The 144,179-nt window shown below is 41.8% G+C and overlaps 1 protein-coding gene across 1 annotated transcript; it reads left to right on the top strand.

Annotated features, from left to right (window-relative positions):
- Positions 1–27,643: 27,643 nt before the first annotated feature.
- On the top strand, positions 27,644–143,971 carry SDC2 (syndecan 2). The gene is made up of 5 exons (XM_012925683.2): positions 27,644–28,223; positions 126,278–126,389; positions 137,092–137,225; positions 142,743–142,878; positions 143,735–143,971. The coding sequence occupies exons 1-5, from the start codon at positions 28,164–28,166 to the stop codon at positions 143,896–143,898; spliced, it is 606 nt and encodes a 201-aa protein (XP_012781137.1). The 5' UTR covers positions 27,644–28,163; the 3' UTR covers positions 143,899–143,971.
- Positions 143,972–144,179: the final 208 nt, after the last annotated feature.

The following is a 144,179-nucleotide window of genomic DNA, read 5'->3' as shown; positions in this document are numbered from 1 at the left end:
TCCTTTTAATTATTTAATTTTATTTGAAGGTCAGGGAGGAGATAGACAGAACTGTTCTATCTGCTGGTTCACTTCCTAACAGTCTACAATAGCTAGGACTGGGCCAGGCTGAAGTCAGAAAGCCCAAAACTCAATCCAGTTCTCCCATATGAATGGCAGCTCTGCTGAAATTGTCACACACTTCCTCCCACAGTATGTATTAGCAGAAAACTGGATTTGAAAGTATAGATGGCACTCAAACCTAGGAATTCTGATATGGGATGCAGGTATCCTACATGCTGCTACACCAAATAACTGCTCCTGTATTCTATTTATTTATGTTTAAAGGTGTACTTATTTATTGGAAGGGTAGAATGACAGAGAGAAAGGAAGAGACATAAAGAGAGGTATGTCATCCCAAAGGTTTGGAGCAGTTGGGACTGAACCAGGTCAAAGCTAGGGACTTGGAATTCCCTCTGGGTCTACCACATAGTTGGCTTCCCAGATTCCTTGACAGGGAGCTGCATCAGAAGCAGAAGAGCCAGGACTTGAACCAGCCCACCAATGAGGGTGTCCCAGGCAATGGCTTAACTTGCTGCACCACAACAATTGCCCCCTGTGTTTCCTTTAAAGAGTTATCATTTTAGGTTTTACATATGGACCTATATGTAAGTTTTGTGTTAGGAACAAAATGAGCCCAAGATTCATTTTTTCCCAATGTGTGTCTGGTTGTTCCGAAACCATTTGTTGATAAGACCATCCTTTCTCCATTGAATGACTTTTACATTTTTGTCAGACATCAGTTGACTCTGTATGATTTTATTTCTAGAATCTTGATTCCATCCCATGGATCTATGTGCCTGTGTACCTTTGCCAACATCCACACTGTCTTGATTAGTCCAACTTCACAGGAAGTCTTAACATCAAGTAATGTGATTTCTCCCACTGTATCCCCTTTTTCTTAAAAATTCAGCAACTCGTTTTTCAGTGTGCTTTGACCAGGGCTCCAACATTCTGCCGTGTGCTTTACATGAATGCTCTTGTTTAGTCTTCCCCACAGACTTGTGAGGATGTATGTCAATTCAGATCCACCAGGAAATAGATGTCCAGGCAGGTTTAGACATGCAATGAGTTTAGTAGAGCGGTGACCATGGAGGATTAAAAAAAGAAGAGGAATCTGGGCTAAGAAGAAAAACCCTTCAGATTGTGCGATGTCTGACACCCATGAAAGCAGGTGGACACTTGTAAGGGGACAGAGTAGAAGAGACTCAGACGGTGCCGCTCTGAAAATGTCTTAGCCAATCTTGTGGAGCACTCCAGAGAAAACATCTCCAGTGGAAGAGTCCCCTACTGAGGAGGAAGCACCAGGCTCTTGGACTCCACCACACTTGGTATTGAATGTGGCAGTCTGGGCAAAGTGTGATCTTGACATGTAGACTACAGAAAAATTAAAATCCAGATCTTTTTAAAAGATTCATTTTATTTCTACTTGAAAGGCAGAGCTACAGAAAAAAGGACACACACACACAAAGTAAGGGAGCGAGGGAGATCTTTCATCCACTGGTTTACTCTACCAAATGACCACAGCAGCTAGAGCTGAGCCAATCTGGAATCAGGAGCCAGGAGCTTCCACCAGGTCTCCCATCTAGATGCAGAGGGCACAAGTACTTGGTCCGTTCTCTGCTGCTTCCCCAGGCCCATATTGGATGCCAGCACCAAAGGTGGAGGCTTAGCCTACTGTGCCATGGCGCCAGCCTCAGATCCATGCGATTCTATTTTTTCTTCAAACTCAAATTTCTTCTCATGATTAGATGACATACAATATAATCATGTAAAGTAATTTGAACTTTTTTGTCATCAAAAATTAATAAGTCAAAGTTGATAGAATTGCAATGTTTATAGTGGTTCTCTCTCTTTTTTAAAAAAATGATATATTTATTTTTATTGGAGAGTCAGATATGCAGAGAGGAGGTGAGACAGAGAGGAAGATCTTCCATCCATTGGTTCATTCCCCAAGCAGCCACATTGGCCGGAACTGCACTGATCCAAACCCAGGAGCCAGTAGCCTTCTCCAGGTCTCCCATGTTGATGCAGGGTCCCAAGGCTTTTTATTTTTCCGACGGCTTTCTCAGGCCACAAGCAGGGAGCTGGATGGGAAGCGGGGCTTCTGGGATTAGAACCAGTGCTCATATGGGATCCCAGTGCGTGCAAGGTGAGGATTTTGGCCACTAGGTTACTGCACCGGGCTCTACAGTAGTTTTCATCCCTGGTAATGCTGAAACATTAATACAGCTCCACATTTAATGCATTTTTTTTCTGGACAGGGACAGGAAACTGGACTTTGAAATCCCTTTTCTTGCCTTCATTCCTTGTTATTTGATGTTTCTTTTCCTAATATTGTTGCTGCTTACCCTTCTTCGTTTTTTATTCCTCTCTATAAATTTTTCAAAGATCAAAGTCACCACCCACTCATGTCCCCCTGACTGGTTAACAGAGGCCAGCTGTCTTCTTTATTAAAATACTACATGGAGAATGTCTTTAATCAGTGTTTTCATTCAGCATTAATAAAGTGCTATATCATTGCACACATGAGGTCTGAACGCAAAGCCAGCACCCAGGGGCAAATGATTCGCTGCTCTCTGGGACTCTCGGTGCAACCTGGATGAATATTTTGGAGCATTCTAGTTTGCATAAGATGTTTGCAGTGCACGCCAAACTTGCATCCTGATAAGTAGCTGAAACATCAAAACTTTTTCCTCCTGATTGATTTTTCCACTGTTCTTTCTGTTCTTTTTGAAAAAATAAAGAGATAAAAAATGTAAAAGACATTCCTTTTTTTGCGATTATGATAACATCAATTTAGATGTATAAACTTGTAGTTCTTGTCATTTTGGATATACTACCTTCTTTAATTATCAAATGAGTCTAGGAATACAGTAGGGTCAGTCTTATCACCAGCACCTCACAGATGAGGGAAGTGTCACTCCGAAAGTTAAAAGGGACCATGCAACACAGAACTATGACGGAAATCTAAGCTTTTTGACTTGAATCATGTGCTCCCTCCTCTGCACATGAAAGCCTGTATTCAGCATCATAATATGTAAACACAGAAGATACACAGTTGTTTAAACAGGAAGTAGTTGACAGAAGGTCTTGAGTGCTTGTGAACATGGACCATGTTGGGCATACACATGTTTATGTAGGATTATGAGATAGTGGCTCAGAGGTGACCGTCTCCCTGAATGAATCAATCCGTGAGTCAGCCCTGACCCAAAAGAAGCATGGCCAGCATAGGGCTCAGAGAGTGACCACAGGGCTCTGACTTTTCCAGAGCATCTCTTTCTATGTCAAGATTTCACTTTTCCCTCCCACCTTCCCTGAATGCCCTGCCAAAAAGACACTGCAAGCAGTGAGACACTGAAGGTAGCCTGATTTCACAAGCCCTGGGCAGGACACATGTTCTTTATGTGGATGGAGACGCCAGTGGAGCACCAGTCTTTCCCAGAAGCACATGTATGCCTGTTCAATTCATCTGGAAGATGGGTTGATTCCTTCTCTACTGCTATCTGCTTTGTCACCTCTACCATTTAACTGAGTCCCATCTCTAGGTGTCTGTCTCCTTCATCATGGGGTGAAAAATAGGATTATAGGACCACATCTTTATATGCTAAAGTGACTGTCCCAGTTGCTGGTACAACCGGCAAAGTGAAGGAATGAGAGCTATGTACAATGCATTAGGGATAGATTTTCTCGCAGTCAGTTGAAGAAATGATGAGTGTGATATCATCAGGTAGCATCTATCAGCACTTATTATGTGCTGGGAGCCCTACTATCTTTTTGTAAAATACTTATATTTAATTATTTTATCAACCTGCTTTTAGGTAGGAACAATTCATGGTCATGCATATGATGGAACTGGCATTTACATGTGTTATTCAATCTTCCTAAGATTATCTGGTAATTAGGTGACAGAATTATATCATTTGGACTGCAGGCAGTGAAGTCTTAAGCTCCATATTATTTTGCTGGTCATGTTCAATCCAGAAACCTGAGGCATGGTCCAGACTATATGATCTTTCAAAGAAAACAAGAAAGGTTACGTGGAAATTCTTGAAAACAAATCACCTGTTTAAAGGAGAATGAAGAGAACTTTAAGTGCAGGACAGAGTGGCATAGTCAAAGAGCTTATAGCTATAGCAAGTAGATAAAGCTAGCGCACACATTAATTGGATTGTGATCATTAAGCTGTATATTTACTGATTAATTTTGACAGCCACATCTTTTGATTTCTTTTCTAAAAAAAAAAAGAAACATTTAATTTTTTTGAGGGGGGGAGGTAATTTACAGAGAGAAGGAAATACAGAGAGAAGATTTTCCACCTGCTGGTTCACTCCCCAAGTGGCTACAATGGCCAGAGCTGAGCTGATCCAAAGCCAGGAGCTTCCTCTGGGACTCCCATGTGGGTGCAGGGTCCCAAGGCCTTGGGCTGTCCTCTACTGTTTTCCCAGTCCATAAGCAGGAAGCTGGTTGAAAATCAGAGCATCTGGAACATGAACTGGTGCCCATATGGGATCCTGGCATTGCCAGGTGAGCCATCACACTGGGTCTTTCTTTTGTAGTTTATGTGTGCACTCTATGGGTGCTGCACTAGGCTCTTTCACATCTGCTAGCTCAACAACCCTTACAGTTATCTTTAAAGGAACGGATTACTCTTAACATACAAATGAAAAAACTGAAATTGGGAAAAGTGAGTTGTTTGCCTCAGATTGCAGAGCTAAAAGTAAATGGTGGATTTGAGTTTCTTATTTGAAGGGCATAGGGACAGAGAAGAAAATACAGAGACAGGGGAGCAAGATCTTCCATCCCCTGGCTCATTCCTTAAAGGCTTGCAATAGCCAAGTGTCGGCCAGGCTAAAGCCAGGAACCCCCAACAGTGACTAGGTTCCCGTATGTGTGGCAGACATCCAAATACTTGAGCCATCATCTGCTATTTCCCACGGTGTGCAATGGCAGTAAGTTGGATCAGAAGTGGAGTAGCTTGGACTTTGTAATCAGGCACTCCCGTGTGGAATGCAAGTGTCCCAAGTGGTGAGTAACTGCTGCACCAAACAGCCACCCTTACATTTGTCCTAAAAATATGTTCACTTAAAAGTTACAATGACAGAGAGAGATGGAAGACAGAGTGAATAAGAGAGAGATGAATCTAACCATCTAGTGTTTCTCCAAATTGCCACAACAACCAGGGCTGGGTTGTAGCCAGGATGCAGAAATTCTGCCTGAGTTTCCAACATGAGTGTCAGGAACTTCAGTACTTGAGTTATCGCTCACTTTTCCCCAGGCACGTTACCAGAGGGCTGGGTGGGAAACAGCAGCCAGGATGCTGGCAGTGTGAGAAGCTGCTTAATCCTCTCTGCTGTCATACAGCGCTAGCCACTTCTCTTTCAATTACATTTTCCACAAACATGTCGAAGTATTCTATAGCTGGACATTTATGATTTTCTGTTTTCTTTATCTAAATAATAACCCATCGATCATCTTTGTTTTTGTAACATCATGTGCATTTGCCTGTGTTTTTGTAAAATGCCAAGATGAAGTATCATGGTCCTTATTTAGAAAATCAAAATCCAAGCTTTATTAATTGTTGGGATGATGAAACATTAACTTCTGACCTACATCAGTTTTGAAATGTTACCTTATCTCTTACAATATAAGGCTGAAAAATATCTTTTTAAAGATAGAAGGTATAAATTATATCCCTTTTCTTTGAGATATTAGACCAATAAGCTATGTGTAATCATAACACAACTATAAAATTCTATTATGTTCTTCAACTTGAGACAAAAAAAATTCAGACTAATGAATGTAATTTTCAGTGTTTTGATGTCAACACACGGCTTTATATCTTGTAGTAGCAGCTTCACTACTTGTATTTTCAATCGATTTTTTTCTAGCTGTTTTTTTCTACATGGCACACAAAACCTGGGGAAAGTGTACTAGTGAATTCTCGTGTGTGTGTGTGTGTGTGTTTGTGTGTATCTTGCTTTTGCCCCCTATCCTCCAAAACCTGAATCTACCATTTCATAATTAGGGTGCAGGGACAGGAAGGTCAGTTGGAGATGGAGGAATGAAAAACTGAACTGAGATGTTACTGATGATACCCCGTCTTGTAAAGAAGGATCCTAGATTCTCAAGTCATGAGCAATGAGAAGACCAAATGCCCTTCCACAGATGAATGAATAAGCAAAATGTAGTACACACATACTGTGGAATGGTGTCGAGCTTTTAAAAGGAAGGAAATTCTAACACCTGCTACAGCCTAGATGGGCCTTGAGTGCATTACATTAAGTAAGCCCAGTGACAAGAAAGGTAAATACTGTATGATTCCATTAATAAAAAGTTCTTAGAGCAGTCAATTTCACAAAGACAGATGATAAAACTGCATTTTCCAGTGGCTATGGAGAAGAGGCAGTAGGAACTTGATTTTATTAGGTGTAGAATTTCAGTTTTGCGAAGTGCAAAGTTCTGGGGATTTACTGCACAACAACATAAATTAGCACCACTACACTACTTACAAATGGCTAGTGCAGTAAATTTTATACTTAAATTAAATTTTTAAAGAACCAAGCCCGGTGCGGTGGCCTAGCAGCTAAAGCCTTCACATTGAATGCGCCAGGATCCCATATGGGCACCGGTTCTTATCCCAGCAGCTCCACTTCCGTCCAACTCCTTGTTTGTGGCCTGGGAAGGCAGTCAAGGACAGCCCAAAGCCTTGGGACCCTGCACCCACGTGGGAGACCCGGAAGAACTTCAAATCAGCACAGTACCTGGGGAGTGAATCATTGGATGGAATGTCTTTCCCTCTATCTCTCCTTCTCTCTGTGTATCTGAATTTGCAATCAAAATAAATAAATCTTTAAGTAAATAAATTAATCTTTAAATTTTTTTTAAAGAACCATACATTCTTATACAACATATCAATCATACAGAAGAAACCTTAACTTTGAGTAATCTCCATTTGTTCCCATTTAACAGCACATTGTCAAATTCATTTGTATTTGTTAAGTTTGCCTGGATCCCAGTAGAAGTTGATCTTAAAATTTCAAATGACTGGGGTCAGTGTTTGGGTGTAACAGGTTCAGCCACCTACAAAGGCAGCATCTTAAATGAGAACTGATTCAAGTCCCAGCTGCTCTGTTTTTTTTTTTTAATTTTCAAATTTATTTTATTTTTATTTGAGCAGCAGAGTCACAGAGAGGTTTTTCATCTGCTGCTTTCACTCACCAGATATCCACAGCAGCCAGAGCTGAGCCAAAGCCAGGAGCCTAGAGCTTCCTCAAAGGTCTTTCAACTGTGTGCAGGGACCCAAGGGCTTGAACCGTCCTCCACTGATTTCCCAGGCAATAAGCAGGGAGCTGCATCAGAAGTAGAACAGTCAGGACACAAATCGATGCCCACATGGGATGCTGGTACCACAGGCAGAGGACTGCTATACAGCTAGACTTGTAGAGGTTGTAAGGGCCCATAAATCAAAGAATGCAAGGGGTGACTAGAGAATGGATAATGCAGGAAATAGAGCTTCTGGAAGGGATGTTGGCCTACTGACACCTTTAGATTGGCCCCCAGAATCCATTTCAGACTTCTACCTAAAATTTTTTAAAAAGGCAGATATACAGAGAGAAAGATCTTCCATCTGCTGGTTCACTCCAGAAGTGGCCACAATGACGCTGAGCCTATCTGAATCCTGGAGCCAGGAGTTTCTTTCAGGTCTCCCACGTGGGTGCAGGGTCGCAATGCTTTGGTGTCCATGACTGCTTTCCCAGGCCACCAGCAGGAAGCTGGATGGGAAATGGAGCAGCTGGGACATGAACCAGCACCCATTTGGGATTCTGGTGATTGCAAGGCGAGCACTTTAGCCACATCTAATTCTAAAATATCACATTTGCATTGTTTTTAAGCCACTGTTTGTGGTACTATGTTGTGCAGCCATAAAAGAGCTCACATCCCCATCCTCTTTCCCACCAGGAGTTGCTATGTTCTGGATTAGACCATGAGGATGCCAGCAGGCTACTGAGCACAGAGATACAGAGCAGAGACCAAGTGGATTCAAAACACAGCTCAATCTTCTGCTTGGTATACAACTTTGAGGAAATCCCAAAACAACTTCCTCACCTATCAACAATGAATAATACCCATTTCATTGGGTTACGGTGAGGGCTAAATGTGCTCATCTAACATATGTAAACAAATTGGCTGGATATGCAGCAAACACTGTGTTGTATAAGCATTAGTAATGACAGTGATTCTTATCATCTGGTCCTCAGCCTGGTTAGACTATTCGTTCAGGTGAAGTAAGCCGTTCCAGACAAAGGCAATCTTGGGTCTTCTTGTATGTCAGTTGCTTCTTCTCCAGATGGGCCTGCCATTTGGGAAACTTGATGCCAATTCCAATGTCAACCTGAGGGAGAAAATGTTGGCTCCCCCTCCCAGATACCTGGGAATCCCTTTGACCTGTTGGTTGATGTGTTTGTCCCTCTGGCTTCTGTGGATGCTCTAGCTGAAGGCCCAGTCTTGCCACTGTGTCCAGATGATTGCCTTTGGATGATGGAAGCCATCTTGTCCAGAGCTGAGAGCCTTCATAAGAAGTCAGGAATCCCTTGGAGCAAATATCCAAGTTGTGTCCTCTGTCTCAAAGGAGGGCAAATTTGTCCACGATAATTCATTCTGCAGAGACTACAGAGAGCTGGGGGAAGCCATGTCTTTCCCCTTCCCTCCCCTGTAGCCCTCTCTGTTGAAGAGATGTCTCCTGACTCTCCATGTCACACATACACAACGTTCTGCCATAGCTCTTGTTTTCAGAGAACTGAACTAACACATCATTTGAGGCTTCCATTCACTGAATGGGTGTTGTTTACAAATCTAGCATGTAGCTGGGGAGACAGGAAGGTGCTATGGGATTGTTGAGCATGGGGACTGTTGGGCTGGAGATGCAGGGGAGACCTCATTCAACCATCTAAACCAAAATTTAGCCTAAATGCACCCGAAGGAAAAAAAGCATATACTTAGATTTGCTTTTGTTCTATTGGCCACCTTCATGTGTCCTTGTGTCCCATGCACACACAATGTGGAATGCCATTTTTCAACCCAAACTTAATTGTCACAAAGTCAACGTTTCCCCCCTGCCAAAAATGAAGTAAAGCAAGCAAGCAAACAAAAGCCCCAATACCCCTTAAGTCCTCCTTATGTCTTAGATCTTAAAAGTAAAACTTAAAAGCTCAAATTTCCGGTGCACTAGAAACAGAATGAAAAGTTTCCAAGTAAGTAAAAGTATGCTTGTAGTTTTTATTGAAAAGTTTGTAAAAGTAAAAGACCAAATAAGCCATTAAATTTGAGACAGTTCAGCAATCCATACTATTATCTTTTTGTTTTCTTTTCCCTTTAGGTGATATATTGCTTAATATGTAAGCATTTATTGCCACTATGTCTAGTTACTTTATGATTTCACTTCATTGTGTTTCTGTAGTTGGCATGTTTATGTTTCTTCCTGACTTCACCGACAACTCCTACTTCTTGTAAACTCTTTTCTGTCACACCATTCATACAAATCCACCCAGCTCTGCCCCCATACACCTCCTTTTCAAGGAACAAAAGAGCTACAGCCATTCGCACACTACCCTGGGAGCTGTAGAAACATGGCTTCTTGGATACACTGAGAAATTAGAGAAATTCACTGAAAAAGACACTGACTACATGTTCTGCTGGAGGCCCAGACAATAAATCTCATAGACAGCATCCTCCAGGAACATAAATGTGTGCTCTGAAAGGAACAAGCCACCAGAAACAATCATTTGCCACTGAAGAGGACAAGAAAAATGGCCATTCACGACTCTCCACCACCAATTTGCTTCTTTATCCCCTTCCTTTTCACCCATGGCCTTCCCACGTTTTCTAAACAGTTGCCAGTAACCAAACACAAACAAAACTGAACTGTGGAAACTTTTCTGGGCTGACCCAATGAGAGAACAGGGCTTCTTGGGCCCTGCCTGGAGAGGCAGCCATGGCCATGGCCTGTGGCAAAGCTACTTGTTCCTCCAGAGCCCACTTAACAGCACAGCACACCAGTGTGTATATGGACATGTCCACGTTGGCAGGCTCCAATTGGATTATTAAATTTATGCCTTCTGGGGGCACAAAGTTGAAAGTTGGAAGGAAAAAAACAGAAAAAATAACTTTACTATTTCTTCTTCTTATCTCTCGTTAAAAAGACCTAAACATATGTGCTTTGGGACTTTGAGTTATAGAATATTTTCTGTAAACCCTGGCCTTACTCTTGTTAGTTGAACACTAAGCATGATGATGGAACAGAACCCAGATGTCTTATGCATTACTTCAAGAGGAAGTGAAGGACTCTGCTAGTAAACATAGCATAGGGAATACTTAATCACATTAAGCTATTTTTGCTTTTAATAAAGTCTTACAAAATGTGTTGGTGAGCTCCATTTGATACATTAACAAAAACAGACCCCAAAATTCGAATTATTTGTTTAGAACTCATGACATTTGTAGCATAGGCAAACCAAGAAACTGACAATTCTTTGATCTGAGCCCCCAAAGAGCTTGCATGGCTTCCAGTTTTAAGGAGTTGTGAATACACATCTTAGAACATAAACAAAAAACCAGAAACATCACTTCCAGTCCATTGACTAACTCTTAGAGAATGCCGTATCCAGTGTAGAAGTCGTTTCATCATTTAAGTGATGTAAGTCTCAGATTCAGTTAAGACTTCATCAAGATTTCAATTAACAACCTTGCCATGCCAGAAGTTTTCCTAACAAGACTTTAAATCAATGTACCTTTTTCCTATCTCCACCCCTAAATATGTGTTACTGTTTCCCATTGTAGATAAAAGCAGTGGAGCCATCATCATCAATTTCCATCACACTCTGGTGTGTGTCTATGAATCACCTTGGATGGCCACCTTGAGGCCATTAAAGAGGAAAAGATGTTAACTCAAACCCTACCTTGGAAAAAAAGCTTCTTTCAGCTTAAGACAAAGGATCTGCAAATTGGCAAGCAAATCGGTAGGTACCAAGAAGAAACTTTTACTAGAAAGAGCAGCATCAGAAGAAGTAATGGCCTTTCTTAGAGTTTAGGTAGATTTCCTATTGTTATCTTAATACTTAGTTACTTGTTATATTTATTACTAGACAAAATACATATCCAAGAGCATGATTGTGAATTTGAATAGTAAGCAGAATATCCTTTGATTCCTCAGATATCTGAAAACAGATTTACCACAGAACCCAGACATCCCAGAAATCAGCCTATGGGAGAACCTATCTGTAACCATATTTACAGGAGCTCAACTGACAACAGCTAACATATGGACTTATTACAGATGTCCATTAACTGATGACTGAATAAACTATAGTCTATATATACTACTCAGACATAAAAAATAATGAAATCTTATCTTTTGCAATTAAATGGGTGCAAGTGGAAACTATTATGCTTAGTGAGCAAGCCAGTCCCCAAAAGACAAATATATTTTTCCCCTGATCTGTGATAACTAATATACAGAGAACAAAAAAATGTACATCTATGAGTGAGAGTGATTGACATACTGGGAATTGGTTATTGTTTACAGTCTTTGTCTATATTCCTGAGGAATAGTAGGATTGATATCTTTACCTATGAAAGAGTTTAACCTATGCTTGTGAAGTGAAAGAAAATATGACATTGTAAAAACTATGAAAAAAAAAACAAAGAAGGAGGAGAGAGGGTGGGGAATGTGGGCAAAAAAGGGAACACAGGATGGGACGCATCATAATATTCCCAAATCCATATTGTCAAACATGTGAAATGTGTTCACTTTACATATATAAAGAAGAGCCTCTTTTATTATTACTTTAATGTAGATATATTTATGATATTTCAATAAAGGTAGACAATGTGTACGGATGAAATCATAGTGATGACGTGTCCCTATATTGCCTTCTGAAGATTTTGGCTGTGGTAGGAATTTCCTATTCTATTTTCAGCATGTATTTGCTGAAATTAAATTACAGATTATTTAAGTGCTTATGTTCATTGCTTTGCTATTACTTAAAGAATTTCAAATTCCTGAGAATTAGGTTTTTATTCACAGTTGCTTATTTTTTGGTTGCCCTTGCTTTTATTATTTAGAGCAATACCTGCGCATAACTCCATCAGTATACATATTTCTTTCCCTATGTTCATTAGAGCTAAATATTAAATTAGGGGTAAGAGTTAGAAAATGAAACTCTGGGACCAACATGGTCATGCAGCAAATTGATCTTCTGCCTTGTGGTGCCAGCATCCCATATGGGCACTGGTTTGTGCTCTTCTGTCCCACTTCCCATTTAGCTCCCTACTTATGGCCTGGGAAATCAGTGGAGAATGGCCCAAGGCCAGAAGAAGCTCCTGGTGCTCAGCTTCAGCCAGCTCAACTCAGCTGTGGCCACTGTGGCCCTTTGGAGAGTGAATCAAGCACCAAATGGAAGACCCTTTCTCTCTCTCTTCTTCTGTTTGTAAAATCTGCTTTTCAAATAAAAATTTAAAAATATTTTTTAAATGAAACAAATTCAGTATTTTTCAACTAAAATAAATCCTACTAATGTTTTCTATGCTTAAGGATCCTGGCCATGAGCATAGGCATGAGGTCACTTGGTCTAGAAGAGAGGTCAGTGATACAGAGGTTGGTAAAAGCTTTGACGGACCTATGTTAAAAGCTTCACCTGTAACACTAAATCAAATTGATTTGAGCTTGCACTCTTTGGGAAGATTTGGGATCCACATGTAGATTGTAGCTCCCACAAGCTAGTTTCAGTGTAAAAGCAACACATGCAATCCATAGCTAGACAGGAAAGATGCTTTATAACAGAAACAGTCAGGGGGTAGAATGAACAGTCCTCTCCCAGGACCTGGTCATGAGCCATGAGCCAGGGACTCCTCTATAGAGGCTGATTGGTGGATGCTGGGAGTCCAAAGGCTCTCCTCTTTCCACAGTGGGATTATCAGTCTCTGGGCAGTGCTTTAAATGGTGGCCTGACCAACAGGTGCATGGCATTCTCCCCCTTGGACAGTAATGAGAAAAAGAGGTCAAGAAGTTTTTTTTTTTTTAAAGATTTATTCATTTATTTTGAGAGTCAGAATTACAGAGAGAGATGAGAGATGCCTGCTGTTTCACTCCCCAGATGGCCACATTGACCAGCACTGGGTCAACCCGAAGACAAGAGGTAGGAGATTGATGCAGGTCTCCCATGTGGGTGGCAGAGGCCCAGGGACTTGAGCTATCTTCCACTGTTCTCTCAGGCTATTAGCAGGCAACTGGATCAAAAGTGGAGTAGCTAGGATGCCAGCCAGTACTCACAGGAGATGCCAGTGTTGCAGACAGTGGTGCTACTTGGCACACCACAACACCAGCCCCAGGAGAGTTTCTTCTTAGCTGTCACTGTCACTTTTCCTACCTGAAGGCAATGACAAGGCACAATTATTTATAAAGTTGAAAAGTGAGATTGGATTTGCATAGGTAAATTTGAGTTTGGGAATAGTTGTAGCTTGTAGTTTGACTATTAGGCCCATAGATTATTCTTTAATAATTCAACAAAGAAAATAAAGGTCTTTGTTTTAAAATGAGCACATAGCTATGTCCAATCTAAACATGATATTGTTTGTGTATCAAAGATTATAGTAATCCATGTTTGTAAATGAGAGGGTCTTTTAACCCTGAAAAGATAGATAAGTGAAAATAAAATAAAAATAATGACTTTCCAACTGGTTTATTTGTAGTTTCTGTATGTCAAGTATTACAAAGTATTTTACAAATTTCAATTCATAGAATCTATACTAAAAGTCTCTCTCTTCATTTACTTCTTAACATTTTCTTCTTGGCTTACAGTTGGAGAAAGAAGCAAAGAACAAAATGCTGAAAAAAATATATATATAGTCACAAATGACTGGCATTGTGGTGCAGAGGGTTAAGTTTTCAATTTGATGCAAGCATCCTTGTATCAGAATGCTGGTTCTAGTCCTGGCTACCATGCCACCAATCCAGTTGCTCGATAATATGCCTGGCAGAGCAGCAGAAGGCAGCTTGAGTGTTGAGATTCCTGACACACACGGGAGAGCCAGATGGAGCTCCAGGTGCTTGACACTGGCCTAGCTCAGCCCTGGCTATTGCATCCATTTGGGAATAGACCAGCAGGTGGAATCTCTCTCTATCAATCTCTCTCTCTTTATTAAAAAAGAAAATTAAAAGTGAGCTTAGGAAATTGGTTTTGTTCCATCTCATCCTTATGCCCATCAATGCAGCATTGTGTATGTCACCATAAGAACAACAGGTAGCTGTGTCGATATTTGAGGTTATTTTAACTTGTTTCTCTAGTCTCTAATATTTATATTACCATAAAAATAATTCAAAGTGGTCCTTGAATGCTGTTGGATACCAAAGGAGCTACTGGAACTTTAAGAAGTTATTACTGAGACTTGAAGAGACCAGACAAAACAAATTGTTATCTTTTGAGTCATAGTGGTGGATTCATCTCTCTCTCTCTCTCTCTCTCTCTCTCTCTCATTTATCTAGCAGCTGACAGGGAACACAGTCTGGCATCAGATGCAGTCTTGAAAGGTAGGTAAGTGTTTTACCTGAAACATTCTGATATGTGTGGAGCAAAAGACAAATAGAAACTAAGTTTTTGGAGTAGACAGTGAAAACTTGCTAATTTAAGTTCAGCTGCCAAATTCAAAGGCTAATTGAGTGAGAAGAAACATAAGACAAAGCCAATAGGTGAGAAATCAAGCAAAATTAAGATACAGAAGAACTCACATGAGAAATAAGGTAAGAGACAACTGTCAAAGTGCTCTAAAATGTGAGAATGAGTCAGTGTAGTTAAAGGTACAGAATTGGGGCTAGTAACAAAATTCCCACTGCTTCAAGTCTGGGTAAATTCTTTTAGCTCTTTTCCTTGAATGCCTACCCAAGTAGTTTGGACTTTGATTAGCCTCAAGTTTGCCATCTTAAGCCCTTTTTTGCAGAGGCGATTGTGTATGAAAAGGGGAGAGAAGACTGTATGGCAGCAACAGATTAGGACACAACAGAAAGAAAATGCTATATGGGGTTCATGCAGCTGAGGCATTTGCATGTTGTATTCTCAAGGGACACTTCGTGACACATACTTCAATTTTTTTTTTCCAGAAAAAATAACTTTTAGTATCCAAAGGGCAGTAAGAGCTAATTTATTGTAAGCATTTATGCAACATCTGCTGTGTTCTCAACAGCAGTGTGTGAGGCTTTCAACTTTATCACATTCAAGCACTTGTTATTGTCGGCCTTTCCAAACATGGCCATTCTTATGGATACAAAGGAGCTATCTCATTGTGGCTTTGACTTACGTTTCCCTAATGATCGAGGAAGTTGAATCTTGTAGCTATATTTTAGATTGTCTTAGTCTGTTTTGGCTACTGTTATAGAATACCATAGACTTGGTAGCTTCTGAAGATATAAGTATATTTCTCACAGTTCTGCAGCTTGAAAGTTTCAGTATATTGGTAAGGACTACTTCCTGGTTCATGGGCAGCTAACATCTTTTTGTGTCCTCACCTTACAGAAGGGGTGGGGCCTCTTTCATAAAGGAACTGATCTCACTTTCTGTCCTCATACTCTTAATTATCTCCCAGTGACCCTGTCTCGAAATACCACACTGTGAATCAGGTTTCAATATATAAAATTCTGGAGAGATATAACCTCACTAGCATTCAATACTGCATCGTTAATCCTGGTGTTAACCAAAGGTCTTTCAAAACTATTATGGTAAATACTATGGAAAGTTGGCTTCAATAATATATGTCTAAATTTTTCTGTTCTATGTGTTTTTCTACAAACATGCATTCCTTCCTCTTTTACTATATTGCTGGATTTGGCTTCATAATTTTTAATGGATTTTTATGTTGATGTTTATGAGATGTGTTGGTCTGTAGTCTTCTGGGTTTCTTTAGATTATTTTAATTCATTTTATTCTTTCATTGTAATATCTTTGCCAGGTTTTGTTAGCAGAAATAGGCTGCCCTAATAATTGGTCCCTTCCCTTCTGTGTTTTGAGTCTGTGTGATGTTCACATGACTTCTTTAAATATTTGATTAAATCCACTAGTAAAACCACCTCAGTCTGAATTTTTTATGAGGAAGTCAGTTTTTTCAAAGTGCAATAGATACTTTCCTGTTTCTTTTTAAGTCATAGTAAATTTTACAATAAATGTATTCATTTTTTAAAATTAATGTATTTACTAACAAAATCATTCATATTTTCTTGCTCTCATAGAATCTATAGATTGCCTCTGATTTGGTTGTTTGTGTTTTGTCTTTTTTCTTCTTCTCAGTTTTAATAGGAAGTTAATAGCTTTGTCAAGTTTTTCTAAGAACTTTTTCATTGTTAGTTTTCTTTACTGTTTACTTTTTGTATTATGAACTTTGACTTTGCTGTGTCCTTTTTTTTCTACTTGAGCTTTATTTATCTCATAAATTATTTTAAGATAGAAATTTATGGAATAAAATTGAAATTTGTAGTATAAACATCTGAAAGTATGCATTTTTCTCTGAACATTGCTGTAGTTACATTTTACAGACTTTAGCATACATTAAATTTTAATTTTGATTCAACTGAAAAGCTTTCTAATGCACCTTCTGATTTCTTCTTCATTGTTATCTAAAGCTAGGTTGTTTAATTTCCAAATAATTGGTTCTTTTGTAACTGTCATATTGTGACTTATTTCCAATTAGATTCTTCTGTGACTACAGAACATATTACCTAAGAGCTAAATCTTTTGAAATTTACAGACATGTATTTTATGACCCAGATTAGATATTACTTTGTGAATATTCTATGCACAGCTTAAGAAACAAGTTTTATAATTGCTAGGTATAAGATTCTGTGAACGTCAGTAAGGTGAGGTTGATTGCTAGTTTTCATCATATATTTTATGTCCTTACTGATTTCTAAATTTATTCTATGAATTATTATTGAGAAAAATGTATCAAAATGCCTAGCAATGATTGTCTTTTCAATGTCTGATAATTTTTGCTTCTTGCCTTTTGAGGCTCTCTTGCTTTTAAACTCATATACACTATGTGTATCCCCAGTGAATGATCTCCTCACCATCAGGAAATGCTTCCTTTCGCCTGTTGCAGTAATTCTCATCTTGAAGTCTGTTTTGTCTGATATGAATATAGCCACTCCAGCTTCCTTTAACCGACTGCTTTCTAGTCATATTCTTTTCTATTCCTTTCCTTTCAACCTATTCAAGCCTTTATATATAGAATTTTTAAAAAATAAATACAGTATAATTTTGTTTTAGTTTTCATGTATTCCTACAATTTCTGCTCTTAATTGGTACATGTAGTCTACACGTACGTAATGAGTGAATGACCATTGTGAGGTCTTCTTTTTTTTTAAATTATTGTTTTATGACACTGTTGAATAGGCACTGGGGTCTTCCCTCCCCCTCCTCAAGTTCCCTCCCTGCCCACTGTTCTCTCCTCCAGTCCTACAATGGTTGTCTTTCGTGAATTTTCACAAGTCCATCATGCTGCCACTGAAGTGTTCCCAACACTGTAGGTTTAAGTCTATCATTGCATGTCCCGCGGATGTCAGGTAGGATGACAGTCCATCCTGGGGAACATGTCAGTCCTAGTCAAAGCAAAGTTTTCTGTCCTGTTCTGATTATAATTCAAGTTAAAATTGCATCACTTCAAATAAGATATAAGAACCTTACTATGATTTTCTTTATCCTTCCTTTCAAAAATGCTATCGCAGTTTTTACTAATACATATATTATAAACCCCAAACTGAAAATATATTTCCTTTTGCAAGTGATGTTTAAAGGCATTAAGACTTTGTTTTCATTTTGTTTTACAACATTGACCTTGTGAGGTAATTCTATGATAACCCGAAAAGATAAGACCAAGAAATCAAAGATTTCCCATCCACAGATTCGCTTCTCAGATGTCTTTAATAGCCAGAGTTGGCCCAGAGTGAAGTCAAGAGCCACGAACTGTATCCAGGTCTCCCCATGGATGGCCGGGACCCAGGTCCGTGGGCAGCATCCACTGCCTCCCTCGGTGCATTGACAGGAAGCTGAGATGGAAGCACACAGCTGGGACTATGCTTGCACTCTGACACAAGGGGTCCAAACTGCGACTCAACCTGCTGTGTCAGAATAACTGCCCTCAAACAAGTGTTCCTTTAGCAATGTGGGGCTGATTTGCTGTCAGCAAATCCCTCTCAGGGAACATCAACACCATCTATTACATTAACAAAACAAAGGGTAAAGGGTTATACAAATAGATTCTGAAAGCGTTCCGATAAATTTCAACACTCGTTTCTAATAAAAAAATCAAAATAAACAATGAATGCTTTATACTAAAAACTATCTGCAAAGAAAGCACAAGTGCCGTTCTGAATTATGAAACATAAAACACTAAAATATTTCCATTGCAACAAGGAACTAGTTATTAAATAACTGGTATGGACATTAAAGTGCATGTGAATCCATTTGTTGCAGGGGATATAATTGCATACCTGGAAATCCCTGAGACTCTAGTAAAAGCTGCACTCACAAGACTCATTAAATAATTTGGCAAAATGATGGTATACAAAGTCAGTATTAAAAGAAAATTTTCTCTGCTCTAACAGTGAGTTCCTAAATGAAAATGGAAGAGAATTCTATTTACAACAGGAACACAACCTATATAAATAATAATATATTTATAAGAGCTTCACAGGATCTGTGGGAAAGCCATAGAATCTTTTTTAAAGAAAAATTTTATTTTTATTTTAAAGGCAGATTTTACAGAGAGTAGAGATTGAGAGAGAAGTCTTCTACCTGCTGGTTCACTCCCCCAAGTGGCTGCAACAGCCAGAGCCGAAATGATCTGAAGCTAGGAGCCAAGAACTGCTTCCTGGTTGTCCATGTGGGTGCAGGGGTCCAAGGCTTTGCTATCTACTGGTGTCCCTCCAAGGCAATAAGCAGGGAGCTGGACTGGAAGTAGAGCAGCCAGGACACAAACCAATACCCATGCGGGATGCTGGCACTAGCAGGTGAAAGATTAACTGAACAAATTTGAATATAACATTTCCGATTTGAGATGACTTATTATCATAAGAAAGTTCATTATTCCCAAATCAATACACAATTCCAAATAACATTCTAAAATGGTTTATTTTTAATTATCTAAAATATTTTTACTTTTATATGTATGGGAAAAAATGCCTACCCCCAAATCCAAGAGAAGTATGGGGAAAAAAAACTGACATCAACCAGTGTGTGGTTAGAGAGAGAAGGAAGATTGATTTTGAATATACAGGGCACTCTGGAGTCATGACAGTCAGTTGGATTATGCTATGAAATGGGACAAATAGATCAGTGAATAGGACAGAAAGCTGGGAATGGTGCACTATGTGCAAGAATGTCTTCAGGAAGTTCATGGAAAGAGCTGTTGCAAGAAAAATGCTGTGATAATGTAAAAAGCTGTGGAAAGAAGAACCGAGTTCACAGAAGAACCACTGCAAACAAAACACACAAACTGGTACTCTAAGACACTTGGGTTCAGGACACCACACAGAGCATGAGCAATGAGCTGCCACTTCAAGCTCATACACTGGCTAGGAAGAAAGCTAACACCTGTTGCTGACTGGGATGTCACCAGTGTACTGTGAAACTGTACACTAACATCTCAGAAAATGAAAAATATTAGTCTTGGTCAACCTAACAGTGTTCCCCTTGGGAATCTTGCCACAGGAGGAAAATCATTAGTAATTAGTACAAAAGGTTATTTCCTGTTATCGTAGGAGAAGAAATCCTATTGGAAGGAGAAGGGTGCTCATTATATGGAAATGGCTGGATCAAAAAGGAAGTGCTGATAACAAGGATGAGAGGTGGACAACAAGAACATGAATCTAAGTACTGTCAGCCAATATGGCAGGGTTTCTACAAGATCAAAGTGTGTTTTTTTTTTAAACAATTTATTTTCTTTTTTTAACTTTTTACTTTTTATGACATAGTTCTACAGGTACAGCGATTTCCCTCCCTATCCATTCCCTCCTTCCCACTAATAAATTTTCATTTTATGAGAGAGGCAAAGAGAGAGACACATACATTTTACATCTGCTGGTTAATTGTCCAAACATCCTTATCAGTGGGGACTGGGCCATATCAGAAGCTGGAAGCCCCCTCGTGGTCTCCCGCACAGGGCTTCAACCATCATCTGCTGCCTCCCAGGGTACACACCAGCAGGAAACTGTGTGGAGCGGAGGAACAGGGACTTTAACTGGTATGCTGCTATGAGATACAGGCATTCCAGTTGACATTAACCACTGTACCAAATGTCCATCCCAAGAAAGTATTTAATGGAAAAAAAGAGAAAATATTTAAAGCAATCCAATTTTGTGAAACAAAACCCAACAAGTCAACTTCATGTGTGTCTCATGCATGTTTGTGTCCACACGAGTTAAAGGAGTCGGAGGGAAAGCGGGCGATTCATACTGGGTTGTTTACATGTCAGAGCTGTAGGGCAGTCTGTGGTGCATGGCGGGGTGTGTAATGAAGAGGGGATTTTATAATGCAGCCCTAGAACACAGTCTACAAATGTTCTGGTTCTTGGTCCATTGCATTCCTAACAGCTATGAGAAAAAGAGCAGAGAGCAGACATTCTGAGTTCTGACCGTCTCCACAAAAGATTCCATTGCTCGTTCTCAGGAGCATCTTCCTTATTTCTTTTCAGACTCAAAAAGGATGATTTAAAAAAAAAAAACAATTCAAATTTCTTTACTTCTGCTTCAGAACTTGCAATTCTATACTCTTTCTCTGGGGTTTTCTTATTTAGGTTTCAATTTGTTATGGTGTTAAAAAAAAATGGTGCAGGCTCTTGTTTCCGGAGACTTTCCTTATGCTATTCAGTGATTGTTCACATTTGGTCACAACAGAATGTGTTTTTAAGAGCAATTTTTACAATGATGCAGCTGTTCTAAGTTCTACTTAATACATGAGCATTATCATAAAGATTTATCTAATCCAGGCTTCCTAAAGGCGGTGTGTGACACACAGTAGACATTCAGATACTTGCTAATGAAGGCACTTCAAAGGTGACAGTCACAGAGCATGCAGGACAAATTAGGCACACATAGTGTACAGAAAGCAGGTAGGTCAATCCAGGAAGAGAAAATACACAAGTACATTGGCATTTGTAGCAACTGGCATTTACTGAGGGGAAGACATCAATAACCACAACTGGTATTTACAAGAGCTGGTGCTTGTGGAGGCTCACCACGTGCAAAACACCTTGCTAAATCCTGAAGCTGCATTGCTTTTACTGACTGTTAGACCCTACACATTAACCCCAAACTATCCAACATACAGGTGAGGACACTGGGGCTTTGGTTTGCAAGTGCACTTAGGCGTCAAGACCTCTAAGACTACAGGATTCAGACCTGAGCCTGTCTGTAGACAAAGCCTCAGGTGTTAACCACTGCGAGGCCAGTCGTTGTATGCAAGTGCTGAGAGTACACCCTAAGCTGCTCAGCAAGGCCATTCTATGCCTCTGATCCATGGTGTTTCATAGTCTGTTTCAGCTGTGAGTGAGTCCTGGTTGCTCCTTCACCTTACACTGGACATTGCAAGCAGTTGTTCTACCTTACTCCAATTGTATTTAGGGAAGTATCTGTGTATCCTAGTCCACTTTTTCAGTCTTTAAAATACCCAACTGAATGGAAAACATTTCTCCCAAGGTAGTTCAATAATCACAGCATCTTCTTTAAAACGTGTGGGTTTTTTTTCTTGAAAATGAAAATAATTGTAATAGAAGTTCATCTTCATTAAGACTTACAAAGCACCTTCAGGAATTCCATTCTATTTGGACAAGAGATGAGGTAGGCCAACTCTGCCTTGGGTTCCTCTCTGCCCTTGTTTGGAATCCCCTGCTTAGCATGAACAGCAGTCGTCAAAGTTAGCTAAGGAAGAATGAGAACTTGACCCCTCAAGACACCAGGGTATTTTATAGATCCTAAGGAAAAAAGTTGACATAGATCTCATAAGAGGCTAGAAAAGGAACTGGAAATTAAAAACAAGACAAAACAACAACAACAAAACCCAGAAACACATATTCTGGAGCCACCTGTTCTGTTTCTGCTTCTCTCTTGTTATCTGCTTTTCTCTTTCCGCTGCAGACCAACCTTTTCTGTTCTGCACACAAGGTCACATACCAGTTTTCAGTGACTCCAGGTCAATGTGCCTTCAAGTTAGACTCCAATTTCACAGTTCAAAAAAATCATGTGAAGGACAAATGTGATAGCTTACTGGCCTGCTAAGAAGTTACCTCTCTCCCTGTTTAGCCCTGATCTACGCCATCGTGAACAGGGAGCAGGATGATCATTTAGTATGTAGAACATGCAGGAATTTTTTCCAGGGTCTTGCACAGATCTCTAAGAACAGGAATGGGATTAAGACTGGATGCTGTTATAGTGTGCAGGTAGTAGTAACTAAAAAAATAGTACCGATCATTAATGGGCTAAGAAGAAAATGTGGTGCGCATACTCAATGGCATGTAATCTGTTAAAGATGGAATTGCAACAGGGGAAATCCTGTGATTTATGAGATCATGGCTGAACCTTGGGGACCTTATATTAAATGAAATAAGTCAAATACAGAAAAGTACCCCATGATGTCATTTCTGTGTAGAATCTAAAAAGATGAACTCTTTGAAACAGAGTACCATAGAACAAGATAGGCGTTATAGCAGAAGAGAGTGGGAAGGGAGTTGATACAAGATATTGTTAGACAAGAATAAGTTTCAAGGATGTACTGTAAGCTATGATAATTGTGGGTAATAACAATATGCAGATATCTTTGCTAAGAAAATATATTTTCAGTGCTCTTACCACCAAGAAGAAAAACAAGTTTATGATATAACACACATGTTAATTAGATTGATTTAGCCACTTTCCAAAGCCTACATATTTCAAGACCACATTCTGTGCTCCATAAATGTATACGTTCATTTGTCAAATTCAAAAAGGTACTAAATTACATGAATCCATCCTAAATTAGTTTTCTTTGTCTAACTGGATATTTACAAATGTGATCCAAATAACTTGAAGATATATCTTATGGCATCTCCCTCAATCGACATATCCACATAAGACTCCTAGGAAAGTGTCTGTTGTCCAAGAGTGATATATTCTAGAAATAAGGTTTTTTCTTTAAAATACTCTATCTAATTTTGGGATGAAATTGTCATGTATCTTAGTCACAGATTACGACTTTAGAATAATTCTTAGTTTAGGAATGTGTTAATTAGGGACATCATCATTTTGGAACAGTGGGTTCAGCTGCCACCTGTGATGTTGCCATCTGATAATGGAGCAGTGTTCAGTTTTCAACCAAACACCTGCTAACACACCTGGAATAGCACACATGGACAATCTGTTCTGCACTTTGTCACTCTATCTTTCACATAATAAACTTTAAAAAAGCATGTATTGATTTTAATGCATTTCAAGAAAAATAGCATATCTACTCAGTGAGTATCAAGCATGTGGCAGGTGAACTATCCCTGTTTGCTGACTGGAAGAGTGTCAAGCTTCAGAAACCTTTTATAAATCATACTGTGCTGTTACGGAAAGTGACATAAATGCTTGTTCTTGTCTTATTCAAAGGACAATTTATGTGTTGTACAGCTCTTTGACTTTCCTGGACCTTGCTGTCCAAAATGTGGCAATTTTGTTCAACATTAGCAGAACATTAATTTATAAGATTCAGATCAAGCAATTTCCCTAGCAAAGGGTTGCTGAAGGTAAATGGAGAGAACAGTGAATCATTTGAGGCTTAAATGAGATCCTTTTTGGATTGCCTGTAGATTTTCGTCATGGCCTTCACTCTCTTCCCATAATTAGTAGTGGGTCATTAATGGCTGGCTGGCTGGCTGCCCTATCTCCTTCAGGACCTATTACCTTTCAAGTGAATGCAGTCAAGGCACATTCTACCTGATTCTAGCTTGGACCTCTGGTAACATTTCAGGCATTGGCCAGGGCAAGAAGAGCCAAGAACCACAATTTTGTATTTTGTTCTTTTCCCTGGTTTCCTTTCCTTGGCTCACCTTGGGAAACTGCACCTGGGAGTCCATGGTTGTAACAGACATCATTAGATTTGCTCACGACTGAGTCCATCGTGTCAGCTTAGCTTAAAAGCTGTCTTCAGTGGCTTTCATGTCTATTTTTTCACTTGTGTGGCTTGATTCCCATTTTCTTCTTTCTTTCTTTCTTTCTTTCTTTCTTTCTTTCTTTCTTTCTTTCTTTCTTTCTTTCTTTCTTTCTTTCCTACAATGCCACAGTTTAGCCTCTATATTCTGTTTGCTTTTTATATTTTCTTCTGATACTCTAGGGGCAGGGTGTTCATTCTTTTTGAAATCTTTGACACTACTGGGGAAATGACTGGTTAAGTTGGTTTACTAGCTATACCTCTCAAAGTAGAGCCATCAAGCTGGAGGGTCTGAAAATGTATTTGAAAAACAGCTTTGGTGTGTCACAGGTCAGACTTAGGTAGACACAGTGCACAAAGTTCAACCAAACTTGGTTCCCCATCAGTTTTCTTCATTGCCTACAAATGTCGCCACACCATCAATACTAGTGGCATACACTGCCTACTATTTTCATCCCCATCAGCCCTGGCAAGCTTTTTGTAACCAACAATTTTTCATCCTATCAGAGTATCTTTCTTGCCTCTCCTGCCAGTGCATTTGAACACAAGGCCTTGAATATTTATTTGTTTTGTATACTTGACATTATAGGACTCTCAAAATGGCACAATTCTTTTCTAATAAACTTTCTCCATGCTGCCTTATCATCTTAAAAAAAAAAAAAAAGAAGTCACCAAGAGTCTGAAAAATACCCAGAGGCTTGGGTACATCTTCAGGGTGGGGCAGGTACATTCCTCCAACAGACAGAGCTGCTTCTTTACTTTCTCTCTGCCTACTCAAGCTGAATCAGAGAGCAAACGTCATGCCTCTTGTCAGGTGGATGCCCTCATAAGCAGCAATGACTGTGAGAGCTGGTGAAGGGCTGTGTTACACTGTTTTCTTAGAATTTTGATTTATTTAATGGATTTTTAGCTGATGGGGACGACACTGATGCAGAAACGTCTGGAAAGTGCACCAGATCCGCTTAGGAACAGAGGTCCCTTTCAGGCTAGGAATAATGCGTTTGTGGCTTTTAGTGTTTCTCCACACTGCTCATTCTCTTTTGCAATCTCCTTTTTTTTTTTTTAAGATTTATTTATTTTTATTACAAAGTCAGATATACAGAGAACAGGAGAGACAGAGAGGAAGATCTTCCGTCCGATGATTCACTCCCCAAGTGACCGCAACGGGCCGGTGCTGCACCAATCCGAAGCCGGGAACCAGGAACCTCTTCCAGGTCTCCCACGCGGATGCAGGGTCCCAAAGCTTTGGGCTGTCCTCGACTGCTTTCCCAGGCCACAAACAAGGAGCTGGATGGGAAGTGGAGCTGCCAGGATTAGAACCGGAGCCCATATGGGATCCCGGTGCATTCAAGGCGAGGACTTAAGCCGCTAGGCCACGCTGCCGGGCCCAGAATCTCCTTTCAAAAGTCACTCAACAATATCCGGTTTTGCAACCCACAGAGTCCATCTTAATAATATGGCCATGGTTCGTTCTTTCAACAATCCAGTGGGACTGACACCAGCACAGGTGATGGCTCTGGTATCTGAGAAATCTGAAGCAAGCAATATTACAATGTTCAGCTTCTTATTCTCCTTTTTTTCTCCTTGTGTCCATTCCTCTATTTCTCCAGGCTGCTTATTATTATTATTATTATCATATGACACAGTTCCATAAGTCCTGAGATTTTCCTTACCATCTCTCCAAATCCCCTGCCCCCACTGATTTCCTCTATATTATTGCAATAGTATAGACCTCCCTAAACGGTCATAAGTCCATCTTTCTGCTATTAAAGTTTATCTTTACTTTGCAGGTGTGGACAATGGCAGAGAGTCCAGCATCCTATTGTCATGATATATTTACCAGTTTCATTGACAGTCCATCTTTGATTTGGAAGTAGAGATGCTTACCATATTGTATCTTCACATCTGGATATCATTATTTGTGTGGTTGCTAGGGACTTAGATTGGCCCATGGGTGCTTGCAGGTTGATAGCTGGCAAACAAAATGGAAAAGCTAGATGTCTCTAACTTGCTATTCTTATTCTCTAGTTAAATTTGGTTTTTTTTTTTTTTTTTGACATGCTTGCAGTGATGTCACTCAGACATTTTAGTTTTCATTTAGAGTAATACTGAGTTCAGAAGTTGCCAGGACCTTATTTCCATGTGTAGATCGCTGTATACTAACGGTTCATACTTCTTTCACAGTATATGGATTCAACTTTAGAGCAGAATATCTATCCGAAAACATCATTGTGTGAGAACAAAATGGCTCCAAAAGAGAGAGAACTTTGCCTCACAGGGTGGGCACTGGAGGGGTAGCATGTTCGGGAGTACTTACTCCATGGGTGAGAAGATAACAATGGTGGCAGAAATGGGAAGGAAATAGGCACTTGCCATGTCTGTAGCATGTCAAGACATCAACTTCCAAGAACAAAACAACTCCATAAAAAAAATGCTTCTGTTGCTTGCACTCAGGAAATACCTGTGCATTATCCTCTGCTAACTAGAAATGACTTTAAGCCTCTTCTCTTTGAAATTCTCTCAAGTCTGTTATTATTCAGGGCCTATCCAATTCTCATCCAATTGTCCTATTTGTAGCTTCCAAGCGGTAATGCCTCTATACAGAAATGGAGCCTATAAAATGCTTTATGAACGCACACTGTATGAGGCAGACTGGATTTAAGCCTTTAATGAAATGCTGAGCTTTGAAAGCTGTTGCATTCCGGCTTTTAATATTCTTTCTTCCCTTCCCTTCCCGTGTGTGTGTGTGTGTGTGTGTGTGTGTGTGTGTGTGTGTACACGTGCCGGGGGAGGGCGAGGGAGAGAATCGAAGCGTGGGAAGTGCTCTTCATATACATTCGCTTCATTTATTGTCTTCTCTTTTAAAATGTAATTTTCCTGTTATAAAAATAGTTATTAACATATCGCCATCTATAAACTTTGTCTCCCCGACTCTCAAAGCTGTTTTTACCTACTGTTTTAATTTAGTATGAAAGCAAAATATTCTTCTGTGTGCCGTGTCTTTTCTGATCTGTCCTCAGAAAAGCGAAAGTGAAGAATCAGAGAGAGAGGGGGGAAAAAACAAGGTAGAAAAGAGCTTGGACAAGGAAAGATTCAAGTCCCCAAGAAAATGAAGGCGCACTGGTTTATCCGCGCGCACAACAGCGGGGGGGGGGGGTGGGGGGGGGTGGGGGGGTGGCTAGCGCCCACTGGTGCTCGGAGCTGCCAATCGGGGTGTAATCCTGTAGGAATTTCTCCGGGGTTTATCTGGGAGTCACACTGCCGCCTCCTCTCCCCAGAGTCACCGGAGGAGCCAAGAGAAGCTAGCTCCAGAGGGAGGGAGGAGGGAGCGGGAGCGGGAGGAAAAGAGGAGGAGGAGGGCCGAGGAGGGAGGCGGCGCGAGAGGAGGAGGAGGAGGAGGAGCGCCGCTGCCGAGCCACTAGCCCGGCTCGGACGCGCTCCTCTCCAGATACTCGGGGAGCTGCTGCCGCGCGAGTCGCGCGCCCCCTCCGTTCTGCCCCCAAACTTCGGCTGCTTCAGCCTTTCGAGCCGTCACATTTCATCCCGAAACCCAGAAACTGAACCGCCTACGGGGGAAGGAGTCGGCTGCAGCGTAGAGGGGGAGAAAAACCACAGAGGAGCCAGAAAGAGCTCCAGGGAACAGCCGCCCCGAGTACCAACTCCGTGTGGAGAGCCAACAAGTGAGAGGGCGCCGCCGCGTTCCCGGGGCGCAGCGCGGACGGCGGGAGCAGGCGCAGGAGGAAGAAGAGAGCGCCTGAGCCCTCCGGCCCCTGGAACTCCCGAGCCCCCGAGCTCCCAGGAGCCGCTGTAGCTGCGACTGCTTCGCTCCGGATCCCGCTGCGCGGGCTGTGCGGAGCGCTGGGCGGCAAGCTGGTTTCGTGCTGGTGGAAAGCAGAGGCTGGGAGCAGTTCCCGGGGGAATATGCGGCGTGCGTGGATCCTGCTCACCTTGGGCTTGGTGGCCTACGTGTCGGCGGAGTCGGTGAGTGGGCTAGGCGGCAGACGCTCTCACCGTTTCGGGTACTCTGGGGCCGGGTTGGAAGTCCGCGGCACCCTTGGGGAGCGCCACCTGGGGCACCCCTTGCTTCTCCCACAGCGCCCACTTTCTCTGGACTCACAATCCTCTGCTGCGCTTGGTCCCTAGGGAGCTTCTGGGGGCAAGTGCGCCTGTTCTGCAACCCCCTTTCCGCCGGCACTCACAGAAAAGCATGGCTTTGGGGAGAGTTGCCCCGCCGTCCCTGGTGATGGGGTCTTTAGAATCGCAGTTTTTACCTCACCCGCGGGGGCTCCCCCGAGGTCTCTTCTAACTTCTTGGGCTGCGGGAGTCTTCCTGTGTGTTCCAGAAGGGACAGAAGGGAAAAGGTGACCCGGGTCGGGAGCCCTGGCAGGGCACGCCAGGAATCATCCGTTCCGTGCGCCGCCCCTCACCCCATCTGGCCAACCCGAGACCCGGGAATGACTTGAAAACTTTAGGATCCTGCATTCCAGTCGAGTTCTGGGGAGACGGGGCCCACATTTAAGAAATCCCGGAGTGTCCAGAGAGGAAAGTTTGCGAAAGTTCTTTTGTTTAATGCTCCTAGAGGCTGGAGTGAGGTAACAGACACCAGATGGAAATGCATTTGGTGTCCACGCAGGGGGTGTGGGGGTGCGTCCTTGAAAATGCTTGGGTGCCACAGCCTGGAATCCCAGTTCCCTGCGCCCGCGTCTTCGTGAAGGCGTAAGAGGGCAGCCCCGCGGGGCCTTGGGGGCAGGAGGACATTTTAACCGGGTTGTAGTGGCGTGCGCCGCCAGGGCGAGAAGGGGGTGCCTGCGACACTGCGCTTTGCTCAGCGTTGTCTGGCTTCACATGCACCAGGGCTTCCCTCTCCACGCTTGGCCTGGCCGCCCAGCGGGTGCGCTTCCCCCAGCCGGGAAGCGTCTCCCCAATCGGGCGGGGCTGCCTGCGGGCACCCAGCCTCCCTCTCCGGAGCTGGCTGCAGGAACTTAATTTCCCCTTTAGGATGCATTTCTGGGGCTGGAGCTGGTTTCCTTGCGAAGCCCAAGGAGCGCCCTCTAATGGGAACTGCCTCCTGGGCCTCACTCTCCTTGGCCACTGCCTGGCCACTCAGCTGGGCTCTGGCAGACCAGGTGGCAGCCAGTGCACCCCTAATTCAGTTAGGGAAAAAGGGCATTTTAGTATTCCATACCCCCTCTGTTTGCCACTTAATAATGTGTGCATTCCTACTGAACTGTTTCTTCCAAGGCAAATTACTGTGTGTCATCTTTAAGTGGTTTTGTGAGTTGTTTTCCTTCCTATGTATGTGTGTGTGTATGTATGTGTCCATTATGTACTTTTGAGCCCAGACAGTTTAGCACTGGGAAGCCTTTGACATCAAGCAGCTGAAGGGCGTTGGTAGTCAGTGTGGGAGCTGCTGTGTGTGCTCACAGGTCCCTTGGGCTCGGAAACCTTGGCAATAATGAATCTGAGAGAACTCCCGGTCTTAGTACTTCTGCCCGGTAATGGGTGGCAGAAATCATTGGGGTTGGTATTCTCCCAACTAGGGATGAACTTTGCCTCCTTGTTCACAAAAGCTAGCGGATTCTCTTGTTTATTTAAGGGGGAAAATGTTGCTCATCTTGTTGCAATACAGGTCAAAGGGAGAGTTTCCTGTCCCCCCCCCACCCCAGGCAGCCTTACTACAAAGCTGAAGAGAAGTTAGGAGAACTTTGTATGTTCCCCCTGACCTGTTGAGGGTTTAGTGGGAAAGATGGCTGTCTGGAAATGCTAGAAAAAGCCTGTCTCCCTCTTCCGCCCCTTCGGCATTTTGCATGAACTTGAAGGTGTTTCTTCAGGATGGGTTCTGGCTGGGCTGTACGTGTCCTCCCCACGATAACTCTCCCTTCAGATCGATATCTTTGTGGTTCTGGTCTTTCCACATTTGAACCGAGACTGGACAGTTTCTGAGTCAGCTGCTCCCTTGTGCAAGACACAGGTTTTTGGGGTTGGAGTATCATCCAAAAAGGCAACTTGGAGACAGTGAGACAGCAAGTCAGGCTGTTTCAGCATCACTCATTTCATGCATAATTGTGTACATGTCCCTGTGGTTGCAAGACAGTTTTTAAAAATTCAGCTCTGATGGAATATTCTTTTTAGTCTTTGGTTGCATCTTCATTTAGAAACAGCAACCGTTTTTGGGGGGATTTGGAAGTGGTGATTGATTTTTAAAGAAGAAAGCAAAATGTCTGCAGTTGGTAAATTCTTGAGTATCACCTCGCTCAGGGAATGAGCGTGAAAAGGAGCGGGCGCCCTTCTTGACGGATGCTGGAGATGGCAGACAAGCGCGATGAGCCATTCATACACTCTGCTGGCCGGTCCGACTTGCACTGCAGGAACACTGGGCAGAGACCGACTGAGTGTGGCAGTAGCGATATGCTGCAGTCTTTCCATCTTTATTTTTTTTTACATGACTGTTTATCTTTAGAAATAATATATTGCAGACCGCTGCAAACACTTAATTTGATCTGGAAATATGTTTAAGAAAAGGAAGTGTTTTGAACCAGTGGAATTTTATAAACAAGCTTAGATCTCTGTAAATTAAAAAGAAACTGTCAAGTCATTTGGACTCATGCATTACCTCTCAGTGTGTTATGAAAGGCAGGCTCTGGGAAGTTTACATTAGAAGGGAAAATAAAATGGAAGTCATGTAACCTTTTGCAGTGATTTAAAAAAATATATATATATATAGTTTGACTGCTGTGGTCAGGAAGCAAATTACTTTTGTTAGGGAATTTTTATAGAGAGAAGGGCTGTGTCTCTGTCAGCTGGAGAGGAGAAGGAGGAGACATGCCATTGAAAAAGGTAAGATATTAAAAGATCAAATAAGTAGAAAAGATGAGTGTTCATGCAGGGATTTGAGCATACCCCGCATCTCCTGCATCTGGGATTCCATTTACCCAGTCTCAATGGTCTCATGGTGCCCACGATTCAAAGGGTGGCCTAGAAGGTACAGGGAACATGATGAGTCAGATGGTGCCTTGGATGCTTATTACTTTGAAAAGGCTCTCAGAAAGTCAGCTTATTTTTCCCTGGGTGGAACTCTGTAAATGGGTCTCCAGAACCCCCCAGAGATCTGCTTGTCCAGCTGCAGGTGGCTTGGGGCCTCTTTGAGTTGGCAGGGCTCCTGAGCCAGCCACAAGAGTTCCTCCAGCTCTGTCATTAGGTTTTATAGGGAGTCCAGTCAAGCACACTTCTCTGGTTTGACTTTTTGGGTGGACTGTACCAACAATGGCATTTTATTCTAATCTTTTGGACTTGACTTGGAAGGAGAACCTCAACTTTCACCTTGGTTGACTTTCATGTCCATTGGTCTTTCCCTCCACCTGCTCAGGATAACAGTGGTTGGCAAACTAGACTGATCTCTCATGCCTTCTTGGAACTTGCATTCTAGTGAACAAGTGATTACCTCCCAGTCACTCCATCCTACTTCCATTTTCTCTTTTTTTGGGGGGGGGTTGGGAGTTGGGACTTAGAGTAGCCTTGTGGTATTCATTCTTGTTTGGTATGTCCTTTCCCACTTTGTTAGTGGCCCAGATACCTTGATGTGTCCTTGTTATCAATGTGTGGAGTCTGTCAATGTTGGAATTTACGTGTTGTTCCCTGAGAGCACTCCTTGTTAGTCATCCCCCTTGCTCTTCGTCTCCCCATCATGTCTCCTGGCCCTTACTGTCTGGTGTCACTGGTCCCTGCATATAGCCAGCTCTTTCATGTTTCTCATTTTAAACTGTGTCATTTCTCTAAGCTCCCTGTGATGCTTCGTGACTGATCCAACCTGTTTCTGTGTAATTCTTCTGTAAATAGTTAAGACTGACTGATGATCAGAATCCCTGGAAATCTATGACAATACAGAATTCAGAGTCTCCTCCCAGAGCTACCTGATCAGAAGCCTGAATGGGGGTGGAGGGTGGGGACGATCTGTAGCTTTATGAAGTATCTCAGATGATTGTAATAAGTTGTCTTTGTTTGGGAATCACTGGTCTAGAATAGTGGTGTCACCCCTTAATTACACACTCTTCTGTATTATTACTGAGGATTCCAGCAGTAACTGGGATTATAGTCCAGAGGGCTTGGACTTCGGGGAAGTGGACAAGTTTGGGTTCAAATGCTTTTATTTTTCCACTCAATGTGTTAGAATTTGGACAAGATAATTAAAACTCTTAGTCATTTGAAAAAGTGTGTGTGTGTGTGTGTGTGTGTATAAATAAACTGGACTTGAGGATCCCTACTTTTGTAAGGATAAAATGAAGGAGCTTGTGAATGGTGTTTGAGGTATACCATGTGCTTTGCATGGTTTTTGTTCCTATTTAAGATGTTGGTTAAGGCCTCTGAAACTCCCTACATTCTGGAGAAGCAGGTTTTCTCAGCCACCAGGGTTGGCACTGTCTGAGGAGAGGAACCCTGTTTCCATATCCCTGACCCCTTAGCATTCCTGAGTTCAGACAGGAAGCTGGGTTAATACCTGTTGATTTCTATGTTCCTAAGTGCTGGTACTGTTGGGCTAGGACATTGTAGAGTCACTTGGTGCTCCTGTTGAAATTCTGTTGGAAGCATCCGCAGGTGGCAGTGTGGTCTAAGATCAGCTAAGGAGGCCAAGCCTGCGTTAGACTTGGTCACTTTTTCCAGGTTTGATTCCTGTAGAATTCAGCTTCATCAGCACTGCAGGGTGGGAGTGAAGAATAAACAAGACATTGATCTACAGTTCCAACACATCCACAATGCATGTCAGACTACCTTGGGCTGGGAGATGCCAGGATGTTGCAGAGTTAGCTCCATGTCACACCCTGCTGGTCATCTAGAATGAGGTGACAGGGCAGCACAGGGAATATTGGCACGCTGCTGACAGAAAAGGAGAATATTTCTACTTTTTAAGGGTACAAATGCCTGAAAATAATTCAGTTCGGTTTCTAGTTCTACTATTGAGAAACCCGAGTACATTTTCACATGTCTGTTCCTAGGACGGCCTTAGCTTTCACAGCAAGGCTGGAGGAGCGTGATGGCTGCTGACTAGGAAAGGATAGTGTTTGTTTTTTTCAAGTCTCTCAAAGAATTGGCAGGACAGGAGAAGGAGAGAAGCCTTGAAATTTTTTGGAGATTTTTTTTTTTCACTTGAATTTCACATCAGCACAGTGAAGCCAACCAGTGTTCTTGGTGACATCATGGCCAGTTCAAAATCTTCTACTCTAAGCTACAGAAAAGTATAGATGTGATATGTAAGTTTTCACATTCCTTTTGCTACCATGAAAAATTTTATAAAGATACTATATATGTGTGTCTGTATATATATATGTGTGTGTATGTATATATATAGACATATATATACATATACACATATACACAGACACACATATATAGTATATATATATTTTTTTAACTTTTTTTTTTATTAGTTATTTTGCATTATGTGACAGTTTCATAGGCTCTGGGAATCCCCCCATCCTTCCCCTCCCCTCCCCCCTGGTGGATTCCTCCACCTTGATGCAGTATTACAATTCAAATTCAATCAAGATTCCTTCCCTGCAAACATATACCAAGCATAGAGTCCAGCTTATAGTATATATTTTTAAAAGATTTATTTATTTTTATTGGAAAGGCAGATTTATGGAGAAAAGGAGAGACAGAACGAGAAAGGTCTTCCCAAAGTGGCCACAATATCCAAAATGGAGCTGACCTGAAGCCAGGAGTCAGGAGCTTCTTCCAGGTCTCTCACGCAGGTTCAGGGTCCCAAGGCTTTGGGCCATCCTCAACTGCTTTCCCAGACCACAAGCAGGGAGCTGGATGGGAAGTTGGGCAGCTGGAACATGAACTGGTACCCATATGGGATCCCAGAATGGGCAAGGTGAGGATTTAGCCACTAGGCTGGGCCCATACTCTGTGTGTGTGTGTGTGTGTGTGTGTGTGTGTGTGTGTGTGTATTATAATACGTTGGTTATCCTTGCAACAGTCTCTCATTGCAAGGGTTATATATATATATATAAACATACACACATACATATACATATATACACATAATATGTATGTAAATATACACACATATGTATGTAAATATACACATGCACATATATATGACATTTTAATGCATATTTTTCCTTGTGATTATACAGGTATATGAAACACAACTTGTATTGCTATCACAGGAGAATATATAATTAGTTGTATCTGTTCTCATGGTAGGAGTGACACATGGAGTAAGATCCAATCATGAAACATTTTTACGTTCTTAAAGAAAAAGGAAAAAGTTGAAAATGTGTTCTGTGTAACTTATTAAATATACAGAAAAGTAAGTACATGCCATTTTAAGTCAAGCCAAGGTGAGGCATGCACACATGTAATTAACTCTTCCGTAGGGCCTCAGTTTCTCCATCTGGAAAGTGATGGACTGGAACTCTGGCCTGCAATGTCTGGATTTTCTGTGCTGCAGGTGGCAAACCAAATCAGTCATTGTTAAGTCCCTGACAAACATTTATTTCTTTTCGGTTTTATTTGTATCTATTTTAAAGTGACAAATTGTATGTATTCATCAGGCATAATGTGTTGTCCTAAAATCAAACATTTCTGATTTTATTATTGAAGCTAGAGATTCTGTCACACTATAGAAAGGTAGGTTACTGACTCAGGTGACTGTTTCTAGCTTGAACTGCATGTCGTGCACAGGAATCAGGTGCACAATTCTGATACCTGTGATGCTGCCTGCTATTTGCCCCTATGTTTTCTGATACCAGCCAGACTAGCATCCAGGCCAGTCCATGCGTCAGAGCTCATTCATTCTGAATAGAAACCAGCATAGCTTGCTGTTGTAATGAGGGGCTCCTTAAGGCTTATGTCTTATAAATGATTTCTGGCTCCTCATTTTGTTTCTGGCCTGGATATCCATCCCCTTGCTTCCAGAATAGAAACTTTAACCCAGTGCCTTCCATTGGTTCCTCTCCAGAGCACCTGAGTTAGTCTGGAGACCACGAGTAAGACTTTGAATGAGCAGACCCTGGTAGGGTGGCTCAGAACCCACACATTGGGTTTGCATACACTTCCTGTGTGATCTTGAACATGTTTTTAACCTACCTCTGCTCAGTTTTCTGCTCTGTAAAATGGAGCATCCTAAAATGGGTTTGGGGATTGAATGAGACAAAATAGGAGGAGCTTGGAATGTCATGGCATATCCATGCTTCATGTTACGTATTAGCTGTAGTTCCTGGTTTTCTGCTCTCCTAAGAAGTAAGGACACAGACTCACTATGGGGGCTCATCTGTTGCAGTCCAGCCCAGGATGTCACTCAGGAAGTGCTTGGTAGAGCTCGACTTGTCATAGCTGCAACTGTCTTTACTGTTTTCATGTGGGCTAGAGCCATGGTGGGAAACTGGGCATATATGTGTACTCTACTTTTCTGTAAAAAGGAGTGAGGTTGGAAAATATGAGGGGAGGTTCCTCACAGGAGCTGGATGAAGCTGTCTTGGAATATGAAAAGCCCATCTTCCTGGTACAACCTGCATACCTCTCCAAAGGAAGCTATCATTGCTTGGTAAAAAATGTTTACCATGTGTTTATTGAAGCCTTGGAATACTTTAGAAGATGGAAATGACCTGAATGTGAAACAATACAGCAATGATTAAAGGAGAGATTCTAGTTCATCCAGTAGTAAATTCATACAGACATTAAAATAGACTTGGAGGACATAGAAGTTAGAACATTAAATCTTATGCACCCATATTTGAAGGATGATTAAAGCTGGGAAATTAATGGGTAAAAAGTGTGATATAAAACCAGGCATAGTAAAACTTTAGTTAAATCTACATAGTTCATGTCTATCTATCTATCCACAAAGATAATATGTAAACAAACCTGTACATGTGATAGAATTTTGTGGAACTAAATATACACACATACAAATTTCCACTTGGGAGAAACTAGGTAAAGGGCCAGAGATCTCTGTTATTTCTTAGAACTACATGGAATCTACAATCATCTCCACAACAATTTCAATTGAGTAAATGGCAACGGTCTAAGATGGTTATATAAGTAAGTTCCACTGATCCTTCAAGGAACTGATAATTGTTGTTCTGGAGCTTAGAGAATGATTGATAGAAAGCTTTTTGAAAAAAAATTTTATTTGAAAGGCAAAGCAGGAGAGAGAGATGACTGCCTTAGCCAGAACCAGGTCAAGTCAAAGCCAGGAGTCAGGTACTCAAGTCACGTCTCCCATGTGGGTGATATTGGCCCAAATACTGGGACCATCCTTTGGTGCCCATTAACAAGAAACTGGATTGGAAGTTGAGGAGCTGGAACTCCAACTGCTGCTCTGCTAATGGAATGAGTGCAGGCATTTCAAGGGGCAGCTTAGTCCGCTGTGCCACATACCTGCCCCCAGGCTGTTCCTTTTTTGAAGTTAGTATTACTTGATGTCAAAATCAGACAAGAAGAGCACACACACACATACACAAAACCCCAATTATAGGTGTCATTTTCATTTATCACAGATATCAACACTATAATAGAGTGTTTTGAAATTGAATAGAACAGCTTATTAAAAGAATAATGATGAACCTGAGTAAGATTAGCTTCAACCTGGAAAAGCAGTGGAGTTTACTAACAGTTTAAAGAGATAATGTGATCAGTTCAGCAAATGCAGAAAAGTATCTGATAAAAGCCTATAAAATCTTAATTTAAAGGTCCTTAAATCTGGTGAACCAAAGGTTTACTATATTAAGGCTAGTACATCTGTGCAGAAGGCTAAATTCCCTAGACATGTTTAGGAACTCAAAGGCGCCTGTTGACTGAGTTGTTAGGCAACAGTCTCTCGTTGCAGGGGTGACAGGTGTGTGACAGCCTGGTAAAGGCCGGGTTACAGCATATACAGATTTTAGTTGATATGGTGTTGTAGTTCTCATGTTGCCAAGGTTCGGTTGTGTGCACCCCTGATTTAAGATCCTGCAGGAGGTGTTTTGAAGCTTTGGAGATGTGCTAAATTGGGGTTCAGCTTTTGCCATCATCATTTAAAACCTGTGTGACTTTATAAAACTTTCTTAGCACCCACAAACAAGTTTTATTGTGAAACTGGTGATTGTAATACGCTGGTTATCCTGAAGATTAACCTCAAAAATGACTGAAAACTTCTGACATAAAACTTAGCCTATAATGTTAGTCAACTTTCTCTTTTCTTGTAGCTTTAGGTTTTGTAATCTGGAATATATTAAAAATGGATATGCATGTAGGCAAGCATTTCATGGTTCTTAATTGCATTCTGTTACTTAACACCAAAGGATGTAGTATTTTACAAAGTTAGGACTGTTTTTGTTTTTTTTGTTTTTAATTAACCCGGCGTGTGTGATGCGGGAGTAAGCTTTTTTCTCTATCTCCTATTTCCTGAATTCCATTTTGTTGAAGTACGCTGAGGGCTTGTGTACAACTTGCACATTTAGTGCAGACTGGAAGGTGGTTCGGATAATCATTGCGGAATGTTTAAAGAAAGTTAATATTGGAGCCTTAAATTGTAAACACTGATTAATACTAAGTTTACTAACGAATTAAAATCTGAACTTTATGCCCTATTACTAAGCTGATTTAGATAAGAGTAATGGTTTGATTGAATCAGATTAGATTGGTTTACGCTTTATAGTTTTCTTGATTGGTGACTGAACCAATCTTTTTGTTTGGTAAATTAGTTAACAGTTGACTCACCACCATTGTATACCTACCAAGGTTAAAACACTTAGCTGGTTTTGTGAGCTAAACAGGCTTAATGACATGGTGCCTACTTTCAAGTAACTATTACTTGCGTTTTCATCATGTAGGGTGCTAGAAGAGAAGTTGTGCTCATATGTCATATGTGACTTATCTGTAAAATAGGACTCAGTTTTGGTCTGAAATCTAATTGCATACGTCTGGCAATCTAGGCAGCCCCAAACTACAGTCAGGAAGCATCGGGCCCTTGTTGGAGAGAAATCACTGAATTTTTAGGAAAACAAAACCTTTCCTGAAGTGACATAGTGTGTTGAAAAATCATTAGAATTCTACGGATGACTTGAAGACACTGGATTTTCAAGTTTTTCTCTTTTCTTCCATCTGTTCTCCAAGGAGAGACTGCCAAATACTAAAATGTACAAAAGCACAGAGAGCAAGAAGTTGTTTAGAACCTGAATGATCTGCTGGATGTTTGTATCAGGGGAGAAAGAAACCTTCTATTTCATCCAGCTAATTCCCCATACGCTGTGAGCCTTGGGCTCCACAGGGGAGAACTGGATCTTGTGTTCACATAAGATTAGCCTTAGCTGAATAATCAAGCAGGTATGAAGCTGTAGGGGGAGTTCTCCCTGAGTTCTTACAGATTCTTTTTCAGTGTTTGCAACAGTGAATTTTAAAGAAGCAGTTGGTTTTTAAAGGAAACATCCAGAGAGGTTAGGCAACTTGTCCAAGGACACATAGCTAGTTAGAGGCAGTTATGAGCATCACCCAAACCATCTGACTGATTACTTTTGACCATAAAATATTTCTTTTTGGTTTCTCCTTCTCCAACATCCCTTTAGTTCATGGTTAGCACATAGCGCACTTACTTCTGGCATGTGTGTGCTGAATAAATGAGTACTAAATGGGACACAGATTTAGGTGAAATACTCTGCATCCATGTCACTCATGTGTTTTGTTCAAAATGAGTAATTTGAGGTGATGTTTATTTAGTTGGTTTCACAATGTGCAACAAAAACTGTATGCCTGCCACTTTCTTTATTTCTTGGTGCATCTTCTGGCTAGTTAGGGGAAGAGAGCCCAGCACACCAGGATTTGGAAGACCAGAGAGATTATAGGCTGCAATAAAACTGATTTGTAAATCTCAGAAAGGTGGTGGAGACCTGTAGGCAAAACAGAAGAAAAAGGCTTCCTGGAGATAAGAATCAGGACCAGAAGCAAAATCCTGTGTGAACCAACACTGTGTTCTTTGCAGGCCAAAGGCTGTTATTGTAAGTTGAGGGATAAAGAGCATTGCTTGAATGTTTTTTTGTTTTTGTTTTTAAAGAAAACATTTTTCATTTGTTCGGAAAGTCAGAATTTGGGATTGGGTGAGTGGGGATCTCCCATGTGCTGGTTCTCTCTCCAGGCATCTGTAACAGGCTGGAGGAGTCAGGAGTTTTGTCTGTGTCTCTCCCTTTTGGGTGTCACAGGCCCAAGCACTTGGGCCATTTTCTGCTGATAATCTCAGGTCATTTTCAGGGAGCTGGATCAGAAGTGGATCAGCAAGGAATTGAACCAGTGTTCACAGGGAAGGTCGAAGTCAAAGACGACCACTTTCCTCTCCATGCCACAACAACCTTTTGGATTTTTAATATTAAAACACATCTGGTACCTTTCAGCAGGCTAGTCTGGCACATTTATACCCCAAGCTAGAAATGCTTTTTGTGCTTAGTTCCTTTTGCCACAATTGGATGTAGGTTCAACTTCTTCCAACAATTTCCTTTTGAACAATGCTTTTATACATTTTAGAAAAGCATAAATGCCTTTGAGTCAAGTTTTTTCATAAAATGATACTGTTAAGAAAAGGGTTTTGTTAAAAGGCAGTTACTTTGTGCTGTTACCTGTGAAGCCAACATCCCATGTGAGCACTCATTCAAATCCCAGATGCTCTAATTTGGATCTAGTTCCCCGCTAATGCACCTGGGAAGGCCCTGGAATATGGTCCAAGTACTTGAGCTGCTGCCATCCATGTGGGAGACCTGAATGGGATTCCAGGCTCCTGGCTTAGTCCTGGCCCATCCCTATCCCTTGCAACCGTTAGCACAGTGAACCAGCAGATCTCTCTCTGTGTCCTCTCTCTCTCTCTCACACACACACACACACATACACACACACACACACATACATACACACACACACAGCATGTTAAATAGTGCTACTCTGATCCATGGTTGGAACTATAATGGGTGCTTTTCATTTTTTTATAATTGACCCACACATGCTGGTCATCATTATTTGTCAAGGCTGCATTTGATATGCCCTAGCAGATGTTGAATCATCATATTTTTCAGTCTCAGGTAGTCCTGCCTTGCAATAATCTTTCACGAAAACAGCGAAAGTGTTTAAATGTTTCACCTTGTTTAAATGTAATTTCTTAGGTCTGGCTCTCAGTAACAGAGTAGCATCAGGACTTTCCTGTCCTTGGGTTGGCCCGATATTCTGTTTACAGATTTTCACACTTTAAAAAATGTTTTAATTTATTATTTAAAAATTTTTAATTTGAGAGAGACTCTTCCATCTTCCTGTTTACTCTCCAAATGGCTACAAAGATAGGGCTGGATCAGGTAAAAGCCAGGAGGCGGACGCTCGATCCAGGTGTCTCCCAGGAACAGGGGGGACCCAGTTGCTTGAACCATCACCTGCTGCCAGCCAAGGTACTCGTTGGGGTAGAGTTGGGACTTGGCCCAGACGTTCTGATACCTAATGGGGGCCTCCCAAGAGAGCCCACCCTATGGCTTTCTCATTGGAAGGTGTTCTCTGCTGCTGGTGACCCAGCCTGATGGAGCGCAGTGGCTCTGTTGGAGTTACCCACTGTCCCTCACGGTTCAGGCTTTGTGGAACCTGGCATGCTTGCCCTCCGAGCTTCTCCCTTTTCTACCTTTTTCTTCAGCATCTTCTGCTACTGGCTCCCATTTCCCTTTTTGTTGTTGTTGTTGTTGTTGTTGGTGGTGGTGGTGGTGGTGGTGGTGGTGGTTTTTTAAAATCTATAATTGTTTTGGTGGAGTATGATATGTATGAGTGCTCTTCACCTAAAAAGACCAGGTTTCTAGAAATTAATTTAGTGAGATGTTTTAAAAAAGAAAAAAAAAGAAGAAGAAGTCGTTTCCCTTCTGAAGGAAAACTTGCCTTAGTGGAACAAAAGGCACTTGTGTGGTTGTAGAAATGCATGTTTGGTCAGTTTATTAGATTTGCCAGAGTTCATGCTTTGAACCAACAAACTGTGTGTTTGACAGATTGGAAATGTATTGTAGGACTTGGCTGAATTTCCTGATCATGTGGACTCCCTGCCTGTGTGTCCTAATGGTGGTCCTCTTGGATCTGGTTCTGGTCACATTAATTCCGTGGGGCTGTGTTGTTTCCACTTCAGAACGGAAGAGAGAGTGCTTTAGGCTGTCCCGAGGAGGACAAGACATTTGAGTCATTGCTTGCGCGCAAAAAGCAGCAGCACTTTATCTAGTCTGCTTGTGGTTTACTTTGTTCAGATATCTAATTTGGGAGCATTCTTGCCATCACTCAACTCTAAAAACACAATTTTCCATCTGATGAATTGAAGGGGATTACATCTTTAATTGACTCAGGTGGTGGGGTGGGCACAGGGAAGCCTTGTTTAAGAATTCGCAAAGCTTTTTAAATTTTCTCTTCTGGATGACATGAAAATGCTGACCCTTTAGACACTGCCACTCAACATGTATCTATCCTGCAATAGAATTGGAAGAGGGATTATTCCGAGAAAGCTGTTAAAATGAGCCATTTACTGTGATTCATAGGTTTTTAAACCCAATAAATCTGTGGTATCTAGAAGAAAAATGCAGCATTACTGCTTATTGTTTTGGGGACAATAGGGTTAAATCCATCAAAGGATAAAGCATGCACACAAAGCCTAATCTTACAAATTAAGGGAGTGGAAATGTGAATTTTCTCCCTGTTGCTCCCAGTCAGGGGCACATCCCTAATAGATAAAGGTTCCACAGCACTGATAAATGGTAGATAATTTTTTTTTGCCTCAGTGGGAATTGAAGTCTGTTACAAGGAGACACTAACTCTGGCATCAGGCTTGTGGTTCGCAGAGTGTGATGGATGAGCAGGTGTCACTTAGGTGCTTGTTAGAAATTCAGATTCTGGGCCCCAGCCCTGAATCAGAAACTTGGGAGGGGTGGACAGGGCCAAGAAATCTGAATTTTCACAAGCTCTCCAGGAGATTCTGTGGCTTGCTAAAATAAAAGCTGTTGAATTGTGGTTCCTATCCTCACGAGTGCCTGGCCAGGGGGGCTAGATAGCAGCTGTGTTGAGTTTTTGAAGCCATGTTGATGATTCCATTGTGCAGTTGCACTTGGAGACCGCTGTTGGAGGAACTTGCTGCTTAAAATGCAGCCCACATCAGCAAGCGTGGGCATCACCTGGGAGCTTGTTAGAAGCCTAGAATCTCAAACCCCACCTGAGATTTACTGAATCATAGTTTGCATTATGACAAAATTCACAGTGACTCATATTCACGTTATGAGTTGGTGAAACACTGCTTTGTAGAAATAGGCTATTTCCTTTGTAGAAGCCATTCTCTAGAATGCCCTTAGTTTGAGAGTTTTGTTAAAGGGCAGAATAGCTGCTTTGGCTTCTACTTGGTGGTGACTAGAGAAGCAACCCTTGTGGGGCAACAGCATGGCACCAGTAGCCACTACTTTGAAGGCCCCAGGAGCATTAGGTAGGACAATGTTCATAAACAATCATGGAGTTTGTGATAATTGGGGTGTGTTTGGTGCAGTCGTCAAGCTGCAGCTTAAGATGCCTGCATCATATATCGGAGTGTCTGGCTCTACTTCTGGTTCCAGTGTCCTGCTAATACCCACCCTGGGAGGCAGCCAGGTGATGACTCAAGTACTGGGTTCCTGTCTCTCATAGGGGAGACCCTGATTGAGTGCATGCATCCTGGCTGTTTCAGACATTTGAGAAGTGAGCAAGAACATCTCTCTTGTTCTCTCTCAGATCTCTGTCTTTCCCCCCTCTCTGTGCCTTTCAAATAAATACATAGAAATTATATTTTTAAATCAGTGATGACAGTAAACACTTTCAGGTACAAATAATAAAATCCCAAGTCAGATTGGGCTAAGCAATAGAAAGGAACTTTGTGGCTGGGATAGCACAAAAGTCCCTGAGGGAACAGCTGTTTTTAGGTCTGGCTACATCGAGAATCATATGTGATCTTATCAGGCCTCAAGTTTTCCTTCTTTCTTAGCTCAACTTCCCTTTGTTAGATTCAACCCCAAGAATTAAGATATTAAGAATTAAGATAACCCCAAGAATTAAGATAACAGCTAAACTGTTAAAAATGAGATTCTGAAATACAGGGGCTTAAAATAAATTTAATGTTCTTTGACGTAACAGTTGGAGGACAAGGCTAATGGGACATCTCTGCCATTCTTGCTTTTACTTTTGGATCCAGTTGACTGCTTCACTCTTCCTCCTCCTCCTATTCAGCAGAGTGATGGATATACCCATTCCCTTTCTGGTCACAGCCTGGAGGTGTAATATATCATCCCTCTTATGCCTCATTGGCCAAAGTGTAGTCATATGACTGCACAAGGTGCAATGAAACTGATTAATGTAGTCTATACATGGATATTTGCCTAACTGAATCTGGGGAGGTTATGTTACTGGAGAAAGGATAGTAGATACAGATGACAGCCAGGGGAGACCTCGCCACAGTGGTAAAGATGGAGTCTTGCAGTTCCAGTTAGTATTAGTTCCTCTCCGCAGTTGCAGAACAACTCTCTTTCTGCTATCCCAGTAGGACTCTCAGAGTAACAAGTCATTGACTCAAGATTGGCCTGGCCTGGGTCAGACACATCCTCTCTGACCTCCGTGCAGAGAAAATATCACCTGATTCCATGGACTGGATTAGGAAGGGATTGTTACCTCAAGGAGAAATGGACTGTCACCTGAAGGAGACTGGCGTCTATGGGGGCTGGACACCATGTGCTGTGTCCTCCCGCCATCATTTGGGTTCTGGCTGTGTCACTGTAACTTTTCTTCTCCCTGTCAACCGATCTTAACGTTACATGACTTTGCCAGGACAAAAGACTTTTGCTGTGGGCCCATTTGGGTTTGGGTTCAGGCATTGCCCTTTTGGTGCAGTTGATACAGTAGTGAGTGAGCTGCACTTGAGATCAGAGAGGGACGTGGAGAACACAGGGTGCTGAAAGTGGGTCATCTGGGTCTAGTATGGAATCATTGGAAATCATTAGCATATGAGACAGGTGGCACTTAGAGACAAATGTATTTGTTGAGGTTATTCAACAAGAGACTAATGATGTACTTTTGATCTTCTGATCTCTTATTTTAATAGGCCGTAAACATCAATAAAGGGAAAATTGTTGGTTGGTAAGTTCTTTGTAGAATGTTCTGAATGACATGCATTGAATATTTAAGGACCAACCCATAGAGGCCTGCAGCACATCAAGGATGACTGCTATAGAAATGATAACTTGAATTGAATTTACCGTGTCGTTTGCAAGGTTTGATTTCTTTCCATATAATCTTCCTGCCTTCCTCATTCCATGAAGTATTGGGGGTTGTGTCCCAACCTGAAGTCCTTTTCCACAAACTCTAAAGAGATGACGTCAATGGTCAAATTATACTTTATACAACCAGAACATTCTAAAGGCTCTTAACAAAAAGTTTGACAGTTTTAAATAATAGAAATTTAATGATAATATCCAAAATATCATGCTGTTTCCAAGCTACTCGACTAAACACTTATTGTCCTTTTAATGAAAAACATGGACTGTAGGCACATCTGATGTAAGTGAATTAAAATTTCATTTGCCCAAAACGTTGTATAATCCGTTAATAAGATTCACTCACAACACTATTGTTGACTTAATAAATATTAAGAGAGCATTTGTGATCTGCCTTCTGGCATTTGCTATTTCTCTCCTCTGAGCATTAACTTCTCCTGTGAGTCTTTACCAGGCTGCTTTTGTTTTGTGCCTTGAGGTGTAAACAGAGAAAGAAAACCAGGAAGATTGAAGTAGATCCCATACCATAAACTATTTACAGATGTGTTTAATAGACATTCAATAGAATATTTAGTTTACTTAATCTAAGACCATTTTAATATTCTTCATGAGCAAGGGGTTCCATTTTACATCACATTTAAAAAACAGTAATAAAAACATTGTCTGGAAGTATCGTCTTCCAAAAAGCACCAGGAAGACAGAATTTAATGACTTCCATCTGACCCTTTGTCACCCGGAGCCTTGCATTCTTTTGGACAATGTGGAGTGAAAGGGATGCAAATTTCCATCCAGATCGATTTTGCTTGAATGAAAGGAACAAGAAACTTGAGAAAAGGCTGTCAGAGATGGAAGTGGCCCCTGCACCAAGATTAGTGGTGCTGACCCCTGTCTGGAGCTAGCAAGTTTGTGTGTGGATGGCCATTGATGTGGGGTCTTTGGAGGAGATGCAGACCATCAGCAGGCTGGAGGAAACGGGCTGACCTTTACAGCTTCCTTCTAAGCCTCCGAAAAGTCTATTGATTTTAAAATATTTTGAAGTTGAGTGTGGAGCAACATAAAATAGATTTTATTTCTTTTCCTTGTAACTTTATCAGATTTCGCACCTGAAATCTTTTGTTGGCCTCAAGTTCAAAGAGTATGGTAGTTTCAGATAGACTTTCTGTTTGCCCAATTTAAGGAACTATACCATCTCTGGAGTTTGGCATTTAGTCACAGTTTGAATGACCAACGGAACTGTGCGAGCTGGGTGAGCCAGAGGCCGCGTCCAGACACCATGGGAAGCCAACAGCTTGGAGAGGAAAGGGGAAGCTAGGAGCAGCGCAGAACAAGGTCTACCAGCCAGCAAGAAGAGTGTTTAGAGAAAGGGACATGGGCAGGTCTCAGATTCCCAAGCATTTACTCCTCATTTCACACATGGGCCAGCTAACTCTCCTTAGACTGAGTGAGAATGGTCACGTGCTATGTGCTGTAATCACCCACGACCCATGGGTCCTAGGGCAGAGCCTTGCTTATGAGGCTTCCTCACATGAAGCATTGTTGGAGCATTGTTGAAACCAATGATGGGCAGCACTCTTGGTTATAAAGAATTTCTCTGCCCCTTTTCCCTCCAGTAGATTTCCTTGGCTGTTTCCTTCTTTCTTCTGTGTGAGGCAAGAGGATGTTGAGCAGATAGATAGCCAGAAGACTGGAGTTGACCTAGGCTGCCCCCTCTCTGCCGGTAGCTGGAGGTGACCTCTGTTGGATCACTCAACCACTTTGCCTCCATTTTTCTGTTTGTAAAACCATCTGTTTTCTGCAGGCAAACCTTGACTAGTTCTATACTATTCTATCACTATCCTTTTCTAAAGGACGTCAGGTTTTCTTTTCTCCTATTTTATACCTACTTCTTCAGAATAAAGCTTTTTACAATTTCATGCCAGACTTTAACATGCTGTTTTCTCCTTTCTTCTTTGTTAGCTAAGTAGGTTGGTGAAGTTTTTTTGTAATGGACCATTCTGTTTCTCAGAGATGTCACCTCATCTAGCTGCTTTGTGTTAGATTTCTTCCTCCCAGTCAGAAGGACAGAGGTTGTTTTTGATGTGGGAAATAGAAGTTGGAGTAGGAGGCAAAGTTCTCAGTGTAAGGGGAAGTGTTGTCCATTTGGTAGAGATAGGCCACTGGGACATGAAGGCCAGGTGTCTTATGTTTTGCGATAACAATTCCCAACAGATTTTCCGGTGTTTCAGCCTGTGAATATTACCCACTGGATATATGGCCTTGTTGTCCTCGAATCTGAGAGTTCTCTTAAAACCAGGGCAAGTGAGTGTACTCTAGAAAGGTCATGAGGCTGCTAGTGTGGCTTTCCCAGGAGGAGGCACTCTGAAGGAGTTGATGAATCTCAGCGTTCCAGAGGCTAAATATTTCCCCCAGCATGATTTATCCAGAAATCTTTAAATTTGAAAGCAGTTTCTAAGGCCTATGAAATTGATGGCAAAATTGTTAGGGGCAGGTGAAAAATGCTGCCTGAGAGTAATCCTGACACACTCGCTAACTTCTGGCTCGTTAGTTCCAGGACCATCTGAAGAATCCAAAAAGGGTCCTCTCCAGGCAGATGGGCCCATTTGCCCCAAATGATTTTTTCGTAAGCTAGAATTTTAGGGTTAGGAGCATTTTTTTTTTTTTAAGATTTTATTATTATTGGAAAGCCGGATATACAGAGAGGAGGAGAGACAGAGAGGAAGATCTTCCATCCGATGTTTCACTCCCCAAGTGAGCCGCAACGGGCCGGTGCGCGCCAATCCGAAGCCGGGAACCAGGAACCTCCTCCGGGTCTCCCACGCGGGTGCAGGGTCCCAAAGCTTTGGGCCGTCCTCGACTGCTTCCCCAGGTCACAAGCAGGGAGCTGGATGGGAAGTGTAGCTGCCGGGATTAGAACCGGCGCCCATATGGGATCCCGGGGCTTTCAAGGCGAGGACTTTTAGCTGCTAGGCCACGCCGCCGGGCCCAGGAGCATTTTGTTTTAATGTACATTCTTGGTTCCTACTCTAGACTGTATATTTTAATGTGATCTAAACATGCTGAAATTATATAATCCCTATTTTAGACTGAGGAACTGGAAAGCTTGGGTTGATCTTTTGTGGACTCCATCTCTGTGCTAACATTTTTGATGTTCTTTTGATGATCTAATGTCATCTACAAAATGGAAAACTTTGCAAAATGTATTAGCATTACCCAGAAATCATTTATTTATTTTAAAATAAATTAATTAGACATGTAATAGAACTGTCACTGTATTATGTTTACAGTTGATGCATATGTATATAATATTTAACTGCAAAAATTCGCCCATTTGAATACACAATTCAGGGGTTTTTAGTGTATTCTCCAAGTTGTCCAACTGTTATTACCACAATGGAATTTTCGAATTTTTTATCCCCTCCTGAAACGAACTCATTCTGTCCCAAGACTTAGGCAACCGTTAATCTGCCTCTGTTTCTACAGATTCACTCATTCTGTACCTTTTGTGTAAGTGGAGTCATAAACTTTATGGTCATGAATGATCATCTTCTTTGACTTACGGTGTTGTCAAGCCATGTCAGTATTGTGGAATGTGTTAGTACTTCCTCACACGTTTTTGTGGAATAGAATTTCTTTGTACAGTTATACCACCTTTTGTTCACTCATTAGTTGGTGGACACAGGTTTTTCCAACTTCTTGGCTGTTGTGAGTGATATTGCTATAATAGCATTTGTGTTCTACTGTTTCCATTTTTTGGGGGGTACCTGTTGGGGAGTAAAATATCTAGATCATACAGGATTTTGAAGACCTGTCACATGATTTTCCACTGTTCAGTGTCATCCACAGTGCCCAGAAAGTTCCCATCTCTCACATTCTTGCAGTACATGCTATTGTTTGTCCTTCTGATTCAGTCATTCTAATGGGTGTGAAGGGGAATTTCATTTTGACTTTGGAGCTAATTTACTGATTGATGATGTTGATCAAGATGTCTTCTGTGTTCATGCCTAGCTGTTTGTATTTCATCTTAAAACAAATGTCTATTCTAATCCTTTGCCCACTTTAAAATTAGATCATTTATCGTAATATTGATCTTTAAGAGTTCTTTATTCTGAATATAGGTTCTTTATTGGGTACCGAAATTGGTGCTATTTTTTCTCATCCTGTGGGCTTTTTGTTCTCTTGATAGCGTCTTTTGAAGCACAAATGCTTTTAATTTCGAAATCAAATATATATTTTTCTTTTTTTGCTTGTGCTTTTGGTATCATGTAACTTCACCTAAATGAAGGTTAGAAACATTTTTTTCTGTTTTGTTTTTTTCCTAAGAATTTTGTGGTTTATTTCTTACAATTAGGTCTGTAACTTTAATATTTTGCAAATGTTGTGGGGTAGGGATGCAGTTTCTTTTTTTTTTTTTTTCTAACATGGGGTGTAGAGTTTTTCAACAAGTTCTGCTAAAAAAAAATAGTCTTTCCATATTGAGTTGCCTTGACACTCCTGTTGAAAATCAGTTGACCATGGATATGAGAGTTTATTCCTGAGCTCTCAATTCTATTACATTGAGCTGTGCCATGATATGCATTGCTGTATTTGTATATATGTGTGTATGTATGAATCTTTTTAAAAAAGGTTTATTTATTTTTATTGGAAAGTCAAATATACAGAGAAGAGGAGAGACAGAGAGGAAGATCTTCCATCCATTGATTCACTCCCCAAGCGGCCACAACGGCATGAGTTGTGCCAATCTGAAGCCAGGAGGTTCTTCTGAGTCTCCCACACAGGTGCAGGGTCCCAAGGCTTTGGACCGTCCTCCATTGCTTTCCCAGGCCACAAACAGGGAGCTGGATGGGAAATGGGGCAGCTGGGTTTAGAATTGGCATCCATATGGGATCCCGGTGCATACAAGGCGAGGACTTTAGCTGCTAGGCTATAGTGCCGGTCCCATGTATGAATCTTAAAACTGGACTTGGTTGTAATGGTTGCTTTCTTTTGACTTTAATTTAGGCGGCTAGGGAGATGAAACGAGGTAAAAGGTAGGATTGAAAGGAATAGTATTTTTCTCCAGCAGTGAAGCCTCTGCTTGGGTTGCATCTCCAATCAGAGTAGTTGGGTTCCAGTCCTGACTCTGCTTCTGGTGCCTGCTTCCTGCTAATACACACCCTGGGAGGCGGCAAGTGATAGATAACTCAAGTATTTGGGTCCCTGCCACTCCTGTAGGAGCCCTTGATTGATTTTAACAGGACTTTAGGATGTTAAATATTTTAGGGAACTTGTCCATGCGGTTCTTTCTGCCTCCAACAGAGTGGTTGGTTTTATGGGTCAGTGTGATATTGGGCTTCATGGTGCAGAAATCTCTGTCGTGTGATCTTCCATCATGTTCTTTGGTGATTTTAATTCGTGATGATAAGATGCCTGACACAGAAAAAAAAAAACCCTCCAGATTCTGCTTGTGTTCCGGGTTTGTGGATAGAGTTGAAGGGACTGTGACCCACTCCCCTTGCCTTGAGAGCCACCAACCATGGATCTGGAGGTGAAACATCTAGTGAACATGTTATTCTGGGTCTGTGGGGTCAAGAAATACAGAGTAGGCTGCTAATTGCTCACAGCTGGTGCAGGGGCAGAGCAGTAATAACAATTCGAAGGAATATGGCTCACCTCTTCAGCTGTTCGTTTGCATCCACTTGATGTTTCTGATCTGAAGCCTGGCAGTCTTCAAGTGGATCCCTTTGGAAGAGATCCATCCCAGTTTTTTCTCAGGAGATGTGTCTTGTTAACTTGTGACTGATGTTGATTGTTTCATTTTCATGCCTTGCACCTAAACACACACAGAGGCAGCTCACACTCAACCCAGTCCATCCGGACACACTGGCCACAGGGCCTTTGGACGGGATGCAGCAAGGACAGGAGGCATGAGTTAGTGGTGAGTGTGGGAAAACTGTGTGCTCGTGGTGTGTAGTGGGCATGCAGTCTCCAGGCCGAGACTCTGCAGGGTGAGGAGCCTTGGCACTCGAGAGCTGTGTTTCTCATGTGGTTGCGAATAAGGCTGGGCCTGTGCGGTGCTCAGTACTCCCTGTGGACTAAAAGAACACGTCCTGTTTGCCGCAAAGAGCTTCTGAAAAGCATGAAGCAGACCTTCAAACATTGTTTATTCCACCTTTCATTTTTCCATGAAGTCCTCATGCAGTTTGTTGGCAGAGTTTATTGTTGGTTTCTACATGTTTCCGAATAGAGAAATTATCCAAGTGATAACTATTTGTTAGAGAAGAAACACAAGAAACAGTTATGTGTTTTTGAGTGATTTCAATGGAGTTTATTTTCTAGGAAACAATGCGATGATCGATGTGAGATCATGTGATTATATCACATTATTTAGTGATATTTAATTTTGGATAACTTGAAAAGAAAAATATATACTTGAGATAAAAAATTTAATTCAAGTGAGCTTTGTATTTTTTTTTTTACAAGTATTAGCATGAAGTTATGTAAACAGGTCGATAGGCGGCAGGCATAGGGGTTAAGACGCTCTGTAGGATAACTGCATCCCATAATGGAATGCACGGGTTCCAGTATTGGCTCCACTCCCAATTCCAGCTTCCTGTGGGTATGCACCCTGGGGGATGCTGTGAGTCCTCAAGTACTTGGATCCTTAGGAGATCCAGATTGAGTTTCTGACTCCTGGGTTTCACTTGACCCAACCCCAGGTGAATTGTTGCACGTATTTGGGAGTAGAATGTAGCCAACGTTGATAGCTCTGGTCCATCTCTGCCTTTCAAGTAAAATAAACAAATAAAAACTCAGAGCAAGCTGGTAGCTTCTCATAATGTATACCAACCATTAATTTGACCAATGTAATCTAAGAAATCCTGGTTATATGTCTGATTTGCTTTTCTCATTGTGCGTTCTGGAGCATGCTACAGTTGAGAGAAAATTGCAGCCAAGAGAACTTTGCAGTGGCAGCCTTTTTACTTTTAAAAGTGTACACATTGTAAAACATTCTCTTGAATCTATAAATGGAACTCATTTTGCAAAAGCTAAGTTGTTAGTCACTTTATATTTCCCAGAAAATAAGGTGTAATTGACGGATGTGGGCCATGGAACTGAAGTAGAGAGAGGTTATGATTTCATGGAAACCCCATTTTTGGTATTTGAAGCTGCTCTGAGATCTCTCTATGTAGTGCTTTCTAAATTGGTGATGCTGGTTGTTTTCTGAAACGTGGGCCATCCCAGTGACTGGAGGAGCCACTCTGCCTCCGTGCTGGGCAGTGTGAACACAAAACTTACTTCTGTTTGAAGGGTTGCTTCTGGACAGTTAGCTTGGGAAAGGAAAAACTCACTAGCTGTGTGTGTGTGTGTGAGAGTTGAATCTATGTAAGATGTTGTTTGCAATGTGCTGAAAAACATAAGGTCCAAACAGCCGGAGCAGGCCTGGTGCCAGGTAGTTTCACTTGTAGAGGCAAAGGCAGTCTGAGACTGTCCTCTAAGGATTAGCTCCAACTCAGCAGCTGCTGTCTGAGTTTGATTATGCACATCCTGCGGCAGGAGACCTGCATGAACCCGCTGGCCCCTGGGGAGCCCTGGGCTGTCGTCTAAACAAAAGACTCTTCTCCTGGACACCCAAGGACAAAAGCCAAAACAGTATGGAGGTTAAAAGAAGGAGTCCTTGAAGTGAGGCTTGGAGAGAGCAAGCTAGGAGGAAAACTGGTGTGGGATTTCCGAACTGCAAGTGCTGTTAGAGACCCTTTCATTTCACAGAGAGGACGTGGTGGGGGTGGGGGTGGGGGCTCAGAGAAGTAAAGTGATTTGCCCAAAGAGAACCTCTCCTGTTTGCGGAGTGTGAGCGAGATCACACCAGACATGTCTAAGGTTTATTAAGAACTCTTTATTAACCAAGCTTGGTGATAACAGGGCCCATTACAAATAGCACATCACAAGTCCATATGGCAATCCAATCAGTCGTAACCCCAAGAGGAACAAATGGTCATTATCCTGATGTCCATTTGTTAAACTGAAGACCTATGTCCCAGCCTCCCCAACAATATAAGTTATCCTAAGAGACATGCAATGAATAACTTGGATACACTTACAAAGCTGCAGACATTCACCTTTCCCTGGCTTTTCTGCCCACATTCCATTACTGCTAGGCCTCCCCTCTCCTGGAACTCCTGACAGTACACAAATTAGAAATACAAAGCATCTTAGCATTGCTAGCTTCACTGTCCCACCAAGCAGTGAACAGAGGGTGAGGAATACAGACACTCAGGGGCCATGCTCAGGGGATACTTGTCCTTGGAGGTACTGGGGAGGCCAAGAGTTGGAGTGCCAGAGCAACGGAAACACATGACCAAGAGAATGAGCCCCTCCCTATCATGAGCCTTTATAGGGGCTTGTGAAGGGAGTGGTTACAAGACAGTGCAATACCGCCCCCTCTCAGGTGATAGGTGAGAGTCACAGGTGGGCAGGAGGGAACACCTAAGTGGTGGGGCAGTGGCTTCCAAGCTCATGACCCTGAACTAGCTGCCTGCCTCACCAAACTCCGCACTAAAATCAAGGTCTCTTGGACTCGCAGCTTACAGAGCTGTTGTTTATGGGGCTACAGCCTTGCCATCCTGATTCTTCAGTAGGATTAGTAATGTGCTATATGTTTATGAGGACTAGGTGGTCAGAGAAGACGCTTACCAAAAGCATCTTGGAATTACATGTTCATCACTTTTTATGGACTGTCTGAGCCTATTCGGATTTTCCTTTTTGGTTGCATTTGTTGGGGTATAGATCCTACTAACTGGCTGGTGCATGAATATTGCCAGAAGGCAGTATTTTCCTAAAGGCAAAATTGGCATGGGGGTGAGGGGGAAGGCTGCCCTGAAAACTAGGAAGGATGGTTAATGCAATGAACACTGTTGTTCAGCCATGGTGATATCTGGAGTAGGGGCAACCCCTGCAGGATTTATGGCCTCTAGCCTGGAGAAAGTAGGTGGGCTTCCATTATCTGTGTGGAGAATGTGTGTGGGGTCTCTAAGCCTAAGGCTGCCCAGGTAACAAAAGGCTTTGTCCAAGAAGATGGCCGAGCTCTTTGAGAGTAATGTGTTGCTGGTTATTTCACATCTGTGCTGGGGATTGAAATTTTTCCCTGCTTTGTGGTTTGTAACAAGAGCCTCAGCTTTTTTCCTTTGAAAGGTTGGAAGGCCAATTTCTTGAAGGAAATAACACATTAAATCCAAGGCTATCACCAAAACACATGTGCTCTCTCTTTTTTCCCCCAATTTAAGGATTGAGCTGGTCAGGTTTCATTTGATAGAACAGAATATATCGACTTGGAGGGTTTTGATGAAACCGGAGATAAACATCAGGATAGTCTTGGGCACTCAGATTCCAAGTGTTTGGAAACCTATTTTTACATTTTTTAGTAGTGGGGTTTTTAATGGCTTTATTCGGTTTTAAGGCTTGAGTGTGACCTGAGTGTATGTCTCTTTCTGTGGTTTCATCATCCTTTTCATCAGTAATGTCTGTCATTATATTCACTCTGTCTCTGAGTGCCCCTGGAATCTTCAGCTGTCCATAAAGGGAAAGGAGGGATTGGAGAGCATGGTAGGATGAGAGGTCTCAGTAGGAGAACAGAGTGTCTTGCAGCTCTGCCTTGGGAGCTGTACTTTATTGAGTAGCCTCATCAGGATCTGCCAGTGTCTATTACTTGATGAACTTTTGAGATACCTTTTTCCTTCAGTGAAGCTTTCAAGTGGTTACCTGCACAGTTAGGACAGAAAGAAAAGATGTGTGCTATTTTCTTGTTGGTCACTGAAGACACAGTTTTGGGTGTCTTCTCTTTGGAAAGAGAAGATTTCAGAAAGTCATTAACCCCCTTCCACCTTTGCTTCCATTGTCTTCACACCACTGAGATGGGCTTTGTTATTGTTCTTAGGCTGTGATGGCACCAACGGCAAGTAAAGTGAATTTTCTCAGTAGGCAGCTATTCTGGTTTCTATCAGACTGTGAAAAGGTTTTGGGGGAAGATGGTTGTATGGACAGCTAAGGTAGGGGCAATAGCTTAAGGAACAGGGAACTGTATTTGGAACAGTCCTTAAGTGATCTGATTGACATTTTAGAGAGCAAAAGGGGTGATCTCCAGATGTAAGGTGGCCTTATGGCTAAGTCTTGGTCATGAACTACCTCCATACTGTCCCCTGTTGGAGAGGTGATGTGCCTCACATGGGCATTTCCTCCAGGAAGGGGCTGTCGGTTGCTGAGTGTGAGCTGCCTGTACCCACATGAAAACTTTCTTACTTGCTGCTTTTACCTGAGGTTGGAGTTCTTTTCACTGCGTGTCACTTGGTGTTTGGATAGAAGTGTGTCTTTTTCTTCAGAATTAGAAGGTTCTGTGTGATTCATTAAAGCATTTTCTCCAAGGAATTGCTTATTCAGGTGTCCCCTTGTATATGTGGCTTATACCGTTGTGATAAACCTCTGAATTTGAAATCTTTTCAAAATATGTCTTCTCTTAAAAGAATTACAGGATGGATTGCTGAGCATTTAAAAATCCCACAAGATGTATGCCTGTCTTTGTCTTGGCTTTGGAGAAGATTCGGCACTCTGCTGCTTAGCTACACTGTATTGATGTGATGGTGAGGCTGGAAGCAGAGAAGTAGCTCAGGAATTATTATGTGAGGTGGGGGAGGATTTAAATTTTTTTTTGAAGAAAGAAGGCTGTATTGCTACAACACGAGGATAATAGAGGAAGTTAAGGGACCAATAAAATGAAAAGGTGTTGATTTGAATGTAGAAACATTTTGGGAATCATGCTTAGTTTTTTTTCAGAAAGCATATTTTGAAGGCCTTTTGTATGCACAATTTCAAAATTTTTGCACCCAAACAGTTTTTTAACTCTATTTTCCAGCACATTTGCAGAGCACATATCTGGTGGTGGTGTTACTTTTGCCTGAGAGTGAAGCTTGTCCTGTGGATGGACTTTTCTAGAACACCTGTTGGAGTCCATCCTAGGGGCTGTTGGAGAGGAACCCTTCATTCCCCACATTCTGGATGGAGATTTATATTTGCAATCCGGCTAAAAATAAGTGGAAAGGGAATTGGCCCACTCTTACAATTATTCTGTAGGAGGTGTCTGTTGGATTGCTATTATGGCCTCCAATGCCTGTTAGGGAGGGGAGGAGATTCAGCAGCAGTAGCTATGATCAAACGTGGGTTTAAACTGAAGTTAGTAATGAATATTCTGGTGCTTTAAGAAAAGAGAGGTTGAACTGTTTGGTGCTAAGAATCCATCCCCACAAAGAGGTAAGTACACCCCCCTCCCCAGCTGCCAGGAGATAATCGTGGGAAAATCTGCTCCTGGTTTCTTTTAAAATACTACAGGGGGAGTAGAATTTGGTAGGCATAAACTGCATCACTGTGTGTTAGCTGTGAGGCAGCCCTCTTCCAAAGCTGCTACTCTGAACGTGCGGGTGGCCACAATGGAGGTGTTGTTTTAGCTTCTCTCAGGCCAGGCCAGGGTAATGTTGTAGAGTGGAGTATTTTTCTTTCACATCAAAGGGCAGGGGCAATGGTGTACAGACAGTGAGCTGAGAAGCTGTGGCCAGGCATTTCAGGGCTTGCTTTGGGAAAGTATGTGAGGAATGTCAGAGTTCATGGACCAGAGACCCCCAAAGTGAAGCCAGGTGCCTGCATGGTGCGAAGTTTTCCTGGAGTGAAATGACTGCAGGCAGAAATTGCAGCCAGATGAACCCCCCAACTGAAATGGATGGCTTTATTGGACATTCTTTTCATGAAATTTAACTTTGTAATGTGCACATATATCACTCTGGGGATGTCATTCTAAATGGCTGACCTTTTGTGTGGGGGAGTGGCCACTTGCTGTCTCTGCAGCACTGCTCGGCACTGCTTTGATTCCCACCCACATCTGTTGTGCATATGATTGTGATTGTGTGTGTGTGTGTGTGTGTGTGTGTATTTTCTCATCTGAAGCGTACTGACAACTGGCTGGAAAGATTTAATGAAAACCAGTCCAAACTAATTCCAGTTAAATATGCCAGTTTACAACTCTTCTGCTTTCAGATGTAGAAGTTATAGCTTCCTATAGGTCTTGCCCTCCTATAGGTCCTATAGGCAGCATCACTGGATTTGTCTAAGTGGTCCCTCGCCCCTGTCCAGGATTAGTGATTGCAGGATGGCAGGAATTAATGAACTGGGGCAGCAAAGCCTGTTATCAGTGTGTCTAGCTGATATTTAAAAATGATTCCTTCTCTCCATCTCCCCAAGAGAAGTCAGGGTACGACTGAGGTTACCAGCTACACCTACTGGATACTGCAGGCTTCCCTGGGCTGTCGCATGAGACCTGATGTAGTGCTATTTGTACACGTCGGTAGGTGGTTCTGTTATGTGTGTGGCAAGATGTGAGATTTGAGGATTGTCTCATTAGTCTCAGGTGGAGCTCGGAGTGGGATGAGGCTTGGTTCACAGATGCTCATTCTCTTCCACAGAAGGGCCTGATATTCTCTCTTAACCTAGTACATCTGCCCACATATTTCAGATTATCTTTAAATTACTTATAATAACTAATGCAGTATAAATGCCATGTTAGTGGTTGTACCATGGAATTTAAAAAACAATCTCCAGAAAAATCATTCTATATTATGTTCAGTACAGATATAGCTTTCCTTTCCTTGGGAAATGTGTTTGATCCATGGTGGATTGAGTGGCTGGTGGTTTACCCTCAGAGGCAGAGGGCTGGCTGTGTACCTGGGCAAAGGGGGAAACTAGAGTGGTTTAGATGCTTGTTTTACAGCACTGAGCTTAAAAGCATTGCAAACTCTGTTCAGTTAGTATATAACATTGCTTCTTATGATGCAGCATGGTGTGTCAATGGCATAACTATAGTTACTGAAATGCCTTCCCTCCCATCTTTGAAGTTTAGAAAGGTCGATAAGGTATCTCTAGACTGTTTTCAGTGAGATATGGGAAACAGAGGAAGGTTTTTCTGGGTTGCCTGAGTACCAGTGAGCCGTGGAAACCCCTGCCAGGGGCCAGGGATTAAAACCAAAGCATGGGGCCCGGCGGCATGGTGGCCTAGTGGCTAAAGTCCTCGCCTTCAACGCCCAGGGATCCCATATGGGCGCCGGTTCTAATCCCCGACAGCTCCACTTTCAATTTTCTTGTTTCATAATAGTTGGTATCTTTAAAATCCATGGGTGAAGGACATGCTATCTTAATAAGGAAAAACTTGCTAAAAGCAAACAAACCCTTAGTTGTCAACATTGTATTCCAAAGTTACATAAGTTAATACAAAACAACAAAACCGTCCAAGAGTACAATAATTACTGGTTTGTCAGGGCTAAGAACATCCAAAACTCAACCACCACATACAGGCTCATTTCTCATGATGAAGCTATGCTGGGCATTCCATCCTGAGTTTCTTGCTCCCTGCCTCTTTTAAGGCTGGTGTAAGGTCTGTGAAATCATCCATGTACTGAGGCCAGCCTCGAGAGTGAGTTAGAAGCCATCTCCTCTTTGTCCAGCCTTCCGAGCCCTGGAATTGCCCAGTGACTCTTTCTCTCTCCTCAGTCCTGTGTGCATACAGCTAGATGTCCCTTGTGCCCACCTAGCTAAGTGATGGAGATTCTGTTTTTAACTCCATCTATTCCATACTCACTACAGTCTTCCCTCTCTCAGCTCCCTCCCTCCTATTTATATCTTTCTGGTAATGAGATGAATTTTTCAACTCAGTGGTTTAAACCAAATTGGAGTGTGTATGACTTTTTAAGCCCTTTGTGGGTCTTGATTTACTTTGAGATAAACACTAAACATGTTAGTGGTATTTAAACCCTGTTTTCATGGACGTCTCAATGAGTTGTTTTTCACTGACTCCAAATATTTTAATTGTCTGAGTTGTGATGCCGCAGATGGACAGCACGGGAGACTCAGAAGTGCGATTAGAACTATTCAGTTTTAGAATGATTAACAATTTGAGTACCACATTGTATCGAAATTACTAATGAAACTCAAAGTAGTCTACAATATTTTTTAGCACTAAAACTGTGCTAAATATACATTACTTTCTTTTATTTATCTAACACTTCAGGACCTTACACTGTGCCTTACCCTGAGCACAGATAAATGTTGATAAAAATAGAAATTTCCAGTTGATAGAGAGCTGTTAAGCAACACTGTTGTGCTTTGAAGAGATGAAAGTATGATGAACAAGCAAATAAAATTTTAAATATAATGAGCCACCAGCAAGGCCATCCTTAGATTTATTAGACATTAGCTAAGTATTTTAAGAATAGTAGGAGACCATAGTTACCTGGTATGGCTTTATCGTTCCTTCACTCCTTCGGCTACATACCATGACTCATCGATTTTAATGTAATTGTGACGTGGATCAACTTGTGTTTGTTCATATGTGAATTCATTGTCTGAACCACACACCCCATGTGCCAGTTCAGAACTGTGTAGGGCACCTGGGGTGGTGACATCAGGCTGGCTTGTTCTGCTGTTTCCACAAACAGATCGCTCTAGGCTAGCATGACCTGCGGTGACAGATGTATATCCTTGGAAAAGTTCCCTTCATCACTGCCTCTATTTTTCTGCTGTTAAGTGCGGTAAAATACTCATCGTACCTGTTTGTTTTGGAGTTGTTGCACAGGTTAGGTAAATTAATGCAATCTTAAGGGTAACATCTGGTGTATAGTTACAAATGAATACAATAAACATACGAAAAAGGTGAGATGTTCTTATCATCTTAATTATTAAAAGTCAACATGAATTGTCATTGAGGAGTGAACAGTTTGGGGACAACAAACAACTCCAGGGACAACAATTACCTTACTTTGCCAGTCTCAGACACACTCTGGTGAAAAACAGTTGTCACCTGACCCGGTTCTTGGGGTGCCAGGGACTATCAACATATTTCCTGGAGTCTCTGCCTTTTGATAGGATTTTTTGATGAGCTTTCTCCTGGAACGGAAGGGGAAAAGACTACCTCCTGGGACTGGGCAAAGTATTATTTTTTTTTCCTCTGGGCTCACATTAAATTCTAGCAATTCTGCAGACACATTTTGGAACAAAAACGAGAGATAAAGATTTCCGTTTTTCACTTTCCTGAGACTGCATGTAATAAATACCTCCAAACAAAGCAATGCTTTTATAGTCATGTGCTTCCCTTCTGCAAAAACACAAACGTGTGAACGGAAAAGCCAGAGCTGTGAATTCCTACAAGTTAGGTTTGGAACCCAATGGCCTCCTCATGGCCCAGAACGCCCCTGGCTCACTCAGCCTTTACCTTCCCTCATGGTCTTCTCTGCCAGTGGCCCTGCAAGCTGCCAGGTGCACTGGGTAGGAGGCTGACCGGGGAACCAGAGCATAGGCTGGTTATATGTGTGCAAAGGTGCCACACCTTTTCTGAGGTCTTTGCTATAGTGATTTTTTTTTTTGTTAAGTTCATTCTTTGGGCAGGTTCTCATGGTGGCAAAGGCAAGGCTCTTTCATGCCAGAAGCCTTTTCATTTCTGATTCATAGTTCCCAAGCTCATGCGTTGCTTATGAATGTTTTTGCTCCGTTTTACATTATCTCAGATTCCTTCGTTTTGCTACCCAGACTTTTCTGTCACTTCTGCCTCGGTCACAGTGCTAAAACTTGTCCTCTCATAGCTGGGCTAGCCTTTTCTCCTGCCTCAACCAATCAAGTTCTCAGTTAACTCAGATGAGTACCAAGTAACTGTTTAAATCTGCCCCATGTACTGTTGTGACATAGTAAAAAATATTTGTCGAGGGCTAGGAGAAAATGATGAGCTCACAGGATAAAGAAAAAGAAATCTTAAAAAAGTGTGTATCATTATTTGAAGTTCACAATTAATTGAGCAGCAGTGTTTTTATTTTGTCAGTCTGGCATCTCTACAGTGATAGATTCCAGCTACACTGTTGCAACTTTTAACTCTGAAAACAGCCTTTAAAATGCCACAACGAAGAAAGGAAATTTCCTTGTATTCCCTGAGGTCCTGTTTGGCTGAACCGCCAAAAAGAAGACTCCTGAGGGTTAGTTGGAGGTGTCAACAACTTAGATGGATTTCTGTGATTTCAAGGCATGAGAGATGCATGGATTTTGATACAGGAAATCGCTTGATAAATGTAGGGAGAATATATCTGAGGCAGAATGTCATTCCTAGGTAGAGATCAGGGTTAAATGTGATAGCCACTTGGCACTCGACCTTAGTGCAAAACTTAGAAAAATCTTGTCTCCCAAACATAATTAACAATCCTACTGATGGGGCTCGAGCTGAACAGAGGGGAACTTTGCTTTGGAGGGTGATCATTGCCAAGTTTTTGGGATGCAGACTTGAGAGGCAGTGTAAGATGGTCATAGCAGTGAAATCTGACATGAGGCAGCTTTATGAAATGTAGAAATGGCTATTTCATGCGGCTCAGAGGCATCATGTTAAAGAGGAGAAAGCAAAGAGGGAATGATTTGTGTTTGTCAACCCAGGAACGTTTATGAAAGTGTTCATGGGGAATGCTGCAGTAATCAGGTGATGTGGCCTTGCCCCAGAGGAATTTAAGTTATGGTGAGAAATCTGAAAACAAAATGGCTTATCCCAGCTTTTCCTTTTCTTCCTTTTGTTTCTTCTTTTAATCCCTACCTTTTCTCCTTCCCACCCCAAGAGACAGAACTTGGTCTGCTGCAGCTGTGGATAGCGGTAATCAAGTGATGGTTGGAAATGACCTGGATGCTTCCAAGTGGAGGATGCACGAACCATTCTGTAGTGTTTCTTGAACGCCTCCTAGCTGTGGCTCATCCTCACTTCTGGGTGCTCATGATGTCCGCAGCGTGCATAATACTGTCTGTGTGGAACTTGTGCTCTATCATAGCTGGTTTGAGAAACAGAGAAATAGCAGGTAGGAGGGAACCCTAGCCCCTAGGAACTCCTTCTACTTATGGCTTCTGAAGTGATTGGAGGCACAGTTCATTGTCAGCCAAGAATTGGGTACCTGAAAGTAATTGCAACTGTCTGAAAAACTCATTAGACTTCAGTTCTCCGAATGAGGAGTTTGTAATTCAGAATCACGAGTAGCCAATCCAAGCTGCCAATGGCAAGAATTAGTGAAATACCTAATCTGTGTGTCTACTTTCCTCTCTTATCAAGAGGCTTCATGTCATGTTCCAGTTCTTGTCCAATAGAAGCCTCCTAATGTAGGTGCGTTGCGAGTACCTTGATGGGGTGTGCTGTTATGAAAAATAGGAGAACTTGATTAATCCTGCTATGATTTGGTTAAATTTGGTGAACTAAAAAGATCATCTGTGGTAAAGATTTTCACCCTTATTGAAAGAAAATAATTTATGAATGGCTAAGAAAGAGCAAGAAGGCTCATGATTTTAGTAATTCTGCTTTTTAAAAAAATAGTGTACATGGATTTCAAACTTCAAAAAATATTTATTTATTCATTTTTGTAAAAGTAGGTTTACAGAGGGGAGATACAGAGAGAAGATCTTCAGTCTGCTGGTTCATTCCCTAAGTGGCCACAATGGCCAGAGCTGAACCGATCTGAAGTCAGGAGCCAGGAGCTTCCTCTGGGTCTCCCATGTGGGTGCAGGATCCCCAGGCTTGGGGCCATCATCTACTGCTTTTCCAGGTCATAAGCAGGGAGCTGGACTGGAAAGAAAGCAGCCGGGATACAAACCAGTGCCCTTGTGGGATCTCAGCACATGCAAGGTGAGGATATAGCCACTGAGCCTTCGTGCCGGGCCCTACTCTTTTTAAAGAGAAGAACTAACATCCTGATTTTAAAGTCCTTTGGACTCAAAGTCCTGCTTGTTTATGAAAGTTCCATGAATTTCTTTGGATCCGTAGCCTGTGGTTTATACGATCTTACAGGGTCCAGGTGTCTGAGCGTTCTCATAAAATTCTGGAAATGATATGGTTATGGAGAAATTTATGCAGCATACTGCTCTTTGGGAATTGCAGGGTTTTCTGTTTGGGAACTAGCAAGCCAGGTGATAATGAGGTATTATCATATCGAAAAGACAGTCTAGAAATCAATGTGTAGTGTTCAGAGAAGTCTAAAGACATTAGTAACTGTTCTGCTGGGAGATTCTGTCTTTGGGATATTTTGATTATTTGTTAATTGGTTTCAAATGCTATTTTAATGAGCCCAGTACCATGTGGAGGGGTCATGAATTTTAAGGATAATTTAGAGAAAGAAAAATTCATTCTTCATTCTATAAAGGCTAATGCACTTTAAGGTGTCTGTCAGCTTTGTCTTCAACATCCTTTATTTACAACTGACCGCTGACCTCAGGCCTAATTGATTCCTGAAGATTTAGTCATAGCACAAACTCGTATGTCCTGTAGGCTGTGTTTTATGTAAAGCAGATGGCATATACAGAGCTTCCATTTCTGGCAGACCTTTTGTAATACAAACATGAAATAGGTGATGAAAATGTAGCAAAAAATAGAAATGAACCTTTTAAAAACCAATATTTATGAAATATTTCAAACCAAATATACTCAAGATACAAAAGTTTTGCTATAAATACTATTCTTGAGTGATACTTTTTGCTTAGACTGAATTGACTGAAACTTCTAAGGGTTTAGTGTTCAATCTCCCTAAAGCAAAAAAAGGTATTTTCCCATTATTTTAGGAACCTTAAAATTGTGTGTGTGTGTTTGTGTGTGTTTGTGTGTGTGTGTGTGTTTTATTCTTAAAATTTTTTTTTTTATCTGCCTCAAGTTCTGTGGCTTCAGAAAGTGTAGAAAAGCTGCTAGGTTTCTTAATTGCTACAAGTTGAAGGAGGGGTAGTTTCCAAGGCAACGGCTTCAGTCATCAAAGCCCTGCTACTTTAGAAGGTTCTCTATACTGAGCTATGAATGCAATATTAAGAATTCAATCAAATCTTCAGCATGTGAAGAGCAATTGCTGAAGAAATTTATTTGCCCTAAGTGCAGTTAGAGCAGTCAGCTAGTTAGGTCTAATGTGTCCCCAGCAAGATCAGTCTTACAGTATATTTATTCATGGAGGTTCTGGGTTTGGGATGCAGTTCTTGGGACTGGGAGTTGCCCAGTTTTGTTATCTCTGGGTGGACTTCAGGACATGCAGTCAGAGGTTGAGTGTCTCTGCTTGTCTTTGGTGCCTGAACATCATTAGAATTTGTTGCTTAAAGTCGTACGTGTTTGCAGATGATTTTTGCGTGCATGTGTGTGTATCTCATTCAAGTAAGCAAACAATATACATATTGGCTAAAAGGTCCAATTTATATTGTAAACATTTTCTGGTTTTACTTTTTAGATAACGAGGCAGAACAGGGCCTGCCATGATCATACAATAACCAGGACTTAACAAAGAATTTGTATCTTTGCCCACGTGAACTGTCAGAGATCCCAAAGGGATGACATTAAAAGGAGCCCTTTGATTTCATGACAAAGCTGGCCAGAATTATCACACAATAACCAGGACCCTGCACAGAGTTTGTGTCTACGGCTACAGGAACCCTGGAGTGACTAAGGAAAGGGCATTAAAAAAATATCATGCATCTCCCATGTTTTCAAAGATGAAATACATCTTCGTGTGGATGCGATGATCCTAAAGCATTTTCTTCATTTCCTCTATTTGCTTTTTCTTACTGATCTTGACTAGATTTGATGCTTTGTTGGGTTGTATACATGATGAAGTATGTGGGGATTCATGAAATGTCGACTTAGTTATTTTCTGGTGGGATTTAAGTTTGTTAAAATGATTGAATTAGGGTCAGAAAGGAAGAGCAACAACAAGCTTTTGTTACTGCCGACAGTCAGGTGAACACCATTCTCTAGGTCAGTAGGTTTTAAGTGCTATAGTGCCTAGCACCGGGTCACAGAGATCAAAGGGAAATGCAAGTTGCCTCTTCTGATTTCCTGATTATTAATTAGACATGAAAAGCAAAAACAATGCCACAAGCTCGTTGAGTTTTCACTGCAATGCAGTCTACTCAGGCTTTTTCTCCATTTGGGCTGTTGTAGCCTCTGTTGGTCATTTCCCTACTTAGACTTCTGTTTTCTAAGCTGTCATTTCTGGAATAAGTTAGAATGTACCTCTGGCCTACCCCTAGGAGATCATATGATAAAAATTAACTAAAGCAGTTCCAGCCAATTGACTCAGTTGAGAAAATGGAACTATCCTTACAAAAGGAGTGCCTTAAAAATCAGGGGCTCTGCTTAGTTTTCTAGGCGTAATTGGATCATCCCTCCGAGAGGGTCTAGGTTACTGATGGGAAAAGGCTATTGTTCCTTTGAATAACATTTGTGATTGTGCCTCCCCCCCCCCCCGCTTATTTCAACACCCGTTTTTATTAAGTGTATTGTGATACATTTATACAGTGGATTTCCATAAATGTGTTAAATTACAGAGTTGACATTCGCATAGCTATATGAAAGATTTTGTATAATGGAGCCTTACCAAGAAGTGCAGGGTGCAGAATTGTGTACATGCTGTGATTACAATCATGCAAAGAGATATACCTGTGCTGAAGAACTGGAGGGCGTTTGGACAAATGTGTCACTTTATTTGAGGTTTTATTCTTGTTAGTGTGGTGTGGTTTGTACGTTGATTTCACCATACTGACTTAGCAATGCAGAGCACTCAGCTCTTACTACCTTTGCTTCGCTCCACCTGGCAAACAGGATTCTCCCATTTTTCACACAGTCGGTGCTCAGTGATTCACTGGGATACCTGAGGACTTTCTGGCACCCGCACAGTTCTCATGTTGTAGTCCATCCTGCTTGTTCTGCTCCCCCCCATTCTGACTGTCTGGTTCTCTGCTGAGGTTTTGTGGTTGGTAAAGAGGCCTCTTAGTGACCCGCATGAGGAAGTACCACTTTGTTTCAGATTTTTGTTTTCAATATGGCAAACATTTAATAAACTTTAACGATAAATGTCTTAGAGACATGGGGAGTAGTAAAAAGTCTTATTCTTAAAAATTAATTCTAGTGAATACATTTCACATATTTTGTGATAAGCATGGTGACACTCCCAACCCCACCCCACTTGTCGTTAGCTCTCTCTCCCATTATGTTTCTTTGATGCCTAGATTCAAGAAGGAAAGGGGAAAGAAAGAAGATAGCCCTGCAGGACAGGCCTGAGGACTCCCAGTGTTGCCTGGAATATGTGGTGGGCTTTCGTGTGCTCACCTGCCATCTGTGGGAGGTGACTCTGATGGAGAGAGCAGCTCTAGAGACCCTGCCCCTTGTCCGCCCTGCCATACACACTTCGTGCTCAGCCATCGGTGGCTTATGGAAGTCAGGATTTGAAAAGCTTTAGCAGTCCTTACTCATTCTGTAGAGGCTTTCTCTTTCTGAATGAAGAAGGCTAGCCCCTTGGCCTTTATGAAATAGATTTTCCTACACCATTGAAGCAAAAGTGTTACCATATACGCTGATAAAAGCAGAGGTGTTTACCCGGAAAATCTCAGTTCCCACCTAACAAGTCCGTTATTAAATCATGCTGTCTCATTGAGTGCTAGGAACCGGAGGTCAACCTTGGCCAAGCATTTTCCTACATAATTGTTAAAGAATTACCAGTTCATCTCTCTTTCTCCAAGAAATTCCAAAAATTCTAATCCAAAAAATTCTCTCCTAGTTAAGGAGACTGTACTAGTCTATGAAGTATAGTTATTTCATTGGTCCAAAAGATATTTATTGTAAACAAAATGTGGTATATACCTACATTGGAATATTACTCAACCTTAAACAAGAAATGAATTCTGATGTGCTACTGTATAGATTAATATTGTGGACATTATACTAAGTGAAAGAAAGCAAAATTAAAAAAAGATAAATACTCCATAACTCCACTTATACTAAGTCTTAGAGTATCCAAAGTCATACAGGAATGGGGCAGGCATTTGGATGTGGAATACCCATCTGCAGCTATATTCTGGAAGGATATTCTGCCTGCTTGCTCAGGCCTCTGAAGTCTCAATAGCCAGGGCTGGACCAGGCCAAAGGCAGGAGCCTGAGATTCTGTGATTCTCCCAGGTGATTGCAGGGACTCAAGTACTTGATCCATCATCTGCTGCCTCCTAAGGTGTGCATTCTCAATAGCTGGATTGGAACTTAAGGATCTAGAATTCAAACCAGGCACTCCAAATGGGATGCCAGCACCCCACGTGATGACCCCACCACTGTGTCAAATGCCTTTTCATTTTTAAAAGTAAAAATGCTTACTGGGCGTCTGTTCTTTTGATTTTGGTTGTACTGCAGTGACTGACATCAAAGCCCCTCCTATGTGGCAGAGATTATAGGTTAGAGAACCGAGTGTTTGGCATGGGAACACCAACTAGTGTTATGGTTACAGATGGATGCTTTGGCCCTCAGACCAGAAATGATCCTGTTTGTTATTCTACCTTCTGCCCAGCTTCCCCCCACAAAATGTAGCACTACCTCAGTAGTGAACCCTAAACCAATGCATTGGGGTCAATTGAGCCAGTTTCTCCTTTAACTGGTTTGCTTTCTGCTGTCTTGATTGGCCTGCACTTGTCACTCCCTCATGTGATGTGTGTGTGTGTGTGTGTGTGTGTGTGTGTGTGTGTGTGTGTGTATGTTTCACCCATGACAGTTCGTATCATTTTGCATCCTGAACTATAAATTCAGGGAGGATGTGGGCTGTGCATTTTGACCTTTGCAGCACCCAGCGCAGTAAACCATACTTAATGAGTGTTTTGGATGAAGACGAGCCTCTGATGTTGGAAGCTGTCATAGCTAATGCCTATTTAATTGAAGGTTATTAATGCCTCTTTAGCAGTGAAGGATCGTCTTTTGTTTACAGCAAAGGATGAACAAGCCCTGAGGGTTTTACCAGTAGTCCCAGACACTTCTCAGTTTGATACTGCTCCATTGCTGAACAGACTGACCTGGACTTAACATCTCAACGAAAACTAGAGAAGCCATGAGGGCAACTGCCCTGGAGAAGGCAAAGGTCTTTAATGTATCATGTTTCCAGGGTGGAAATGCAGGGCTAGGATAAGTTCCAATATTTATATACTTACTAACTATGAAATTTTCCCCCCTTCTCAATGAGCAAATTTTTCCCTCTGCCCAAAATAATATGTGTTAAGTAAGGTGACCATCTGTCCCAATTTTGAATGTGTAGTTGCCTGGCTTTATTCTGTAGCAGCCCTTTCACTTTCACAGGTGCCCTGGTTTAGTTGATAAATTTTATTGCTACCCTAGGAGGAAGCAGGGAAGGTAGTGACCAACAGGCAGGCAGGAATCTTAGGCTGCCAGAGATTCAGGAGGTGAGGAATTTGGGAAGTAACTGTGTAGTCTGGCATGGTAGGTATACTTTGGTTGGGAAGATTGTTTTAACTTGTAAACATTCTAATCTACTGTGGTATATGTTTGAAAGTCTTAAGGGATCAAAGGAAGATTTATTTCAATTAGTCACTGTATGGGATCTTTTAGTAAGGGTAAACAGGTTCATGTCAGTCAAGGTAGACAGGTGTTAGAGCTTCAAGCATTTCTATGACCAATGAAAGACTAAAGAAGAGTTCTCTGCAGTGTGTATGTTTCCTATTGGTTTCTACAATGAAAATTGAATCCTGGTTTGATAAAATTTTGTTTGATATGTATTCAGTTTAGAAGACTGTATGGTGGATATTCATTGAAAAAAAATAGGCTAGTCATGAGGAAATTGGGTGGCCCATATTTATTTCTTCATTATTGTTAAGAGAACATTGTTCTGGTAACAAAACAAGTGCTTCTTAAAAAAATAAAAAATGATTTCAGAATTTTTAATGTTGCAAATTTCAATTGTTACCAGTTTGAGCTTATTTTGTGGGAAGGAGAAGTGATGGTTCTAATAAATGGAAATTCTGAATACAGGAGATCTTAGGGTTGAATGGTCAGCCCGGTCCTGTTTCTCTCTCTCTGCTCTGGTATCCCTGGTGTTTGCTTCAGGCGGGGTCTGGTACCCTAACAGTGTTGTTGTATATATTATGGTGTGTTCATTACTTGGTATTTAAAGTAAAATTAACATATATTCACAAGCCACCTCATGACATTGCTCTAGATTTCGAAAGAACCTTACACATTTACAGAGGACTTTCATATCCATCTTGCTGGATGGGTGTCTTACAGAATAGAGACTTTATCGATCAGTTGCATTTGAGAAAAAGAAAGTGTGAGCACCTGATCCAAGACGTTGCAGATGGCAGGATGGGCTCCGACTCCAACCCAGATTTATGACTGTATGTCCATTGGTCTAGCTATCGTATCTTTTACTTCTTTCCCAGTATGTTCCAGAAAAATTTTCCAATTGTTTTTCCACCACAGCTTGAGGTTATACCACAGTATTCTTTGTTAGGCAGGAACCTGGGTGCCTTTGGCCCAATTGGATGTGGAATGTCCATCTGCAAAGTATACTGCTCCTTCAAAATTATTGCTATCCCATAGGTATACCTAAGGGAAGCCAGTGAGCTCAGCACACACCTACTTTAGCCAACTCTGCCTTATTTACTAACCTGTTATATACTAGCATTGGGATTTTTGCATGTGTGTCTTTAAATTTTGTTCAAGTAACAAAAAAAAAAAAAAAAGAGAGAGTTCTCATCCACTGATTGGCTTATTAAATTCCTGCACTAATCAGAATTGGGTTAGGCCAAAGCCAGGTCCTTGCGACTCAAATCTGGATCTCCCGTGTGGGTGCAGAGACTCAGTTGCTTGAGCAGTCATCTGATGCCTCCCAAGGTATGCATTAACAGGAAGCTGAGACCAGAGGCAGAGCTGGGACTTAAACCCTGGTACTCTGATCTGGGTGTAGAGTTCCTAAGTGTTATCCTAATGGCTGACCCAAATGCCCACAACCCTTCCCTTCCTGCTGGTTTACTGTCTCTTTGACCCCAGGCTTGGACTCATCTCTCAAAAAGGAGGTGCCTTGGTGGTGGTTTCTCTGTTCGCATAATCACACTTTCTCTCCTGAATCCTTGCAGTAATTTGAATTTCTCTTACAGCCCTTTACCCACGCTGTTTCACTCCATAGCCACTTGTCTTCATTGTCTTCTGTGAGGCTAGTGGGCATTTCTCATTCATCCTGAAGTCCCCAGAGCACGTAGCACAGTGCCATATCCTGAGAAAAATTCACAGTTCATTTGTGAAATAAATGAATGGGTTTAGAGATGGTGACACCCACTCATTAGATAGGAGGTGATTACAGATTTTTAAAGCGCATGAATATTACAGGGAACTTTATATCGGTATAATTGTCACCTGGTTTGTACATAATTAAAAACCGTCATTGTATATTTTTATGCAATAGATCATCATGTCCTGTCTCAAGTCTACAATATATTTTTTAATGGGCCTGCCAGCTAATGAAACTGCACAGGTGCTTTGGGGAATGCTATGCTGAAGAAGCCAAATTGAGGTATTTTGCAGAAGCTCGGGGAGCTGGCGTCTTATGCTGTCAGTATATCCAGTTAGACTAAGCCAGGGCACACCTGTCCCCACCTGACTAGCTTTGCTCCTGTGGCTCTTGCATTGCATTAGCAGGGAGGACAGGTTTTAAGATTATAGCTCTTTGCCTGCATGAGTTTCAGAAATATGTTAGAGGATTTCTGGGACAGAGACAAGACTTGGGGTAGTTTACAGAAAGCTTTTTGATGTGCATTCTGTGGATTTTTTTTAAAAAAGCGTTCACATTTCACTGTTGTTTCAGTCCTGTACATCTTGAACTGGCCTAGGAACTGGCATTTTTGATTAACCTGTCACTCGTCCTTCCTCCAACAGAGTACTTGTTATGTCAGAGTTGAAGAAAAAAATTCTCCACAAGAGACACCAAAACAAATCTGTGTTATGAGAATGAAGGACTTTCCGCTAGGCTTTTTTAAGTGCATAAGGTTGAGGTAGAAGAAGACTTGTTTTCTTGCAGAGGTAAAAAACCAAGTGTAAGGTGAGAAGGAGCCTGTTGGATTAGAGGGAGGCCCAGCAGTGAGGCTTCCAACCAGATTTCAATGAAAGATGACCTTAGAACAATAATCCCAAGCTGTGGCTGCACTGGAGTGTCCAGCGAGCATGTTGAACAGCCATATTCCTGTTTCTCCCCCAGCCTGAGATTCTAGGAGTTTGGAGTGCTCTGTAAGCTTATGTTGTGACCTGGGCATCTGTATTTCTAAGGGACTTCTGGATGGACTTGAATCGCCTGGAATGTGGGGTCCCCTGTTCGATGGGGGGGAAAGATCTGACCAGGTAGCAGGTGTACCTTTAGGAGGTGTGCTTATATAGTTTTTGATGAGGTGCTTGGTTTAAGCTGTGAGCATTCCTTACTTTTAAAATACTTGAAAGGAGCTTCTTGGGAAGGACGGGGCTTATTTCAGCTCCCAGTTTGGAGGCTCACAGTTTCAGATCGGGTGAGCCACATTACTGGAGGCTGTCAATGAGGGCTGACCACATAGTGAGGCAGGGAGCAGAGAGAATCTGGGCTGAACTCTGCTTCAATAACCAACTTTCTGTGAGAACTGCCTTCTGAGGGCAGGCCCCCAGTGACCTAAAGACCTCCCACCAGGTCGGCCTCCTAGCTGCAATAATTAGATCAAGTCTCTACCCTAATCCATCAACAATTAACATAAGACTTTAGAGTTTAAATGTCTGTGTGCATTTGGGGAGCCAAGTCCTGTTCAGTCTTGAGCAGCTAGGGAGACTAGAGTTCCAGCAGGAAGATTAGTCACAGAGCTCTTGAGTAATCCCTGGAAGGTAATCTGTGCAGCAAGGGGACAGGCTCCAAAAGGGAAGAAAGGGCAGGACTTTCCTTAGAAGGGGAGGGGACCAGTGATTGGCACAGAGGTGAAGCCATGGTGGTTAATGCCTGCATGCCATACTGGAGTGCTTGGTTTGCATCCCGATTCTGCTTCCAGTCCAGTTTTCTGCTCCTGTGCTTGGCAGGCAGCAGGTGATAATCCACATACTTAAGTCCCTGCCAATCATATGGGAATTTCTGAATTCCAGGCTTCTGCCTGGCTTAGCCGTGCCTTGTCGGGAACATTTAAAGGAGGGAACCAGCAGATGGAAAATCTGTTTCTCTCCTCCCACTCTCTGCTCTGCCTTTCAAAGGAAGTCATTTGGGTTTGATTTGTTATTGAGTTGTATTTGCTTGAAAGGTAGAAGGACAGAGAGAAAAATAGAGATTTCTCACTCTTTAAATGCCCACAACAGCCCAATGTTAAGTCAGGTTGAAACTAATCCTGGTTGAAGCCAAGTCAGAAACCCCATATTGGTCTCCGATGTGGATGAAAAGACCCAAGTTTCTGAGCCATCTTTCTAGGCACATTAACAGGAAGCTGGATTGGAAGTTGAACAACTAGGCGTGACTCTAAGGTATGAGATGCTGGCATCTCAAGTGGAGGTTAACACATCGGGCCACAACACTTAGTCCCGTTTTTTTGTTTCTCTGAAAGAAGGTATAGATAGTTTTTAAAAGTTCACCCTACTGTAAACTGCTGGGAAGTTGCAGAGAAATTTTCCATTTTCAGTCCTCTGAAATGATAGAAAATAACCTTTCTAAAAGTTGCCCCAATAGACACTTGGGCTATGCAAAGATTGGAGACTGATCCAGTTGAGAATTGGGGCTTGGGGGTGGGGTGATTCATGGCTTGGGATTCATGAATGGACGTGAGGGTTCATGAACCATCTTTCTGGAACTGTACAAGTTTAGGTGGACCTGAGTTTTCAGGGGAGTGGTGCTATAGTGTTGATCACATTCCCAGAGGAGCCTTTAATGGGATTTAGGGTTTGAGAATTTATTACTTGACTTACTGACGGCTGGCCTTGTCTGAAACAAATTGCTATGGGTGAAACACACACACACACATACACACACACACACACACACACACACACACACACAACCTTAGTCCACAGAATGGAGCCCTAGAGGATCTTAGACTCTTTTAGAGAGGCTTCATGTGCCTTTGTGAGCAGGCATGCCCTTGTTGGTAATAAAGTGGAGAAAGGAGATGCGAAAGCTGCTTGCAGAGAGTGTGATAGATTCTTCTGGTCTTCATGGAGCAGTTTCAGTGGTGTCAGCTGACATGGACGAATGGTTCTCTCTGAATGGCAAGGTGGTGGATTAGCATCATGTTTGGAGCTGAAGGCAAAGTGGGTGTGTGGAATGAAACCTTGTGTGAATGCTTTCTCAAGATTTCTCAGAGTGGTGCTCCCTCTAACCATGCTGAGTCTCTGGCTTCTGATTCCTTTATGGAATTAAAAATGCTTTGGGAAAGAAAGGCGAAATGAGCCTTTTGTTTGCATTTCCATGTGTTGATTAATGGACACAGCAGCGCATCCTGCTGTGAATTCTTGTCTGCTGATGGTAACCATCACAATGAACAGGGCTTTCCTGAACTGGCACTTTGCATGCAGCCTGTAGGCTGCTAGATTGGGTGTGACAATTTTTAAAACGCCACAGTGCTAGAATGAAAAAGGGCCATTTCCAAATGCCCTATTGATTTGCAGAAACCTTTTTGTGTCAACTTGAATGGTCTCATATCTGAGTGGAGGGAAAAGATGCAGACTATTTTCCATTTATTATTGTGTCTTGAAAGTTCGTGTTGGCAGTGTTTCAATAGGGATGCTTGCCTCCTGTTGAAGGGTCTAGTTGCATCTCAGGCCTTGGTGATACATGCAAAAATCTTGTTCCTTAGCTTAGACTGTACATGGCTTCCACAGCTCTACTTACCATGTGAGTCACAGTCAGTAAATATGGATCTAGAAGGCCCGATGATGACTCACGCTCCCCCATAAACTTGGGACCACCTCCCCACCAACGCTCACCATGGGGCTATTTATAGAGGTCTTCAGGAATCATTAGGTGGCTCCTTGTGTCTGGCCCACAGGGCCTGTACTCATTTGCCTCATCACATACTCAGTTTTAAAACTAGTCTAGGCTCTTCGCTGGAGTAACAGATGATGATAAATTGGGTCTACTAGTACCTGGGCACCATAGGTTTTTACCTGCTGATAGAGGATAAATGGATGACTCTTGTATAAAAATGCAGTTTGTTTGTCTTAGTGTCTCAGCTGATTTGATATGGTTCCTGGTTTGATATTTTTAGCCTCTTAAGGTTTTATAGATGTTTATTACTTCCAAAAATAGCAGTAATGGTAAACAATAAGAGAAGCTGAGGTATCTCCCATTTGCCAGGTGTGTCCCCAGGTATGAGTTATAAAGGGGAAAGAAAGTCTTAAGAATCACAAACGGTTTTTTTGCTACAGAACCCTGCCGTGTTTCATCTTAGCAGGGGTTCTTCCAGTCTTCAGCTAGGAGTAGGCAAGGTGACATCCTTTGGGTTTATTTTTTTTAACCTGTATTCTATTCCATTACTACCGCTTCTTCCTTAAGTGGGTGAAAGTTCAGGAGCTATTAGAAAAAGGTATGACCATCAATGAAGCAATGAAATATCTCTGTTGAACCCTGTGTTTAAATTCCCAGCTTTAACATTGACGTTTTGCTTTGCAGTGAATGTGAAACAAAGAATGGGCAGCCTTGAGGGCTATGAACTTGACTGACATCATGTCAGTGTTGGTGGCAAGTAAGAGCATGGCATTAAAAAAATAATAATTGATCCTAATCCTGTGTGTGAGAATGGGCTAGCACATCGTGTATGAGTGCAGTAGACAACATATTTAATGGGTTTTTGCAGCATAATGTTCTCTAAAATTCCTTCTGATTACTGTGTTCTGGTAAAGTGAACTCAAATGTGCCCATGTTCTTTTTATCTCTTCTACAACAAATGATTTCTCGAACAGTAGCAGTTATTGGGTGATCTGAGCATAGAAATCTCAAAAAAAATGGGCATTTAACAGAATGTTTTTGTTCTACAACTGAGATAACTAGTTCTTTGGGAAAAGTTACATAATTACATTATTTAGAAACTTGTGGGGGTCTGGTAAGGGGTCACAGTAGCTTAGCTAGCATCCCACAGAAGTGCTGCTTCAGTTCCCAGCTGCTCTGCTTCCAGTCCAGTCCCGTGCTAATGCATACAGGAGGCAGCTGAGGATAACCCAAGTATGTGGGCCTCTGCCACACCCATGTGGGAGACCTGGCTATAGATCCAGGTTCCTAACTGCAGTCCACTTGGGGATTAATTCACAGGGTGGAAGATCTCTTGCTCTTGCTCTCCCCTTTAGAGAAAACAGGTAAAAAAACAAAAACAAAAACAAAAAAACCTGTGGGTATTTGCAGACTTTCTCTCTTTTTCTTTTCCTTCTCATTCACTCCTCTGTTTTCAACTCTTGAATTACAGCCTCCAGAGTAGCTCTCCTATAATAAGCCTGGAAGGACGAGTTTCAACCTTTATCATGGAGTCAGTAACCCTTAAAGTGGGGCTGACAGCTTTACCTTTGAGAACTGTCCAGGCTCCTGTGAACTGAACATGTGTAAATGATGTGTGTGTGAGTGGCTTCCAAGCTGCGGAGAAGGGGGAAGGTTGGAGGGTAAGAAAAATAACACTATGAAGTAGATGCACCCTAGTAGGCTGATTCTTCACCTATTAGACTAAAATTGGGAATTTGGAGGATGTGTACTGATTGGCCCTGTGTTTTTCTGTTCAGAGAAATTTCTGCAGTCTATATTCTCATTTCCTCCCATCAAGAAACATAGTTTTTAAAGTCTTTGTTTCACTTTGTCTTCTACATTTGTATACTTCCAAACACCTTTATTTAGAGACTCAGAATTTATTGTTGAACTTAGTTTTGAAAAAATTAATGGACACATTTAAAACCAGTAGTATTTCCTACTTGGAAGTAGAATCTAGATACTGCTCTAACCTAGTAAAACTGAGGTATGTACTGTTTCTCTTCCTGGGAGAATGGAGTACTGGAGTACTTTGTCGATTTCAGTTGCCTTGAGAATTGGATCTAAAATCCAACTCAGCTGTGGGAGTGCTCTCTCTTCTAGGTTTTATATTTAAAATTTGGCTTTGGGTTTCCCTGGTAATATATAATATTTACAAATATAGAGCAGAGAGAGGCTAAACACTTTACTGATCATTTGTGATCAGACATTTCTTTTCTTTTAAGATTTATTGATTTTTATTGCAAAGTCAGATATGCAGAGAGGAGGAGAAACAAAGAGGAAGATCTTCATCCGATGATTCACTCCCCAAATGATCTCAACGATTGGGGCTGAACCATTCTGAAACCAGGAGCCCAGAGCCTCCTCAGGGTCTCCCATGCGGGTTCAGAGTCCCAAGGTGTTGGGCCATCCTCGACTGGCCTCCCAGGCCACAAGTAGGGAGCTGAAAACGAAGTGGGGTTGCCAGGATTAGAACCGACGACCACATGGGATCCCGGTGCGTTCAAGGCAAGGACTTTAGCCGCTAGGCTACCATGCCGGGCCTTGTGATCAGACATTTCAAAAAGTTTATTGGACAAACATTTGGCCGAGTAGTTAAGCTCCCAGTTAGGATGCTTTTTGCTTCCATGTTGAAGTACCTGGGTTTAGTTCCCAGCTCTGCTTCCAATTCTAGCTTCATGTTACTGCACACCCGGAGCACAGCAGGCAGTGGCTCAAGTAGTTGGGTCCCTTGCACCCATTCAGAAGATGTGGATTGGGTTTTGGCTTCCAGGTTCAGCATGGCCCAACCTCGGTTGTTGTGGGCATTTGGGGAGTGAAGCAGTGGGCGAGAGCACTCTGTGGTCACTGTCTTCTTCCTTCTCTTCTCTCAACTGATCTCCTCCCCTTCCCTTCCCTTTTCCCTCTCTCCATCCTCTCCTGTCCTGCCTCTTCCTTTTTTCCTTCAAAAAAAAAAGTTGTCAAAGACCTCACACGTATAAATGTAAAATGTGGGAAACAAAATGAAGGTGAAAACCAGGTATCGTTCCAACTTAGTAGGATTTTACATAAAAACTTGCGACTGATCTGAGCACTTGATGCGCTGATGATCACTCTCTGAGCTAGACAGATTCCTCTCAGCAGCGGCTAACTGCTGTTGTCCTTCGCAGGCAGCACGTTGTCAAAGGTGCCTGTCATACAAGGCCTTCAGGTCAGCTTAGAAAGAATGTATGTATCCCACGGCTTGCATCTTGAGTTGATTCTTGCTCAACGCACACACCCTTGGGACCCTTGGAGATATAATTGAGTAAGGTAGCTGTAGTGTTTAAGTGGTTTTAAAAAAAAACGGATATAATTTATCGCAAGTCCAGTGCCCTTCTGTGATTGTTCCTCATTAACAGAAAATCCCAGCAGCCTCTTGTGTAAATCAATCAACAAAACTCAGATTGCTTCTTGCTGATGGATACTCTTGTGATTTTTTTCTGGTCTTTGTATCATTAACTCTTCATTCATTTCCATAGTCTCTGATCATCTGAGAAGATCTACAGGTGCCCCCAGGCCCCAAGTCACTGTTGAGAGTATCTTGAGATTTGCTTCCTATTCAATCAGTGGTTAGTGTGTTCATACAGTTCCCTGTTTGCCTGGGTCAGGGCTCCATTGCTGCAGGGAGGGTCTCTGACTCACATGTGGTCTAGGTAGGTGATCCAGGTGTTCAGAGACCTGTTACAATCTTGCCATGAGTTGAATTCCACCCCTCTTAGAAGCCTCAAGGTCATTTCTCATTCTCTATGTGGGATTCAGGCAGACTGCCCACAGTTGTAAATTTCCTAAGTCAAAACTCACTGTTCTTCAGCAACACAGTGTAAAACGGTTTATTGCCACAATAAATAGCGACTAATAAGTAGCAGTCATGTAGTGTTGATATGCTGTTAGTATTCTGTGTGTTTTGTCAGGGAGTCCTCTTGGATAGTTTCATAAGACATTTGTAGTATTGTTAACTCCCGTTTGCAGGCTGGGAAGCCAGAGACACGGAGTAGTTCAGGAACCCTCCAAATCCCACAGCTCTCCCCTTAACTCATCACCAAAGCGCCATCTCATTTCAGGGTGGTAGAGATTGGATTCCAACAGACTTTCCAGGTGATTGTTTTCAGTCATTTATGAGAGCAGGCAAGTAGCTTGCACATCTGTGCAGAAGCTATAAGGGGACTTCAAAAAGTCTGTGGGAGATGGAATTAAAACATAGCTTGTTTTGGTATAAAACACTTTGAAATCTAGGTCTGTCAAGGGATCCTCAAAAAACTCAAGAGCATGCCTATTATAAACGCACACTGCATGAATTTTAAATATTTCTGAGTCAAAACAAACTTCCGATTCATTTTCCATGAAATGTTTGAAGAACTCTCATGTACCAAGAGAGTTGGTCCTGGCTCAGCATGTTGGGCAGACCTTGGCATTGTGGGATTTTCCCCTGCTGCTCTGAGCCCAGCCCCTGGTAACCTAGGTGCCAGGTCCTGCTGTGACCATTGCCTTTCTCCTTGGGCAGATTTTCTTCAGATATTTGCATCCTCCTTCCAAGCTTTCCTTGTGTTCCTTGTGCCTTTCTCTTAAGCTCCATTTGTTTACTCTTGGGCCCAGGGTTTGGTTTTGGCAGGGGGAGGTGCTGGTTCAAGCTCTCCTGATGGCTTGCACATCTGGCATTTGGGGCACAGTGACAAGTCGCATTGTCCTGCAGCAGAAGTAGGGTTACACTGGCGTTTGACTGGTGTCTGGCTCCATGTTGTTCCTCTCTCACTAGGCTTGGCCCAAATCCCTGCTTTACTGAAATGCTAGAGTTAACAGCCTACAGGTGAAATTAGGAATGAAATATGGATTGTAGTACCTAATATGAAATTATAACCTCTTTTTTATCTGAGCTCCATCCTGGGACTATGTTCTGTCCAGAGGCACTGAAAAAAACTTCTTTCCCTCTGCTGTTTGGTATATTAAAGTTCTTGAATTATATCCCATGTTATTGATCTTGGCAAATGTGGGTTTCAAAATTGTGTTGTTACCGTGAAGTTGGCTGAATTCTTTTTAGCCTCTAAAGGGAATGGATTATTCCCAGCCACAGTGTTTTCACGTAACGTCAGTGTACATTGTGCCTTTTTCTTTTCTAAAAATTTGTTTTCTTTATTTGAAGACAGAGTTGTAGAACAGGGAAAGGAGGGAGAAGGGGAAGGAGGAAAATAGAAGGATATCTTCTGTTCTCTGTGGTCCCAGATGGCCAGGAGACAGGAGCTCCATCAGAGCTTCCAGACGAGTGACAAGGGCCCAAGTTTTGGATACATCTTCCACGGCTTTCCTAGGTGCATTAACAAGGAGCTGGTTTTGGAAGCAGAGCAGTCCCAGATTCAAACTGGTGCTCATATGGGATGCTGGTTTCACAGGTAGTGGCTTAACCCACAACGCTGCAATACCTGCCCCAATAGTTTGTTCTTTTGAAACATTGACCGGTTCTGTCCATGTGGTATGTGTCCTGTGTAAGAGTTTATTTTGATTTAGTGGCATTGAAGAGTCCTACATTTTACCTTCAGCAACATTGTTTTTAATAGTACATCTTGCAGGCCACCTCCCTTGCATTTAAGACTGAAGAGAACAAAGCAGACTTGGGTTTTTGTTGCTGACCTGTAGCATATTTTTTGTGTAGTTTAAAATTTTATATTGTTTGGAATGCTCAATTTTGTTTCTGGGTTAGACTGGTCTTTAGAAAGAATGTTTTACAATCTTTTAGTACATTTGTTTACTGTTTCATACAGAGTGCTATCACTTGTACCCTGTAAGGAGCATCTACATACTAAAACTCCTAGGGTGTCTTGAAGCATCTTGTTAGAGAGTAATGTTTCTACAATTTATTAAGTTTCTGAGAGTTTTCTGCTATTGAATGAAAAAGAACTGTAGGTATTTCAGGAATCCCTGAATAGCTGTTTTATAATTAGACCCATGAAAAGAAAGTGGTTTTAGGCATAGGGTTATGTGTAATGCAAGTTTCAGACTTTAAATATGATGCAAAAATCTAACATGTAAGAAGAAATTACTGATGAAGCTGGAAATCAGCAATTCAAAATGCCCCAGGAAATACAGAAACTCTTGGAGGCTGAACAATATGCTACTAAACGAACAATGGATCAGAGAAGAAATTAAAGATGAGATCAAAAAATTTATGGAAACCAATGAAAACTCTGACACAACATTCCAAAATTTGTGGGACACTGCCAAAGCAGTGCTACGGGGTAAACTCATCGCAATTGGAGCTCATGTCAAGGCCCAAGAGAGGCGCCAAATACAGGAACTAAACACACACCTCCAGGAACTGGAAAAACAACAGCAGAAGAGCCCCACACACAATAGGAAACAAGAAATCATCAAAACAAGGGAGGAAATCAACCAGATAGAAATAAAAAAAACCATACACAAAATCAATGAATCAAAAAGCTGGTTTTTTGAGAAGATAAACAAGATAGACACTCCACTGGCCCGACTGACAAAGAAAAAACAAGAGAAGGCAAGAATTACCAGCATCAAAGATGAAAAAGGCAACATAACAACAGACACCGCATCCATTAAGGCCGTAATTAGAAATTACTACAAAGCACTGTAATCCAACAAATCAGAAGATCACCAAGAAATGGAAAAGTTCTTAGACTTCTACCACTTGCCAAAACTTAGCCCAGAGAGAACAATCAACCTGAACAAACCCATAACTGAAGTAGAGATTGAATCAGTGATTAAAGACCTCCCAACAAGGAAAAGCCCAGGCCCAGACGGCTTCACTCCAGAATTCTACAAAACATTCCGAACAGAGCTGACCCCAATCCTCTACAAACTCTTCAAAACAATAGAAAAAGAGGCAACCCTTCCAAACTCATTCTATGAAGCCAACATTACCTTAATCCCAAAACCAGACAGAGAACTAACAGAGAAGGAAAACTACAGACCTATCTCTTTGATGAACATTGATGCTAAGATTCTCAACAAAATCCTAGCCAACAGAATTCAAAAACACATCAGACAGATCATTCATCCAGATCAAGTAGGATTCATCCCTGGAATGCAGGGATGGTTCAACATTCGAAAATCTATAAATGTGATACACCACATCCAAAAACTGAAAAACAAGAATCACATGATAGTATCAATAGATGCAGAAAAAGCTTTCGACAAAATCCAACATCACTTCCTACTAAAAACCCTAACCAAGGTAGGCATAGATGGAAAAATCCACAACATAATTAAAGCCATATATGAAAAACCCAGCGCCAGCATCATACTGAATGGAGAAAAGCTGGAACCCTTCCCACTGAGATCTGGAACAAGACAGGGATGTCCACTTTCTCCACTACTATTCAACATAGTCCTAGAGGTACTCACTGAGGCCATAAGACAAGAAAAAGAAATCAGAGGAATCCAAATGGGAAACGAAGAAGTCAAGCTCTCACTATACGCAGATGATATGATTCTTTATGTAGAAGAGCCAAGAGACTCAATACAGAGACTGCTAGAACTTGTACGAGAGTTTGGTAGAGTGGCAGGGTACAAAATTAATGAACAAAAATCAACAGCCATAGTGTATGCGAACAGCCCCAAGATGGAAAAAGACTTAACCAGCAAGATACCATTCAAAATAACAGAGAAAAGTATGAAATATCTGGGAATAAATCTAACCAAAAATGTAGAAGACTTATTTGAAGAAAACTACAAACTGCTTAAAAAAGAAATTGAACAAGACCTCAAAAGATGGAGTAACATCCCATGCTCCTGGATAGGTAAAATCAATATCATTAAAATGTCTATACTGCCAAAAGCAATATATACATTCAACGCAATCCCAATCAAATTGCCCAAAACATTCTTCATGGAACTGGAAACAATGATCCAAAGGTTCATCTGGAAGCACAAAAAACCACGGATAGCTAGAACTATCCTGAAGAACAGGAAGTTAGCAGGGGGAATCACAGTTCCGGACCTCTGGACATACTATAGGGCAGTGGTTATCAAAACAGCCTGGTACTGGCACAAAGATAGAGAGGAAGATCAATGGAGCAGAATAGAAATGCCAGAAGGAAACCCACACAGATACAGCCAAATAATCTTTGACAAAAAGACAAACGACAACCCAGGCAAATGGGAAGGTCTGTTCAATAAATGCTGTTGGGACAACTGGTTGATAGCCTGCAGAAACAAAAAAATAGATCCACATCTCTCACCATACACTAAGATCAGATCTAAATGGATAACAGATCTAAACCTACATCCAGAAACCTTCAAACTTTTGGAAGAAAATGTTGGAAACACACTGCAACACTTAGGGGTAGGCCCTCACTTCCTAAAAAAGACTCCAGATGCAGTAGAAATCGAGACCAAAATAAACAATTGGGACCTCATCAAACTAAGAAGCTTCTGTACAGCTAGAGAAACAATCAACAAAGTAAAAAGGCAACCCACAGAATGGGAGAAGATCTTCGCACACGACATAGGTGATAGAGGGCTAATATCCAGAATATACAAAGAGCTACAAAACAACCAAAATGTCAAAACAAGCAACCCACTCAAGAAATGGGCACGGGAAATGGGCAGACACTTCACAAAGGAACAAACCCAAATGGCAAATAAACATATGAAAAAATGCTCAAGTTCCCTGGCAATAAGGGAAATCCAAATTAAAACATCAATGAGGTACCACCTAACGCCAGTAAGACTGGCCCACATGAATAAAAGCACCAACGACACTTGTTGGCGAGGTTGCGGGGAAAAGGGAACCCTACTCCACTGCTGGTGGGGCTGCAGGCTGGTACAGCCTCTATGGAAATCAGTATGGAGAATATTCAAACAACTCAAATTCAACATACCGTATGATCCAGCAATAGCACTCCTAGGAATATATCCAGAACACTTGTTCTATGAGAAACCAACATGCACTCCTATGTTCATAGCAGCACAATCAGTAATTGCAAAAACATGGAAACAACCAAAATGCCCATCAACAGAGGATTGGATAAGAAAGCTATGGTTCATCTACTCCATGGAATACTACTCAGCTATTAAAAAAAACAAAATGCAGTTCTTTGTGGCCAAATGGGCCAAACTGGAAACCATAATGCTAAGGGAAATGAGCCAATCCCAAAAGGTTAAATACCACATGTTTGCCTTAATTTAAGATGATATGATGTTATGTATAACATGTTATGTTTTGAATGTTATATGTTGTGTATAAACTAAAATTGAAGTATAGGTGAGGTGGTCACAGAAGGTGGCTGGGAACCCGCATTTACTTTTAACATATTGGTTACTCATTACTATGTCAATTAATTCCATAATGATGTAAATTTTTGCTGATGGTATGTTGGAGCTTTCAATTGACTGGGATGATACTCTGCTGGCTCTGTCATCAGACCAGAGAGGGTATACCTAAGAAGCCGTTGAACTTGACGGGACAATAAGATGCTGGACTCTATGTTTGGTATACGCTTGCAATGGGGAAATCTCAACTGAACTTGAGCTGTGGTTATGCAACAAGGTGGAGGAATCCACCATGGTGGGAGGGTTTGGGGAGGGGTGGGGAGAACCCAAGTATCTATGTAACTGTGTCACATAATACAATGTAATTACTGAAGTTAAATAATAAATAATTAAAAAAAAAAAAAGAATTACACAGAGAAAAAAAAAAAAAAGAAGAAATTACTGAAAAGCAAAGAAAGTAAGGTTCATCCAGTAAGTATGTGAATGATGTGCTTATGAGGCATCGCTTTCAAAATAGAGTCAACCTCTGTGAGCCACTCTACGTGTTGGCAACTGATTTAAGAAGATACTCATGTAAGACAATTATTTTTGGTAGTTAATCTGTATATGTTAACCTTGTACAGTTTTTATTTGAGAAGGCATTTTATAGAATTTCTAGAATTTCAGTATTTGATTTTAAAGTAACTTTTAAAAATAGCTGCAGCATGTTGTAACTGTAGATGATAAGTTATGCTTTGTTTTACTAAAATAAATACTCTTATAATTTTTTAGAACGTGAGTCATCACTCTTGCTTATTTTAATGTTTTATTTTTGTTTAAGGTAGAAATGAGTGTATTGGGAAGTTATAGAAATAGGCTAATCTTACACCAACATTAGTTTTAGTGTACTGAGCTCTTGTTTTGTTTTGTTTTTGGCAGCAAAGAGGTATGCATACCAGTAGCTAATTTTTTTATCTTCAACAGCAATAAGGCTTATTTTTTTCTTTTGCTTTATTATTACCTCCAACAATTAGAACTACTTGTACTTTATGTTTAATTTTATAGAAATAATTTTGTCTGTATGGGTTAGCTCTAAGCTGTCTATGAAATAAGGTAATTGATTGATGGCATATAATTCTGGATCAATGCCAAGGATATTTTTCTCTGAGGAAATTAGCATGGTGATTACTTAACACAGAAGATTCTAGAATGTTGAAATATGTATCTGATCAGCCTTCTGACTATAAATTCATACTGCAAATCAACTTCTGAATTTTGTGAATGTCATTTCTTTCCGTGACACCCAAGTAGTAGGGGACTTTTAAGAATTTGGGTATGTTTCTGTAAATTTGTCTTTGATTTGTTTTAAGATTCATTTTATTTTTATTGGAAAGTCAGATATACAGGGAGATGGAGAGACAGAAAAGAAGATCTTCCGTCCACTGATTCACTTCCCAAGTGGTGGCAACCACCGGAGCTAAGCCAATCCAAAGGCAGGAGTCCAGAGCTTCTTCTGGGTCTCCCACATGGGTCCAAAGTCACAAGGCTTTGGGCCATTCTCTACTGCTTTCGCAGGCCACAAGCAGGGAGCTGGATTGAAAATGGAGCAGCAGGGACAGGAACTGGTGGTCATATGGGATCCCAGAGCATGCGAGGCAAGGACTTCAGCTCCTCGGCTACTGTGCAAGACCCATGTTAATTTGTCTTTGATTTTGAAAGGAAACGAAAATAGGTTTTAAGAAGATTACAATGTATGTATCAAATTCAATTTTTTTTAAGTAGGTAATCTTAGAATGCTGTTAATTTGCTGAACTTTTATCTCAACAAAACAATTTCACATTGGTTTATCTCACCCAGCCCTCCTAGCTGGCACTTAGAAGTAGGTGTTGCTATTTTTAGTGGACACACTGATTGGTAGAGATGGGGCCCAAGATTGCCTGGCACGTTTCAGTGGTTAAACTGGCACTTGGGATTCAAGTTCAGCTTGGCTGAGCTGGGATCCAGTCCTCTTTGCTACTCTGCCGCAGGAAGCTTTTTGGTTTTGTTTTTCTTCATGTTTATGTTAAGATCAAGACACATCTTTAGCCGGAGCTGCCTGTCAGGCTGCTGTGCCCTGCTCTGCTCATTCCCCTGGCTGCTCCCTGACCTGCCATCTGCAGCTACTCTGGCTCTTGGGTTTCACTTCTTTCCCCTCAGCTCTTGGGCCTGAGTCCCTGTTTCAGAGCAGACCCTTCTCTCTCCCTGCTCCCCCCCCCATTCCTTCCTTTCCTTCTACCCTTAGTTAAAGCACAGTTACCCTTCACACCAAAGTGGGAAATCTTTTTGGCTCTTGTTCCCTTCCCCTCCATTGAATTCTCTCATGCCACTGCTCTCCTCTCTTTGGAAGTACCTTTTTACTGCATTTCTATGCAGTTGTCTCCTTTATACAAGGCCTTTGGGCAGTTTTCCACCCGTTGTGTTGTCAGCTCTTAACATGGTACATGATACCTAAGAAGGGATGGGTAAAGAAAGAATGATGCAGCCATATGAGTTATACAGACTTTTTTTTTTTTTTGCCTTATACTTTGAGCATCGTGGGAAGCCTGTGGAATTTAGTTGTATTCAGTCAGGGTAGCTGATGCAGCACTTGGCTAGATTTGGGCAAATTAAGGATCCTTTGTTTTGTTCGCGTCCAACTCCGATCAATGATCCAATATTTATTGAGTGCAAAGCAGGGCATGGAGTGCGATGGCTCTGTAGCCTTCTTTATTTCAGTGTCTTAGCATTTGTTCCTGTTTATAAAGCAGCCAGAATGATTCAAGTAGTTGTTGGAACCACCAGGCAGGCCTAAGAGTGCAGATAATACATGTCCGTGTGAGGGGGAGCTACACTGGCAATTAACACACGCACACACCATATGTCATTGGTAGAATTGAGTAAATTAGGTTGTTTCCTTTGGTGTGGGATATTTTGTGGTTTTAAAAGTTTTAAGAAAATGGGGCCATTTCTTTGTAACTTGTGATAAAAAGTGACTCTTCAAATGTCATAGCATTTCCTACATCATTATTTTTCCTTTGTTCACTGTCCAAACTCCCTTTATTGAACATGTGAGTTGAGGCACACATATAAATCCACTTATGTAATTTTGCCTACTGCAGGGAAAGTTCTGTAATGGGGTGCCAGCCTTGATGGCACAAGCCACTTGTTAGGTTAATTGACAGCGGACAGGGCACTGAAACTTTTCCACACCCCACCCTTCCTACCTCCTCTCACGGCATTCAAGTTAATCGAAGGAGCGAAAAGAGCACCCTGCTCCTCCTGCCTGTCCTGCCTTCCGCACCATTCCAAACAACTGGAAGATCAGAAATTACTCCAGTGGTGCAGAAATTAACTCTGGAGGCTCAGTACACCTGGCCCTGCCTGCCTGCTAGTCTAGATTAGGGTTAACTACAAGAAAACTTTGGACTCTAATAACTCTAATAACTCCTTGTTGGTTCTGCATGGCTCTCAATCTGATTGGCGGGTGAGAATTTAAAAGCCCCTGACTTGGTCAGTTCGGTGCAGAGGCTCCGGGGGTGTAGCGGGAGCTGCTGTCACCAAGCTTGGAAAATAAAACTCCTCACATCCTACACGTGGGTCCAGTGTGATCTCTTTCGCACTCCACAACAGTTCAAGGTCGTGAACACATTTTAAGAACAGTGTTTTCTGATCTGAGCTGTAATAAACTGTTAAACTTACTGAAGGCTATACTTCTCCACTTCCTCTTAAACTTGTTTACTAAGATGTAGTGTATTTGGAGTGAATTCTTACAAGATTGTACATATGCACGCAATCTGGTGTCACTAAACATCCTTGTGAGTTAAACTTGATTAGAAAGTTTATGATCTGTGTTATTTTGGGCAATGTTATTTTACTTTTATCACTTAATAGTCTCTCTTTTGGGCTTATACTTTAAGAACTATATATGAGGATACTTCAAAGAGATGGTGGAAATTGCTATTTTGAAAAAAACTATACATGAATTTCAGTAGCTCTCGGTTCCAAAATAATCTTTTAATCCTATTTTTCCACAAATTTTTTGAAGTAATTGGAGGTTAGGGTCTGTAAGAGATTTAATTTTGGCCCAGCACGATAGCCTTGTGGTTAAACCCTTGCCTTGCATGCTCCTGGATCCCATATGGGCTCTGTTTGTATCTTGGCTGCTCCATTTCAAATCTATATCTTCCTGCTTGTGGCCTGGGAAAGCAGGGTGAGGATGGCCCAAAGCCTTGGGACTCTGGACCTGCGTGGGAGACCTAGAAGAAGCTCCTGGCTCCTGGCTTTGGATCAGCTCAACTCCAGCCGTTGTGGCCATTTGGGGATTAGCAAATCAGTGGACATGGAATCTCTCTCTCTCCTGCTTTGCAAATCTGCCTTTCCAATAAAAAATAAATAACAATTTTTTTTAAAAAAAGATTTTATTATGTTGAAAAGAGAAGGAAATAAACTTGAGAATTACTCTTCCTATTTGGCCTCTTTACCCTCGCCTCCTACTTTGAACTGTTACATTTGTATTAAATGTTCTGTCACATTTCTGGTCAGTTGGTATATTCATATGAGAATGGTGTCATTTTTTTAAGATTTATTTATTTTTTTGAAAGATGTATTTATTTGAAAGGCAGAGTGATGGGAAGAGAAGCAGGGTTTGGGTTGGGAAGGTGAACTTGGTGAACTTCACATAAATGAGAGCCATTCTCCAAGTGATTGCAGTGACCTAAACTGGGCCAGGCTGAAGCCAGGACCCCTGGAGCTCCGTCCACCTCTCCTGTGTGGGTGTCAAGGGCCCAGGCACTTAGGTTGTTTCCACTGCCTTCCCAGGTGCATTATCTGGGAATTGGGTCAGAGGTGGAGACACTGGGACTCCAGCTGGTGCTTTTCGACAAGCCTTCATCGCAGGTGTGGCTTAACTCGGTGCCCCTCAACACTGACCCTAAATGCTGCTGTTACTGACTGAACAGTATTTTTATTATTTATTTATGTATCTATTTATTTTCTCTGTGGTGACTTGTCCTGAACCCAAGAAAGAGCACAGTAGCTCTGCTGTGTAGTAGGAGGGGTCAAGGACACTAACCAGAGGATTTTTTTTTTTTTTAGGAAGATACAAGCTCAGGAGGAGCACACGTCCATTCAGTTGGTCCTGAAGATAGTTACTAGGATGTGCCAAACCTATGTCTACATTCAGTGTTCTTTGTAAGCAAAGCCCATAATCGGTACACATGAGTAGTTAGAGCAGTTCTAATTGCATGAAACCAGAATGAAAGAGGGATCCATTCTGTCCCCAGTGGTTGAGAAAATTATAAGTGTTGGATAGGGCTGTGTGTCATTTAGAAATGGTTCACTAGCTTCCAGGCATGCAGCTTCCCGGGTGGGTGGGACCGGGGTGAAAGGGAGGGAGCTGTATCTATCCTGGTTTTGAGCAGAAGAGAAGGGAATTCGTGATTTTGGCTCAACATTGGGTAACCAGGAACAGCACCTAAGAAGGACATAGGCCCTGGTGATTTGTGGCATGCACCTGACAGGCCTTCATTGATAAGAGCCTTCCTATGTAGGGAGAGTGTGGTTGCTGTCCCCAGTTACAGCTTCAGCATGCGTGGAGGAAAAGTTTTCGAGGTGAGTGTAACCACAAAAAATTGATGCACTTTCTTGAGCTTAGCCTAGAGTTCCCAATACCTCTTCAGTGCTTAGAAATACTGACCGGCTGAATGAGTGTAACCTGTATAGGGGATAAGTCCATGTGAGTCCATATTCATTTTTGAAGCATTGTAATGAGCCCCACTTTTGGTGGGCCAGTTCTTTTCATGGTGGGTGTATCATCGTAAACTAGGTGACACACTCAAGCAAAGCACCTAAATAAAAATCTCCTAAATCAGATGTTATCTTAAAAGTGGTTTATAAAGATAATTTCCTGATTGTTTTAGGAATTGCTGGTGCAGGAGCTGGCTTGTTTTTGCAGAACTGACTTGCAATGGGAGAAAATTTACTCAGTTGTCTCTTTCCTGCTCAATTCTGCGCTGAGTGCTTACTACTGAGCTCTCCCCAGGGAGTCATTACAGGGACACCATTGTCATATTTAGCACAAAGGTCCCACTGGGGTATGCAGAGGAGAAAGACACCAAAGAGTCAGGGCTGTACAACCAAGGAGGAGGTGAAACATGAGATGGGGTTTGAAAGAGTTAGGGTTTTGTTAGTTATGGGGAGATGGGAAGAGTATGTGCAGGTTCTCTGTGAACTCAGAAATGGAGCTGAGTGTGGCCCAGTGAGGAGGTCACCCTGTCCTGCACTGCTGACCCAAGGTGGGAAATGAACTGGGGTTGGGGGATCAGATCAGAGCATTTGGATTTAATGAAACTAGTCACAGGTACCTAGTGAAGGTTTCTGAAGTCAAAAGAAAGCCGAGGTGTAGTGAAGGCTTGGTTTGCTGTATCCCAGAGTATGGCTCACCATGTTAGTGTCACCTGTGGTTTATGTAGCCACATCACAGGTCTTGTCTCCAACAGGCTTGGTTTGCCACAAGTGGATGACAGTCATTTAGCTTATCTGAATATTCTGTTTTGTCGTGAGTTTCCTGCCTTGCTGAATGGTAGAGGGCATGTGTGTCTTGTAACCCCTGTGGCACGGAAAGGGAGGCAGGTGCGACTCAACGTTGAGTTCTGCAGACTTCCAGCTAACTGGAAATCCACTAGGCACTGTTGGCCTGTTTTTTTTTCCACAACAACTGCTAGGCATCCTCATGGGAAACAAACAACCGATACTCAGGGGGAAAGGACCAAGCTACTGTTTGAGTTGACCTTCAAAATGAGAAGCATTGAAAATTCATTCCCTCCCTCAATTTCCAACTGATTTTTTGGAGACCCATATGTGATATAACTTATACACAACACTAACCATTTATGAGGAAGCGTACAATGAAGTGCTTTGTAGTATATCCAGAGCCAAGGAACCATCACTATAAATTGATTGTGGAGCTTCTCTCTTACCTCCCTAGCAGATGGGTGGCCATTAGTAGTAACCTCTTGTAGTTCACACCTCACTCTCCCACCACTCTCCCCCAGCCCTAGGCAACCACTCATGTTATTTCTGTCTCTGGAGTACAGTTGATATCTTCTATAAACTAGCAGTTTACAGAATGTAACCATGGATTTGGGCCTCAGAGGACCAGCTTGCCGGTATTAGGACCTTGAGATGGTTTCTTAGCACTGAAAAGTCTTTGTATTTGTCAGACATGCATGATGCTTTAGACAGTTCATGGAAGAATAGGATTAAAATGTGTGCTAATGTGCTATAAAAGAAAAATCTATATGTAGTTTTTCTAGTATTTTCACAAACTTTTTGAAGATTGGTTTCATGCTTGAACTTCAAAAGTTGTTTGCACCAAAACAAACTTATCTTTCAATTCTGTTTTTCCACAAATTGTTTGAAGTGCCCTTGTTACAGTTCCTTCACAGCCTGTTGTGAAGATTAAAGGATAGTTATGTCCAAATGTTTTGTTCAGTGCTATGTGAGTTAATTATTCCACAGGAAGCATGTAACTGAATTGTTTAATTAAATGGTCTCATATTAATTCTTCCAAACAGTTGGTGAAACATAAAGTGCTTCATAAATGATTGGTTAGGAAAGGAAAATTTATGTTGTTAAGACCAGAGCTTTGTTTTTTATGTGATTTTTACAGCCTAAGGTAAAGGAGTTTTTCTGGATTTCTCTGGAAGAATTAGTATAGTAGTACATATGCTGCTCTGGGGTCATGAACCCCTTCAAAATCTGAACAAAACTGTGCACAGATCTTGATTTTAAGAAAAAGAAAAAAAATTAGGAGGTTATGGACCCTGTAAATCTACCCATACAACCCTCCCAGCCTGGTTCCGTGATCTAGACACAGAGAAAAAATAGCTCCTCAAAGCTCAACCAAGCAGCCCCACATGTTGCCAGCAAAGCACAGCCAAAGAGCCTCAGGCAGGTTTGTTTGCCCTCCTGTTTTCCAAAGTTCTGCTATCCATGAGAATGTGTTCTGTAAGTCTTTGTCCACGTCAGGGGGATTTTGTTCCGGATGTGAAATAGTATGTGTGCGTTACATTGAGAAGGCTGGAGCACTAGCACTTTTGAAAGGCAGAGCTGCAACTGGAGCAATACCCCCTGGGCCTACACTCTTTAAAACCCTGCTATCAACAAGTGGGGATTCCCAACAGACCTACAGTGTAGCTGTTACTCGTGGGCCACACAACACACTGTTATTTACATCATAGTTGCCAAATGGTGCAATAGTACGGCATACCTCCGTTGCATTAGCCGACATGTTCTTAGCCACGTCTGAAGAACAATGTTCTTCTATGTAGTCTACTTTCTGTTACTGTCATAGAACACTTGAAACTAATGTAGAAAGAGAAGATGTTTATTTAGATGACAGTTCAACAGACTCCCTGTCGGTGACTCGTCTTTTCATTTCCTTGACAGTGTATTTTGCAGAATACAAGTTTTTCATTTTAATGAGGTCTAGCTTATCAATTATTTATTTCATGCATTTGGTGTTGTACTCATATCTCAAAAACCACTGATTGCAAGACTCAAGGTCATTGAGATTTTGCTGCATGTTAGTTTTCTCTAAGACCTTTTGGCTTTACATTTTATGTGTATGTCTATGATCCATTGTAGGTTCATTTTTATGAATGATGTAAGGCCTGATCTTGATTTTTTTTTGCGTGTGTATATCTAGGTGATAGAGTACCATTTGTTAACAAGACTGTCTTTTCTCCATTATATGGGCTTTGCTCGTTTGTCAAACACCAATCGACTGTATTTATGTAGGTCTATTTCTGGTGCACAACCTTTTAATGACTTTAAGATGAAAAAGGGTGACATCTTTCACTGGAACAACCTTTCTCGCTTGCCCTTGGCAGGATTTCTGAAGGCTGTGGTCAGTGAGGGGAGTCGAGATTGCAGGGAGCTGGTATGCTGGGCACCCACTGGGCATCACATAGTTTTGGGTATTTCTAAGAAAGACACTCAGTATTAGCAGAGTGCAAGTGACAGCGTCTGAATCAGAGAAGTAGAAATGAGTCCTTTTCTTATTTTTTTCCTCTTCTGCAGGCTCCTCATTCCTAATACACTCCTTCTAACTGATAAGATAATTAGAGCAAAATTGTGTATAAGTAGCAGAGCCAGGAATTCCATTTAAATAATTATAATTGTTAATCCTTACTCTCAATTGTTCATTCCAGTGAAACCTAAAATAAAATTATGATTGTTTTCAAGCAGACCTTTTGTGCTTTCTCACTCCCATCTACAGGCTAGTGTCAATTTCAGCTTTCCCATTTGAGGGCTTGGATTGCTCTGCTTTGTGGGGGAGGGGTTGTGCCTGTAGAATTCTGTGATCTTGTTTTCTGTCTCTTTGCGTGTCTTCCCCAGTAGTGTCATCAGACCCATCACCTTGCACTGAGTCAGCTTTCCTGACAGTCTTCCACCCAGTCTTCTTGGCTTTGCCAAACCCATCATTCTAATGATCTGCAGAGTTTCCAAGAGCTCCCAATTTCCAGTTAGCATCAAAGCTTCCTGAGCCAGCACTGGGTGTCTTGAATTTTCTGGCCTTTACCTAATATCCAGCCTTACTTCTAGTACGTTTTCTCAGGTTCTTTGTTACCTAATCGGAGTTTTCGTCTCATCTCACCATTTTCTATAAATACTTTGTACTTTTTCACTTTCATGTCTTTGTTCTCAGACTTCTAAGCCACCAGTTCTCAAAGTCAAGCATGCATCCCACTCACCTAGAGGGCTTGTTACAGTATAGCTCGCCAGATCCAGCCCCCAGAGCTTTTGATTCAGGAGGTCTGGCATGGGGCCTGAGAATTTACAATCCTAACAGGTGTCTAGGTGGTGCTGATGCCTGCCTGGTCTGCCTGGTCCACAGACCCTACCTTGAGAATTTCTCCTCTAAACAGTTCTCAAAGTTGATGTGGCAGTGCAAGTCCATGTTTCATCCATTTTTGGTTAAATGATACATGTAATTCACAGGGAAACCTTAAGTTGCTCAGATCTGTGCCTTGTGTTTTATGTACTACAGGGCTAAAACTGTGGTTTGAATTGAAAGACATTTTGAGCTCCTCTTCTGTTCCAGCTGACAGGCCCTTGTCCATAAAAGTGTCATCGAATTGAGGGTTCTACTTCTACTTCCTGTCGAAGTTAGATGAGGACACTTGCTATATATAGTTGTGAGCTACTGGTGGCTATACTCTATCATTACAGACCAATAGGTCCTGTGGCCACTCAACTGCCAATTACCAAACTGCAGGCCTGGGTTGTCAAGGCTGTTTGGCCAAGCTTTGCCAGTATCTCAGTTGCTCTGCTTGTTACCACGGCTCCTAAGTAGTCTTGTGGCTTGGCGGCTTGGTAATTACACCTTTCTAATGATGCAGGTGTCTCCAGTTGTGTTGGTGAGCAGGTTTAACATTTTAGTTTCATTGTTAAATATACGGATTATTTTCTTACCTCTTTCAAAATGTGTCAGTTGTTGGGCCCGGCGGCATGGCCTAGCGGCTAAAAGTCCTCGCCTTGAAAGCCCCGGGATCCCATATGGGCGCCGGTTCTAATCCCGGCAGCTCCACTTCCCATCCAGCTCCCTGCTTGTGACCTGGGAAAGCAGTTGCGGACGGCCCAATGCATTGGGACACTGCACCCGCATGGGAGACCCGGAAGAGGTTCCAGGTTCCCGGCATTGGATCGGCGCGCATAGGCCCGTTGTGGCTCACTTGGGGAGTGAAACATCGGATGGAAGATCTTCCTCTCTGTCTCTCCTCCTCTCTGTATATCTGGCTGTAATAAAATAAATAAATCTTTTTTTTTTGTTTTGTTTTTGTTTTATTATTTTTAACTTCAGTAATTACATTGTATTATGTGACACAGTTACATAGATACTTGGGTTCTCCCACCCCTCTCCAAACCCTCCCACCATGGTGGATTCCTCCACCTTGTTGCATAACCACAGCTCAAGTTCAGTTGAGATTCCCCCATTGCAAGCATACACCAAACATAGAGTCCAGCATCTTATTGTCCAGTCAAGTTCAACGTCTTCTTAGGTATACCCTCTCTGGTCTGAAGACAGAGCTAGCAGAGTATTATCCCAGTCAATTGAAAGCTCCATCATACCATCAGCAAAAATTTACATCATTATGGAATTAATTGACATAGTAATGAGTAACCAATATGTTGAAAGTAAATGCGAGTTCCCAGCCACCTTCTGTGACCACCTCACCTATACTTCAATTTAGTTTATACACAACATATAACATTCAAAACATAACATGTTATACATAACATCATATCATCTTAAATTAAGGCAAACATGTGGTATTTAACCTTTTGGGATTGGCTCATTTCCCTTAGCATTATGGTTTCCAGTTTGGCCCATTTGGCCACAAAGAACTGCATTTTGTTTTTTTTAATAGCTGAGTAGTATTCCATGGAGTAGATGAACAAAATAAATAAATCTTTAAAAAAAAAATGTGTCAGTTGTTGCGGGTGCAAGAGAGATCATGCCAGACAAGTCTAGAATGTATTAAACAATCTTTATTAACCCAGATCGGTATGGCAGTGCCCACTAGAAATTAGCAAATGAAGTCACTGTGTCAATCCAGTCTGAATTGAAACCCTGAAGCCCATCTGTAAAATTGAAGACCTATATCCCAGCTTCCCCAGCAATATAAATTATGCTAAAAGATGTGCAGTGAACAACCTGGGCACACTTAAAAGGCTGCAGGCGTTCACCTTTTCTTGGCTTCTCTGTCCGTGTTCCATTCCTGCAAGGCCTCACCTTCCCCGGAATCTTGAGAAGTACACAACTTAGAAATACAAAGCATCTTAGCATTTACATATTCACTGACTCGCCCAAGTGAATAGAAGGTGAAGAATACAGACATACAGTGGCCATGTCCAAGGGTTCTCTGCCCTCGGAGTCTGTGGGAATTCAGAGAGCAAGCAGGTACGAGGGAGGCCAAGGGAATGCAAGAGTAATGGAAGCACACGACCAAGAAAGCGAGCCCCTCCCTGTCACGGGCCTTTATGGAAGCTTGCCAGGGGAGTGGTGATGCAACAATGCCAGTCTGCCCCTTCTCGGATTCCAGGTAATGATAGGTCAGCATCCCCGGTGGGCAGAAAGGATCACATAGGCAGGGGAGGCATGCTTTCAAGCTCTTGACTCTGAACTAGCTGCCTAAGACCACAGCATCAGCCACGTACACGGTCATGGTTTAGTCTCACAGAAAGAGGGACTCAAGTGTAATGGAGCTTCTTTTGTGAAGGAATCTAAAGTGAAAGAAATAAGTGCATTCTGACCGGTTAAATGGGTCTAAGGTGATGGATTCCCTCAGGCCCCACTAGATTTTTGCTGTCTGACCTAGAATAAAAAATGCCAGGGAAATGCTTAAGAGATGCCAAATGTGTTGCACCTTGAAAGTTTTAATACCTTCTACAGATAAATGATGAAGTCTGCCCTGCCAGGGATTTGGGAAATGACCTCACCCACTGTTAGAACTCATTTAGAAAACAAACTTGATTGCCATTGCATTTCTTGTTCATTTTTTTTTACTCACGTCATAATCTTTTGGTTAATAGGGCTGTACTGTCCTTTTCCATCTTGGTGTATTTATTCTCTTAAACTTTTACAGCAAGGGCTGGTGCTGTGGCCTTTGCTTGGAATTCCTGCATTCCATATTGGAATGCCCAAGTTCAAGTTCCAGCTTTGCTTCTGAGGACAACTCAAGTACCTAGATTTCTGCCGCCCTCGTGGGAGGCCTGGATAAAGTTCTGGACTCCTAGTTTCAGCCCCGCCAGCTCTGGCTATTGCAGGCTCATAGAGAGTGAACCATTGGATGGAACTCTTTCTCTCTGCCTTTCAAATAAATATACATGAGGAAAAAGCTTTAAAAAAATCTTACATTGAGGGACCGGTGCAGTAGCCTAGTAGCTAAAGTCGTCACCTTGCACATGCCGGGCTCCCAAATGGGCATCAGTTCTAATCCTGGTAGCACTTCTCCCTATCCAGCTCCTTGCTAGTGGCCTGAGAAAACAGTTGAGGATGGCCCAAAGCTTTGACACCCTGTGCCCGCTTGGGAGACCTGGAAAAAGTTCCTGGCTCCTGTGTCCTGGCTCCTGGCTTCAGATTGGTTCAACTCCAGCTGTTGCAGCCACTTGGGGAGTGAATCAGTGGACGGAAGATCTTCCTCTCTGTCTTTCCTCCTCTCTGTATATCTGACTTTCCAATAAAAAATAAAATAAATCTTTAAAAAAAATTACATTGAGGAAAGAAAAGTAAGTTTTAGGGAAGATTGCAAGTTGACATCACCTGACCCGTTAGCCCATCGAAGACGCATGCTGTTAGTGACGGATACGGTGGGCTTGCCACCCATTAGACCTGTGCTCTCCTCTGCCTGCTTGCCTGTCCCTGTGTCATTTATTAACTGCCTGACCTTGGGTAGCACTGAGATGCACTATTTTTTTTGCCATTTGTACGGTGTGACTAGCAATGCCGGCTGCCAGGGCACAAGGAGGCATTAGTTAGAATGACATGGAACCATGACAGACATGGGGAGCAGGAAACTGCTGTGTCTGGTGGTTTATTGTCATTATTACAGGTGTTGACTCACTTTATCTTGGGATTCTTAAATACTCGTCTTAAAAATGTGGAATTTTAATTTTAAAATTTCATGTTAGAGTATTGGAATTGACTTTGGTAAATTCTTGAGTTTAAGCACTTAAACTCTCTTATGGCTTTTAAATAGTTCTGGATTGTTGAAGAGCATTTAATTCATCCCAGTGCTATGGAGTTATAAAACCATTAATGGTATTACAGTTCTAGAGGCAAACACTGCAGCTCATTCATCAGAGATCAGGAATATTGTGTGAGGGTTTTCAAACATTGTACTCCCAACATATCTAGGAAAAACAAATATAAACTAGAACATTTTCATTGGGCATATTGATTATTGGCAGAGAAATAATGAGATGGGTGGAAGGAAGAGAGAGAGAACATCTTCCTTCCAATGGTTCACTCCTGAAATAGCGGCAATGGCTGGGGTTGGTTCAGGCCAAAGCCAGAAGTCCAGAATTCTATCCGGGTCACACATATAAGTGTCAAAACCCTCACCAGATGCAACGCAGATGCTGGTGCCATGCTCCTGGTGTTCATGGTCTCCAAAATTCAAAGCCAAAATAAACTTTTTAAAAAATATATTACCTGTTCTTAGATGCTTTTTGTATGACAACGAAAAACAGACTAAGGCAACCTGTTAAGTGCCAGGCATGTTTCAACACTTCATATCCGGGTGGTTTTTAGAACTGCCATAGAAGGTGGTAGTGTTCACTTAGTAAAAGAGAAAGCTATGAAATATTGCTGTCATTTGAACTCAGGTCTGCCGTGCACTACTAGGTCTCTATTTTTCCTGTTTCCTTATAGGGGCATAATTACTAGCTGTTTACCTGATGTCTGGCAGTTAACACTTATTCTTGTGTTTTAGCATCAATCAACTTGAAGAATTGCCTCAATTTTCTTTGCTTTGTGTTACACAATTATGTGAGTTCTGAGCCAGGTAAACCTTGTGTCTCCAGCAAAGCCTACAGGGCTTTCTCTTCTCTTCCTCAGAAGTTGTTAATTACCTTTGGCTCACCTAGTGGTGAAAGAATATGTCTTGTGGGGGTGGCAAATGAAATGTGAACGGCAATGAGTCAAACAACTTGGCCAACCTAGTGATTTGGTTTAAAGGAAAGGAGGGAACAGCTTGAGTGGATTTGTTTTTCATGATGTACCTTCGAAGCAGAATCCACCAGAGATCCTAAACAACTCTCCAGTTGCCCCAGTGGTCCTAATGGTGCCTGGTGGTACAACTGCATGGCTCTGTCCCTGTTGGTCAGACAGGTGAGATAATTGCACAGGTGACGCATGTGGGTTAAAGAGGTGCAGGAACTTGCCAAAGGGAAACCTGGAGGTGGAAATCTTGCTTGGAGTTCTTGGTTTGTAGTCAGAAATAAATACCACCAAGACAGACATTGTGCCATGTTTTCTTGTATCAGCATGTTTGCAGAATGAGCACTGATCAGATATTGTAAATTGAGTGTGAGTCTGCTAAAGCCAAGAGCTTTGGTTGATCCAGGACCTGGTTGATCCAGGACCAGAGCCCAGGTCACCATTAGGGAATTTGGAGTGTTACTGCTAAAAGGAAACTATGGAAAAATGTGTTTATTTGGTAAACATTTATTGTTTCGGGGTGAAGAATTCAGGGGACAGCCATAGTCAGAGTATAAATCAAGAATCATGAGGAGTAATGGAAAGTAACTGGGAGTCAGAGAAGTGGTAATTTACATGGCTGGATCCCAGACACCAAAGTAGAATGTACTTTCTTGCTCTCTTATCCTCGCTGCTTCTTTTACTCTATGTCTGAATACCTTCTGCTGCACTCATTGCCTTACCTGGCCTTCCTCCCAGAACTACATTGGGTAGGAACTCCCTTACTGTGGGGTCCTTGAGTGCAGTGTGCCTCCCTTAATTGAGTATCTACCCAGGAATTCTAACTTGCTCTTACCTGTCCCTCCCACCTGCGTTGTAAACATACAAGTTTGCATAGCACATAGACGAGGATTAAATATTTGCTAAGTGAATTAATATGAAGCTGTAAAATTGGAATCCAGTTGAGGAGGGCCCTGTCATAATACAAGATGAAACCTATTGAGTGCTTACCCTGTGTTTGGCACTGTAAAAAGTGTTTTGCTCATATTCACTTATTTCGTTTTTCAACAGCCCATAAAGGAAGTACTGTTGTTATTCCACATTATAGGTGAAGAACTGGAACACCAGAAGTTGAGTGTGTTTCTGAGTTCCCTGGCAGTGCTCCCTGCCACTAGCACATTGTTGGGTAGTTTAGATGGGACTCCTAGAGGGCATGGGAGCTAACAGGGACTCTGTGTGTATGTCCTGGGAAGGAAATTGTGACACTATTATGTAGACAGATTGTAGAAAAGGAAGAGTTACCTGGAGCAATACAAAGTCACCCCCGAAATGGCAACGATAAAATATGTAAGTGTGATTAATCGGACCAGCCAACATATGGGCCCTTACTAAATGCCAGGCCCTGCTCAGAAGGCTTTCTGATATGAACTGCTTTAATTTTCTTGACAGCTCTGGGAGGTGGGCACTGTTAGTTCTTATCCCTTTGTTATAGATGAGAAACCTGGGGCTCAGAGGCTCAGAGAGATTCCATAGTTGGGAAGATGATTACTAGCAGTGTCTAGCAATGTTTCCCATTCCAGATAGGGCGGAATCATAATGAGCCTTTGGAAAAGAGCCTTTGGAGAAGGCTCTTTCCACTTCCAAGAACATCTGTTTTAAAAACATATCTCCAGGCCAGCTATTGCCCATAATGCTGGCATCCCATATAATGCCATTTTGAGTCCTGGCTGCTCAACCTCCAGTCCACCTCCTTTTATGTGGCCTTGGAAAAGCAGCCAAAGATGGCCTAAGTGTCTGGGCCCTTGCTGCTTTTGTAGACAACTTGGATGAAGCTACTTACTGCTGACTTCAGCCTGGGCCAGTCCTGGCTATCGCAATCATCTGGGAAATGAAGCAGTGGATGGAAAAATTTTTTCTCTCCCCTTCCCTCTCTCTCTCTCTGTAACTCTGAGTGCAAATAAATAAATGAATCTCTAAAAAAGTCTAGAAATATTTATGTGACTGTAGTATGTTTAGTATATGCTTGGCATAGAACAGGGAGGAAAACAACAGGCATAAGCCTTTCTCTTCGGGAAATTTTGTTATCCTAAGAGGATATAGAAAAGCATGTAAATGTACTTATGAACAGGGGCAGGCAGGTGATATGTCTGTTAAGTTGCTGCTTGGGGTATGTGTTTGTTAGTGGGTGTTTGGGTAGTGTGCTGCATCCTATTTTAAGTAGTGAGTTCAAGTCCCAACTACTCTGCTTCCAATTCCAGCTTCCTGATAATGTGTAACATGGGACACAGTAGGTGATTGGCGCAATCCAATCACTTGCCATCCTTAGGGAAAACCTGGATGGAGTTCGTGGCTTCTGGCTCTGTTCTGGTTTAATTCTGGTTATCCAGGCATTTGGAAAGTGATATCAGTGGATGGAAAGTCTCTGTATGCCCCCATGTCCTTTCTGTCCCTTCCAAATAAAATGAGAATAAAAATTCTTTGAAAAATAACTTCAGAGAAGAGACAAAAAGCAAATGCAAAAACTAAAAATACCATAAAAGACCCATGCTGTTCTATGTGATAGCTGCTGCTACTTTTGTCCAATGTCACATGAATGAAATATGGACAATCCAAATTGAAGAAGGTTGTAGCAGTGAAAGATACACTGGAATTTGGAGACAGAGTGTATAAAAAATACCCCCTCATGAACCATTTGTTTTGCATTGATTACATTTTAAACTAGATTTTTTTACATATTGGTTTAAATATACTACAATGAATGCTAAGTGAAAGAAGTTAAACAAAAGTCAGATATTACATGAAGTCCTTGGAGCAGTCAGGGTGGTAGAATGCTGCTTACCAGGGTCCGAGGGGAAAAGGGATATGGGCATTGTCTGTTTAATGGATACAGACTTTAGCATGGTGAAAATATTTTTGGGATAGTGGTGGTTGCACAATGTGAGTGTATTTAATGTCACTGTAACTTATACACTTAAAACTTGCTAAAATGATGGGTTTTGTTATATATATGTTACCACAATCTTAACACCACCCCCCAAATCTTCATGTTATTGTTTTAATGTGAATGCTAAAATGTTCAAAATCATATATGTGATTGAAATTCAATTTCTTTTGGATTTTATCCGGCCAGGAGAGGGTTCTTTTCAGGGGCTCACATTTAGGCAAAAGCAATGAAAAGAAACTGACAAGACAGGAGCTTGCTGAAGGGAGGAGTTTCAGGCAGAGGAGGGGCTGGTGCGTCAATCACAGAGTGGGAGTACGCCCGTGTGTTTAGGGAGATAGGAAGATACAAGAATGGAAGGATGCAGGGCCTGATCATGCAGGGTTTTGTGGACCCGAGTGAACGATTTAGATACAATTGTACTGTATTAAACTGGAGTCTAGAAAAAAAAAGCAATTAAAAAGTTCAAATTCCTCTGTAGACTAAACCATATGAAGTTGCTGATATTTCTCACTTATAAAATGGCAACTTCCTATGCTCCAACCAAATACTGTGTTTACAGTTTTGGGCTTCGCTGGATTCTTTCCCCAGGCTATGCCCCTTGTCTGCTCGTTAAGAGTGTATTTTGTTGCTTTCTAATTACTGCTCTCAGGTGGGCATCCTGTTGGTTGGCTTGGCACAGTGCCGAACCACAAATCTGACTTGAGACAGATAGAAACTCAGCTCTTCACAAATTACAACCATCAGCCATAACACAACCTGAAGGCAGTACTTGGAACATGCTTATTCCACAGAGCTCCATCTTGTTCTGGTTGCAACCCAGAAGGAGGAGACAACAGACAACAGTGCATTAGCATACTGGCTGTTGGCCCTGTCAAGTCACTGGGGCCATTTCCCAAGATTGCACAGATAGGCTTTTCATTCTGGAAAGATCTTGGGTCACACTAAGTCCATTCAAAGGCTTGACTTTCTCAGTGGGGAAGTATTGTGGGGACTGTTGCCACCCCTTTCCGTTTCTGCATCCACCTATGGGGGCTTCCTTATTACTGCTGGACCTGGGACAGAGAGGCAACCCCAAATCTTGGTAATGGTGTTTGACTCCAAAGCCCCTGGTCCAAAAATGTTGGATCCTATTAAAGGGGAAGGCAGTGACTGCTTCCCATCTCTCATTTCACAAGAACCTTTTCTGAGCTTTGAAATTTTCCTGGCTGCCTGCTGGGGACCAGTGAGGGCAGCCAGCGAGGATACTTAATCCTGTGCTCTGGTCTTTTTGTGGAGATGCTGTGCGTCATGGTTCACATCCCAGAGCAAATGGGTCTAACAGTGCCTCTGCTGATGGGGAGCAGGATTGTGGCTGCAGGCTCCCAGGCTGGGTCAAGTTTAAATGTCACCTGGATTCTTTGTGCTCCCTCAGGACGATGAAGGGTTTCTTCAAAACCTGGGTGGCTGTGTTGGGTAATTTTTTAAGATTGACAAAGATTTGTTCTGTCCCCAGTTACGGAATTATTGATATCTGAGGCAAAGCCAGAAATCAGTGCCCTAGAACCATTCTGCAAATTCTAGAAGCTTCCTCAGCTCTGTGCATGCTGTGATGTGCTTTGGGATGAAAGGCATGTTGTTCAGGTTTCCTGCCACTCCTGTCAGTCGTTGGCTACATGAGTGGGTCTCCTAATGTCAAGGAGCTGTTTATTTCCATAGTTGTATTTGGAGATGGGATTAGGTTTTGGGGTTAGTTATAAATGTTGTCATTACTTTTCTGTCATAATTATCCTCATTTGCTTTTTAAAAAAATATACACTTAATTTACTTAAAAGTCAATTTTACAGTGAGAGGGAGAAAGAAGATCCTGTATTGGTTGGTTCACTCTCTAGATGGCTACAAAGGCTAGGTTTGGGCCAGGACTGAACCAGGGACCAGGAACTTCACCTGGGTCTCCCACATCAGTGGCAGGGGCCCGACCATGTGGGCCATTCTCTGTTGCTTTCCCAGGACATAAGCAGGGAGTTGGACTGGAACTGCATCAACCAGGACACAAACTGGCTTCCACATAGTATGCTGGTGCCACAGGTGGTGACATCTGCCCAATCTGTCACTGTACTGATCTCCCTCAATTGCTGTCTTCACATTTGGATTAACCAGATCCATTTTTACAGCTGGTTTTGTCATGATGGTGACCTCCGTAAAGATGGCTTGAGTTCCAAGGATGGGCACTTTTTCTGTTTGTCATGATACCTTACCTAAGAACAAATGCATCTATTCAAAGCTAACTAAATAGTTGTATTGGGCTTTTTGGAAAACTTACATTTGCAGTTTATTTGAACTGCTTTACACATTTCCTCTTAAATCTTGACATGAAACCAAAGATGTTGGCATACTTTTCTCATTTTGCATTACAGACAGCTCAATCCCAAAGCTTCAGTTCAGGTATATTGATTTTAGGTCGCCTTCTCTTCTCCTCAGCTTCCAACTGCCATGTTGTGCGTGTCCAGAAAGACTACAAGAATCCAACGTGAGTGGAGAAAGCTAGCATTTCTGATTCTTAGGATAATAACCCCTAATGGCATTCTTTGCTTTCTCATTCTTGTTTGTGTCTAGGCTAGACACTGACGAGATCTTTAAGGGAAGACCCTGGACTGGTAGCAGAGCCACCAAGAGATCTGAATTCTGCTCCTATGAAAATGGAGTGAAGAGAAATGAGGTCCCCATACCCACCACCCATCTGATTTATTAACAGTGAGAACACCAACCTGTGGTTTTGTTCAGAATTAAAGTGTATGTATATAGCAGCAGCCGTCCCTCCAGCAGTGTATCAAGAGCTGCCATTTGGCTATTCATAATTTAAACCATCATTGTCTCTTAAATATTCCCTGAAAAAACAACTCTAATTCCCCTGCAGCAATATTGAGGCAAGAGTGGTTATCTGTGATTTTCAAGTGCAGAATCTTCATTCGCCAAGAAGTGACAAAGCTGGGCTGCCATCTGTACAGTCGGCGGGAGCTTGCTGTGTCTCAATGGGACTTGCACCTGTCTGCAGTCATCTGACAGCTATTGCAGGGTTTGAGACTATCGTCTTGTCTTGCTCTTGTTGTGCGAGGAAGACATTTAATACATCCCATCTTTATTTTGAGCTTTGCTTCCTTGGAAAACCCAAGAACTAGGTACATCTTACTGTAGTTCCTGTATGTTCTAAACAACTAGCAATCCAAATCTTCCTGCTTTATGGAAACTGTGAAAATTTGCTTGGTTCCTGTAAAATGCAGCATCTTCTACACATGTTTTTTGAGAGTTGGTATTTCTCAACTTTGGTGGTTGGGTGTCCTAGTGCCTTTAGGAAAAGGACCACAAAGTTCATGCACTTTGTGTCTTACAAACGTGTGCAGTTATTCATTTATTTTTTTATTGGTTTGAGAGAGGACACACACGCACACACACAGATGGATTTTCCATTTGTTGGCTCATTCCCCAAATGTTTGTGGTAGCCAAGGCTTGGCCGACTGCAACCAAGAACCCAGAACTCTGAGTCTCTCACATGGGTAATGGATCCAAATACTTGAGCTGTCATTTGCTGCTTCCAAGCATGCACTTTAGCAGGAAGCTGGATCAGAATCAGAGGGGCCGGGACTTGAAGTAGCCCCTCCAACATGGGATGAGGGTCTCTCAAGCAGTAGCAACTTAACTGCAGTGCCAAACACTCATCCCAGTGAACTGGTATTAATGACAGTCCTATGACCAGGGAAATCTCTCCCCTGAGGCAACTATTCTCTTTGTGTTTCTTTGTTTTAACCAACTTTTCCCTGAGCTATAACAATTAGAAAAGTATGCAGTCCTAGGTGTATGGCTTGAATTTCAAGTTATCATCTTAATATAGTAACATATACCACATGAATAATTCAATCATCGATGCTTGCACCAATTTCTTGTGTAATTAAATTAAGGAGTTGGCAAGGGTAGAGAGAGGAGAGAAGCTCTAAATTCTATTCTCTTGACAGAACAATTTAGTAATTTCTAATGAGGCTGACACTGTAGCATAGCACATGTAGCAAGCACATAGCAGGTAGCTACAGTACCAGGATGCCATGTAGGTGCTGTTTCTTGTCCTGGTTGCTCCACTTCAGCTCTATCTCCCTACTAATGTGCCTAGGAAAAGCAGTCAAGGTTGGTTCCAGTCCTGTGCCTTTTCCCCCACTTGGGAAGCTGTAAGAAACTCCTAGCTCCTGGCTTCAGTTTAGACCTGCCCCAGCTGTTGCATCCATCTGGGGAGTGAACCAGCTGATGGAAAATATCTCTAATCTCCCTGTGTAACTCTGTCTTTCAAATAAATCAAATAAATCTTAAAAAAAAAAAGAATTCCCATTATCAGTTGTTTTAAGGAGGCCACTATTTAAAACCTATAATTATTTTCTCCAACTGTGATTCTTCATTTTTTGAAGATGTAGTTGAATTCCATGGAAGCCACCCATGTGTACAATTGTACCTGTTCTGTGTGACAGGCTTGTTGGCAATGAAGGGCCATCCAGGATTTGGCTCCACCTGTTATTCTCATGAGGCCCTTCCCTACCTTGATCCCCTTAAGATTCCTCTCTTGCTATCATTCTCCCCCTGCCTGGCTACAAAGGTAGGAACCATTTCCTTAACTCTCCGTTAGATTCCTAACCACCTTGGGTTCCAAAAAAGTATCCAAGTCCCTCCTTTGACTCTTCAGGCCTTTGTGGGTGGGCCTCCAGGCTGGTCGAAGGTTTAATGAAGTTGACCTCAGTGTTCCATTTGGTAGGAAATCATCTCTTACCTTGTACCATTACTGATGAAGTGTTGTATGGTCCACATTACTGTCCCACCAAACTTTATAAACTATAGTTTCCTCCTCGGCTATCTGCTTTTTAGTGATGATTCTCAAAATACATAGAAAAGCTGAAAGAACAGAACACTACCTTACACCTTCATCCAGTAATTGGCAGGATTTTATTAAAATTGCTTTGTTTATAATACACGTGTGTAATTCTTTTTCCATTTTAGTTAGTTTTGATCATCAGAATACTGTACTCCTGAAAAATTCAGAATTTATCTGCTGTGAGAAAGGGCAATATCACCAAAGAGAGTGAGTAGTGATTGATGTTCTTATCTGACATTGCATCCCTATATATGGATTTCTCATATGTCCAAGAATGTCTTCTGTATAGCTCTCTTTTTTCCTCACACATGATCTACTTGGGTTTTCTCATCTGCAACGTATTCATGCATCAGATTGTCCTAGTTCCAGTGTTGGCTAAGCGGATGGAACAGTGATACAATTGTTAGTTAATGCGTGCTGACAGTTGGGCTCTTTTCCTGGAGAAGACTGCAATTCCCTGCCTTTGTTGGCGCTTTCCTTTCTTGTTTGATGTAGCAGTGAGGCAATAGTGAATGAACGAAACTGCATGCAGAGCATCCATCACAAATGTAAATGGGCCGCGGAGAACTTAGAAGTGTGGGAATATATCATTTCTTTTGCTGAACTCACTAATGGAGACTGATGCCAAAATCCTTTTGGCTGCAGAAGGGGCCGTTGTGCAAGGGAGAGATTTTGGGCAGGCCTTCAAGAGTGCACCAGTATTTTGAGCTCTATGATTATTCATACACTGTGTTTTGGGATATGGCTTTAGATGTATAGAATAATTTTGCAGTGAATATGTAAAGCTCTGCATAACTGCTCCAACACTACTGTCTTTCCACTGATTTTATACACTGATACATCTTGTATTAGTGTGGGTGCATATGTTGCAGTTGGGGAAGCAATATTGGCAGCATGATTGTTAGCTGTAGTTCAGGATTTGCTTAGAAGGTTCACTCTTTGGGCCTGGCGTGGTAGCCTGGTAGCTAAAAGTCCTTGCCTTGCGTGCGCCAGGATCCCAAATGGGTGCCGGTTGTAATCCTGGTAGCTCCGCTTCCCATCCAGCTCTCTGCTTGTGGTCTGGGAAAGCAGTCGAGGATGGCCCAAAGCCTTGGGACCCTGCACTCAGGAGACCCGGAAGAGTTTCCGAGATCCTGGCTTCAAATCGGCGCAGCTCCTGCCATTGCAGCCACTTGGGAAATGAATCAGCAGACGAAGATCTTCCGCTCTGTCTCTCCTCCTCTCTGTATATCTGACTTCCCAATAAAAATAAAGTAAATCTTTAAAAAAAGGTTTACACTTTGTACGATTGTATGGATTTTGACAGTGCATTCTATCATATAGAATATTTTCCAGGCCCTGAAATTTTCTGGGTTCTATTTGTCTTTCCTTGTTTTCCCTTGACCCTCTGGCAACTCCTAACCTTTTTTTATTTTTACAGTATTTGTATTACAGTCATAGAACAGATCAATTCATGGAGGCAGAAGCTAGGCAGAGTGGGTATGAGAAGACATCATAAAATGGGGCTGACATGTGTTTAGAATGACAAAAGTGTTCTAGAACATTGTAAATGCAGTTACTGACACTGCATAGCATATTCAGAATGGCACAAAGTATAAAACTTTGGTATATTTACGGAATAAAATAAAAATTAAAGTAGAACGTGCTAATTCAAGACATTTGGCCTAACTTGGCTTATTTCTGTATTCAAGACAGGAAACTTGAATTAACCAGGCTAACAAAAAGTAACTGGTTGTTCATATAGCAAAGTTCTATTTGATGTCCTACTTACTGGATAAACCCAGTGATATGTTGTGGGAAAAAAAATGTCAACTTACTTAGAATTCTCTGTGATAATGAGAATAGTTGCAAAGGATTATGTCTGGAGAAACAGCTATTTAATGCATTTATCAGAATGTGTTGCTTCCCCTGAGAAAACAGGTTTGTTCCTCCTAGCTGTTAATGAAGACCTTGGGAATGACTATGGTTCCATTTATTCCTTAGGTTGCCCAGAAAGCCCAAATAAAATAGGCTTCTTAGCAGCCAGACTCATCTTGTGACTGACATATTGCTGTTCTCCTAGTCCCTACTACTCTATCTGTAGTCTATTATTCCACCAGTGGACTAACAAAGCCCATATGCCAATATCGCCTCCAATCCTTTCTGAAAGGAGGTAATTCCTAACCTTTTTAATTTTCTCTTATCTTTTCCAAAATGTTATGTCTTTAGAATCATATAATATGTAGCCTCTTTGTAGTGGTCTTTCACTTAGCAATGTTTGCTTAAATTTCCTTCGTATCTTTTGGTAACTTGATTGTTTTTCGTGGCTGAATAATATTCCTTTGTATAGTGAATTTAGGTAGCATTTGTTCATATATGAGATTTGCTGTTTCATTTTAAAACAAATGCTAAGACATTTCAGACAATAGCAGCTGCTCGATAATTAGGCAGTATGTGACCTAGTTAGATAGATTATTTTCCTGCTAGGTGTCTAGTGGCTGGGGAGACAACTTGTGATGGAAAAAGCAATTCTGTCGTTGGGCACCAACTTGTGAAACTGTGTAGTTACAGTTTAAGGACAGAGTACTTGACCGAGAAGAGGCTGAGTCCAGTCGCAGTGAGTCGTATCCAGGCTTCTGCCAGGAGTTTCAGATTTTTCCTGAGAGCGACACTGTTGAGGACTGTGGTGCTGGCATCCCATATCTGATTTCAGTCTCTACTGCCCTGCTTCTAATCCAGCTCCCTGCTCATGTGCCTTGGAGAGCAGCAGCAGGTGGTCAAGTGCTTGCACGGGATACACAGAGGGAGTTTCTGGTTCTTGGCTTTAGGCTGGCCCACTTGAGGCCATTAGGAGCCTGAATCAGCAGATGGAGACTGTGTGTGTGTGTGTGTGTGTGTGTGTGTGTGTGTCCCTTTCTCTTTCCTCTCTGAGTCTCCCTTCCTGCCTGTCACTCTGCCTTTCTAACGAAAGAAGTAAAATCTTAAAAAAAAAAAAAAAAAGCTACACTAATAACAATGCAAGAGTAAGGAATGAGTCAGTACCTCAGTTGTGACTAGAGGCCACCGTTTTTGACAATACATACGGAAAAATATTTCTGTCATAGCACAAAATCTTGTTGGATGGCCCTGATTTAGATAAAAGCATCCCAGTAGAAGGATGGGATTGAAATTAGTCAACCAGGCTGATTCTGGTTTCTGTTTAGTGTTTAGCTCTTTTGTGCCCACAACCCATTTGACAATGGGCAAGACCCAGCCCAGGGATTTGTTTGCTAGGGGAAAAAGAAAATAGCTTAAAGTGACCTACTGGGGATCAAAAGGCTGTCCAGGCCAGTGGAGCAGTGAAATGCGTCCTCTATGACAGCCCCAGGAGGTAGGGCTTGACAAGGGTTTAGACTTGATCAGCTAGTTTTCAGGAGTTTTACAGAACTCTCAGCTCTCGCTTTTTTCAGTTTGGTCAAAATGCACAGGCCTTCTCTAATTTGAGGGGATGGAGTAGGTATAGAGAGGGAGTGCAGTTTCTCCCCAGTGAATCTGCAAGCTGTCCTGTGGTCCTTGCCTCCCAGAAATGTGAAACCTGAATGCATATCTGATATTTATCACAGAAATTGTAGCTCACGCCCCTGAAATTACTCTTACGCAGGAGCAAAGTGCTTGGGAGCAGTGTAGATTCTTGGCTTTTTGCTAACCCTTTGGTGCGATCTGATGACACTCACGGGGTGGATACCATGCCACCCCAGAATATTATGGGTTACCAGCTACTTGGATTTCAGTTCTGTGGTTTTTTCTTTATGTGTGTGTGGCATTTTAATAAAGCCTTTTTTTTTTTGTCCTTCTAAACAGAGGTACTGATAATAACCATTACAGTAATTCATGCTTTTCCTTTAATGCCTAATTTGGAAATTGGCCTTGGGTGGTGGCAAGGGTTTTTAACATAATTTTTTAAGTGAAAATGCCAAATTGCCTTGTGCATTTTTTGTGGCTGTAAGTATTGACTTTCTGTTCTTTTTTTTAAAGACTTCAGTTTGTAAGAGGCCTAGTGTGAAAAAGCAAACTTGGCAGAATAATATATCTACCATAATTCCTGAGAAAACCTAAGGACATTCTGGAATTTGGAAGCTCAGTTGGGATGTGGTCACTTGGAATCATGACTGTCTATAAACACAGGCTTAGGATTGACCATTTTCTCTAAGAATAGGTACAGAGAAAATAATATATTATCTTGCAAATTAAGAACTGGAAATGCCAAGAGCTTAAATGAAGACAGATTTCCTCCCCAGCTTTAAGCTGCTGTCACTTCCTCAACAACTCTGACAAGAATTACTGAAGTTTAATCAGTATTTAATTGTTGAATTTGTTCAACTGACTTTAATAAAAAAAAAACAAGAGACAAACATGCAGTCCTTAGAAAAGGCAGGATACCCAATGGATTTCTTCTTTTATCTGCTTATGATTTTATGTCATTTTAGAGTAGACCTTTTAATTTAGATACTGTTTCATCTTGGCAACATTTGGAAAAATTGATGATGCTTTCTTAGCGTGCAATTGTTTTCTTAAAAGCTGCGGAGAGGAAAAGAATCAATATTGGGGCTTTCCAAATGGCAGCTTTTTTTTTTCCAAGCCCCCAGCACGATTGATTACAGCTGCTTTTGTCGTGGATTTAAAAAGAACAATCTGTATTAAAAACATCATTCTTCGGTATGAGCTTGAGCAGTTCCAAATGGGTTTCCATGGGGTCTGCCCTGCAATGTGACCACTTGAGGGGATTGTGATCATCACCGGTGGGCCAGGGCAGCCAGGCAGGGGGAAGGCTCTTAGGTGAGGGCTTGCTGGCATGCATGCCAAAGGGGTTACCCTGACAGCTGCACTCATTCAGCCACATTCTTTAGCCTTCAGAGCAGAAGGGTCCAGAAACAAGTCATTTTTCTACAAGAGGCGGGCAAGGTTAAGCAGCAGGAAGGGAGAGGCGGAAGGATGTCTTTGTTCTAGGGCAGGGGCCAAATCCAGGTATGACCAGAGTTAGGGGTAATAACCCCAGATGGCACCCCTGGTTGCCCATGAGGATTGTTCATGTCTTCATTTGGCATCGGACACATGCATGCTGCACACCTGTTCTTCCAAGGCTGTGTCCTGATGGCTGCGCATTAAATCATAAACTTCCCTCTGCAGAAGCACTAGGGGGCTGCGAGGGGTGGGAGGGGAGATGAATGGATGTGCCTGGAGCTGTTAGATCTGTTAGAGATTGGTCCCAGCTTCCCAAAGCCTGTGATGGAACTGACATCAGAGACTATTTGTATGGACCGGATTCCCACAACAGAATTCTCGGGAAATCTGAGTGCTCATTAGGAAAGGAAGACATAGCAGGTAGACCAGGTGGCCTTCATCCCTCTACCCTTGCAGTGGTGAAGGTGGAGGGTCTTTCTGATACAGACTTTATTATTGGTTGCTTTGCAGAAGGAACAGAAATGGGCCTTGGGAGTAAGTAGACTTATTGTTGGACTTACCTGAAGAAAAAAAATTCCTCGAGATGATCTGTTGCAGTCTGACTCATAAAGACTTGCTTTTTCATTACCATTTGTCAAAAGTACATCTTGAATATTAACTTTGAATCAAGCATGTCATTTCTGTCTTAAAATTCCCCTTTCCATAGCCCTAAATTTTGAGTATGCTGCAGGTTAAACATCCCTAATAGGAAAATCTGAGATATAAAATATTTAGAAGTGCTCTAAAGGCCAAAACATTTCGAGTCCTGACGTATTTCTGACTGTGGAACATTTCAGATTCCAGATCTTCTGGGTTAGAAAGTCTCAACTGGCAAGGTGTGCAAATATTGCAAAATCTGAAAGATGTCTGGCCCCAAGCTTTGTGGATTAGGAATACTCAACCTGTATGCAATGCTGTCATCCCAATGTCAGAACATGTTCCCGAGTACACTCTGATGCTGGTGGAGCAGAAAAACTGAAAGCAGAGCTGGCGCAAGTCTGAGGCGACATGACCATTTGCACAGCTGATCAGGTGTTTATTTTTGGTGGGGAGAAAAATGCTGTTGTCCACAGCTTTGCTTTCCTTCTCATTGGGCAAGACTGTAACTGTTGTCTCCAGTACTCCTACACAGCACCTTCACACACCAGAAGCAGCATTTGCCTTTGTAATGCTTTTGGCCCAGGTGTTACATGAACTCCCAGGGAAGTGCTTCTGTGTGCCTGGGGACTCATGCCCCACCCCATGCAGCTTGAAGGAGGCTCCTTTTCCTTGGGAATTTCATGCAAGTGTCTCCGATGGATTTCATAGTAGGCTCTTTCTAACCCTTTTCATCTTTTCCTGTTTCCTTCATCAAGGAAACTTTCTTTAAAAGCTGTTTGACCTTCTTCATTTAGCATTTCTTTTGTACAATAAAAGGAAACATAGGGCCTGGGGCTGTGAGTCCAAGCCAGAGCAAGGGTGGCTTTTCAGTAGCAATCAGGAATGTGAATAATTCCTTGGGCACACAGTGCAGCCTGCAGCTGCCATGGTGACTTGGCACTAGTATTGACAGCCCACCATTCATTCACAGTGGTTTTTCTAAAATCCACCTTTGAAATCAGGGTCTCATCCCCTCTGGGTTGATCCCTTCTGTTCTAGCTTCCCTGCTTTTGTTTAGGGTTTTAAAGAGGTTTTTTCTTTAAGATATGTTGGAAGTGCTGACATATGTTCAGTCTTCAGGGATTAGGAAACAGCTACTGGATATTATCTTATTTGGTTTATAAGTCCTCTTGGATCAGGTAGTTAGTGTGTCAACTTAAGGACTCTCGTTTGGTCAGCAGCAGAGGCTCCCATTACAGGCAGACAAGGTCAGTTGGATAGAAGGTCAGAAACAGCGTGCAGTACCTGTAGGAGTGTGGTGCATGGGGTTCAAGGGCAGGCATTGGCCTCTACTACCTGGGGTTCAACTTGGAGGACACTTGTCCACTGGGAAGCTGAGCAGCTCCACCTTGAATGGGAGTGGCTACCAACACTTGAAATAACTTCCCAAGAGTTAGGGAGCCAGTGAGATGAGTAATCAGACTCATAAAGTTTTAGAACCTGGGATCTTGCGATAACATACTGTTTTATTAGGCCCTTCACCTTCTCAGGGGATATGGATCAGGAGTGCCCAGGGACTGTTCTGTGATTCAGTGGCACTTTCCTGAAATCCCAAGTTCTTTCAAGTATTTCCCATAATCCATATACTTCTATGATGGTTTCTTGCAGGGGTGGAGAACATCTAGCCTGTAGCCTACTATAAGGCCTGCAAATCCATATAGTCTGACCCTGCCAAAACAACTACAGGCAGCACTCAAAATTCAATAAATCCTTGGCAGGCTAATATTTTTTTTTAAAGATTTATTCATTTTATTACAGCCAGATATACACAGAGGAGGAGAGACAGAGAGGAAGATCTTCCGTCCAATGATTCACTCCTCAAGTGAGCCGCAACGGGCCTATGCGCGCCGATCCGAAGCCGGGAACCTGGAACCTCTTCCGGGTCTCCCACGTGGGTACAGGGTCCCAAGGCATTGGGCCGTCCTCGACTGCTTTCCCAGGCCACAAGCAGGGAGCTGGATGGGAAGTGGAGCTGCCGGGATTAGAACCGGCACCCATATGGGATCCTGGGGCTTTCAAGGCGAGGACTTTAGCCGCTAGGCCACGCCGCCGGGCCCGGCAGGCTAATTTTTAAGTTGATAATTTTGTATGCCCCATGAATGATGTTATAACTATCCAGATGACGTTTGGCTGAGAAAAGGCTCCCCACCCCCACTTTACAGTCTTCCAAGGTGTGTGTATAAACCCACTCATGAGAGGTCTTCCAAAAGTTCATAAAAATGTGCAATATGAAAAACTATGCAAGCATTGCAGGAACTTTCACACCAAAATAAATCTTCCAATTCAGTTTTGCAACAGCTTTTGGAAGAATTCTTGTATATTTTAAAAATGTAGCAGTTGCACCAATTATGAAAAAACTCATCCACAAATCTGTCATAACCAGCTTCCTCTCTTTTTTTTTTCATATTCCACTACCCTTTTAATGCTTGACCAAATATGTATGAAATCTTCACTAGGCTATGCAATTAGAAAATATTTTTGTAATAAATTCTTCTAAATTTTAATGAGTTATTATAAATGTTTTCCTTAGTGATCTATGGTATATGATTTTGAATATTCATATGGAGAATATTATACATAAGCATCATATATAGCTACCCCCTATACTTGGTATTAGGGGTGTCTCAGTGATTTTGCTTTGCTGTGGTAGTAAGCACCCCAGCTTTGCTGCTTCTTTTTAAATGACTGATTTATTTAATTGGCATTCAGTGCTTTTTTTTTTCATCAGTTTGCTGGCAGAGGGACAGAGGTAGAAGGCAAAGCTCTCCCACCTGCTGTGTAGTTGCCCAGATGTCAGTGATAGCTAGGCTTGGACCAGGTCAAAGTTGGGAGCCTAGAACGCAGTCTGGGTTTTCATGTGGGTGATAGGATGCACTACTTGGGCCATGACCTGCTGCTACCCAGTGTGCACATTAGCAGGATGTGGGATCTGAAGTGAAGCCAGATTGTGAATCCCAAGCAATGTCTTAATTCTTGTTCCAAATGCATGCCCTCTTCTTTGTAGACTTTTTCCCTAGGATAATACCTTACAAGAATATTTGCTTAATGGTATGAAAGATTTTGTAACTGCTAGTTTGTTGTTGTTGTTGTTTTTAAGATTTATTTATTTGTTTGAAAGGCAGAGTTACAGAAAATTCTTCGCCATTATTCCCAAAGTTTTGGGGAGGTTGGGAACTGGACCAAGCCAAACCCATGAGCCTGGAACTGCATTGGGGTCTCCCATGGGGGTGGTAGCGATCCAAGTATTTAGGTCATCTTCTGTTTTCCCAGGCACATTAGCAGGGAGATGCTTAGAAGTGTAGCAGTCAGATCTCTCCTGGGTTCCTATTTAGGATGCTAACATTGTGGGCTTAACGTGCTGCACTCCAGTGCAGGCCCTTATAGCTTCCTCCGACACATTACCAGTGTGATTTCAAAAAGGTCTGTGCCAATTTCTGTTCATTGACATCTTTTAAATTATTAAAGACTTTCTCTTTATAGGACAGCCATAGAGTGTCCCTGTTCCTATCATTTCAGCCTGTGCCGTTCAGGCCCAGTTGGAAATTCTATTCATCTGACTCAGCCCAGCCTCAACCCCAGGCCTCTTTTCAGCATGAATTGGAGCCTGGGAAGGCCTTTCTGCCCTTTGGACTCTAGATTTCTCCAGTTCCCTGTTCCATAAGCTTCTTGTGGCATTCTGTCAACCCTGCCCTCCCACCCAACCCCCTAATTGTGAATATTTGTGGGGCCTAGAATTGTAGAAGTTGAAAAACACTTAGAGTGAATTATTCAATCCAGACCAGAGCCTGTTGGCTTCCTGTGCTTTTGACTTGGAGTCTGTTCCATTATGGTAGTTTTTTACAAAGTACTGCTGAATAAGAAATAAATTCCAAATATCTCTCCCCCCCCGCCCCCCACCCAACTCCTGCCAAACTCTACCAGGAAACGGAATCTCATTAGTTGAGTTAGAGTTTATTAATACTGACCCTCTCCAGTACTGGGAACTTTTCAGGTTAGGCTCGCACAGCTTCTATTTTTATTCTAGTCTAAACTGTGGTTGTATGATAGCAAAATAAATGCTGGAATATTCTAGTTTGAGAGGTGGGGGGAGAGGCAGCAATGCTTATAATAACATGACTGAAAAGCTCTTGCTTCCCTCTGTTTGATATTCCAAAAAAGGAAGAAGGCCCATGTGGAGCACATCTGTAAGTGATGAGCATTTTCTTTCTGTGTGTCACGCGTCTTCCACAGCATCCACTCATAGTTTCAGTCTTGCTTTAATAGACGTGGCTTCAGACAGTCCTGATTTTGTTGCCAATCTTGTTGTAATTCAAGACAAGCTTGTTCTCCCTCTCTCTCCCAGAGAGGGGAGTCTGAACCCATTACTAGACACAGAAGTAAGGATTATCAGTGGTTTCTGCTCTTGCTTTGGGAGTGGGGAGGTTCCTTGTTGCTGGAGTGGAACATTTTCTGGTAGGGAATTTGTTTAAAAATATGGATGAATTTTGTAATGCACATATTTCAACATTGAAAAGTTACAGAAGGGCAAAAGGTGAAAATTCTCCTCCACTAGCATGTTTTGCTTTTAATTAGTTGTCTCTGTAATTATTCGAGGCTACAAAATATGACATGTGTCAGGCATTTGGGTGCAAAGGTTTAGATTTCTTTCTGCTTGGTTTAATCAGTTAAGAGCTTTTCATCATGAGATGGTGGTTTGTAAAAACTGAGGAATTTGAATCATAAGAGTTTGTGGAATGAGGGGCCAATAATATGACTCTGGGTAAGCACAGGAAAATACTTCAAACATTTTTTGGGTAATGGAATTAAAGATTTATTTTGGTGCAGAATACATTGAAATTCTTAAGAAGAATCTTTAGTTGCTGTTTCCCACAGTACAGTTTTGTACTCCTCTCCACCCTTCCCTTTAAAGGGTCTTTAAATGCTCATGGAAAATGATATTATGAGACAGAGATATCATGCATGAATTTCAGCTTTTTTTTTTTTGGCCTGAAGGAAACTGTTTTTCCAAGTTTCACTTATTTGAGAGACTGAATTAGTGATTTGTGCAGGCTGATTCACCCTCCAAATTGCCACAAAAGCTGGAGCTGAATGGGATGACATCCCAGAGCCAGGAACCCAGCGTGAGTCTCCCACATGGGTTGCAAGAACCAATTACCTGAGGCTATTGCCTCTGAGGGCCTACACTGGCAGGATTTGGGTCAGGAATAGTTCTTGGAAAAAGATCCAAACATTCTGATGTGAGATGAAGCTGTCTTAACTACTAATTTTGTGTGTTAATTCTATTTTTTGGATGTTTTTCAGGTACTTTGTATACTCAATGAATGTATGTGATCAGGGTGCTCACTGTTGCCAAGCATGAAGTTTCAGTGAGGCTGGAGAACCTGGCCTCTTACTTTGTGGTTTAGAATACTTGGGAATGGCAAATGGATGCTTCCTTTTGTTACGTGTCTGTGTAAGATCTTCCTGGATCATTTTATCTGACATACAATTCTAAAATGACCGCCCCAAACCACTTACTAAGCAAGATATTATTCTCCAGAATAAATAAAAGCTTATGAAGAAAATAGTTTTATAACACCAGATATAGCAATTGAAATACAGGGCAACCCCTTTCTGAAACTGCTTATATCAAGTCATCCATACAAGTTCAGGTAAGCCACATGCTCTGGCAAGACTTTCTTTGAATGAGGGGCATTATTGTGCTGTCTACCATATGAGATGTTTTATCTGAATACTTTTGGCTTAGGAAATATAACCACTTTGGCCTGATTCTGATTTTTTTCACACAAAGAGGAAGTGTTCTACAATGAAGTATTTTAACTCCACATTAAGTTTTTAAAAATAAAATTTTTTTAATTTATTTATTTTTATTGGAAAGGCAGAGTTAACAGAGAGAAGAAATGTCTTCTATCTTCTGATTCACTCCCCAGATGGCCAGAATGGCTGGAGGTAGACCATTCTGATGCCAAGAGGCAGAAGCTTCTTCCAGATCTCCCATGGGAGTGCAGTAGCCCAAAGCTCTGTGCCAGCCTCCCTGGGCCATCCACAAGGAGCTGGATCAGAAGTAGAGCAGACAAAACTTGAACCAGTATCCCATGTGGATCCTAATTCTGCAGGTAGATGCTTAACGCATAACACTACCCATCTCAGTTTTAACTTTTTAAAAACACTAACCATTTAGTTTTCTCCAAGATTAGTGTTATGCCTAGCACATTGAAAACATTCTTTCTTTTTCGTTTCTTTTTTTTATTTAAAAGGTAGAAAGACCATGAGATCAATTCCATATTCTTGCCCATTTCCCAAATATATGGCCTAGTCAAAGCTAGACTGGGTCAAAGCTTGGAGCTAGGAACTCAGTCCAGGTCTCCCACGTGGGTGGCAGAGGCTTACCTACTTGAACCATCAGCTGCTCTCTCGACTCAGGAGCTGGTGCCAGCTATCAAATTCAGGCATTTCAATATGGGAGACGGGTATCCTAACGCCCAGGCCACATGCCACCTCTGGGGATGTATTTAAGGAATCAGAAGTTTCTTTCAAGGTCACACTTAACATTTTCTGGCAGTCTTCCTTACACAATAAGGCTGAGTCCCAGCTGCTGATTTTTTTAAGAGTAAGTAGGAGAATGTTGATCTCTCCAGATACAGGATGACCAAGTAACTGCTTTAAAAAGGCCTGGCCATTTCCTCTCCTTAAGTGGCTGCAAACCTGAGTTTAGCCTGTAGAACGCTACAATTTGTGCTCTTGGTAGACTCTGCTGTATTCTGTTTGCTAGAGGACAGGGTCACAGGGCATGCAGGGAACATCTGTCATAGAGAGAGGAGAAAGATCCCTACTCTGCATGAGGCATCCAGCAGGAGAGTCCAGCATTAGTGCTAAGTTCCAAGTGACCAGGGCAGACTCCCAGGCCTGGACAGAAGGCTGTGTGTCTCTCAGTGACAGGGGCACACTCTGAGAAAGGCATCCTCAGGTGGTCTTCTCATTGTGTGGATGTCGGAGTTTACCTGGGGCACCCTAGTTGGTATAGAAGCAATCACTCTGTGTCATTCCTTATTGCATCCAAGAGTTGCATAAATTTGAGAGGTACAGGGCTGCTACTTGTGAAACTGCATTTTCTGTTTTACAGAAAATCTTTTTCTAATTAAAAGGACTTTTTTTTCCTAAAATAAGGACGCAAAGCACGCTTTTGTGTGGTAAGTGGCTAAGACTCTATTCAACAAAGCACAGTCCTCTATTGTCATTATTAAGTGTTATAGGCTGTATGGAATTGTGTATGCTTTTGCCCTGCTGACCACGCATTATGATGTGTACACCAGCATCACCGCAAACACATGTGTGATGCATGCCACCGCGGTGCTAGGGTGTTAGTACAGCCCCACCAGGAGTGTTTCAGTTCTGTTATAGTCTAATGGAACTACTGTCGTATGTGTGGTCTGCCATTGACTGAAATATTAATGTACACTTCTGTAAGTGCGGTAGGAATTATGCCATCTCCCATGCCTTGGTTTCTTTTGAAAGCCTTATGGAACTGATGCTGTTTCTCCAAAATTGCCTATGAATTGATGTTTTTATGACTAGTGCGGGCAGCCTGTGCCTTACGCTTCACACCCTGGTGTGATTCTGCCTTCCTATAACCTGTTGCTCTTTGTTTCCCTCTCCAAACCCCAGGACTGGATTTATTTTCCTAACATGCATGAGCAAATATGAATGTCATTCCCCACATGGTGGATGGCATATGAAGTATTTCTTAAGGAGGCTTTATTCAGTGTTAGGTGGTTAATGAAAGACTATTATAGACATTTCAAGGAATTGCATACTTGAGGACTCTCTTAAGAATTTCTTAAGTAGGGGATTTAAGAATTTTCTTTCATGTGTGACCTATCTTTGACCCTGGCTTTTTTCCACAGATGACTTGAATGTAGTTTGAGTGTGTACAAGATAGTTGGGTAAGTCTAGGAAATTTTCAGGTACAAGATAATTCTCTGTAAACAAACCCTTGGAATAAGTGTGTATTAATACAACATTCTAGACTGGTAACTCAGCCTTGTTTCCCATATTCAAGAACAATAAACACAGGTCTCTTTCCTGTGGTTACATGTGGAGTTTGGATGAGGCACCTGCTTTGTTAGACATGAAGATGTTACTAAAATCATTGAATGGCAATTGGTGGAGTTGGCTGCAGGCATCCTCCATGTAGGGAATTTGCAAGATACGAGGTAGAGAAAAAGCCATTAAAACCAAGAGTCTACACATAACCCCATTTTTTCCCATCTGTGATGCCAAGAATGCTAGTTATAAAAAATGTGAAATAGATATTCCAGGGAGAAAATTATGTGGTCAGAGTTCAAAACTGCTGGACTAAACAGAGTTCAACAGGGATCTTTATTGCAACTCTTTCTCGGGCATTTATTAAGATTATGTATGAAATCACACACACACAAACACACACACACACACACACACACACACACACACACACACCAGAACAAAACAAAAATCCCACAGGGAGGAGGTGGACACCAGGGTTTTCAAAGCTCTCCGTAATAGACACTCTGAGGTCTTTCCTCCTGAGTTTTGTGACTTAAACAAAACTCTTTTTTGGTCTGCAGTAGACGTTGTTGAGATGATTACATGAGCCAATGCTGGCAGAACACTTAGCACAAAGTTCCTGGCACATAATAAACACTCAACAGCTTGAGCTAAGGTTGAAGGGTCTCATGTTACCCACATTGTGGGCCATTCCAGGGCAGTAGGGGCCCAAATTTGACCTTGACCACCAGCTGGACCAAATTATTTTGAACCACTTTACCTCTATGTTGCTGTGTTTCTTCATCTTTGAAATGAGAAGTGATATTGGCGCTCAAGTTCAAGATAATATGTTTCTTTGGTCCCCCCACTTGAGCCAGCCAGTAATGGCAAGTTCAGCTTAAGGATGGGTATATGTTCTCTGAATGACTGTATGGGCAAGAGAAATTTTAGCTGATTATTCTTTCTTTTCCAGTGTGTGCTAGCTATTAAGAGAAGAGTTTGCTAAGTTACTTATATAAAGATAAGCAAACTTACAGCCTCTCTGGGACTATATAATCAGTATGAAAATTCTGTAGCTGAGTCTAAATTGGGGTTGGACTTCCTTTTGTTTTAAAACTGTATCATGAAATGATAAATAAATAAATTTTTAAAATAAATAAACAGGACTATATCAAACTAAAAGGCTTCTGCATAGTAAAGGACGCAGTCAACAAAGTGAAGAAGCAACCAACAGGATGAGAGAAAATCTTTGCTCCTAATATAAGAGATAGGGAATGAAGATCCAGGATTTACAAAGAGCCTCAGAAACTCTGCAAGAGGAAAACAAAATGTTAAGAAATGAAGAAAGGAAATGAGCAGGCATTTTTCAAAAGAACAGATTCAAATGACTAATGAACATTTGAAAAATAAATGTTCAGGCTCCCTACCTATCAGAGATATACAAATAAAAACTACATTGAAATTCTACATAACTCCAGTGAGATTGCCCTAAATTCAGAATTCTACTAAAACATATTCTGGTATGGATATGGAGGGAAAGGTACCCTGTTGCACTGCTGGTGTGAGTGTAGGATATTACAGCCACTGTGGAAGTCAGTGTAGAGAATGCTAAGACAACGGAAAATTGATCTACCTCATGAACCACTTATCCCACTACTGAAAAAATATCTAATGGAAGTGAAACCTGCTTATGAGAAAGTGACCTTACAGCAGCACAATCTACATTAATGAAGATGTGGAAACAACTCAGATGCCCATTGAAAAAGGGATGAATGAAGAAACTGGTACATCTCCTCCACGGAATACTACTCAGCCATTAAAATGAATGAAATTTTACCATTTGCAACAAAATAGTCCCAACTGGAGAATATTATGCCTAGTGAAATAAGCCAATCCCAAAAGAATATGACACCAAATATGTTCTCTCTGATATAAGGCAACATTCATACAAACTATAAAACAGATAGCTATATACATAAACATGTGTGTGTATGTGTGCATTCTCATAGATGAACTGTGTAATGGAGACTAGAGTACTGGGAAGTGAAGATACATCTTTACTCCTGAATAAAAGGAGGACTCCCAATGAAACTGTTAAATTTACCTTGACAATGTACTAGGATTTCCACCATCGTCTATACCTACAATGTCAGGATACACTTAAATAGCAGAATGTTGGACTATTGTTGAAAGACTCTGCTATTGTAATAATATGGGGAAAACAGTGGGGGAGGAGTGGTGAGGAAGAGAGGTAGAGGGGGGGATGCTTTTATCTACAAAATTGGAAAATAATAACAATAAAAATACACAGAAAACCTGAGGCATCATACAGGCGGCCCATCTTCTCTGCTGTGATACAGAAAGGTGTGCTGAGACCACATGCTTATTTAATTTTTAGGTCCAAGGTTGGTTTTGTTTTCTTTTCTCTTTCTTTTTTGTTTTAATGTCTTTACATAGTTGATTAGGGCTCAAAGGGTCAAGGGCTACAGGAAAGTGGGTAAGACCATTGTTTCCACATTCTCCTTTTTCCTTTCTGTATCTGGGGGAAGAGGGAAGACAAAGGGAGAAACCACACCCACCCTCCCAGCCACCCCAGGTCGGCGATATGGGGCATGCTCTGAGGTCCTGCACAGGTGGTTTTGATAGTTCAGCAGTTCTGTATTACTGCCAACTTTGCCATTCCAAGCGCGATGAAATCTCTTCAGAATCCACTGGCTGACATAGTCCAGCTTAGCGGCTCCACTTTCCCAGATTTTCTCTGCCAACGCTTGACTGGGCTAGTTGATGAATTTGTTCTGTCCTTTGTTCTGGCACCAGGTGTCCAATGCAGGCTCCAATGTACTACAGTACCCTCCATGTGCACCTGGATATGCTGTCCACTGCTCCATCTGAGCCACTGAGGAAGGAGGTTCAGCTTTGACACATGCACTCCCCGGTCAGACCTGGAACCTGCAATTCTCTTCATGGTTGGGGTTCTGAGTCAAGGCTGGTTTTCTGAGAGTTGGGTTTTGAGGTTTAGATTCTCGTTGTTAGATTTTCCGCTTTCTGGTTTTGTCGTGAATCCAAGTTTAAGCCATTGTGTGAATTTAGCACCTACTGCTTTGAACTTATCTGTCTTGAAAGCAGTAGGAGGGCCTCTGCTGAGGAGCAGAGGCCTGTGTGTATCCCAGGGAAGACTTTAGATGTTTAAATAACAGATTTCTGCACTCATGGAAAACACAGGCATTTGTTCTAAATAGGCTTTACCTGCTTAGAACAATCAAACTAGATTTGTTAAGCTGCTTTGCTACAGACTGTCTTCGCTGAGGCAATGGACAGGAATGTGATGCTTCTCATCCCTGAAACTGAAATGGGTATGCTTGATCTTTTGTGCAGTGAATCAAAATTTTTTGTTTTTTTGTTACAAATGTCATGTAAGTATGGATCAAATCATTTTACCAAAACTTAAGAGAACTTGCTTCCAAACTGATGAGTTTCTGTCAGCCTGTAGGTGAAACAGGACCAATAAAGAGCTTGTCCCCAGGGTCTGATGTGAAGTGTTGGAATTTAAGAATGGCTTCAAGGTCAAAGACATGGGTAGACGTCAAGTCAGAAAGCTTAAGCAGTGGTCCTACCCAATAGGATACGTTTGCTAAGGTTTTGGAAGCCAGGGAAGGAGGGATAAGATTAGAAGATAAGTATGCATGTTACCATCCTTCTGGATGTCGTGGAGGAACTAGACTGGGGAGTTGTGGGGGCAGTGAATCTCAGGACATGACATATAGCCAAGCACTTTCTTACCATCTGCAGTGGTTTGTCCTCTCCTCCATGCTACACTCCTGTCCACACCTTCCCTTTGCTCTCTCCTGTATTTCTGTCTTGCATCAGCCGAGGTTGGGGGAGATCTGAAAGATCAGCTTTGTTTTTCCTCCAAGTTGTACTCTGAACCCTGTTAGCCAACAGTGTTGGCAGTGAGTGCCTCACAGCCACCGTCAGTCCCAAATTAAACAACCTCGTTATGAAACCGTGCAGGCAGGCTGTGGCTCTGTGCCTCTGAATGTTTCCTTCCAGTTGTTTGGGTCCCATGGTCCTACCCCATTGAGCAAGTGAGAATGTGCGGACAGTGCCCCAGAGTGTTCTGCTCCCTGAGGCCAGCCACATGTGGCCAGGTGTAAATCAGCTGGTTCTTTCCATGGCCTGCTGCAAATGCACACATCCTTTTATGCCAAGGGAATGTGGATGCATGATTAGGTTTCTCCACCAAGTATGATAATGACAAAAATCCCTTAGGGCACAGAGTGTGCAGTCTTCATCAGAGAAATTTGTTGTGTTTGGAGAAGTGTTTTCGTTGTTGTTAAGGGAAAGACAATGGAGCTATTCTTTGAGTACTATCTGCTTCAAGTACAAAGGGCTCTGCTTATTATGAAATTGAATTTCCTGGGAGGATTTTGGTGATGCTTCCTATGTTCTTTAGGGATCCTACAATTACAGTGGAAGAGAATGTTTTGATTTTGATGGCACAGTTTTTCACACTGTGCTAGATGACAAGAGAGACAAATGTGGAGCTTCCCTCTTCCTTCAACTATATGACACATGCAGTCAGCCCCAGGACCACCCTGGTAACCCACCGACCCTAAGTGGCCAACAGCAAGCTGACTTCCCTTGGCTTGTTGGTTACCGTCCAATGAACTGCTTGACCTGGGGAAGTCAGTTGGTTTGTCAGGCTGTCCGATGTGGTGGGAATGTGAAGTGGCTGGACTTCTCAGTTTGGGCCCATTTGCCTGTTTGTATGACAGATGTGTGAGTTCAGAAAACTGTGTCATCTGATGAGTAGAGATTCAGTTTACACATAGGGATGAAGTATCTACATTACTCTTGCCACAGCAAGCTTCTTTGACAGAGACAAGTGGAAAATTAAAGTCACTCAGTGTTAACAAAGAGGAAAATTATTCCTGATGTATAAAGGAAATCTTTTACTGATTTGGATTGGGTTACTTATTAGATAAGGTGCAGTATGGAGCAGACGATTTCTGATGTAAAAAGAGAGATTTTACCTGCAGAAATCCTGAAGGTCTTACGACATGTGCTGATGTTGAAGCCAAAATCAAAGGCCAATTTGGTTTAAGTAATCTCAGCTGGCAAATATTTATTGAGTGCCATGCACTTTGAGAGGAACAGGGAACACACACAGGTTATTCAAGACTTGCCTTCAGGGAGTTGTCTCTGCAAAGAGGCAGGACAACGACTCACAAAACAATTACAAAAAAACAGTGAAAGTTTGTGTCCTAAACTTTTCGTATTACGCAGTGTAATAAACAGTGTAGTTTGCAACTGTGGCATAGGTAAGAGCTACAGAAATCTGAACCTATTTTGAGAGCCAGAATTTCAGGGAGAAAACAGAAAGTCCTGTGGGTGAAGGTAACAGGACAGTCTATTTTTTAAAACACATACATGTATGTTTTATGTGTGTTTATATATAATTTATAATTATAAGCATTTTATATATTCTTTATATGTATCATATTTATAATTTGTTGGGAAGGCAGCGTGGCAGAGATAGGAGAGACAAAAAGAACTTCCATATCTGGTTCACTGTCCAAATCACCGCAAAGACCAGACTGAGCCATACCAGAGCCAGGAGCCTGGAGCTCCATCTGGGTCTTCCATATGGATGGCAGGGGACCAGATTTTTGGACCATCTTCTGCTGCCTGCCCAGGCATATGTACAGGGAACTTCTTTGGATTGAGATCAGCCAGGACTTGAACTGACACTCTTACGTGGGATGCCAGCATCACATGCAGTGCTTGCATCCACAGTAGCACAAAGCTGGGCTCGAGAGGACACAGTCCAGTGCAAGCAGGATTCAGATTGACGTTCAAATGGGAACATGAACAGTGACCCAGTCAAAGGTGTGTTGACTGAACACTTGCAGTATGGCAGGCATTAATGGTGCACTCATGGTGACTTCAAGATGAATTGAGGTACAGCCCTCACCCTCTAAGTTTCTGACAGTATAATAGACACCAGTTAAGTTGGTCAGCAATTTTGGAACATGGGTCTCCCAATTTATAAGATTTGGGAATTACAGCCTGGAATGGTGATATTCTTGGAAATGGATGTCCTGCAGGACAGACTGCAGTTGCAGAGCCAACCTCTGCCTCTTTTAGCAGAAAAGTTCCAAAATGTTCTTGGCTCATGGAGTGTCACTCAGTGGCTGCAAAGCCAATCGCTGGAAGAACAGTCCCCTAAAATTCCAGCCCTAAGAATCTGTGGGTGTGACAACAACAAAATGGTTTCCTTGCTTTTCTGCCATGAGCACTGAGGCCTGGTGAAGAAAGTAGGCTCAGGTTTCCAAAATGTTAAACTCTTTAGCCAGGCGCCCAAACGTGAGAGCATAAAAGGGTACTGTGATAGAAGGTTGGATTTCTGTCGCCCTAGGAAAGGGGTCCAATCATAGCCACCGCTGGAACAGAAGGTCTTATTTTAAGGGAAATCTACTAGAAGCCAATGTAGTCAGGCAAACATTTTTAAAAATAACTCCTGTTAGGAACACATATTCAATTTACTCTTTAAAAATAGACAATAATGAATGTTGCTTGTTTCCAAATACAAATGTCATTTAAACACTGCCAGTTTGCTCTGTTTGTTTCTGGGCTTTGGTGAGATACTGATGATAAAATATGTACTTACTAAAACTACTTTAAAAAATTATTCCTCTGTGTCCAATTCATTCGAGTTACTCCTTTGGCAGGGTTGGGTTGAATTTAATACTGAACTCTTAGTGACGAGTGAAGAAATTATGGAGCTGGTCTACTTAGTAGCTGATCCCTCTTCATATGCGTCGTGTGGTTTGCTGTGAGCAAGTGCCAGTAATGCAAAAAGAATGTGCTCACTGGGTTTATCTGTTTCTGTCATTAAGGCACTGCTAAGCTCTTGAGCCCTCGATTCAGGCTTACCAGGGCTCTTGCCCTTCTCTAATGAGCCTGGCAGGTGCTGCTCTGCAGCATGTCATTGCCTGACGTTAGCATGGATCTAAGCTGGGGCAGAAAGCTCTGGACTGCCCAGCCACAGGAGAGCTTTCATCCGTAGTGATAAAGCCCTTGTGCATGGCCAGACCTGGGAGCGTCTGGTTTCCCTTGAGCTCTCTGGGTAACTATTTTGTCTTTATATTTGTCCCCCACGGAAGTCTTAAGTGATTTGAGTGTTCTTATAGCTTTTCCAGGTAAGGAACCTCATCTGCAACAGAAAGAATGCCTGAACTGGGTTATAACAACTACCGGCATGATGGAAACTTAGTAGGAATGGAGTAGAACAGAGTGGGCTCATGGTGGGTGCCTAGGATTTCATGCTCCATTCCACTGGATTAGGCTACATAGGCTTCCCTTGTGGGTGATAGTCCTCGGTCAGCCTTTGACTTACTGCAAGTTGTCACGGTGTCCTGGGTAACTTGATGATCATAGATGTGGATTCCAAATAAGGAGAGGAAGGAAGAGCAGTCCCTGGGATGTATACCTGATCAGTGAGGTCAATTTATTTCTTCGTTGTTTACCATCCCTGAATGCCTTGTCTTTCTTTTCCCAGAGAGCAGAATTAACATCTGATAAAGACATGTACCTTGACAACAGCTCCATTGAAGAAGCTTCTGGAGTGTATCCTATTGATGACGATGACTATGCATCTGCATCTGGCTCAGGTAAGGCTGGCTCCTGCTCACCAGTGGGCACCATTCTCCCTATATATGTGCATGCATTGCACACACATGTGCACACACATGTTTCATTGCCCTTCCTTCAAGGAGACAAGCAGAATGCACTGCCGAAATGCCCAGGTGTGGATTCTTGCTCTCTGCCTCTTAGGAATTGTTTTAACTGAGCCTCAGCTTCCCCATTTATCAAATGCAGAGTAATAGTCATCCTTTGGTTTGAGAACCAGAGAAACACACAGAGAGAAACTTAGAGTTATCTCTTAACTCCATTTCACAACCCCAAATGTCCAGAACAACTTGACTTAGACCAGGCTGAAATCTGGTGCTATGAACTCAATGGGACCCTGCTACTTGAACTATCACTTCTCACCTCGGCAGAAGCCAGGATCAGAAGCCCAGCCAGGACTTGAACCCAAGCACTCCAATATGAGATGCAGGCATCTTAACCCTAGGATACATAGACCATTTTCCAGCCTTGAATTTTATTATTGTGATCTTCATAGTGGTGTCATCATGGAAACATCTTCAAGAAGTATCTCGAACATTTGTTTCAAAAAACCACTTAAACACCAGATCATAGAGACCAGTAAGTTATACACTGCACATTGCATATGCATATGCATAGTGTGTTGTTCAAAAGCAGGCGGAAAAACATAGCAGCCGAGTAAAATAATGGTACAATGATATCTTCAACTTGTTTAGTTTACCAGAGTACTTCAGAAGTTCATGGAAAATGGTATTGAACAGCAAGTTTATTTTTAGTGCACTTATTTTTGAAAGCCATAGTCATTTTTTTAAAAAAAATATTTATTCATTTATTGGAACATCATAGATACACAGAGAGGTAGAAACAGACAGAAGAAAGATTCTCCATCCTCTGGTACACCCCCTGAATGGCTGCAACAATTTGGAGTAGGTCAGGGTAAAGCCAGGAGCCAGGATCTTTATTTAGGTCCCTCCCAGGGTGACAGGGGCCTAAACATCTGGGTCATCCTGTGCTTATTCCAGTCTAATAGCAGGCAGCTGAATTAGAAGTGGAGCAGCTTGGACCAAACTGGTTTCTAAATAGGACGCAGTTGTCACAAGTGGTGACCGTACTCGTTATGTCACTACACTGGTGCTGCAATCCATGATCTTTTAAAAATTGCTTGGAAAATGCATGTTACAGAAAAGCTATAGGTGAATTTCAAATGACATTTACAACAAAACCAACTTATTTTTTAATTTTTTCAATAAATCTTTTAAAATGTCACCTCAGGTTCATAATCAGTTGACTCTACAATGCTGCTTATCAAGCCACCTGAAACTTAGTGCTTAGAGCAATAGTCATTCATCCAATGCATTAGTCTTCATGCTGGTCGTGTAGGGTGGGTTCACAGGGCTTCTTCACAGGCCGGAAGTCAGCAGCAAGTGGATCTGCAGCTCTGCTTTGCGTGGCTGACTTCCATATCTCTGGGACAGCTGAGCAGACTTGGCCTTGATCCACACAGTGGATCTCATGCTCCAGGTAGCCAGCCATGTGCTCATAGACAGTGACGCAGGGACATGTGCAAGCACAGTACCATTTCTACCACGTTTCATTGACCAGAGCAAGTGGGATGCCCACCTTTTAAGAAAAGGCACTATAAAATCACACTTTAAAGCAAGTAGGCACAGGATGGATAAATATTCCTGGCTATTTTGCAATCTCCGATACTCAGTAAGCATTTTACCTGTGCCAGGAACAGCCCCCAAGAAGTTGAGATAAAGAAAGAGATTGGACATGTGTTTAATCAGTAGTCAGTTTGGGAATTCATGACCAATAGCATGCTAGGAAGTTTATCTAATGCAGAATTTCAGAGAGGAAGGGACGGAGCACAAGAAAGCGAGTGTGAGGGCTGTTTTCCATCTGCTGCAGCACCCAGTGGCTACAATGTCCAGGGCCAAACCAAGCTGAAGTTAGGGTCTGGAGCTCCATCCAGGCCACAAGCATGGATGGAAGGACCCAAATCCTTGGCCATATTGCACTGGTTTCTCAGGCACATTAACAGGGTGCTGAATCAAAAATGGAGAAGGCAAAACCAGCACTCATACAGGATGCTGGTGTTGCAGTTGGTGGCTTAACCCACTGAAACACAAGCTGGTCTCTAACCAGACCATTTTTACTTAGTGTTTTTATGATACATTCAATAGATACTAAAAGCTACTCTGGAGAATCAAGATGGCAGAATAGGGTAAGGACACGTTTAAACGGACAGAAAAACATTTAATCAGGATGAAGCAGAGAGGACATATTTCAGGAAATAGGAAAGGGCAGAACAACAGCAGAGGGGTACCTGGAGACTGACAGACACAGGAAAGCAGCGGGCACAGCAGTGTGGTATTGCAGTGACTGATACTCCAGCAGCATTAAGCTAATGCCTTTCTGAGCTCCACCAATAACTGGAACTCCAGCAGCAACCAGGTGGGAAGGGACTTTCACTGGGAGCTCGGGTGGTGAACCCAGACAAAGAACTGTCCATCTTGCTGGTCCATTTGATTTGACCAAGAGCAGAGACTGAGCAGCAGATCTCAGACTGGCAGTGCGAGAACAGAGTGGATTTCATAGCCCAGTCGGCTCCCTAGAGCTGAACTGGGCACCATTTTGCCTAAGGAGGAAAGGGCAAGCAACTGAGCATGCACTGAGCTGGGAGTGAGCTCATTTCTGACTCAATGAACTGCATCAACGTTGCATTCTACGGATTCCACCCAGGGCAGGTCTGGGTAGCCCTCAGATCTGACAGCCAGCAGATCAAGAACTGTAGTGGTGGTACGTCAGGCGCCATTTTGGCCACTGTGGCAATAGCTTTGGGACTGCAGGGGACAACGGTGAACTGTGCATGTGCTGAGCTCGGGAGAACTCACTGAGGTCAGTGGATTGCACTGGTCCTGCAGGAAAATAATACCGACTGTGGCATCGTATGGGTCAAAATAGGTTCGTGTGGCATCCAGACCTAACATCCAACAGGTTCCAACAAGATCAGCGCCACCAACAACCCAATTATATAGGGCACCTGGTGTCTCCCTAATCCTGGGACCTGCTCCAACCGGAAGGGGGAGAAAGGTTGCAGAGACAATGGTGCAGCCTCAGCATGGTATCACAGGAGGTGGAGAGTGGTGAGCCAAGAGCTGGGGCTGTGGAGACCACGGTGGAAATCTGACATAAGAACCCAGACCTGGAACTTGCTGGAGGAAGTGGCACAAGTGGCTGCAAGAAAAGTTGTGTACCAACCGCAATAAGTAAAATCGCATTGTAGACCTGTGGCTGACACAGCTTAGAAACATGCCCCAAGGAGAAGACTCTGTTAACCAGAAGCATAATGATCAAGAGCAAAAGAGGACACAAAGGCACAATGAATATTATTGAAAACTCCCCTGCAAAGGAGCAAAACCCTATGCCAACCTCAGAGTTAACTGAGGAAGATGTCGAGAAAATGCGGTACACAGAATTCAGAAAACTCATTTTAAAGATTCTGATCAACAATAAGAAGCTCATGCAAGAGTTCAGAGATTTAAAGAAGCAATAAAGCAAATCAAGGCTGATATATCAGAAAGTAAGAACACAGTAGACCAAATTAAAAGTACAGTGGAGAGTCTCCAAAATGAAGCAAGCAGAAGAAAGAATCTCAGAATTGGAAGATATTTCCTGTCATCAGGGGGAAGCAAACAAAAAGCTAGAAGCAGAACTGGATCAGGCCAAAAAAAGTATTCAAGAATTGAAAGACATTATTAAGAGGCCAAATATAAGAGTTATGGGAGTCCCAGAAGGTGCAGAAAGAGAAGCTGAGTTTGAAAATGTGTTTAATGAAATAATAAAGGAAAATTTCCCTAATCTGGAGAAAGAATTGGGAAACAAGATCCAGGAGGGGCACAGAACTCCCAACAGGCTTGATCAAAAGCGATCTTCATCAAGACACATGATCATCAAGCTCTCTTCAATCGAACATAAGGAAAAGATCCTTAAATGTGCACGTGAATAAAATTAATTGACATATAAAGGAATGCCAATTAAACTCACAGGAGATCTCTCACAGGAAACTCTACAGGCAAGAAGAGAATGGAGTGACATATTTCAGATTCTAAAAGAAAAAAATTGTCAGCCTAGGATAACATATCCAGCAAAGCTTTCTTTCATCTTTGAAAATGAAATAAAATTCTTCCACAGTAAAGAAGAGTTAAAAGAATTTGCCTCTTCCAAACCTGCCCTATAAATGATACTTCAAGATGTTCTCTTGACAGAGAAGAGGAATAGCACCTACCAAAACCAAAGGCAAACGGGAAGAACATCCCAGTAAAATGACAACAGAAGACTAAACCAATGAACCACACATTCCTAAAATGACAGGACCAAAGTACCACCCATACATATTAAACTCTGAAAGTAAATGGCATAAGCTCAATCAAACGTCATAGATTAGTAGACTGGATTAAAAAACAAAACCCATCTGTTTATTGTCTGGAGGAGACACACTTCAACAAAGATCAGCAGAAACTATATCACATAGGTTTTGTTGTTTTCTGTCAGTTTCATCTCTTCAAAACACTTCCTTCTGATTAAATCATTCAATGACTCATAGGTCATGCAGTGGCATCATTTTCTTCAAGAAGGTTCTTGATTTTCATTTCTTCAGCTACACGTTAGTCATTTAATAGCATGTTATTTAACTTCTTGGTGTTGTTAATTTCTTTTTTCTTCCGGATGTTGATTTTGTTTTGTGGCTCTTCATTTAAGGAGATGTGTAGTAGCTGTGTAATGGAGACTGTCATATCTAGTAACATGTTATTTAACTTCATGACATTATAAATTTCAATTTTTCTTTCTATTGTTGATTTTGTATCATGACTTTTCATTTAAGGGGATGTACAGTAGCTGTGAAATGGAGACTAACATCCAGATGTGAGGATGTAGTGTGGTATGCATTTCTGCTTCTAAACAAAAATGGAGTTACAATGAAACTGTTTACTATATCTTGACAATAGGATTCTGGACTCTCTGCCATTGTCCATGCCCACAATGATGGACATATGACTGAGTATGAAGAGCTATATGTTAGTAATGATATAGAGGAACTAGGTGGGGGGGAGGGAATTGGGGAGGGGAGAAGGGAATGTGGAACTATATCATAAAATGATAATAATAATAATAAAATGTAAAAAAACTACTCTGAATATAATATCTGGCAGATTGGCCTAGACTTCAGAATGATCCTCAAATTAGAATCCACTGTCTTTGTCAGTAATCCAGCTAGGCAACAAATGAATGGTTTAAGTCAGAAAATGGCAAGTCTGCAAAAGATAAGAGTGCTGGTGGCTGACCTAGTAACAAGGAGCTTGTAACGCAGTTCTATGTAAAAATAGCCCTAGTTATTCTTGGGAGAGTGATAAATATCACACACGTAGAATGAGTGTGAAAAGAGTTGTTCTTCATTGCCCACAAGCCTATTAATACCTTTCACTCATGGCACCTCTTTAATTTTAGCACCTTAAAAGTGCTTTGTAACTATCATCTTCCAGATGTCTTAGGAAATGATAATTACAGATACATTTTGATCCCCTTTTCACAAATCTTAGGATCTAAGAATTACTAGGGATCTATAAGGCTGCCCAAGTCATTTGCGCCGATTTTTGTTGGTTGTCTTGAAATTTAATTAAAAAACAAAACAAAAACAAAAACCTTCCCTGCCCTGGTAATCCAGGTGAAAGGCACTTGGGGTGGATCATTTGAAATCCAGAGCCTGAAATCAAACTTGGTCTGAAAAGTGGGGCTGCACTGCTTCTGCCACAGCTGTAACCTAGGGAAGATCGTGGTTGTAAAAAAAAAAAAAAAGTGGAGAACATATTTGACTTTGGAAATCATCTTTTGCTATGAGCCGGGCACTACTTCTTCACCCTTCCACTTGAAGTAACTTATAACTCCAGTGTGTGAAGCATCATGTGCATGTGCCAGGCAATACCCCCGTCCTTATCAAGATTTCGGTAAGGATAGGTTCTAGAGGTTGAGTATCCCTTATCCAAAATGTCTGCGACCAGAAGTATTTCAAATTTGATTGTTTTTTCTTTTGGGGGGTTGGGTGGTACGTATACACAATGAGATATCTTAAGGCTGAGACCCAAGTCTGATGAAGAATTCATTTCTGTTTTGTATATGCCTTATGCACAAAGCCTCAAGGTACTTTAGACAATGTTTTGAGTTCACTTGTGTTTTGACTATGACTCGTCATGTGAAGACTGTGTGAAGAGTCCTGTAGTGGCATCGTGTTATGCTCAAAAAGGATTGTATTTTGGATCAGTTATTATTATTTGCATTTTCTAAGAGGAGAAAATTTGAAGCACAGAGATTACCTAACTTACCCCAGGTCACTGTAGGTCAGTGGGAAGTACTCTGTTAGTCATTTGCTGCTCTGCCTCCTATATCCTACCATTCCATTTTAAACTCAAGGGGCTAGCTGGTGGCCAATCCCAGCTGGAAACACTGGAATCTCCAGGGCACTGGCCAGTCTACCATCTGTCCTTTTATCAGGCCATCCGCTGGAAAAGCAGCTGCACTGTAGAATAGATGCTGCAAACCCAAGGCGTGCTTCCCAATTGATGAGATGGGATTGAAACTATATATTTGGCCTGAGTATGGGAAGGAGTAGATGCCGTGTCCTTAGATTACAGAGATAGGAAATATTTGGTTCCTATCCTTAAGGGAACAAAGGTCTATACTGAGAGAAAAGCAGAAAGGAGAAATGATAACACCATTATGGTGGGAAACAATATGAATACTTTCTAACAAAAATTTCTGTTAAATGTTGACTTTGGGTTGAAGATAATTGAAGATAATGGATTGAGGACAAATACCTTCCAATATCCAACTAAACAAATAATAAAGAATTGAGCGTATACACACAGGGGCAATAAAAATGGTAAAGGTGTTAAGAAAAAAACATGAAGTTTTGAAAGCTGGTAACAGATGGGCTGGTAGGAATAGACTTGGTCAACATGGAAAACCTGCAATACTCAGCAGTGGGCAGAACCATGAAAACTTTATTAGCACAGCCAGTTCTCCTTGAGGCCCAGAAATTGGTGGCACTAAATAAAGAGTGAAAATTGTACTTGTGGGGTCTGGATAAATGGCTCAGTTGGCTGACTCCTATTTGCTGATTCAGTCCCCAAATGCCCACAACATCTGAGACAATAGCTGGGACTCCTTCTGAGGTCTGCCAGATTACTTGCACGATTGCCATAGTGTTCTGTTATCCACAGTAGCAGGAAGCTGGAGTCAGGAACCAGATTTAGGCATTCCATTGTGGAATACATATATCTTACCTCCTAGTTCTTAACACAATCACAATGGGGATTAGGTCTCAGCATGTGAATTTTGGGCAGACATCAACATTCAGGCCATAGTATAAATGGAAAAGTATTATTTAAAAATAACAAGAGAGCAAACCTTATGGTAAAGCTAGTTAAGCCACCACTCAGAATACCTACATGCCGTGTTGGAGTTCCCAGTTTAAGTCTTTATTTACTCTGTTTCTGATCAAGCTTCCTGCTGATGCAGTGGGGCACAGTTAATGATGGACGAGGTGCTTGAGTCTCTGCAACTCACAAGGTAAAATTGGGTTCCTGGTTTCAGTCTGGTCGAGCCTCAGCTGTTGTGGGCATTTCAGTTGGAGCATTGCTGTCTGCCTCTGTGTCTCTTTTTCAAAATAGTGGGATGAAACAGGGTGAGCAGTGGGAACATACGGAAAGATGTTGGAAAGATGACAGGAGGCTGTAGAGAAGTTGCCATTGATGCTGTCTTGATGGATTAACAGGGGTTTCCTGGGGGAAGAGAAGCCTTAGGGTGGGATCTTTTAGACAGAAAAGCAGGAGCTACACAGTGGGGAGAGAGGTGAGGGAAGAGGTGAACTAGGGGATCCCAGGTTTCTAGTTTGAGCAAAAGGTTTTCTCCCCTTATTAGCATTAGTAAAAATAATAGCCTACCTCTTGAGGCACAGTACTTAACTGGCTCAAATCGCAGACAAGCTAACTCAAAGACTTGTTTGTCCCATAAGACTCTTCTCACATATAAATTCTCTCCAGCCCGTTTTCTGACTCATCTTTGGAACTCTTGGTAAGCAAGTCTGTTAGCCATTACACTGCCAGTTAAGATGCCCGGATGCCATATCAGAGTGCTTGGGTTCAGTGTCCCACCCTAGGTCCTTCTTCCACATTCATGTTGATGTAGACCCTGGGAGGCAGTAGTGAGGGCTCACGTGCATGGGTCGCTGCCACCCTCAAGGAAGACTTAGACCAAGTTCCCAGGTTTGGCTTCTTTCTCTTTCTCGCTCTCTATTTTCACTCTTAAATAAACACAGTGGGATTTTAAAGATCCCTCACTGAAAGATTTCATTTCTCATTGAGATTTCACTCTTCAAAAGAAGAAAGCAGATTTATTTATTTCTATGGGAAAGGCAGATTTATAGAAAAAAGGAGGGATGGAGAGAAACACTTCCATCCACTGGTTCACTCCCCAAATGGCCACAACAGCAGCAGCTTGCCTATCAGGAACCAGGAGATTCTTTCAGGTCTCCATGTGGTTGCAAGATTTCAAGACTTCTTAGGCCATCCTCCACTGCTTTCCCAGGCCACAGGTAGGGAGCTAGATGAGAAGTAGAGCAGCTGGAATATGAACCGGCGCCCATATGGGATCCTGATGCTTGCAATGCAGAAGATTAGCCAATTGAGCCATTGTGCCGGGCCTGGGATTTCAATTATTCAATGCAAGAAAAAAAATTAACTGTATTTTGTATTTCTGTCATCATCATTATTAATGATTTATTTTTACTGTGAGTTCGGCATATTTCCAAATATGTATCATGTCTGTTTGTGGTTGATAATATGCACCTCTGAGTTGTTATTATTATTCCTATTTTACAAGTAAAGACACTAAGACACAAGTAATTAATAATAGAGCTAATAATGCCAGAGTCACTACTACATTGGTTTGTTTTTCTAATGTCCAAACCTTTTTTTATTCTCATATACCCTGCCATTTCTTCTCTATAATAACAGCAAGAACGTATGTTCTGAAGTTAAGAGAGACAGTTGACAAATTAAGAAATGAACCATAGCCAATTACCCTGTTTCCAGCTTGTTGTCTCTTGCCTTCCAAATTGCTTATTATGTTGATATGATTCTATGAGAAATACTCATCCTTTTCAGGAGTTTAGAAGTACTCGTCATTCATTTTTGTCTAAGGAAACAGGCTAGTTTGTATTTATTTTGAGTTGTTTTTACAAGTCCGCCACACAATTAATATTAGAACTGTGTTGTACCTTAAATGTTAAAATCCTCAAACACCATTCCGGTTAAAAAAAAAAAGTGCCCAGCAGAGAAGTCAGTAGTTAATCACTTGTTGAAACAAATACCAGGTTGGAGGCTGTATGTGTAAAAAATTGTGCTAGATACTCTGGAGCTGAGCAGGTGCAATTCTTGGACCTTGTGGAAATTCCAGTCTGGTAGAGTAGTTATTTATTATAAGTGCTTTATCAGTCAATAAATAAGTACGTAACTATAAACTTCTGTTAAATGCAATTAGAGGTAGGAGAATGATTCTAAAGACAGTTTCTTAAAGAACTCAGAATTCTGCACAAGGTAGGTCTTCCCCAACGCCTGTGGGTGCATTAGGAATGAATTAGTGAGAACTTCAGCTGATCAGCAGACTCAGAAGACAGCAAAGACACTGATGCTCCAAGAAGCTGGGGCCAGACCACACAGGATTAGACTGAGGCATTTTTGTGCAACCTGGGAACAATTGGGTGCCATTGTAAGAGTTTTCAATGAGGATGAGGGAGCCATTTAGCCGATTTGTGGACAGTGTACTAGACTGAGAAGGGCCTGTTAGGAGAGAGCAGATACAGTGATTCCTGCCCCAGAACTGTAGAAAGGTGTTACAATAGAGAAGGATTAATAAGGTAAAATTGGGAGGACTGGGTGATGGGTTTCACAGGGAGCTAAGAATAAAAGAAGTTATAGTTCGGGTATAGTAAGAACAGAGGATTCAGTCATACAAAATGAGAGAAGACTAGTTTGTGACGGGTGAAAAGAAGATGTCCTGAATTCTATTTTAGACAAGTTAGAGATAATACTTTTGAGCCATTCAAGTGAAAAGTGAGAAGCAAGCTTTTGGATATATGAGTCTGAATCTGAAAGTATAAAATAAGAGGTGACCTAAGGCTGAACCTTGAGGAACTTTGGTAACCAGCATTCAGCTAGAAGAGAAATAAGCCTGTCCAGGAGACTGATTCTAGCCAGAGAGGAAAGGGAAAGCCTGGGAATCCCAGAAACCCAAAGAAATAGGATGTGTCAAGGAGATGGCAGCTCACCATGAGATGAGGAGTCAGCTGTAGATAGGTTTTCTTTTTCTGTATTTTGTTGTGTTGTCTTTTTCAAATGGAGAGTGGAACATGCTTCCATGTAAACAAGAAATCTCACTGAGCAGGAGAGATTGAGAAAGCCACTGAAAAGAGAGCTACTTGAGGTGTTCAGGATAACGGCATTATAGAAAAAAAACCTTCCAAGGCACCTATAGCTGCCCTTTGGAATACCTTCAGGGCAGTGAAGAGCTAGGATTTTGAAAGAACACGACTTTGTATAACCACTTCCAGTAAAACAGAACTCTTGACTTGTGATTTTTTTCCAGGAGCTGGTGAGGACATAGAAAGTCCAGAGGTGACAACATCTCGACCATTCCTAAAGGTACCCATCACGAGTGTTGCTCCGAAAGTGGAAACCACAACACTGAAGATACAAAACAAGATGCCTGCCCAGACAAAGGTATGTTCTTGCTTGTATTGTAAATACTTTCTCTCTCTCTCTTTCCCCCCTTTTCTCTTTTATTGTATGGCAAAGTTTTTCTTTAAAAGGTCTCATTTAAAATTATGAAGGAGCCAAAGATTTATTTCTGAATAATTTTATTTATTTGACATTCATAGTAACACAGACTGAGGTAAAGAGACGGAGATCTTCTGTCTGCTGGTTCACTACCCCACATGACCATAATGGCCAGCTGGGGCTGAGCCAGGCAAAAACCAGGAACCTGGCACTCCATCTGGGTTTCCCACATGGGTGGCAGGAGCCCAGGTACTTGGGTCATCTTCTACTGCCTTCCCAGGCACAGAAATGGTAAAGCCAAGATTCACAATGGTGCTCCAGTGTTAAATCTAGCAATGCAGGCGATAGCTTAATTTGCTGTACCACAATACTGTCCCAAATAGTATGAACATCTTTCTGAAAAATGGAACTAAAAATAATTTTGGTACAAAATATTTTTACTTATATGTAGTATTTATAATACATATTTTTCGTATTTTTCATATTTTTCATAAACTCTTTTGAAAGGCAGGGAGGTGGGGTTGGGATGAAGAGAGAGAGGCTGAGAGGAAGATCCTCTATCTGCTGTCACTCCTCAGATGACCACCATGGCTAGAGTTGGGCCAGGTAAAGACAGGATCAGTACAACAGTCAGGACTCAAACTGGCACTCCTACGCAATGCTGACATTACAGATGGTGGGTTCATCTGCTGTACAAAAACATGGGCCCTTTTCATGAACTTTCACAATGTTCCCTGTATGCAAGGATTTCAAACATTTTTTGCCCAAAGTAAAGTTGTCTTTTAATTCCATTTTTCATGAATTTTGTAAGCTACCCTCATATCATTGTGACTTTTTCTTTATTCCTAATGATCATTTTGGCATTTGTCCACTTAACTATTTTTACCACCCATGTCTAATTTATATACAAATAATTTTCATACAACATCCTTTTTTTTAAGATTTATTTTTTATTGGAAAGGCAGATATACAGAAAGGAGAAGAGACAGAGAGGAAGATCTTCCATCCTATGATTCATTCCCCAAGTGGCCACAATAGCCAGAGCTGAGCCAATCTGAAGTCAGAAGTCAGGAGCTACTTCTGGGTCTCCCACACAGATGCAGGGTCCCAAGAAGGACTTGGGCTGTCCTTGACTGCTTTCCCAGGTTCCAGTCAGGGAGCTGGATGGGAAGCAGGGCTGCCAGGATTAGAACCAGCGCCCATATGGGATCCCGGTGTGTTCAAGGCGAGGACTTTTGCCACTAGACTACTGTGCCAGGCCCCAACACTCCTTCTTAAGTTGACTTAAGTTTTCTTTATTTCCCAGAGAGTGCTCTTAATTAAACCATTGTAAACTTCACATAAGCTGAGGTGGGCAAGAGAATGAATGATAAATTCATTCATTCGTTCACTGCATACCTTGAATATAAATCTTGTCATGTTTTCAATAAACTATTTCTCAAAGTCTCGCTGGGCCCTCGTCAGTAGTTTGGAAAGTTGAACCTGTTACGATTATGATGAACCCAGGCACACCTGTATGTATTCATTTGAGACCTAACTCATTCAGAATGAGGTCTTTGGTCTTAAGGCAGATCAAATGTACCCAGCAAATTCAAGCTGAATTCATGATTTTGGTTCACTAGTGCTATATTGCCATTAGCTGGCCATTTGTTAATAGGTTGACTATTGGAACATATGTAATAAAATGTGGAGAAGGCCTAAGCTCTTCATCATGGATCCAGTCAACTTTCTTAGTTTCTGAGCCATTCCTTATGGGTCGTTAAGAAGATTAAATAGGAGTGCTTATAGCATGGCACTGGAGAGCTGGTAAGCATTGTGTAAATACTGATTGAGTTTGGTGGAGCAGAAAAGACCAATCCAATACACCAAATGAACATGTGTGGTAACTGCAGTGGTGGAGTTTACATGCTGCTTCTGAAAACTTACAAACCCAAATGTCTTGGGGCTTTTCTGTTTGGAAAGGAGATGCTGCCAAGCTTTAGCAGCAGGTAGGATATGGAAGGCTGTTTTGTCAGTGAGAGGCTCCCCTAGAGCAAGCAGCACCCCTCTGCAGGCAGGTTCACATGTGAGTCTTTCCTACCCTTCCCAGAAACCTCCTCGTCCTCAGTTCCCTTGTGCATATGACCAGTGTGGTGAATGACAGAGCCAGATGGGTTTGTGCTGATGCGGAGCAGCCGGAGGGCAGCCCTGTCCAGACTGGTGTGCTTTGTCAGAAGAATCGATCCATGTTAGTAGCAAACTGACTGCAGGGAAAGGAAGACCCATGGAGGACCCGGCTAGACATTCCTAGCTGGTGTGATGGCTGCAGGCCTGGATGCTGCTCCCTCAGTGTCTAAATTGGTTCCATGAAAGAAGGGAGAAGCAGAGAAATGAAAAGTAGCAAGTGGCAATTGGTAGTCAGATGGCTGACGGCCAAAGTGTATACATACAGTTATGTGGAATGTTCGTTGAAAGATGCATTTTTATTTGTTTGTTTATTTTTACCACATTTTTGTTTGGCTGCTGTTCATGATGACATCTCTTGATGTTAGCAACCATTAGAACTCATCACTGGTGGAAAGACACTCTGCTGTGTGGATTGTGGCTTTTAGTGACAGGCTTGTGTTCTAAGCAAATCGAGTTTGATATAGAGTGCTGAGGGTTTGTTGACAACAATGAATTGAAAATGTATTTAAGCTTTTAGAAATCAACTTTAAGATAGTAATTGCATCAGGTCAAGATGGAGAATAATAGACATCTGGCAGATGATTTTAGAAATGGATAATTCCAAATCATCTTAATATATTTCTATCCTTACTACTGTTGTGTTCATGTAATAATGAAAATTTATTAATGGTAGATTATATATCTGTACTCATTAAGTTTCAAATACTATTTTAGTCCCTAATTATGATGATATTGATAATAAATAACAGTAGTGATTCCATTTTCCATTTTATAGCTGTATGATATGGCTGAATTCAACATTACCTCTAGGATAGCATTAGTGTAGATTTTGCTGTTGAATGAGTCTCACAGTGACATTAATGTCATTATTATAGCTCTTCTTTCTAGTTTGTAGTACATTTCTGTGACAAAAAATAAATAGTTCTTGGTTGAAGTAGATCATCATCTGTCATCTTTTACTTCCAGCCCATGACCATGACATCCAAAGAGTCAGACATGGACATGGCAATCTTTTCATCAGCTTCATGTAGTTGTTCATGCTACCTTGGTATAATTTTATTGGGCCCATGTATACAAAAGTAAGGTTTGTTCCAATTAGTTCCGTGCTGTAGAATAATTTCCTCTTAGTCAAACTTCTGCTCCCATACTATAAAACTTCTCAAATTAAAAAGATGGCTATTTCACCCAGGGCACCTTGAAGCTTGTGTAGGACCAGTCCTTCACAGGCAGCGTGGCTCTAGTGAGTCTTCCATCCCCATGACCTCAGATCCCTGGGGTGCAGGCTTGGTTTTACTTCCTACTGAGTCAAATGGGTCATTTCTCTTAAATGACTTTAGGAACTCAAAAACTCTGAGGTAATGTGGTTTGTCATAATAAAGGGACAAAGATGATATGGATAAGTTAGACTCAATCTCTAAAATAAGCATGCTTTAGGAAGTTCATGGAAAATGGGACATGAAGTTTATTTTTGGTGAAGAAATACTTTTTGAGATTCATACACAGATTTTTAAAAATTTTAATTGTAAGATAAAGAGAGAGATAGATACATAAATCTCCCATCTTTTGTTTTACTCTCCACAAATGTTGCAACAGCCAAGCCTAGGTTAGGCTAAGGTCATTCTGGGTGGCCTAAGTGGGTGTAAAGACCCCAACTACATAAAGTGTTATCAATTACCTGGTGTACAATAGTAGGAAGCTAGAATTGGGAGTGGAGCCCAGTCTCCAAATCAAGACACTCCAATTACATGCGAAAATCCCAAGTGTGTCATCACCTTCCCCAGTTTTTTGGTGATATGCATTTCCTATGAAACTTTTGTTATATTACAGTGGCTATTTATGTCCATCTCATTTCCCACTAGAATTTGTGTACTCCTCTTCGCTTCCAATCCTGAGTATCCATCTATTTTTATTTTCTCTTCCTTTTCATAACCTCTACCAGCAAAAAACAACTAGCAAGCAGAAAAAGGGGTCTCTAGGTAAGAATGCATGTAACCTATTCTGTAGTTCAGTGGAAGATGGTTCAAGTGGTTGGGCCCCAGCTACCCATGCAGGAGACCTGGAAGAAGTTTATGGGTAGTGGATTCAGCTTAGCCCAGCTCTTGCCATTGAGGCCATCTAGGGAGTGAATCAGTGGATGGAAGACCCACCTCTTCTGTCTCTCACTCTCTCTATAACTGTGACTCTCAGATAAATAAATAAATCTTTAAAAAGAGAAAAGAATCAGTTTTTGTAAATAAGAGGTGATAGAGGTGCCCTCACTGGATTTTCCACTGGGGAGCAAATGGTGGGCCTAGGTGAAGATTGGATGCTATACAGCATGTAAAATTCTAGGGCCATTATAGAAATAGAAATGATGTGACAAAGAAATGAACAAAGCTGTAGAAATGATACTCCAAGACAGGAACTTAACTTTAAAGAGAGTGGAGTTTCTTTTAAACTGATACGGGAAATACACAATATGAAATATGCTGGAACAGTTAGTTCCCTACCCCCTTTATGGTCCCAATAATGGAAATATAAGAGAGCTGATCTGATTTGGTGGGAAATTACTCTTCAAATTGATACGTAGTGTGAAAAGAGGTACAGCTGAGGGCAAATGTCTTATAGGCTGCTGGCCAGATGGAAATAAACGCTGACTAAAGTTGAGGCTGCAAGATAGTAAGGTAGACCTTGCATTGTGGAACTTTCGGTAACTTGAAAGTGCCCCTCATTGGGCAGATGAGGTAACTGAGGGATAGAAAAGCAGAATGACTTGGTTAGGGTCCCAGAGGAGCTACTTGAAGAATCCAGGTCACCTGAAGTTCTCATCCAGGTTTCACTGAAGGTACAAGACTAAATAGGCAAAAGCTTTTCAGAGTAAGACTGTGGGAACCTCTGCAGGAGCTTTCAATACATTGCTGTAGGTAGCAAAAACATGAAGGCGCCAGGAAAATTAGCACCCTGTTGTTGGGTTAGAGCAGCCTGAGGGAACTGGTAGCAGAAATCAAGAGAGCAGTGAGAGTGTAGAGATCATAGGAAACATCAACCAAGACACCTAAACATATCCTTGGCATTATGATAAAAAATCATTGACTGTCCATCTTGACAGTTCGTGTGACGGGTGTCATGCAGATCCATGACTCCTGAGTCCACCGTGGAACTCACACATTGGTGTAGACATTACATGAAGTGTTTATAGATATGACCTCCTAAACTCAAGATCAGGAGAAAGAGGGCTTTGGAGTCCTTTTGTTATCACTTCTTTCCAGCATATGCTTAGAAGATGATGTAATGTCTCCCTTTCCCTCATCCCAGACACCTGAGGAAATCGATAAGGAAAAGGTTCATCTCTCTGACTCAGAAAGGAAAATGGACCCTGCTGAAGAGGACACAAACGTGTACACTGAGAAGCACTCGGACAACCTGTTCAAACGGACAGAAGTCCTCGCAGGTGAGCAGTTGGCAGTGTTCTGGTAGGAAGGATTTCTAAGTGGTATTAGGAGGGGTGGCTGGGCTTGCTGAATGCGGTGGTGGGGATCCTTTGTTCTGTAGTGAGAAACTAGGCAAGCATCCTTTTTGTTTTCTACCAGCAAGCTCAGTCATGAGTAGGAAAACAGAGTAGGAGGTCACAACAAAGAGGAAAGTTAATGACTGAAATGGTCCAGAACAGCTGGGCAAGGCAGGATGACAGGGTAGGAAGATCAGTGTGTCTTCCTTAGAGCATCCTGATTTCAAAATGAACTCAAGAAAAAGAGGAAGGTGTTCGGGAGTGGAGGACAGAGTGGGGAGGCAGTTCACTACCCACATTATCAAGACTGTGTCTTTAAATGGAACTTATATTATGGAAGAGCAAAGAGTTGACTTGCACAATTTAGCAATACCTAATCCTTGGAAAATCAAAACTCAGACAGAAAGAAAGTGGCATGTTTTACCTTTACTGTTAAAAATTTTTAAGTCAATGGTATCATACATTGTGTTTTCACAAGAAAAGCAATTGGACAATGAGAATATGAAATGTGAGTACTGAAAAGATGAAAGCATTTAAGTATGAGATTAGTTGAGGTCACAACTGGATTTTTCTCATTGGGTAATATTAATTACTAATCAAAGAAAGCATTGTACCTTCCTGAGAAATGTCAGATTTGCATAATTACCTGGTTGCTTTATTAAATCCATCCATTTTTTCTTAAGTTTGGATTTTCAAATTAAGCCTTTTATAAAAATGTAAATAGATTGGGTTTGACAAAGCCACATTCTGCAGCCCTTGAATCTCTGCTGAAAACAATCTTTCTTTTGGTTTGTTTCAGCTGTCATTGCCGGGGGAGTTATCGGCTTTCTTTTTGCAATTTTCCTTATCCTGCTGCTGGTATATCGCATGAGAAAGAAGGATGAAGGCAGCTATGACCTTGGAGAACGCAAACCATCCAGTGCTGCTTATCAGAAGGCACCTACTAAGGAGTTTTATGCATAAAACTCCCACTTAGTGTCTCTATTTGTGAGATCACTGAACTTTTCAAAATAAAGCTTTTGCATAGAGTAATGAAGATCTTTGTTTTTTTTTTTTGTTTTATTTTGTTTTGTTTTGTTTGTTTTTGTTATTTTTGTTTCTCCATTAAAGGGCCAGTCTGGCACTTTAATGATAAAATCCCATTGTATTTAAAACTTTTCATGTATTTCTTTAGAACAACATAAAATTAAAATTTAACATCTGCAGTGTTCTGTGAATAGCAGTGGCAAAATATTATGTTATGA

Source organism: Ochotona princeps, chromosome 9, assembly GCF_030435755.1.
Source record: "Ochotona princeps isolate mOchPri1 chromosome 9, mOchPri1.hap1, whole genome shotgun sequence".
Classification (NCBI taxonomy): domain Eukaryota; kingdom Metazoa; phylum Chordata; class Mammalia; order Lagomorpha; family Ochotonidae; genus Ochotona; species Ochotona princeps.
This window is presented reverse-complemented; position numbering and strand designations above follow the sequence as displayed.

Bases quoted from the DNA above. Each gene is read 5' to 3' on its own strand.
- SDC2 (XM_012925683.2), top strand. From the start codon at position 28,164: ATGCGGCGTGCGTGGATCCTGCTCACCTTGGGCTTGGTGGCCTACGTG. The intron at 28,224-126,277 runs GTGAGTGGGCTA...TTCTTTTCCCAG, and splicing joins CCTACGTGTCGGCGGAGTCG to AGAGCAGAATTAACATCTGA. The intron at 142,879-143,734 runs GTGAGCAGTTGG...GGTTTGTTTCAG, and splicing joins ACGGACAGAAGTCCTCGCAG to CTGTCATTGCCGGGGGAGTT.